Genomic DNA, 144,179 nt, shown 5'->3' with positions numbered 1-144,179 from the left:
AGAAAAGCACATGATGAGATTCTTGAGCAGATGGCAATATCTCAAATCTAATAATGCCTAAACTCAAGGTAGCCATTGACAGCTCAGCATGCATTTTCCACTAGAATACTGAGGTAATACAACATTCTACCGTCTTATTATCAGCTCCACTCACTTTGTTTTAAAAAACACCAATGTGGGGACAATTATGCCCATGCTGAGAGAACAGACACATGCAAATATCTCCAGCATATACACGCAATATAAACCAGAACACAATAAACTCATTCCAATGGATCTTCCCCCGCCCTGTCCCAGAATCCCTGAGCATGAGTAATTGTCAGGCCCTGTGAAGTAATCGCAGCTTTCAACGCTAATGGAAGCCCTGCACATTCATTATTCAGTCCAGGAAACAGAGTGCTGCAAAGTGTCAAGGGACCTATGAGTTATTGCTCAGCATGAACTAACCTTAGACAACGGGGGAAGTGACAGAAGCCCACTGCACTTTCTCCCCCTCTAGTCCTCACTCCTTTTTGTCTCCTTTGCCTCTTTTGTCCATCTACACCGGCAGACAGGCACCACACAGCGAACCCGAGATTGTATCACAGCTGTGGTGTGGTCAGATGGCCGGTAATGGGAGTATGGTGTCGCTGTGGACAGAATGACAGACAGTCTGAGCTTTCTTGTGTCACTGTAGCGCTTGACCACAGACAGTCATGGTGGGTGGAGAAAAGCTTTCCCTGCGTTACGACTCTCATGGGACTGCTGTGGGATTTATGAGGGAAAAGCAGGAGGGAGGAATGCAGCAGGAGGGATGGCGAGGAGAAGGAAGGGGGGGGTCTCTGGGGTTTGCTGACCTGCAGATAACACATGGCAAGAAACAGATAGGTTTGATATGTGAACATGCCCGCACTTGTGCTAGGGAAAGGGGTATCACAAGCCATACTGCTGCAGTCTGAGGCAGTCAATACAGTTACTCCACACTCCTAAAGAGCAACACACATCAGACAGAATTCCAGCAATGCACTTAAGCCTTCTTCATTTCCCGTGTCTAGACCCTGGAAGTCTTGCTGATACTCGGCTTCAGATGGAAACTGAGTGTTAAGTATGACCAGGGGCAAGATTCTGAAAGAGCACACAAAACTATGTAGATCCATAACATTGACAAGGTTAAGAAAATATGAACTAATGAACTATGTCGGAAAGTATTTGAATGTGTATTTTTTATAACCTATGCTTAGAGTTGGAAATCGAGAACCGGTTCTTTTCAAGAACTGGATCCCAGTAGCTCGATTCCTTAGAATAGTTTGCCTGCCTGCTTAATGATTCTGCTTACCGATACCGCCTTTGTTGCACATGACGTCACGCGCACGCTGCATTGTTTTGGTCAGAACGTAGCTAACATAGCGTTGAGGCAGAAACGGCCCAAAAAGATGACACCAGGTCCACTGGGAACAATGTCAAAGTTTCCAATTCTTCAAAGGGGAGAAATTCTTCCAATATGCTCAAACATTTGTCCAAAGCATATGATTTATTTACAAGAATGTCGCATATTTGATACGCTACTTAGCTACACTTGTGAATCTAGTGGGAGAGCGAACACCAGAGTGGTTCCCGTGCAGGCAACAAATGTCCTGCCCCCTCAAATAAAAGTTTCCAAAGGTAGGGGAAAAAAATTAGGAGCACAACAATGGGAGACGTAGAGGAATTAGTAAAGTGTCTTAAGTTTCACTTTCACTGTACGGTGCCCCCCCGCCGGCGTCATCTGTTATTATTATTTGTGCATACTGTAGATGTTATATTTTCTGTGCAGATGGAAATATAAAAGACAGTTAATTCAATTACACCCATTTGAACTCTTTTATTCCCTCACCCATTTAGAATTCCATTATCGGAAAATCGATAATGGAATCGGAATCGTTAAATTCTTATAGATTCCCATCCCTACCTATGCTACTATATATATGTGTATTTCACATTTCTAATATCTCCAGTAGTAATCTCCAATATATAAAATAACTGAATCCATTGAATGATCATCTGTAATGCCGACAGTCACTGGACTTTATGCATTTTTAGCACCCTAACCTAATGCATACTGTAGGAAGAAGATACAATTTGCAAAGGCTAATTTGATTTAAACAGTTTTTAACACTAGAGGGAAAACCACACCCCCATAAGGACCCCCTCTCTGTCTGGCATGTTAGAAAAATATGCTCAGCCATGCACCACTACACAAACCATTTCATGAGATTCTAGGACTTGTAAATGCCGCTCTACTCTGGGATTTTTCTTTTCCTTCTCGCTGCCAGTGCTGTCAATCTGCATTGCAGAATCAAACACTGGCAGGGAATTGAACAAATTATTCTGCTGATGGCAAAAAAAAAAAAAAAAACCCCGAAACCATCCTACTTGCAAAGCAGAAGTGAAGGCTTTATGAGAAATATGACCATATCAGAATCATTTCACCTGCCTGTCAAGGAGAAGTTGTTTCCCGTATATTCTTGAACGTTGTTTGATGATAAAGAACAAACTGGCGCGGAAGGACTTTGTGCACTTCATCGTGTCTCTCTCTCTCTCCAAGCTGTAACACAACATGAATATAACAGTTTTAGGGCTGGAGGCATTTAAAGCATACATTAATGGGTCTCCAGTTTAGTGGGTGTAATTGAGTATTCTTGTCTGCTGTTGTCTTCTCGACTCAGGCAATTTAGCATGCCAGCATGTTGCTATAAGAGTGACCCAATTAATTTGATTAGGAAACTAAGGTTCAAGATACAGAGTGTGAAAACATGAGTTGAATGGTAAGAAGTGCGGGGGGGATGCTAATGAGGAAGGATTTAATGAGGGAAATGTGTATAAAGAATTTTGTGTGCATGCATGTTACATTGGATTTAACAAAAGCCTTAGACAAGGATGAAACCACCAGGAGTTGCCTTTATTGTGCCCTGGGTGTTTGAAGGAAAATGATCAATTACTTAGAAGCTTAAATTGAAACAACAGCATGAATACAAAGCAGGAGTCAACCATTAACTAAAACACTGAAACTATTAGGTCTATATTAGGAATACATTTTCCAAAACAAACTCTTAAGCCTTTATAGGGACTCACAGAAATACTCTGAAATCCAAAATTTCAACCTTAGTGTGTTATTGGAGGACACAAGTGGACTTTATTACTTTTGTGAATTTTTTTCCACATTTTTTATTGTCATGTAGAAAATCCAGGTCAATAAAGTTACCAAATTTGGTTCTTTGCCCATAAAAAAAATTATATATACAGGGTTATTCAAAAAAGAAAGAACCGATTTCATCACGCAATATTTTAATAAGGAAAAGCAACAGAAAACTCCAGCCAAGTCACAAGTATTCTACTTACAATCAACTTGTATTTCCTGTCTTACAAGTGTCGAATATGGCCACCACCTACAGCATGGGCAAAAATCAATGCAATAAGAGAATTTCTCCCAGACGCTTATCAGCATATCACAATCCACTGAGTTGATCGCTGCTGCTATTCGATGTTAAGGTCATCGAGGCAGCCATACAAAACTTAGAAAACTATTCTTTCAAATGGTCACTAGTCGCTTTTCCATTGACCCTCAAATGCACAAATATAACTTGCGCATAAAAATTAACCTAATGGAAAAATAACAATTTCGCTAAAAGTCTCATTTTCGATTAAAAGTTTTTGCGCTGGCAAGAGGTGGTTTTTCAGGCGTAGCACAAATGGTATATCACGCAAACCTGCAATGGAAAGACTTTTTTTCGCAATTAGAGTCAGCTGAATTAAAAATTGGATGCTGACGTACGTTACAACAAGCGAAGAAGAAGAAACATGGTATGTGTGGACACACCTGGAAACCCAGTAATTTTTAAAATTTTGTACGAGATAGAGGGGTAATATATAATAATAATGAATATATCTGTAAATCACATCATATATATGTTCGTCGACATGTTTATGTTTATGAATGACTTCTCGTGTCATCTCTCAATAATAAATAAATAAATCATCACATTTGTGATTTAAATGGAAAAACTGACATTACGCACTTCTGTTTTTTTCAACATTTCCGTAAATATCAGTAAAGTTTTGCGCAGATGTCCAATGGAACAAACGACTACTGACTCATTCCATGACGATGCTTGAGAACTGAAGTGATGCATCATGAAATTAGTTCATTATTTTTGAATAACCCTGTATATCCATGAAGTATATATAAAAATACAAGAAAAACATGTGAGAACGAAAGGATCACGTATTTTAGAACATCAGACCAACATTAGTGCTGATCCAGACACCTGTCAACATCCAACATTATCCCTTTGAACATCATTCCTTACATTAGTACCATTACTTCATGGTACTGAACAAAGCAGGTTCACTCACTGTTCATGCAGAGGTGGACCTTACAGACCCTGTAGACCACATTAGACCTGAGATTGTTGCCTCAATATTCTCACTACAACTGTTGCTGTCAATTGTCTTGTAATGTGTGCAGAAATTACCAAAAATAGTCACTTGCCCGTCAAGGGTTAAACCTTACATGCTCTTTGATTGTTCCCCCGAGTTCTGACAGACTTTGGAAAAACAGCATTTTCCCTACCATGCACCATGGTCACAGAATAATCTTCAAAAAACTGTCAAACTACATACACTCATTTCTGTTAATAATTTTAAAAGTACCATGGAGAATGCAGTGAAGGAGGAATGTCACTGTTTTTCTTGATGCCGTTATGGTTGAATAGTTGTTGTGTTTTATTGTTCATTGTGTATCTTGTATGTGCTTTATGTTGTTTGGACTTTGTATGGCTGCTACCTTGGCCAGGTCTCAAGATTCCAAATCTTAATGGATTTCCTCGTTCAATAAAGGTAAATTAAAAAAAAAAAAAAATCAGGCCATGTAGTAGGGCACCGAACCTGAGGGGACAGAGCTTTTTCTATTGCTGCCCCAACCCTTTGGAACTCCTTCCCACCTACTACCCGACTCTGCTCCGACCTCAACACCTTCAAATCCCTTTTAAAGACTCACTTATTAAAGATTGCTTTTAATGTTTAACTGTTTTATATTCATATACCTGCCTTCTGCACCTGCTTTTACCTGTTTTTAATGTGTTTGGTTTCGGGTTTTTATCTGCTTTATGTAAAGTGTCTTTGAGTTCCATGAAAAGCACTATACAGATACAATGTATTATTATTACGAGAGATGACTGAAAAGTTTTGAGCCTAACATGGAAAGGATTAAGATATGAAGACAAATTTGGTCCACGAAATCTTTCACATATCTTAATCCTATCCACTAAATTTCTTGGTCATAGCGATCTTTTTCTCTGCTTTACAGGTCCCTGAACTTTCTGTATCAAGTGTTTCCTGAAAAATGGACAAACTTGAGTATGGGGCTGTCATCAAGTACGCGTACAACCTTTGCCTTCTTTGGGGTTGGTGGCGTGGGATGTTTTCCATTGTTTGACTGCTCCTTGGTTTCAGGCTGATAGTGATGGACCCAAGTCTCATCCATAGTCACAAATCAGCCCCATACTCAAGTTTGTCCATTTGTCAGGAAACACTTGATACAGAAAGTTCGGGGACCTGTAAAGCTGGGAAAAAGATCGCTATGACCAAGAAATTAGTGGATAGGATTAAGATATGTGAGAGATTTCGTGGACCAAATTTGGTCTTCATATCTTAATCCTTTCCATGTAGGCTCAAAACTTTCAGTCGCCCCTCGTAATAATAACACATTTTATTTGTATAGCGCTTTTCATGGAACTCAAAGACACTTTACATAAAGCAGATAAAAACCAACACATTGAAAACAGGTAAAAGCAGGTGCAGAAGGCAGATATATGAATATAAAACAGTTAAACATTAAAAGCAATCTTTAATAAGTGAGTCTTTAAAAGGGATTTGAAGGTGTTGAGTTGGAGCAGTGTCAGATAGTAGGTGGGAGGGAGTTCCAAAGGGTTGGGGCAGCAATAGAAAAGCTCTGTCCCCTCAGGTTCGGTGCCCAACTACATGGCCTGATTTTTTTTTTTTTTTTTTTTTTTTTTTTTTAATTTACCTTTACCTTTAATTTACCACTTGATACAGAAAGCTCAGGACCTGTAAAACAGGGGAAAAGATTGCTATGACCAAGAAATTTAGTGGATAGGATTAAGATATGTGAAAGATTCATGGACCAAATTTGGTCTTCATATCTTAATCCTTTCCATGCTAGGCTCAAAACTTTTCAGTTGCCCCTCGTATTTATTATTATTATTATTAGTTATTATTATTATTATTATTGTTGTTGTTGTTGTTGTTATTATTATAGATTTGTTTTAAACCATATGTGATATGAAAAAGTAGGCAAATGCACATAGAAGTATTCACAAAAACACCCTGATTGTGCAGAAAAGGCTTGAAAATCATATGCACTAAGTCTGAGCAAACCTGAGTTCATGCAAGTGCATCCTCCATCTTTGTCTAATTTACCTCATTGACACTTTAATTATGCTTAGTACACATATATAATTCATTTCAAATGGTGACATTATTTCCAGACCGTTCCTGCCCTAGGTATCCATATCATAACGATTCTCTTTGCCAGTGCCACACAGCCTTCTTCCACACACACACACTTGACGATGCACTTGCTCTGGTCCTCTCCGAACCCTCCTTCCCACGACCCGCCCACCAATCTCGGGACTGGAGTCACGTGTTTCACCGCCTAGTCTCTCTCTCCCTCTCTCTCTCTCTCTCTTCTGTGCGAGCCGACACAACCACAATCAAACTCACCCAGCACCCGGTGGTGAAGACAGAGAAGGAAGATGAGAAGAGAAGATACGTTAACAGACTGAAAGCTCCATACGACGTATGGACGTTTCAGTGAAAAAAACAGGATTTGCGCTCAGCTGATCCGAAATGCACCCTCGGTTGCGCACACAGAAGGATACGGCAAAGCGTCAGAACAGGACGGGAGATGAGATTCCCAGTGTTTCAGAGACCCTCTGCCTGTGATCTGAAACAGTCCGCCTGGGAGACGCGGAGCCTGGAAGGTGGACTGGACCCGGTGCGCACAGCTCCCAGCCGCTCCATCTCAACTGCGGATTGAAGATTATTATCATTTTATTTTTGTCTTATATCATCTGGAGATCTTAACCATGAGGGTGATTTCTGCAAACTTGTTAGCACTGCTGTTCATGTGCGCAATCGCAAGTGTTTTCTACGTGTGGAGCGCACTGGAGAGCCGTTTGGAGCGACACAAAAGGAGGGTGTCTGGACCGGGAGTAGGGTCCGTACGCGCCACGGACCTCTCCGCCAAAACTTTCCGTGCGTTGCTTGCTGTCCCGGCGGCACAAAAATCTCACTCGGGGGGTAGTAGGATAGAATCTCACAACCTCACAGATCAAGTTGCCACCGCAGGAAGTCGCGATTATCATGAGAATGGATACAACAAGAGGTCAACGCGCAGGGAGGGCCCGGTCAACTTGGTGGAGGATGGGATATTTTGGAGTGAATGGTTGGAGGAGCTTCTCCCTGTGGGCTTCACGGAGGAATATGCAAAGGCTTGGAGAGACAAAGCCAGGAGACACCGGGTAGTGAAGCTGGAACCTGGATGCGGCAGGATATCCAATCAGCTGGCCACTTTTGCGGATGGAACCAAAGCGTGCGTGCGTTATGGGATAAACGCGGATCAGGTGCAAGGGGAAACTTTGACTTATTACCTTGCGACTTTACTGGGTATAACAAACCTCCCTCCTCTGATACTTTCCCAGCTGAATACTGACAGTGAGCAATGGGAAAGCGTTAGGACTCGAGTGGAGGGTTTACAGTGGAGTGACCGTGCCGTGGTTTCTCTAACCGAATGGGTGTCCAACCTGACCGGGGTGGTCACACCTGCGCCCCTGAGGCAGGAGAGCAGCGGGTTGCATCCAGTGCTGCAGGATCTGCAGAATAAAACGACTCTAGAACTGCTTGAGCTGATGCAATGGACCGATTTGATCATATTTGACTACCTGACTGCAAACTTTGACAGACTTGTTAGTAATCTGTTCAGCCTGCAGTGGGATCCGCGCGTAATGGAGAGGGACACCAACAACCTCCTGAAAACCCCCCGTGGTGACCTGGTGTTTATAGACAACGAAGCCGGACTCGTGCACGGGTTCCGGGTGTTAAATATGTGGGAGAAATATCACAATACGGTGCTGGAGTCTGTATGTGTTAGGAAAAGGACCACGCAGCGGGTGGCGGAGCTGCACAGGCGCAGAGACTCCAGGAGAAGGTTACTGGAGCTCTACAGAGACAGCGAGCCTTTGTCTTTCCAACTAGGATTTCTCTCCGATGAACACGCTGCTGTTCTCCAGGACAGGATAGACAGATTATACAAACACATCTTGCATTGCAGAGGAAAGTACAGCCAGCTGTGAACGTTCAGCACGCACAGGTGATGGATTTGTTTTCTGCACAGTATGAGCTCTGCACCTGTGCTAAACTGATGCGCATTACACAAACTGTCTTCAATATCCAGCTGAACTACCTCTTGTGAATAGCATAGTTGCCTACTTTATACATAATGAAATTTGACACATGTTTATAAGCTCTCTCTCTCTGAGATTTTCACTGTATGCCTCACATGGAGGAATGATTAAGGCCACACTCTCCAAAACAGAGGTACCAGCTTGTACTTAAAAGGGGACAAATGCTTGTTGCTGGGGGTGTACCTTTTTGAGAGACATTTCTGTACCCTTTCGAAATGGTCCATTTTTGTACCTTAAGTACTTTACATAGAAAGAAAACTCTCATATAGTTGATAATGTCATGATGTTTAAAGCAAGCTACGACATCAAGACATGGAGGTGTGAATGAAAACTTGATAAAACAGAGATTATGGCAATAATCAGAGGTTCTAATAAGACAAATAAATTATTAGGCTATATCATTGAGCTAATTGGGCTATTAAATTAAAACACAAATTATTATTAACCCTTTCATGCATGAATTATGAGAACCTTAGTCAAGATTTTTTCTTGAGTGTTTTATCCTCCTTAGGCATGAAAAAAAAACAAACAATGCAATTGACTTTTTTTTTCATGGAGTTACAAAAATGTCCACTCAGCTACACCATGGATTTAATTTTTGAAGCAAAGAAACATGTATTGAAAACCCAATATCAGAAAGGGATATTAAAACATATTTAATGCTGCTCATCTTGATGTTTTCTCACATTTTAACATATTTTAATACTAGTTATTTCTCACTTCATAGAGAAAAAAAAACCCTTTGTATTACAAAAAAAACCCTTTTAATTACAGTCTAATAACAATTAGCAACTGATTTACACTAAACATGTTAGTGCAGATCAGGTTTATCAAGAACAGCAAAGTTACAGTAATGGTCTGAATGTCAGTGTATTATTATGAGATGGTGCATAAGTGTCCACTGTGTTGGCTGATACGGAACTAAAACAACAAAACCCATAAATATACAAGAGAACAGCTGGAGAATAACTGTCCACTGTAGTGACCACTATGCATGAAAGGGTTAAATATAACATAGAGTAATTACAGTATGATATAATAAATAATGCACTAAGCCTAATCTTTTAACTATAATTAGGCCTACTGTTAAATTATCCTAGCCTATAGCCTATTCTCATGGTCTACACACATTTTTTAATGCTGCAGGGTACCTTATAGTACAAATTTGTACTTTACATAACTTTGGACCCTTTTCATAGTCTAAAGGTGCAATTCTGGCCTCCTAAAGACCAATATTGTACTTTTGAGAGAACATTCTTTAAAAAATGCACTTATAGGTACATAAATGTTCTGATCTCGTATCTCTGTTTTTGAGAGTGCAGTTTATCTAGTCTTATTCCACTCCACTGATGCTCACCTGATGTATGAATAAGAACAAAATGTAAAGAGCAGGTTTATACTGTATTTGCGACTATAGGGTTTCATAATACAGCCCTTCACATGTGTGTTGGTCTTGCCTTGTGCTCAGTAATCTTAATGATGAATTCCTAAGCCTTAATATAATTTGTCCCTTGAATACTGTTTTTTTTTTTGTTTTGTTTTTTTCTGTCCACATCTGGCTGGCTTTATAGAAATTGTTTGCACACTCAACTGTCATAGCTAGCACCTGCACTCTTGTAAGTATGATTGGTTTGCATATTCAGCCTTAAAGTCACAGATGTATGTAACATATTCATTGTACATGTTGTAAGTATGTTGTAAATACTGACTGTTTTGACAATTGATGCTCCACTAATTTAATGTGCGTTGGAACATTCCAATTCTCTTGTCATTTTTTTGATAAATACACTGTAATTTAAGATAACCGTTGTCAGATCGTGTGTTTTGCATGCAGTTTGTACTTAATTGCCTTATTAGAGTGCATCAAATATTTACCGTAGCGTGTGTGTGAGGCGCAGGGGGTTTTCGAAGCCTGTATTTGCCCATTACAGTGTTCTCATTGTGCTGGAGAAATATCTCATACTGGCACACTGTTCCCCAGGAGCCATTCTGTCAGCCACAGGCAGGCTACAACAGGAATCTCTGATCCCTCTCATAATCCCAGCCAGGATGATGAACTAAAGGAGACAACTGACATCATTTGACATCCAGCGAAAAGGGTTTTACTGTTCCCTAACTGAATCAAAACTTCATCATTTAGAGAGTCAGGAGACAGATTGCAAATCGGTCTACATCTCCACAGACACACAAATAGTATACCTTCAGCCAAGACTGGATAGCTTATTAGTTCAGCATGTTGAGTTGAAAGGTACGAAGGCTCCCATTGCGGGACCATGAGCGTGTCGAGAGTCTAAGCTCGCAATTAGTTAGAGCTTTGTCCCTAGAGGAGAGCTTTGTTTAAAGTTTTCTGAAGTTGAAGTTGGAACTGTATCTTACTTCAGAGTATAAAGTCTATGTAGCTCATATGTAATGCCTGTAGGCCAAATGTATTAGTCTGACCTGTAGGCTTTCATTTCATATCAGCCTATAAGCATCCTTTCCTTATTAGTTCCGCCAACAGCATAGGTCTGTGTCCAATTTCTGGTTTTAGATTTACAAGAACATCAGAAAAATGTCAGCGATACGTTTTGGTTACCTAATTCTTTTCAGCCGTGTACCCCATTTTTCATCCTATACCTTTCCTTTAGAACTTTTATTGATGGCCAACTCCAGGGCACACTACTACGGACAAATGCAACTCGTTTCTGCCTTTGTTTCACTATATGCATGGCTTACACTGTGCATGTCACTGCTTTGTGTTTTTCCGTTGCTAGGTTAGTTTAACTGGCAGAGATGAAGCCAAGCTTTAAACTGTTTTACCTAAAGGCTTTTCCAGACTAACTGCCTGCTACAGCGCTAACAGGGACTTGGGGATCAATATGTGCACTGATGTTGTATAGGGGAAAGCAGGTCATGTTAATGTGCTTGTTGCTGGGTCTGTGTGAGCATGTGCGAGTCGGGGGTTGCGAGGATTGCACTGCAGCTGGGCATCATGCTCTAAGCATGTCTGTTAATGGCAAACACGGCAGAGAGATTTACGACAGGCTGCCTGCAGACACCAGGGATTAAACACAAAGCTGAACGGAGGTCTGCATGTCTAAACCAGACTTGCAAACCTTCTTCCTTTCCTGCCACGCACAATTTCCCCCTTTCCGTATTTCTTTTCCCTTCCTCCTGTGCATCTGTCTTTACTGCTGCTATCAGTGTCAACTTCATTTGTTAACTAAATGGGAAATGAAACTTTCATTTTCGTAATTAGTTTTTTCGTAGATTCCATGACACTAGAAGAACATTTTTTTTTTTTTTTACCAGGGACCTCGCCAGCTGTAATCACACTAATGGTGGATATCAAAGAGGTTGCTGAATCACCCTTTTAAACTGTTCACATATGTTCCACCCTCACTCTTCCTGCCTGCCTTAATTCACATCCTCCCCCACCCACTTTTTTTTTTTCACCCACAGGCAGAGAAAATCTTCATGCACATAAATTTATGATATGGTCTAATGACTGCAACTTGTCCTGTCTCATGGCACCAGCACAGCAGGTTATTATTTCGTAATTGCCATTAGTTATATCCATAAAAATGCCAGCGTTCTGTGGTTCTCTCCAGATGTGCTTGTTTGTGTTTCAATAGGTTGAATCGCTGAGACGTCCCACAGCCAGGGGCCCACAGCAGGTCCAAGCACAGATCCCAGGTACTCGTCTCCCTTTGTGTGCATTGCAAACATTCCAGAGGAGCCGAGGGAGGATCATCTCCATGGACACACAAATGCACGCAGACGCTTCCCAGGCAGGAAATCTCACAAGTTTAAGAAGACCCAGCTGTGTACATAAACTATCGTCAATGCTGGAGATTTGAACTGGAAAGCCTATTTTACGCAATAAAAAATAATTCTAAAGAAGACATCTTGAGAGTAACTTTAACAGTGTGTTATCTCAAACCTTAAGTTATGCAGACTATCATTCAATATATCAACATCAGTTCTCCCTAATCTGTTTTCTATCGGTTAGTAACATATTAGGACTCTAAACAGATGTAATATATCATTAAGGAAGCAAAAGTAATGTGTTATCTTGTATAAATATGAGATGGGGTTGGGATTTAATAAGTTTTCTTCTTCCCACTCCTTTTTGAGCAGTACATATTGAATTTATTTTGTTATTACTAGTGTACATGACATTTGCTATTTTGTCTTGACTGTCTTATTTATTGATGTATTTGCTCGGATATTAGTTCCTTGTACACAAAAAAATGTGAAATTTTTTCTTCTGCTCAAAACAAATAAATGAATGAATGAATGAAACCAGGTAAGAATAAATCAATCCCTTAAAGTATGAAATGTTGCTTAAAGAAATGAAATCATTTGTTTCCCAGACACCAGGTGACTGACTTAGTGTCCCCCCCTCCCAGCAGACGGACCATGTGTGTGAGTGGACGGACATAACTGACATTCTTTCATGAATACAAAGTGCAGGAACTTCCTGCGCATGACTGAAAGATTTCATTATGAAACACAGCACATACTATGGGGGGAGTCACTTAGTCACAGCTGAGTGGATATGGGTTATGAAGGGTAAACCGGGTGTGCAGGGCTAACACTGGAGGGGCTTTGGCAGTGTAAAGACAGGACATGCAGGCTTATGGTGCGCCTGGAGGCTGGCACAAAGCCTTGCTTTGTCCAAGCCATGGTTGCAAGCATAAGGTCAGGACCTTTGGGCATTTTTTTTCAGGACAGAAAAGACTGTAATGAGTACCAGAGACAGACAAGAAGAACACTTCACATTCCTTGGCTAATAAGGGGAAGAAGAAACAGTGTTAAATGTAATGACCTCTTTGCTTTGCTTTCCAGTTGATATGTGTACATCAAAATCTGTAAGTTTTGCCCCTATCTTTTACATAGTATGACATTTACATTTACATTTATGCATTTGGCAGACGCTTTTTTCCAAAGCGACTTAAAGGGGGAAACCAATCAAATCAGTCAATCAATCAAATTTTATTTATATAGTACCAGATCACAACAAAAGTTATCTCATGACACTTTATATAGAGAGCTGGTCAAAACCAGACTGAGCCAATTTACAGAAACCCAACCGAATCCTCCAGGAGCAAACACTTGTGACTGGTGACAGTGGAGAGGAAAAACTTCCTCTAACAGCAGAAACCTCAAGCAGAACCAGACTCCTGGAAGATGGCCGTCTGCCTTGACCATATGACACTAATAAAGCTATTTTAAAGGGGTCATATTTTGCTAAACCCACTTTTATTCATTTTTAGTACATCTATTTGTGTATTTGGACCCTAATAGTTCATTCATTCATTTTCTGAACCCGCTTCATCCTCTATAGGGTCACGGGGGTCACTGGCGCCTACCCCAGCTACTTATGGGCGGGGTACACCCTGGACATGTCGCCAATTCATCGCAGAGCTGTCTTATAGTTCAAAAAGTTTGAATTTGAACCCTCCAGGCGCTGCAAAGCTATCTTTGTATTCATTCTGGGAAAATCAAGTGGATTTCTATGACTCGTTTTAATTCCTGCTTAAATTGTTACGTTTATAACTAGTTACATCACGACATTTGCACATATAAGGTCAAGACTTCCGACGAACATCTCTCCGAATATGCCATAATTGTTTGTCAGCAGCAGCAGTTGTAGTCTATACTGAAAATATGTCCAAACTCCAAGTCGATTACCTAAGATGTTCAGTTGTTGGTTGAACAGGACAGAGCAGCACAGCCAACAACCTGGAGGGGGGTGGGGTGTGAAGTGGCTCATGTGCATTTAAAGGGCCAGCGCTCAAAACCACCTTTCTTGTGTCATTACTCAGAAATAGGGTTGAAGAATGAAGAATTCAGACTCAAGCATTGCATTTACAGTTTATGTAGACCACAGGGAAATGTTTTAGCATGCATAATTCCATTTAAAAAAGCAATAACAGTCAAACTTTTAAGTGCGCTATAACCATTCACAGTTCATTAAAGAAGTAGTAAAGTCAAGTAAATGCAGTGGAAACATCAAGAATGACACCTAACTGGGTTCATTTCTACCATGTGGAAGTCGGAGAAGTGCTCCTGCCAGTGATAAATGACAGCGAATAGGAATAAAAAGTGAGAGACAGAGAAAGAGGACTCACATTATGGTGGATGAATAGACTAAGTGCATCAGAAGGCTACAAATGTTTGTCTCTGTGTGCGTGAAATCATATAGAAATCTACTACAATGGCCTCGTTTGAGAACAAGAGATTTCTCTAACTCTGATGTCAATGTCGTTAGCCAGTAAGCCTGCATCCTTGAGTGGGAATTGGTTTTTGCAAGGCTCCGTAACAGTAAATCATACACAGGGGAAAAGCCTAATATATGTACCCAGCTGTTGTCCACTCTTGCAGAGCTGCCACGCTTGCAGATTATTGAAAAAAATGAAATCCCACTTGTCTCTTTTCCATCACAGAAGGCCATTTCTCTCATTGTGATAGTGTTTTTCACTCTGTCTCAACTGCTGATGAGTCAAATATTTGATATATCCTCATGTATGTTGACTAGAAAATTGCGGGTAACACAGGCAGCCAATGTAATGTACACATCTTTTATTATATTACCTCATTACACTACTTTATATTCTCATTTGGAACCACAGCATACATCGCGATTTGCATATAATCCATATTAAACTGTTTTGAGACAAGAACTGTTTAACCTCAATTTGGATTGCCTCTATTTTTCCCTAATACGATTTGCTTCATGGCAGTCGTAGCATACATAAAAATAAATCCTGATTAATTTCACCACTTAATTCCATCCTATTTGTTATGCTTTATCCCTCAAGCTGTGTCTTCAAAATTTTAAACCATGACCTGAAGAAAGTCCTTGAACTTGTACTTCAGTGTAGTATATGTCAAAATATAACAGGTAAAATGTACATGATGGGATGCTATAAGTGAATAATGGTAAAATGTTGACCTCAATGAACCAGCAGGATATTTAGATTGAACAATTTACAAAGGATGTTTATAAAAGAAAAAAGCCAATTTCCCATCCAACCATGACCGTCTTAAAATCCAGTTATGTTCATTTAAACTGAGATTACCCATGCATCACATTAGTTCCCTTGTAGGGACCTTGTTGTGTTAAAATGTTATGCCTTGGTTTTCTGTTCCTTACTTTAAATGAAATGTCGCACAATATTTGATTGACATGCTTGATGGGTTTTGATATTCCGGCGGGGTGATGCCTGTTGATGCATCCGTGCAGTCAAGGGGACCTGTTTCAAGTACGCTGTGTTTCACTCATTTACATCTGGGTTCATCTCTATGTAAATGTGAATTAGTATGCTTATGGAAATGACTGAATTAATGTTTGGGGGTTTTTTTCAGTCTTTGCTGGAAAGAATAACTGATCACATTCATGCTGAGATAATCTATCATTTTGCTGTTGAATGCCTTCTTTCTCATGGCCACCTGCACCTAGCTGCCACTAAGGCCATAATTAAGATATTTCTATGCTAATGTCGAAAGGAGAGGTCATTCAGTCCCGGTGCCACACAAAGAGTTGACTGGTCCAAATTAGACGGCTGGACATGGGGTTTTGTCTGCTTAACAAGGATAAGAGGCTGAGTCTGTGATTGTACAAAAGGATATGCTAATGGTACACCATTTAGAAGAACAAACTTTTATGTCTGACACATCTTTTGTATTTACACTCTAATTTTGCATTTATCAGTGCGTATAGTAAAAGGTTTTGGGTTCTTTTTGTTTTTTCCCAGCGTGCTATGACTGTGTCAGAGGACTTTTGTCCTTTCCATGCCTGAAGTACAGAGAGAATCGATACACAGAAGGGCAAGAGGACATGCGGTACTTGATGACAAAATACCTACAACATGCTGAAACAGCACATTCCTTCCTTCTAGCTGACCACTTGCTCTGTGAATGTTAGTGTTGGCTGGAGGCAGTACCCTATCAGAGACCTGCGTGTGGTTACTCGCAGTAGTCGCTTTGAATTATAGCACCCATTGGCTGTGCCAGTGCGCCATAATTTGGTCATTTCTATGTAAATTGCGCTTTGTGCCTCCATAGTAGGCTGTTGTACCTCACAAATGATCCGGCTTGCCTCTTTCCATAATGGTATACTGTTACACTGAAATGATTAAAGCTAATGGTGAGAAAATGTCATGACAGTCAATCAGTTAAGCAGATAGGTCAACAGGAGTGTAGACAGAAGAGGAGGATGCTCTGACACGCAGTGATGAAGACAGGCATAAGAGACAGGCAGTCGTTTTGGGTTACATCCAGGTGCTGGCCTCTTTCTTCAGAAGGGGAAGAAGCGAAAAGCTCACAAGAGACAAACATTAGGAGGTTTATGACTGGCTCTGCAGTATCATTGTCATTTGAAAAAGATTGGACATGCTTTACTGAAGGTGAAATGGGACTATACTGAAGGATATAGAGGAATGCACCAACGTGTAAAAATATTTTCAAAAGTTTATGTAGTTTCACGGAGGGCACGTAAGGATTTTAATTTGGGTACAAATCTTGGCAGCAATTTTGAGTCTGATGATCTCAGCTCAGCCAGTGAACGACTATTATCCCCTATGTCCTTGGTGACAACGTAATCTGATGCCACTACCGCCTTAAATTATTCTTTTGAAAAAAAAAAAAAAATCCAATTTCCTCCCTCTTGTATGTGGACAAGTTGTCCCGAAAGGTTTGAATGTAAGAGGTTTTGACAATAAACTTTAATCTTAACGATAACACTTTCGCCAACTATGAAATATATGTCGTCCTTCTCTTGGATAAAGTATGTTGCCTTGATTCTAAATTAGTATTAGATTTTCGCCAGAACATGTAGTGTGATGATGAAATACTGCCCACCACTGCAGAAGCCTGACTTGAATTTCTTTAACAAATATACAGTAAATAGCAGTGTTTGTGAGTGGGAGGCGGAATGTTGTTTGATGCTCTTACTGCGAGGAATGACTGGCAGCTCTGTTAAGTGGCAGTTCCCCAGGAAAAGCATCAGTCGGTGCAGTGATTCTGACATTGGAGCCACAGCTGAAAATTACAGTTCAAGTGTCACCATAAATATGCAACTGGTTTGATGGGATTTTATTAGGATGAACAAATAGATGGACATTAATGCCTATATGTCCTTGAGGTATGAGAAGCCGTATACACACTTTAAATAATTGTAAAGTAGGTGTTTATTAAAATTCATTTAATTTCCAAAATGTAATAGGATTTATTGCAAACATCATTTTATTGTTGTCACCAAGGTTATAATAGTTTTGGATTTTTCATTATAGTTTAGTTTTTAGTTTTGACTTTTTTTTCTCTAATTCAGTTAGTTTTAATTAGTTTTTACAGCAGGTTTGCTAGTTTTTGTTGTTTTCATTTTTTTCTAAATGCTTAGTTTTAGTATTCATTTTAGTTTTGTTGTATCTTTTATCTTCTTTGCTGTCAAATTCAAATAAATCCCAGACAGGACTCTGCTGCTTTCTCCCAACTTTAGTCTCCATGTTTCCAGGTAGAGTGGGGATGAGAAGATGACTCTAAACCACAAGTGACGAGAAGTGACGGACCGTTAAATATCATATGGTGCCGCTAGCCTAAATTGCTTAAGGGAAATAAATCGATTTTATATCAATCTGACATTTACAAAGACGAAAACTAAGGGAATTTTATCTATAATTTTTATAAGTTTTAGTTAGTTTTGTAAGCACACAATATAGTTTCAGGTAGTTATCATTTTTTTCTTTTAATTATAGTTTTTATTTGTTTCAGTTAACAAAAATGTTTTTACAATTCTAGTTTTCGTCATTTCGTTAGTTTTCGTTAACGATAATAACCTTGTCTGTGACCGCCTCTTCTCAAATTGACGTCCATTCTGGTCCAGACACTGCTGACAACGCCAAGCAATGGAATCGCACACGTCACGAAACAATTCCCTTGGTATTTGTGTGCATTCACGTTCAATGGCTGCTCTCAATTCAGCGACTGTTGCAGGTCTCGTAGCGTAGACTTTGTCTTTTAGGTATCCCCATTAAAAAAAGTCTAGTGGTGTGAGGTCTGGTGAACGCGGAGGGTATCCAACAAACCCCTTTGTCTGATCCGCCTGTTTGGCAAGTTCACCAGACCTCACACCACTAGACTTTTTTTTATGGGGATACCTAAAAGATAAAGTCTACGCTATGAGACCTGCAACAGTCGCTGAATTGAGAGCAGCCATTGAACGTGAATGCACACAAATACCAAGGGAGTTGTTTCGTGATGTGTGCGATTCCATTGCTTGGCGTTGTCAGCAGAGTCTGGACCAGAACGGACGTCAGTTTGAGAACAGGTGGTGGCAAAACAATAAAATGATGCTTGTAAATTCTATTACATTTTGAAAATTAAATTAATTTTAATAAACACCTACTTTACAATTATTTAAAGTGTGTATACATTTTTGGGACACCCTGTATTTGCTGAGTATAGAATAGAAAACACTTATTACACATTATGGCCCATCATCTTAGAAAATGTTTTCCAGTTGTCTTCATCCTTGTATAGTCAGTGGAACGACTGACAAGATGGACAAGTGTGGGAATTAGTCGCAAGGATGTTGAAAAGATAGACAAAGCAGGAAATGGGGAAAACAAAAACTATGTGTTTTTTTTTCTCTATAGTCTATGATAGGAATCTAATTATATGTTATCCCATACACTTTAAAGCTATTGCCTCTCCCAAGACATTCCTTTCCTTTCACACCTGTAACCCAACTCATCTCAAATAACAAGTCTGAGACATCCAGGCCTCCCACGCCTGCAGCCACGGCAATTATACTCTGACAGGACTGCAGGGTGTGGCTTAGTGTCTAGCGCTTCACGACACCCTTCCATTACCTAACCAATAGCGAAACAATACAGGTGTAGAGATCACTTCCTTCCACGTTTAAGGCATTTTAAGCAACAAGCCTTTGTATTTGAACCTTATACTCTGCATATCACACATCCTTTGGCAACACAACTGAAATAGTGAATGCGGAGAGGATTCAATATCCTCTCCGTAAAAAAAAAAAAGAAAAAAAAAAAGCACTTGACAGACATGGTGGGGGTTACAGGAAATTCAGACAGCCATATCATTTTATGAATCACCAAGAGTGAATGCAAGAAAACAAAAAGGCTTTGATATAAAGATGCAACCACCCTCCTTGTCTCTTCTCTCTTTCGTCTTTTTCAACCTTTTCACTTAATTCCCCTGCACTCTTTCTCATTCTATTTCTTCACATCTATTTGGCCTGTGCAAATATTGCCATTGTGAGATCCTGTGAGCATTGATTGATTGCAGGTGGGGCTAATCATCCCGGCTAGTTACAAAGACATCTTCCAAAAAAAAATCAATGCCACTGAAAGAGAAACTAAATCTTTTTAAGGTTTCACAATCCTTTGTAATATAGCACTGTCTACCACAAGGGGAATATCTAGTATTTTCTCATTTTGTCTTCTTTCATTTTTTCCCTCTTCTTCGATTTTTGAACCACCTCATTTATTCTATATCATCAATCCTTTAGGAGAGAAAAAAAGGGGGAGGGGATGGTGGGGGGGGGGGGGCATTATTGGACACGTGGGGATTGAATTATATCACTGAGATCAGGTACTGTATAAGAGTCAATTTTAATAGCTAAATTTATGACCTCACAACTGGAGGAAGAAAGGTATAGAGATCAGCTTTTAGATGCACTTAGACAGAAAACAGACATCTCCAGCAGTGGCAAAGATAGTACACGCTGTGATTTATGTGTTTATGTGTTGACTTATGTAATTTTAGTTCTTTGCCTCGCGTGGCCGTGTCATCTTTATGGTTTTATTCCAGTCACTTGCACACAAGGGCACATGCTACGATGATGAATGACTTAACTGCTAAGATATGTATTAACAGAAAAGGTGCGGATATCTGTTTTGATGATTTCGGTCATTCTGATAATTTAGGGGTTGCCTGTTGGTCGTACAAAATAGTAGTTATGGCTGTCGGACTTAATAGCAGCTTTATTTAATAGTTTAAGAGTTCACTCAGTCTTCCAAAATAAAAATACCTATTAGTTGCTGCATTAAAAAAACATGTGATTATGAGCATTCCATGAATAGCAGACTAGGAACGAACCTGGTGCGCAGACTCAAACAAACCCTACTCTCACTGACAGAAAAACAAATGGAAGACATTGTGATTCTGTTAGGGACAGGGACAGGGAGGTGGGTGACTTTGGTCATGCAAGCTTAAAGAATATGAGCTCGCTGTGCAGGAACGACAAGTCAGGCTAGGCCACGACCCCAGCCATGTTCTGTTTTTGTAACTCAGCCTGTTAAAAAGCACCCCTCTCTCCGCCATCCTTGAATTGGAAGTCATATTTTTTTTCGTCAGAAGCAGCCGACTGACACGAAAGACTGAATTACACGCTCATGCCCCTCATCTAGTAAAAACAATAGGTATACGGGTACTTGCAAGCCGCCCTGCAGGTTTGTATTCCATGCTTATTGTATGTTTCAAAGGCATATTACTTACACCTAAGACACTTGACCACCAGAACTAATCCATCAGCCTTGTTCCCTGTCAACATGTTGCCCTTCATAGGTATAAAGATGCCCCCCCTTCACACCCAGGTGTTCTCATAACTCACAGGGCCTCAAATCCCACGCTGGCATTCCTGAGCTTCAGAGGCACACCGGCAGATGAGAGCCTGGATTTATGGCTTGCTGATGGACAGTGGAGGGGAAGCGGAGAGGGGGTGGGAAGGTGATAGGGTCCACTTCAAAGAGATGGAAGCGTTTGTTGTTCTCTCCTATACTCACTAGTGCACATATATGCACAGCTTTTCTCTCCCCCTCTGTGCCTCTGACAGCTGGAGTGTTCACTCACTGGTTAAAACACAGTGTCACACATACACACAACGCTTTTCCTCTTGAATTTTTTCACTTTCTAATCATATATCCGTGACGTTTGGATCAAGACGTATTTAAAGTTTGGTTGCCTTCATGTTCCACATCGACGGACACACAGAGAACTATTACAGATGTGATTTAGCCTTTAATTTTTCATGATATCAAAGGTGACCCTTCAAAGATTGCCTTCAAGCTTTTTTTATTGCACCTGCATGAAATATTTCCCTTGCTTCTAAATGCCACCGCCTTCTGAGCTATTAGAATTTGTTTGTGTGACTTTGCATAAAACTTCATAGGTCATGGCAAATGTGTGTGTGTGTGTGTGTGTGTATGCGGACATCTGCGTCTATATTTGTATATTTGTGTGGGTGCATGCGAACGCACAGCCCCAGTTCCTAAACACCAAGTGTTATATTGCACGGGCCCACAGTGTGTGAGGTTGATGGATGCGGAGAGTGTTGTCGTTTCTCTGAGCCGGATGTGTAATGAACCCTGCTTTGCTTCTGTACCATTGGGCTGATTGATTACAAACAAAGGCCATTTAACATGCAGGGGTGCTACCTCTTAACAATGCAACATAACTTCACAGCTGAGATTACACATACAGCATGGCCATAATGCGTTGCTTGTTAAATTAAAGCTTCACTGTTATCTGGCTTCCTTCCATCCATATAAAAAGAGCCTAAGATGAGAATAAACTTGCGTCATGACTCATATACAATATTAACATCTTCACTGAGCTTAAAATCTACTCACTGTATTGAAGAATCACAGAATTACATTTGTTGCAGCTTTAAATGTACATGTTTTACTTGGATCTTTCATCCTCCATCTCTTCATTTTCTATTGGAGCACTCGCTAAGGTTTTCCTTTTGGAATTCCCATGTCTGATTTCTTGTAAAGGTGGAAAGCTGGTGTAATGTGTGGTTGTTTTTCCCAGTAACCAGGGGCGATCCAAAAGGCTCCAGTCGTCCTGTTGCTTAATCAGACCACTGTTTGTTCACTCTCCCTTTTCTTATGGTCTGGCCTGCCAACAACACCAGCCAGTCACTAATGAAAAGCAAAATCTGCAACTTTATCCTCTTGCGTATGAGGATGGGAAGAACTTTAAAACTGCATTTCCACACCTCTACAGTCAATGTTTTATTCCTATTTTCTGTCTCTGTGTATGCCCTAACATTGTTTTCTATCTTTCCATCTCCATACTCCTTGCTGGGAGCCTTTCTAACCTGCCTCATTTCAGTCATTGCAGGAGAACTGCAAAAAGCCTGATGCTAGATGTGTGTGTGTGTGTGTGTGTGTGAGTGTGTGCATGTCGAGAGTGTTGTGCTGGCCCTGAAGTGACACAGTGAGGGTATAAATAGAGCAGGCCCACAGATCACTGTGCCAGACAGAATGTGGCATCTGCTGTGCTGGGAGTGCAAAGTGTTTGAGAGCCTCTAAACTCCTCTCCATTTCTCTTCCCTCCCCTTCTCCTCTCTCATCTTTCTTCTTACTCTGTACTCCGGTCTCTCGATTCCCGTCTTTTCTCTTTTTTACCTTTGTCATCTGTCTTTCTCCTCCTGCTACTATTCCCCTATGTCTCCTTCTCTTTCCTTGGGTCTCTCCCTTCCTTCTGTCTCATTTTCCTTGTTGCCCCCCCCCTCCCCCTCTTACGCACTGCCACACATCTGCTGCCATGTGTTGAGTGTTGTGGAGAAGTCCCATTTTCAATTTAGGCTATAAGATCCTATTTCTAAACACACAGTGGGAGCCGGAGGGGTGGGAGAGAGGGAATGATACTGTAGAAACGAAGGAAGGGGTGGCAAAATGGCAGATAGACGCTTCTGCGGCAGTTCATATCAAAGCATCCATTTTAGAGTTGCAAAACGCCTCTACTGTGATGTTGCACATGTGCCATGTAAAAACAATTTAATCCCACGGAATTACATGGTGTACTCGGAAAGCAATCTTAATAAGGACAGGCAACTCTGCAAGCACAGGAGATAAAAGCAAAGTCATTGTGATTCTCTGCAGGTTATTTCCCACCAAGAGCCGATTATCAGTCCCACTGATTTAGCGATTCATTTCCACGCTCTCAGTAAAGCCATTACAACAACCACATGGTAAACTCTCTGCCCTTTCTGTGTCACATAACGTACTGTAGCAAATGCATTCCAAACACTGTGCACCCTTCTCCTCCCCACTGTACATATACACACCGTGCAAAAGTTCAATTAAGAGTGGTTTCCTCCTGGCATCATTGTACGCACTGTAATCATCTCACTGTATTCATGCTTCTATTTTTTTTTTTTTTTTTTTAACCGTTAATCTTATAATCTGCTCTTGCTGTGACTGTGTTGCATTCTCTCAAAGTCAGGAGACAGACCGTTGCAGACTCTACAACCAGAAATGTGCATGAGCGTGCACAAAGACCCAGTTACAGTGTCAGCTAAATTAATAAGAAGCTTAAGTGTCATTAGATTTCCATTTTTAAAGTGATTCATCCATTCTTTGTACTTCCCTCCCTCTTTTCTCTTTTCATTCTATATCCTCCTCCTCATCTCAATGCTCCGTGACAGGTAGTCTTCCGCATTTGTTTGCTGAATCAGCGTTGTGTCCACCCTCTGGCAGTCCAATAATTGTTTTAAGAGTTGATATTGGACACTGACAACAGAAGACTTGTAGCAGGAGAGTGAGTTTAGGGAGGGGCTGCCAACAGGAAGATGGGGAACTGTCCAACCGTCAGTCAGAACAGCGGCAGGTCATCTTTTCATCCTTTTGTTTGCTCGCAGGCAGTGTTCTCGTCTGTGAAGACGAAATTCAATCTTCATCCTTTCACTCACTGTTTTTTTTCTTCCTCTCCCCGTCCACATTACCCAACCCTTTTGCCAAAACTATTCTCTGCTCCTATTCCCTTTCTCTCACTCTTCCTCCTTGTCTCTCCTTCTCACCGCTCTGTCAGTCACATCAGCACAGCAACGCTCACACAAAAGTCTCCTCCATTTTGTTGGCCTCGGGCACATTTGTTTGAGCATGCATTGTGTGAATTTCTTTCACCTTTAAATCTGTAATTGCCTCTGTGATTGTGCCAAATGTGGTCTCACTTCCTCGGCTTACCCCGTCCACCATCATCTCTCTGACAGGGAAAGGAATAAGGTTTATGCGAGTACCTTTTGACCAGCTAATGTTTCCTTGAGATCAATGCTACATTTTGATCTGAGGGACACAAATGAAATGATTTAGAAGGTCAGCTTCAACATCAAAACCTAATAAGAAGTTTGTGCGATGAGGGTCTTCGCTGCATGATTATCGGGTTTCTTTGGGAAATGTGTTTCCCATTTCTTTTCGAAACAAGAAGAGTGTGGAAACCCTTAAATCATCAGCAGCACATTCAAAATTGAGAGAGCCTGACCGATTTGGCAGTGAATTACAGTATTTCTTGCTTTGTTGGAAGAGGCTAATTTCCCACAATTGAAAGATGGCTCTCTTTTCTTCTCATATGTTCTGCCTATCACACTGAACACATTCACCTTAGCGCTTGCTCTCTTTCAGTATTTTGTAAGCTGAGACCTAGGCAATCAAGCAATAGTCCCAGAGGACGCCATCCGGGGAATTGTGAGGTTTGAAGGCTTTTGGCACAGGTATTCATACTGAGAACTTTCCAGGGCCACATTAGTGCCAGGATGCCATACGTCAAGGGACACAGAGGGGCATTGTGACCCACTGCCTACGTTTAGGGGCCTGCTGAGAGGGCCTGCAGAGGAAAACACTGAATGTCATTGTTAATAAGCTCCAATGATCTGCTCCGTACCCTCAGCTACAGTATGATGTCATGGCAGTTAGAAGTCCAGCTGTGGCCAAGCATGCATGACTGTTGAAAAAGCTTTTAGTGGTAGCATTGTGTGTGTATATTTGAGTATTCTTACACGCAAACAACATTTAATGTTCATTTCTTTTTGTTGTCATGTATTTGATGCTCACATTTAATAGGTGTAAAAATGTTTGAGACTTTTAGGCTATGTTCAGACAGCAGGTCTTAATGCACAATTTGGATTTTTGGGTGAAATCTGATGTTTTTGCGTGCTCGTTCATATTACACATTAAATGCGACTTCTATCAGTTTTGACTGTGAACTGAATGTGACCCTGAAGTGACCCGCATGCGCAAAAGAGGTCCTGACAGAATACGTGACCACGCAGGCAAGCACTGTGTTTACGGAAATAAATATGTTTTTCCCGTCGCTCCTCCTCCTGGGACGCAGAATTGTGATGTTTGTCGCATTTCATTGACATAAAGGTCCGATAAATGCGACCTGGCCGTTCAGACTGAAGTTGCATTGCAAGATATCTGATTCGTATTGGATTTAGGACCACATATGAAAGTGGCCTGGGTCAGATTTGAAAAAAAATCGGATTTATGCTGTTCAAACTGTCTTTAACAGATTGGATACAGATCACATATGGGCAAAAAAAATTGGATTTGGGCCACATTTACCTGCAGTCTGAACATAGCCTTAGATTAGATTAGATTAGATTAGATTAGATTAGATTAGATTAGATTAGATTAGATTAGATTAGATTAGATTACATTAGATTACTTTGGATTAGATTACATTAGATTAGATTAGACTAAATTAGATTAGATTAGATTAGATTAGATTAGACTTTATTGATCCCACAACGGGGTAATTCATTGGTCAAGGCAGGAACAGAAAAATGCGCATGCATGAAGATAGTGCAAAAGACAAACAATACAAAAATAATACTAACTTTGAGACTCAAACAGTGCAGTGCAGAATTGCGGTGTTTGTCGCATTTCAATGATGTAAAGGTTAGATAAATGCGACCTGGCCATTCAGACTGAAGTTGCATTGCAAAATATCAGATACGTATCGGATTTAGGACCACATATGAAAGTGGCCTGGGTCGGATTTGAAAAAAATTGGATTTGTGCTGTTCAAACTGTCTTTAATAGATTGGATATAGGTTACATATGGGTGAAAAAAAATTGGATTTGGGCCACATGTACCTGCAGTCTGAACATAGCCTTAGATTAGATTAGATTAGATTAGATTAGATTAGATTAGATTAGATTAGATTAGACTTTATTGACCCCACAACGGGGTAATTCATTGGTCAAGGCCAGAACAGAAGAATGTGCATGCATGAAGACAGTGCAAAAGACAAACAATACAAAAATAAAAGTAACTTTGAGACTCAGACGGTGCAGTGCTCTCAACAAACTGTGACTCACTGCTGAGTACATATTTCCTGCTTACTGACGAAGAACAGATGTGGCAGGAAAATGGGCATGTCATGACTTATGCCAAGACATGACATCTTGACACAAACCTCTCATTGTATGGGAGAAGAGATGGAAAGTGTTGATTTATCTCCTACAGATCTTACCTAGAATAAAGTGAAGCTTTTCTTTCAAAAAAACAAAATCCTGTTTTTGGCCCAAAAACTCCAAATACGATAGACTCCTTTTACAAATAACAACAAAAGGTAATTATATTTGGTTTTGACAGTATTCTTTTAACCAAAGTAAAGTATGACAGCAAAAAGGTTTCAGTTCCATTGTAGGAGTATGTTAGTAATGGGAGATGGAATTCAGTAAATGATGAGATCCCGTTGTTTTACTGTCAGGGTTCAGACTGTTTGTCATGATCATGAAGTCAACAACACACTAAGCACCTGCTCTCTGTGGTACTCAGTGCATCGTTAGTTTCAATCAGACCCACAGTCTAAGAAAATAATTCTGCCTAGAAAGACTTCACTGTTTATTTCTGCTACTTATATTTGCATTACACTGTTGTTTATTCACATTTGCCACTGACAGTGACAGGAACACTTTCCTATTACATTCTGCTCTGTATTTTCAGCCCATTACTAAAATCTTTGTTTTTGGCATAAATCCAGCCAGTAAATTCAAGGATGGTTACTTCCTCAGATAAAAGGTATGCACAGCTCACCTTTTTAGGCTTCCATCCTGAGTTTGCCTTCTCATCTTCAGCCAAAAAAGTCTCTCCCCCTGAAAACTGGAATACAGTGAGGTCCAATTAAGGTCTGTCCACAAGGACACATTTTCATATGGTTACTACAGACAAAAATGATGATGGTGTTGTTAGATGTTGCAACCATTATCTCATCCCTCATGTCATGTCACTTCCCTATTGCAAGCACTCTTGAAATAGAAAGTTTAAAAATAAACATAATTATGTATGTACATACAGTACTTCACTGCCATTTCACGCCTCCGGGTGACGCAATGCAAACTCTAAAAGGTTTTTGTTTGAAATGTTGAAAAATGTACTAAAACATGTAGAAATGAGAGTCTGTGTCTTTACAGGGTGCACAGATGCCTCCGCACCAGGTAAGAAAATATAAATATAAAAATGCAGCAAAAAAGCTTTTTCAGTTTAACTTTTTGCACTCTGGCATTTACGCTGAGCACACAAGTAATGTCAAAGTCTGGGTTAGATTTTTGGGGATGTGGTAAATAATGCTTTTAAAAAGACATTGGATAAAATATGGATTCTCATTGGTTTTTTTTTGTTTTCTTTTCTTTTTTCTTAAAACCTGCCACCACCACCCCTCTTCGGAGGACAACTTTATTTTTAATTTCAGCTTGTGTTCAAGTAACAATCTCAAACTTCATATTCACATGTTCATCCATTCTTGCTTGTATACATTTGCTTAGAGGTCTATTTATGTCTTTGTGCATAAGAAATCAATATAAGTGAATCCCCAAAGGAACTCTGTGTTGGTAAATGCAAGTTCTGCAAATTTACAGGATTTCAGTTCTGTTGCAACATGTTGATGGTCATATGAACTCTGTTTTCAGGTCAAAAATGTCCAATTTCATCACAATTAATGCTATATTTTCATGTCACAAATGGCCAAGTTATATTTTAACTGAATTTACCTGAAAAACAAATATTCTATTCTTTTAGATTCCCCAGTTTTTCTTACAAGATTATATACTACATATCACATGTTTTATTTTTACAGGATCAATATAGAGTCTGGTGCTGATCCATCCTGCTTATGTTACGCCAATACATACATTAAGAACGTCAAACGTCAGTTTTTAAATCAACAGTTTTCTAATAATAAGCATTTTTATAAAGAAATAACAATTCTATATTGTTATTTATGCTTTAGTATGATGATAACCTATACAATAAATAATTCTGATCCTAGTTTTTGCACAGGGATCATTAGTGTAAACGGTGACATGGCTGCCGAGCATCAGTATGATGGGATCCGTAACAACCATGTCACATCCGTCCACTGCCACATTTTGTGTTTTTGTGTCAGCTGTTATTGTTTTAGATCCACAGTACTAACATTTATGAATAAGAGGAGAATTAGCAATAGTAAGTATATAAGTTTATTCCTAATAAAGTACTGGTACTGACCAGATCATCATGGGTAATGTCATGTCCATCCACCAGCAAAAGTTTTCACATACACGCGCTATTCCAAATCCAATATTTCTGAAAATAGAGCTTCCACTGTCAAATAATATCAGTAGTCTGTGCACAAATGGATTGCATTATTTCAACACAGTTCTACGCATTTCTTACAACTTTTTTTTTTTTTGACAAAAATGGTCACTCATTTGACCCCCTAAGTAAATTTTAGCCAATACATAGAGGGAGCGCTCATATAGATGAAAGTGTACAGGGACAGGATGAGACAAGACAGTGGGACAAGCCAGCTAAGTGGTTACTGTCATGGATTGTCATTGTTGATACAGTTACAAAAGTGTGGGAGTATTGAAAATCAACAACATATGTGTGGAACAGATTATATAAAGTATTATATTCCCCTGTCGTAGGTATATTAATTTTAGTTGGATATCTTGCCAGGGTGTTCAGCAACTATCATATTTCTCATCTGATTTAATGTGAAATCATAATCTGCAAAGCTCTACAGTAATTACAGACATCAGTTTAATATTGCATTAAGCATGACACTATCTCATTCTGAAATGCAATCAAAACTGTAAATATTCAAGTAAATATATATGTTTCCTTTAAACAACTGAGAAATCCCATTTTGCTTTGTTCTCTCCTGTTCTGATCTGCTGCTTGAGCTAAACTCTATGTTCAAAACAGAGAAAAACACAGCTATTCTACTTAAAATTCCTTCCCATGTGTATCTAAATGTATGAAAGGACTGCTTCAGTTGGCTTCCAGAATACAAGCTTAAACTTAATTGCTTCAACATACTGAACTGTGCAGTGAAATCTCAAAGTCATCATATTAGCTGTGCTAGGTGAACAACATTATTACCGCTGTATCCCCTGACACCTTTTTTGCAGCTCTGAGCAAAAGTGGACCGTGAACCCCATAGGAAACTTATGGTTGCACATCGCTTCCCCGGGACGGGTGGTGTAAGACAGTTACAGCGCTCACAGTGTGTGTAAGAGGCTGATAAGAGCAGTGTTTGGGTCAAACAGGGTATGAAGTGCTGGAGCATTGGGGGGAATATATGTGAAGGCAGTGACTGTGCTTTGCTATTACATCTGTTGCAGTGGAGTTATGTTAGGATTCACCTCATGTCTGTCTGTCCAACTGATACCAAGCTTAAAACCCAATTTAATCCTGGCAAATACTCATATATTTGCATATGAGAGATTGTGTTTATCAAGTGACACATAAGTACACAGTAAACAACCTTAAAAACAACTAAGAATACTGAAATTTATGCCAACAGTCCTTTGAAGATTTTGATAAAGTCACCTAAATGAAAGGCAGATTGTTCCTTTTTGGGATCCCAGTGATTATTTTAACTGTTCTCTATTGTGTTCTGCTAACATATTTCAAGATAAAACATTTAAATTAGGATATGAGGCACGGATTTCTTAGGATCAGAAAAATAATGACTTGTTGATAGACAACTACTGCACCAAAAGTTGGTTATTTATTCTGCATTTCTAGGGGGAAAAAAACAGGTATATAAAGACTATCTAACTCATAATGGCCTTAAAAGGAGTAAGAATAGACTAAATAATGCAGTTCAATCAGTTGTAAAAGCTCAATGTGTTTATTTATTACGGCTAACTCACTTTATTATCCCTGAGGGGAAATTCAGTCGTCCTTGTACACACAGTACATAGCGTTAGCATTAGTGTATTAATAGTAGCGCATAGCACACATTAGGAACAGTGAGCTGACACTAAAGGCACTTGAGGACCAACTCCAGATTTTCATCAGTACTGTGGTCAAGGGCACTGACAAGACAATTCTGTACCTGTTTTTTTTTTTTTTTTTTTTTTTTATGTGTACCTATATATAACTTTTCTCCTTTAACAGTGACCCAAAATCCTACTTGCAAAGGAGTTAATCAAGTTCACTCCCTCTTACTGCGCTTATGGATTGACATGTATTATAACAGAAATGTAAAAAGACACTTTCCTGTGCATATAGTGTTAACTTTATCAAAAACATTCACCACATTAACATTGTCAATAGTACCATTTTGCTTAGCTCTCATCCTGTCACATGACCTTGAATGTGTATCTCTAGTTGTACCTATGAACTAGGGATGCACCGATACCCCTTTTTTCCAGACCGAGTACGAGTACAAGTACTTACATTTGAGTACTTGCCGATATCAAGTATCGATACTGAGTACTTAATAATCCCATTCCAGTTGTTAGTTCCTTTTGTAAATGTGCTTTATTACCTCCACCAGGAAGTATTGTGAACGCTTTGCTTTGTGTGTTTGCGTGTGTGTTTGTTTGTTAACAGGATAACTCAAAAAGTTATGGATGGATTTTCATGAAATTTTCAGGAAGTGTTGATACTGGCACAAGGAAGAAATGATTAAATTTTGGTGGTGATCAGGGGGGGGGGGCAGGTCTGTCTTGGCCAGGGGTCAGCAACCCTGGTCCTAGAGAGCCACTATCCTGCATGTTTTAGATGTTTCCCTCTTCCAGCACACCTGATGGTCATTATCAGGCTTCTGCAGAGCTTGATGATAGGCTTATCATTTGAATCAGGTGTGTTGGAAGAGGGAAACATCTAAAACATGCAGGATAGTGGCTCTCTAGGACCAGGGTTGCTGAACCCTGGTCTTAGCGGAGGTCTGCACTCTCCGAGTGCTTTTCTTGTTGTCGTTGTCATTAGTCTGACTGGAACAAAGTGCTGCTACTGACATTTAATGTGTTGGAATGAGCGTTTCTCAATGAATCCACCAGGGGGCGCCGCTTTGAATTAACCATACTGGACAAATACCACGAAGAAGAGTAAAGTTTTATGAGAAGAAGAAAGTCAGTAATAACAAATATGGAGACGACAGAGGCAACACTACTGTGATACTATTATTGCAGTGTTTTTGCTAATGAGGTTTAAAAGCAAAGCTTCAAGAGGTAGAGAAAAGAGAAATGAGTGATAAGTTTCGTTTTCACTTCAGCTGGCAGCGGTCCACACCGGTCCTTACATCCATAGTATTATAAGTAGGATGGAAACCAGCTCAGCCCTGGGTGGTTGTCATAAATATGTCAGTAGTTTTTTTCTCTAACTCACACAGTTGCTCTTTGAACAGATCCTCTACCTCCATGGTTCCCGGTGGTTTTCTGTCTGGGTACTCATCCGCCAGCACCTGGAAAACGGATGGAATGTACACAGAGGACGGACAGAACGCTCCATCTGTATCTGTCTATGTCTTTAACGTTACTTGCAGTCAGCGTTACTTTTATCACCGTCATTTATTTTGAAAAATCTCCACACTCTTCACACTCCACGCACATTATTCCTCCTCCGTGTACCTGCTGCACTGAACTGTGAATGTCACACGGCCATAAGTGGTATCGGTGCAGTGTATCGGATTGCTTTTACGAGGATGAATACAAGTACACAAACTGAGTATTGGAGCCGATGCCCGATACTGGTATCGGATCGGTGCATCCCTACTATGAACATATTTCTTCTAATAGATAAAAAAAGAAGACTGTGTGCAGCAGAAGAGCAAGAAAAAGAGATAAGCATATGTATGTGTTGAATGTGGATGTCTTTTTAAGAAAGTTGATGTTTTGTGTAACTAATATTGAATTATTACCTCTGCCAAGGATGGCGGAGGTTATGTTTTCATCGGGGTTTGTCTGTTTGTTTGTCTGCTAGCAAGATAACTCAAAAAGTTATGGATCTGGATGAAATTTTCAGGAAATGTTGATACTAGCGCAAGGAACAAATGATTACATTTTGGTGGTGTTGGGGGGGGGGACTGATCTGCTTTGGTGGAGGTCTGCGCTCTCCGAGTGCTCCTCTAGTTTTGTTTTGTTTTTCTTTTAAACTTGTCTTGTCCAACTTCATAACAGCAGAATGGTGGTCTGGCTGCCTTTTGGTGCTGAACAAATTTGCTTTGCCAAGGGAAACTTCATAAAGTATATGAGGCTCCCCTCAATATTCTGCTGTCTTTATTTTGAGTTTCGTTGAGCCTCATTTCGATGCCGGACCTGACATGAAGGAACAAGGGGAAGGAGAAGAAAGAGGGAGAAGAGAAGGAAAGAGTGAAGGGGGGAGAAAAAGGAAGAAGAAGATGGCAAAGACCCTCCCACGAGACTATCAACAATACCAACAACAACTTAACAATGACTGACCAACATCGAATTAAAACATGAGACAGAAAGTCGGTTCACAAAACAGGAAGTACAAGCTGCACTGTAACACTGTAGAAAAGGAACATAAAGGTTCTAATGGAGAGTTTACAGGTTCAGTAGATAGAGGTGGAAGGGAAAATAGGGACTTTTGAAGTCTGTGTGGGTCTGCAGAAAAGCAGGTAGCTATTGCACTGGAGCAGACCGATAACACAAGCTGCTTTGATGATGGGAACTCGCACAAGAAGCAACAGAAATATGCTGAATTCTATAAGGTTTGTCGGACATATACTTAAAGTAGAATGTACCTGTAAACAAACCTAATGGAATAAATTCACAAGCCAACCCTGGAAACTTTACAAAGAGGCCAAGTTTCTTTCAGTAAGACTTAATGTATTGAATGGGTTGTAGTCTGTTGGTTTTTAATTCCTGTTTAAGTAAGTATGAGAGTAACTTTTTGCAACTTAAATCTCAGTGGGAAACAGTGGAGCAAATGTATGAATAAATGACAGAAGGAACAGAACCCGGGGAGAGGCTTAAATAGGCTTAAATCCCTGTGTAACATTTTGATTGACACCATAAAATGTGGAGTTGCATAAGCACTGATTGTTCAGCGAGTACATTTTTAATATTCTGAAGACAGTAAGAACTTTTACAATGTCTTGATGACAGGACTTTTTGGGAAATAGAGCTGTGTATCTGTGCCCTTCATACACGCTCTGCAGCACAGATTGTGTCGTTTTTTTCCCTTCCTCTCTCACCTGTATACTGCCATGCACATCCCTCTGATCAGTCTTGACAGGTGTCCTTCTTTTACCCTGCACTAAACACACACAGAAAATAAACATTACTCATTAAGTGCAACACCTGGGACCTATCTAACAAAGGAGGATTTCTAATTTAGCGTTTAGTAACACCCCGTATAGCTCTCTCTGAGATTTAAAGGGGCTACGCATCCTGATTATCAAAGGTGACTTATGCAGTTTCATTAGGCCAGGGAATCGGCATACTGCCTTTTCCTTCATGATGTACAGCTATGACACATTGATGGAGTTGCAGAAGAGCCAAGACCGTTCAGGAAACGATCCAGACAGCAAACAAGGAGACAGCGATAATAATAAAATATCAATGTGAAAAAGAGAGAACAAGAGAGAATTATTCCTCTCAAAGACAGATGTCATTGCACTGAAGGGCGTTACATCTCAAGACCAACATCCAACCTCATACCAATAAAACAAAGTTTTTAAAATGCATTAGCTAAGTGTTGTCTGTCTGATTTGCTCGTTGGCCAAGCTTCCCTCGTCACTTTTGGCTGGTATTTCTGAGAGCCTGAGGTGTTTTGTGTTTTTGTGTTTCCTGCTTCCACGCACGGACTTGTCTCAACAGTCGAAACACGATTTAGGTAAACAAATTTAGTTCTCACAGTGTGTCACATTATGTGTGTCCGGGCAGAGAGGGAAAGTAATCACACTTCCCATCAGTAGCCACATATTGTATTTATATTGAGTGCTTTTCCTAATGAATTGTGAATCAATGATCCCTTTAATTGTTTGAGTTTTAGGCATTGTGCAAACTGAGGCTGTCAGAGGAGTTAATTGGATTAAAGTGAGGGCTTTTAAAGATCTGGAAACCTTCAATCTTACCATATGGTGTAAAAATAGTAAAGGATATTATTATTATTTGATGCGTGTGGCAAAACAATTTGTGTTCTCCATTACAAGTTCGATTCCTTCAGAGTAACACATCTGTTATAATTACGTTATTATGTTACAGTGCCCTCAGGAAGCACAGTTCCAGTTTCAATTGTTACATATTTTGCCAACGCAAGTTTGTATTTGTCGGTGAAATGTGTTTTCATGAGTCATTCTTTTTGTTTATAGCTTAATAATAAATCTTTTCTGGTGCCAGTCTTTCTATTAGAGCTATCCTCCTCAATACAGCTCAAAAACATTGGCAAAAACAGTGCCATCATCCATATCAAGTGGATGCTGGGGGCTTACTTGGAAATGGGTTTGTGGTTATTTATGATTTGTCATTCAAATCAGAGTAACAGTCAACCATTTCTTGCCAAAAACTGATTGTGTGAAGTCCAGCTCAATAGCCTCTTTAGATCTCTCTACAGAGAACAGTTTGTTTTTCCTCATCTCCCTGTCACTGTCTCTCTCCAGCCCTCTAATCCTGCTCCATTGTCTCTCAATATGGATGTGAACAGAAGGGGAAAGCAGACATTATCACTGGAAAACTCCCCATTAAAATTCACACTTCATACTTTGCTCTGTTTAAATAACATCTTAGTGTAGTGAAACGATGAGCCACTCATTGATCTGTGAGCCAAAACATAGCTTAATATGATAGCTCTATAAAGAACCAAAGTTCCACCTCTCCGGTATGCACCATGGGATCTAACTTTGAAAAAATATAGATGGTAGGGAGGGAAAAGGTTGGATTTTGCCACCATCTACACATATGATGTTTGTCAGTCCATACCATCCATCTGTTTTCTAAACTGTTTAGCCCTTGTGATGGTTGCAGGGGTGTCGGAGTCTGTCCCAGCTACCTATGGGCGAAGATGGGGCACACCCTGAACACGATGCCTCTGCAGCTTAACCCATAAAAACCCAGTGTTACCTCTATGAAATTATTTTTTTTCTCATTATTTAGCCTTTCTTAAGTGATTTATCACCATTTATTATAATATTATCCCGTGTTTTGCAATTTTAAGTGAAAATCAGGTAAAGGTTATTACTTCAGAAACAGAAGAAACTGAAGACAAAGTGACTTTTCCAGTAAAATTTATCATGAACTGAACATAAACCAAGTGTCTCCACCCACTGTCACTGATCCAACTCCATGGGTTTTACTGCTGAATCAATGTTGTAGAAGATGACGGTGTTTCCACTTGCACTACGGAGCCTCTGAATATCCAAATGGGTCATATCTGATGACCATGAAAAGATGAATAACGTGATTTTACACCACTTATTTCAACATATTGACAGGATTAGTGGATCAACAGGTATTAAACATTTAACATCAGTAGAAGCTTTTGGTAACCAGTGGATGTTTGGGTCTTTATGGGTTAAACATGACCAGTCTGTAATGATTTTCACCTCTTTTTGTGCTTAAGTATTCATATCACTCTCGAGGATTGACTTAAAATGTACATGAAGGAGACCATTCAGCTGATGAACATAAAACTATAAGTTTTTTTTTTTTTACTATCTTTGCCATAAACTGCAACTTTTTTGGCCCGTGAGATTATTTTTTAAAAATTGCTAAACACCATATGTGTAAATGGTTGTACAATTAAACAAGATCCATTAGCCTTTTTGTTTCTCTACATTCATATTTTATCTAAAGTTAAGTCCAATGGGGCACACCCAAGTTAGAATAGTTTTGGATTTTTCACTACAGTTTTATTTAGTTTTTACTTTTTTCTCTCTCTAATTCAGTTAGTTTTAATTCGTTTTTAGAGCAGGTTTGCTAGTTTTTATTAGTTTTCGTTTTTTTCTAAATGCTTAGTTTTAGTATTAGTTTTAGTTTTTCCATATCTTTCATCTTCCTCGCTGTCGTATTCTAATAAATCCCATACAGGACTCTGCTGCTTTCTCCCAACTTTAGTCTCCATGTTTCCAGGTAGAGTGGGGACGAGAAGACGACTCTAAACGACAAGTGACATGAAGTGACGGACCATGAAGCGTCGTATGGTGCCACCAGCTAAAATTGCTCGAGCGAAATAAATCAATTTCATATCAATCCGACATTGACAAAGACGAAAACGAAGGGAATTTTATTCGTAATTTTTAAACGTTTTAGTTAGTTTTGTAAGCACACAATACAGTTTTAGTTTGTTATTGTTTTTTCATTTAATTATGGTTTTTATTCATTTAAGTTAATAAAAATGTTTTTTCAATTCTAGTTTTCATCATTTTGTCAGTTTTCTTTAACGATAATAACCTTGGGCACACCTGAGGGGGTAAACTTTGTAAGTCCACTTTTATGAGTAAATAGACAAAATAATTACTATTAAATGCAAAGTGCACTTTCAAAATGAAAAGTAAAGTGTAGACTAAAGATAATATGAAGTGAGACTCATGATGGGAGCTTTCAGAGAAATTTTCAGCTAATTTACAATAAAATCTGAAAGAAAATTGCGCCTTTGATGGGCCTTTGATTTAAAATTAATGCAGGTTCAACAATCAATCATGTGTGACGAGAGATGCAGTCCAATGAGCAGCTTAACATAAAAACAGATACATTGGAATCTGGACAAAAGCTGTGCTTTTCATGGGTGTCCTTTGATTTAAAATTAATGCAGGTTTAAAAAGAGGCTATTTCTTTTAATCTTCCCTTTTATTAAACGTACTGAGTAAAAGCAGATTATTTATTTAAATACAGGCCTTTTGTTTCCATGGGGCACAAGTGAAAGGGACAGAAGAACTATTAGATTGTAAAAATAAAATAAATACAAAAAGAACACATACCTGAAAGTCCCACAGGCAATGTCACATAACAGTGTCTGCACAATATGCTCAGGGTCACGAAAGACATCTCTGCAACTTAAACATGACTGTGATTTTCACCTATTCACCCCACTATCAAGGTTTGAGCCTTTATGTTATTTAGTTTATTGCAAAAATATGCAAAATAATTCCTCTTAAATTCAAAATGAACTTAAAAAACGAAAAAGTAAAATGGAGGCTAAAAATAATATAACGTGAGTCTTAGTGATGGAAGGTTTTAGAGAAATTTACAGATAATTTACACTGTACAATTATATTTTAAATTGGCAACCATCATGTGTGTTAACAGTTTTTACGATTCAAACTATTTTACAAATTATTTGTCTCACTTCATTGACTACCATTTATAACTTTGCTGAAGTTAGGTCCTATAAGGCACAACTGAAGGCGTGAGATTTTTAGTCTTTATGTACATTTTGTTTTTAGTAAATATGCAAAATATTTTATCTTAACCCATAAAGACCCGGTGCTACTTTTGTGGCAGTTCCCATATGAATTTTTCCTCAAAGTTTAACCTTTCTGAAGTGACTTATCACCATTTATTGTAACATTATCCTCTGTGTTTTGCATTGTTTCAGTAAAAATCATGTATTTTCCTAAATTTAATTGATTGATCATGTAGATGTTCATAAAAGCTCAGATTAAAGTTGACAGTTATTATATCAAAATCAGAGAAAACTGAAGAAAAAGTGGCTTTTTCAGTGAAATCTATCATTAACTGAACATGATCCAAGTGTTTCCATCCACTGTCATTTATCAAACTCCATGAGTTTTACTGGTGAATCCATGTTGTATAAGATGATGGTGTTTCCATGGTAACTACAGAGCCTCTGAACATCTAAATGGGTTATATCTATTGACCATGAAAAGACAATAAACTGCATTTTACACCAATTATTTACATGTTTGATCACAGAACGTAAGCCACTCAGAGCGCAGCATCACAGAACTCCAACCAATGAGAGCGCAGTGTCACAGAACGTTAGCCAATCAGAGCGCAGCGTCACAAAACGCCAGCCAATCAGAGTGCAGCGTCACAGAACGCCAGCCAATCAGAGCGCAGCGTCACAAAACGCCAGCCAATCAGAGCGCAGCGTCACAGAACGCCAGCCAATCAGAGCGCAGCGTCACAGAACGTCAGCCAATGACAGCGCAGCGTCACAGAACGTCAGCCAATCAGAGCGCAGCGTCACAGAACTCCAACCAATGAGAGCGCAGCGTCACAGAACGCCAGCCAATGACAGCGCAGCGTCACAGAACACCAGCCAATCAGAGCGCAGCATCACAGAACGCCAGCCAATGACAGCGCAGCATCACAGAACGCCAGCCAATCAGAGCGCAGCGTCACAGAACGCCAGCCAATCAGAGCGCAGCGTCACAGAACATCAGCCAATCAGAGCGCAGTGTCACAAAACGCCAGCCAATCAGAGCGCAGCGTCACAGAACGTCAGCCAATCAGAGTGAAGCGTCCCAGAACGCCAGCCAATCAGAGCGCAGCGTCAAAGAACTCTAACCAATGAGAGCGCAGCGTCACAGAATGTCAGCCAATGACAGCGCAGTGTCACAGAACACCGGCCACTCAGAGCGCAGCGTCACAGAACTCCGGCCAATGACAGCGCTGCGTCACAGAACGCCGGCCAATTAGAGCGCAGCGTCACAGAACGTCGGCCAATGAGAGCGCAGCGTCACAGAACGCCGGCCAATCAGAGCGCAGCGTCACAGAACTCCAACCAATGAGAGCGCAGCGTCACAGAATGTCAGCCAATGACAGCGCAGCGTCACAGAACACCGGCCACTCAGAGCGCAGCGTCACAGAACTCCGGCCAATGACAGCGCTGCGTCACAGAACGCCAGCCAATCAGAGCGCAGCGTCACAGAACATTGGCCAATCAGAGTGCAGCGTCAAAGAACGCCGGCCAATCAGAGCGCAGCGTCACAGAACGCCGGCCAATCAGAGCACAGTGTCACAGAACTCCAACCAATGAGAGCGCAGCGTCACAGAAGGCCGGGCAATGACAGCGCTGCGTCACAGAACACCAGCCAATCAGAGCACAGCATCACAGAACGTCAGCCAATCAGAGCGCAGCGTCACAGAACGTCAGCCAATCAGAGTGCAGCGTCACAGAACGCCAGCCAATCAGAGCGCAGCGTCACAGAACGTCAGCCAATCAGAGCGCAGCGTCACAAAACGCCAGTCAATCAGAGCGCAGCGTCACAGAACTCCAACCAATGAGAGCGCAGCGTCACAGAACGCCAGCCAATGACAGCACAGCGTCACAGAACGTCAGCCAATCAGAGCGCAGTGTCACAGAACGTCAGCCAATGACAGCGCAGCGTCACAGAACGTCAGCCAATCAGAGCGCTGCGTCACAGAACACCAGCCAATCAGAGCGCAGCGTCACAGAACTCCAACCAATGAGAGCGCAGCGTCACAGAACGCTAGCCAATGACAGCGCAGCGTCACAGAACGCCAGCCAATCAGAGCGCAGCGTCACAAAACGCCAGCCAATTAGAGCGCAGCGTCACAGAACGTCAGCCAATGACAGCGCAGCGTCACAGAACTCCAACCAATGAAAGCGCAGCGTCACAGAACGTCAGCCAATGACAGCGCAGCGTCACAGAACGCCAGCCAATCAGAGCGCAGCGTCACAGAACATCAGCCAATCAGAGCGCAGCGTCACAGAACGCCAGCCAAATGCCCATGTTCCTGTGACTTTAACAAAAGAAGCCTCAAATCATCGCAACTTTCACCGCATTGTTTTTGGAAAAGCTGCCGCAAAATCAGGCTTTTTAGGCCGCAACAAACAAACAAAAAAACAAAAAAAAAAAAATCCCGCGAAATGCCGGAGGGACTGATTGATAAAATTTGACTGACTGATTGATATGGTGGAAGCTAATCAGGATCCGTATAAACAGTAAACAATGAGCGTTTGTAAGATAAACAGTACCCCAGTGCTTCAGTTTCAGCTTCGGAGTTTGTCATGTCTTTCATGTGTTGTGATTTTCTCTCTCAACTCACCATATGTTTTCTATTAGTAAGTTTTCATTTTCATTTTTATCAATTAGTATTAATTTCAGGTGACCCCTTTTGAATTCCAGTAAAAACACTGGTTTAAAGGGTTCATGAATTTAAGTCCCATAAGACACACCTTAAAGGGCAGAACTTCATCCTTTTAAGTCTAGTTTAGTGAGTAAATATGCAAAATAATTAATCTTAATGCAAAGTGAACTTTAAAAATGAAAAGCTAAAATGTGGGGTAAAAATAATATGAAGTGAGGCTTGGTGATGGGAGGATTACAGCTAGTTTACACTGGAATCTGGAAGAAAACAGCACGTTTCATGGGCGTCCTTTGATGTAAAATTAATGCAGTTTTGACAAGAACTTGTTTCTCTTTTAACCTTCACTTTTACTAAACGTGAGGGATAAAAGCGGATGTTTTATTAAAGTTTCGGGCTGTGTCAATCCCCTCCCGGTCTTATACCTGCCTCCTCTTGGTCGTAGTTGTCAAACGGGTTTTTTCACTCTCCGACCTCTGCGTGTCTCTGCCGTTCACACACATAAGCGACTACGACCAGGAAGTAGAAAAAAAAAACCACGACAGCAGTTGATAAAAATAAGGAAGTAAACGCTGTCGAGTCGGAGCTGTACTAGACTTGTGCTGTAAAGTGAAAGCAAACCAGTCGACAGCTTCGAATTTAAGATACAACGGCTGTGCTAAGGAAGTTAGCCGTTAAGCTAATAACTCCAATGAGTGTGTTGTGTTTAAGCTAGTGCTACCGGAAAAAAAACAGAGAAGAAGACACAGACAAGTAAGTACACAATGGTACACCCCGCAGCATTATGGGAGAAAAGGGGCTGAGTGTGTGGAGGAACACAGTGTGAATGTGTGAGTCAGAAGTAGAAATAGCAGATAGAGGGGGAGAGAGAGAGAAAGGGGGTGTGTGTATATATGTGTGTGTAGTGGTGGGGGGGTGTTCTCTGCATTAGTACAGCAGTTTTTCTACCAGTTGTTTGTGTCAGCAGTGGGAAAGAGTACACAAACACAGCTCAGGAGAGAGGAAAGCTCCAAGGGGAAACAGAGAGCGAAGAGAAGGGGGAAAAAAAAGAGAGAGAGATTTCTTTATGTTTGTGTGTATGTGATCTGTGTACAGGGGAGCACAGTCCCTCTTCATTCTTCATGTTCACTCCTACAGTGTGAAATGAAAGGAGGGCGAGGGGGCATGAAGGGAAGGATGAGCCAAACACGAAAAGGTCAGGGCCTAGTGAAATATGGAGGGAGGTGAGTGGAGGAGGAGGAAACAGAGGGTGTTTGGTCATGCCGAGGTGTACAAACTCAGCACTTTGTGTCAGGAATTAGTAAACAAAATGAGCATGTTTGCACACACAGACAGTTCATTGACTGCAGATGGGTCTTGCTATTTATTGTCCTTGCAAAAATCCTCCATTTTCTATCGAGTTTGTATAACGGCTAAAAATTTGCTTAGAGGTCTTATTTTTGTCTGTGTGCATAAGAAATCAATATAAGTGAATCCCCAAAGGAACTTTGTGTTGGTAAATGCAAGTTATGCAAATGTACAGGATTTCAGTTCTGTTGCAACTTGTTGATGGTCATATGAATTATGTTTTCAGCTCAAAAATGTCCAATTTCATCACAATTAATGCTATATTTTCATGTCACAAATGGCCAAGTTATATTTGAACTGAATTTACTTGAAAAACAAATATTCTATTCTTTTAGATTCCCCAATTTTTCTTACAAGATTATAAACTACATATCACATGTTTTATTTTTACAGGTTCAATATGGAGTATGGTGCTGATCCATCCTGCTTATGTTACGCCAATACATACATTAAGAATGTCACACGTCACTTTTTAAATCAACAGTTTTCTAATAATAAGCATTTTTATAAAGAAATAACAATTCTATATTGTTAGTTACTCTTTAGTATGATGATAAACTATACAATAAATGATTCTGATCCTAGTTTTTGCACAGGGATCATTAGTGTAAACGGTGACATGGCTGCCGAGCATCAGTATGATGGGATCCAGAACAACCATGTCACATCCGTCCACTGCCACATTTTGTGTTTTTGTGTCAGCTGTTATTGTTTTAGATCCACAATACTAACATTTATGAAGAAGAGGAGAATTAGCAATAGTAAGTCTATAAGTTTATTCCTAATAAAGTACTGGTACTGACCAGATCATCATGGGTAATGTCACATCCATCCACCAGCAAAAGTTTTCACATACACATGCTATTCAAAATCCAGTATTTATGAAAATAGAGCTTCCACTGTCAAATAATATCAGTAGTCTGTGTACAAATGTATTAGCATTATTTCAACACAGTTCTATGCATTTCTTACAACTTTTTTTTTGACAAAAATGGCCACTCATTCGACCCACTATGTAAATTTTAGCCGGTAAACAAAATGAGCATGTTTGCACACACAGACAGTTCATTGACTGCAGGTAGGTCTTCCTGTTTATTGTCCTTGCAAAAATCCTCCTTTTCTATCGAGTTTGTATAATAATGTTACTCCGATTGTTGTTTCCTGTTGACTCTGGCTCTATCCATACATCATCTGTTGCAGGAACATTATATCAGAGAGGGATTAGTCCTCAGTATCTTGGACTTTCCACTCTCAAAATATGAGAGCCATGCACAGAAGGTCAAAGCTATTTATAACCTGTCCTCTTGTTTGTGCTCCCCTAATAAAACATACTCCCCTGATCCCCAGAATCATTATCGGACACCATGGACAACCAAGGGGAACTCCAGAAGGGATGCATGGGGCTCACACAGGAGGAGCTGCCACAGATGGATGGATCATGTGACGCATGCGAGCCAGACGAAGCCCAACCAGCCACACAAGTGTGTCGCACCTGCAGCTTTGCCTTCTGCCCTCTACATGCCGACAAACATGCCAGTAGCACACATCACCTGCTAATGCCTTACAATCAGGAGGTGTCGCAAACTAATGGACTTGGCATGAACGGAGAGTCCAGAGGTGGGGTCCAGGATGAGGTCGATGGGGAGAAGACTGTGGGAATAGGAGGGAACAAGGGTTTGGCAGTTGCTGGAGCGGTGAATGGTGATGCTGAGGAAACAGAAGGTGCCCAGAATGATCTGCTGCCAGAGGCTGAGCAGGGTGCAGAAGCAGGGCACGAGGCCATGGCTGCCGCAGAGCCCGGGTAAGAGGGACACTGTGACAGTAGAGAGACTCCGCTGCAAGGAGCATGGACAGGAAGGCTCCCTGTACTGTAAACCAGATGAGAAGATAATCTGCGTGGTGTGTGCTGTTCAGGGTGAGCATCGTGAGCATGAGATCATCACTCTACATGAGGCCTATGTCTGGCAGAAGGTAAATCTGATGCACAGAGCATGATAGCTTTATATCAGGGGTATCAAACTCATTTTAGTTCAGGGGTCACATCCTCCCAATATGATCTGAAGTGGGCCGGACCAGTAAAATAATAACTTATAAGCAGGGTTCCCGCAGGGTCTTAAAAGTCTTGAATTTACAAATCTGCATTTAATACCTTAAAAAGTCTTTAAAAGGTAAATTTGTTATGGTCTTAAGTTAAATTGCCACAACTTGTTCACTGTTTATTTTATGTTTAAATGTGCCTGGGAAATGTCCAAGCTGCAAAGAAAGTAATGTCAGTCTACTCAGTTCCAACCTGACCGTTTATATTGAAATTAGGAACTAATTATTGCAAACTTTGCAGCCCCAGGTGAGAAATGAAGGAGAAAAGAAGGAGTAAATGAACACATTTTTCCTAAATTCTCAAGAGTCACAGATTTGGCCGGTATGGCCAATAGGCCATGGAATGGGCATTAAATTTTGTTCAAAGTAGTCTTAAAAAGGTCTTAAAAAGTCTTAAATTTAAGTTGTAGAAACCATGCATAAATAATGTCAATTCCAAACATGTTTCTGTGTTTCAGAGTGAAAAAACTAAAATTACACTATGAAAATGTTTGCATCTGAAAACTATCCTTTAAAAAACTGTGAATAATATGAACAAACATGAAAAAAAAATACATTTATTAAGAAAAATATGTGCAATTTTCACAATATTATGCCTCAGTTTATCATTTACACATGTATATTTCAGTTTACAGATCACAGTAGATCTACAAAGGCACAAAACATTTAGGAACAGACAGAATACTGTTAAAATTGCACTTACTTCTCTAAAGACATTTCAGGTTGTTCACATTTGTTAAGGTTTTTCACTGTTTTGTGAAAGGATACCTAGTTTATAAATGCAAACATTGACATAATGTAATTTGAGAACAAAAATTATATCTTTCTTCATACATTAAGTGTAATTTTTGCATTTCACAAATTCATCTCAGGGGCCAAAATGGACCTTTTGGTGGGCTGGTTTTGGCCTGCAGGCTGTATGTTTGACAACCATACTTTAGATGATCAGCATGTGATGTCCTCTACTGTATACTCTGCAGTGTCTACAACTCAGCAAAGCATAACATAACATATTCAGCGCATCACCTATCTGGTTTGCATTACTAATTCACTATTAAGCAGTATGCCAATAGCTGTAGGCCCTGTAGTCTTTAAGTCAACTCACCAGGGCTCTCTAAAAGCTCTGTGTATTATTTCAAATATAACAATGTCTCATGATCATCCACATGGCATCATTAATGTTTTTTCATGCATTAATGTTCATTAATATATGCAGTTTAATGAATAAATTCCATGAAAACTGTAAAATGGAAATTCAACATGATAACTGTACTCTTTTGCCACTTGGATTGGTGCTAATTATGGTTATCCCTTCTCCATTACCAAGATAGTATTTTGCTTCAGGCAATCTTAACAGGTCCAGTGAGGCACAAGTTATTCATTGCGGCACCACATTTGGTCAAGGAAGTTGAGATAATGTTTGCGTAGATTTGTAGAATAGCACAATTATCAATGTAGTTCTCAGTTCTGCCGAGCATAGTGTTTGTGATAATTATAGTCCCATTTAGACTGAGATGTTATCAACGCACTCGACAAATTCGGTCTGTGTTATTACACAGAAGACCAATTAACAGGGTTGTGATAAGATCCAAAAATGGGTCTTATGGATTGATATTTTGTATAGTCAGGGGTTTTGTTTTTGAACACGAAGGTAAACTGAAGCAGAAAATATTAGCAGCTGGAGCTTAATTTAAAAAAATAAGCCAGCACATTAAGCTGCAGTAGTAATGGCCAGAGTGTTATCATCTGCCCTGTGGCACAAAATCTGAAAAACAAAAGTAGAGCAGTGGCGCATTTAACTGGCTGGCTCACACATCATGGTCACATATGTATTGACAAAACACAAAGGGAGTCTCACACATACACATGCACACATAGCCCAAGGCCCCATTATTTACTCAAAACCTAGTTTAGCTGCTATTGGGCTTCTCTTCAAGGGTAATCATGTGAAAGATTCCCCTCTGCCGTGCATGTAAAACATCAGTCATGTGCATTAACTAATAAGTAGGGCTTAGGTTAATTTGATGCTTCTCAAAATGAAGTGAGTGTGTTGAGTTGCACAAAAAGAGCCTTTTTGCATGTGTTGTGTTTTAAGTGGTTGTGTCCATTTTATTCTCTGTTTATTTGTTGCTCCACCTGTAGAGTAGGCGGGGGTACGACCTGCTGGGCTGTACACAACAGATGGGTGAGAAGATCAAGTCCAAGTGGACCAACCCTGAGGTGAGTTGAAATTTTTGCATACATTGCACGAGTCGAAACAAGTCAAAAGGGTAATTTTTGTTTTGTTTTGTTTTTAATATTGGCCTCAGCTGTTCCCACTGCATAATGAGTTCCATGAACTCTTATAAAACAAAACTAAAATCCCATGGCAGTAATTAAAGATGGTTTTAAATTCCTTGTGCCATTTGCGCAACATCACACATGCTTTTTATTTAGTGTTCGGGCCTCATGGATTGATTGAATTTTCAGAGTGCAGGCGAACAGATGTCAACACTCACTTTTAACAAGTTTGACAAAGCTGCACATGCTTAAGGACATACAGTCTTGGAAAAAAATTATTAGACCACCCTTGTTTTTTTCAATTTTTTGTTCATTTTAATGCCTTGTACAACTAAAGGTACATTTGTTTGGGCAAATATAATGATAACAACAAAAATAGCTTATAAGAGTTTAATGTAAGAGCTAATATCTAGTCATTTTCCATGTTTTCTTGATAATAACGTAAATCACTTCAGTTCTTACATCAATATCTATGGCATTGTACTGCCAAAAACAGTGCTTTTAGGCATTCCATGTTTTCTTTTCTGTCTGTTTTAGTCACATGATACACACAGGAGTTAGTACTTGATTGCATAACCATTGTTTTGGATGACTTTTGATGGTCCAATAATTTCTTCCGCGACTGTATGGCATTGTTTATAATGGCCAGCAAAGACCATTTACCATAAATACACAAAGTTGTCATTTTTACTTTTTATTATTACTACACTGCAGTTTAACAGGACCACATAGGAGTAAAAATTAATGTGAAATGTCTTAACTGCTACAGTTGCTGTGCCTATTATAATGATCGATATGCATACAGTATTAGTTGCTTAAAGGTTTGTTATTTTGGTCAGCTCTTTTCTACATAAATGAGTCACAGAGTTTTAGCCTTATAAATCACTACTATAGTCCCTATTGTCTAGTTTTGTATTTTATCTACCTGTACTGTATAATTTTATCTTTTAGATGCTTTGGTCCATACCTTTGCTCACTACAAATCAAAGGGGAATTACAATTATACCCTCTGAATAGTTTTATGTTTCCTGTAATATTAATATGAAGCAAACAAACAAAATAACTTAGTTGAATTGGTTTCCATCCATAGAGAGACATCTCTCATTTGTAATTCAGCAGGTACAGTGGTAAGTACTGCAGCAGTATAGACACTGCAGCAGAGGAGACACAGCAGTGGAGAATGAGATAAAGGCGGATTAGAGAGAGATTAATGTCATAAAGGCATTGGGTAGTAAACATGAAAGCCAATTATTTCAATCAATATATTTATCATTCGGCCCCAATTACAGATCACAGCTCATACGGTCCATCAGGTTTCTGTATAACTCAGCTTGAAGCTTAGGAGAGATGGCATCATTGTGTGACCACCGGACTCATGACATTTAACAGGCTTCAGTTGATGTCACATTTTTTGACTCAGCACTTCTGGGCTAAGTCAGAAAATGTGTGCAGAATCTCAGTTATCTGGTTTACCGTGGTCAAAGTTGAGAAGGAATCCTTGTATCCATTCAAGGACTTGGATGGTAGATGAGGTGTGATAATTTTTTTCTGAGATGTGACAGCGTGGAGTTCTAGAGGGCAAAAAACTGTTAACGCCTGGTGGTCAGCACCAGACACTGAGCACCGCAGTCAGTTTAATATCTGTTTCAACCTACAAATACTTTTATTACCTGTCAAAAGGATTAAATTAAAGGCCCAGGGTAAACTTTGGGGGACCAACAAGTCATATACAATACTCCACTGCAGTATTTCAATCATTAAAACAACAAAGGTCCTGCCTGAACTCCACTTTGTAGGTATTTATATCCAGTAGATTGTATCTGTGGTGAGTTCTTTCTCTTACTCTGCTGCTTGGATAAGTGTAAAAAGTTAAATATGGGTTAGAAAAGCTGCTTTAGTTTGTGAGGTGAATGGCAAGAACCTCTTTACTGTCAAAAGTGGATTCTGATTTCCTATCATTAGCTTGCTATCTACAGGGCTCCCGCGGGGTCTTAAAAAGTCTTAGAGCATTTTCACACTGGGTATTCGGTAGAGCTGCACAATATATCTTTTGAGCATCATCATCGCGATGTACGTGTGCGCAATAGTCACATCACAGATTCTGCAATGTAGGAGGCAAATGAACACAGTGCGTTCTCATCTAATTTCAATCTGGGTACTTGAGACACACTACGCGCAGCGATCCACCAATCACAATCGTTCTTAATCAGTTTGCCGAAGCAGACCACGCCCCTGCACATGGAGTGAGTCGCTGGTAATAACATTGAAAAATGAGCAACAAACAAGAGAAAATCACTGAAAACGAAGACTTGGTGCCAAAAAGAAAAGCAATGTCAGTTATTTGGGATTATTTCGGCTACAAGAAGGATGATATTGAAACACATGCTCTGTGTTGATAGTGCCTTGCACCTGTCGCCATAACGAGAGGAAACAACTAATTTGTTTGACCATTTATGTTGGTGCCACACAGCTATTATATCCTCCTGAATATTTTTTCATATCATAATATATATGTCGCAGGGTTAAAAAAAATTACAATGTTAGTTTTTTCCAATATCGTGCAGCCCTAGTATCCGGATCTGTGCCGTACCTGGATATGCTCACACCTTTCCTGCAGATGTTGCATTCACAAGCATGTACTGTGACCCATGCCCAAGAACAAGTGGATGTTACAGGGCCGAAACAGTAGGTGGTGGTGTGGAAGGAATTCTGCAGCTATCCAACAAACGTGGAAGTGACAAACCTTTATGTCATCAACCGAGTGACTGTACTGCTCACAGGCAATACTTCTCTATCTGTTAGCCTGTTCTATATCAGTGATATATCGGTCTTGCTGATATATCACTGAGTGGTTTGGTCAATAAGGCGAGCCCGTACCGCACAGATCCAAGGCTTTTGTCAAAGGATGATTTGAATCTCCGGATGATGTGAGTCACGCATGCGTAGACATGGTCTGGAGACTCAAATCGTACCTTGACAGCTTTTTCAGGAGACAACAGGAGCGCCGTCTATGGTCTCGTGGTGATTAGGTGATTTCCTTTGTCGGAGTGGTGATTCCAGTCTTGGGTACGGATCCTTTTCACACGGCAGCGTTCCATACTGGAGTCCACGCAGTCTGTACCCAGGACTACCTTCTCAGCTGGACTTGGGCACGGCACTCGCGCACAGAATGTTTGCATGCACATTGATAAATTAAGTGGACTTTGGGGTCCAACATACTCGAATACAGACTCAGATACCCATTGTGAAAACGCCCTCAAAAGTCATGAAAATACAAATCTGCATTTAATACCTTAAAAAAGTCTTTAGAGGGTTTTAAATTTGATATGGTAGGTCTTATGTTATGTTGCCACAAACTTGTTTGCTGTATTGTGTTTAAATGTGTCCAAGCTGCAAAGGAAGTAATGTTACTTGACTCAGTTCCACCCATTCCAAACTAAGAATTTGTACTGAAATTAGGAACCAATTATCACTAACTTTGCAGCTCCCAGTGAGAAATGACTCGGAACGGTGGGAATCAAGGCGCTGGAGAGAATCAATACATTTTCCTTAATTCAAGGACTCACATTTCCCATTATGGCTGTGCAATGGGCATTAAATTCTGTTCTAAGTAGTCTTAAAAAGGTTGTAAAAAGTCTTAAATTGAACTTGTAGAAACCTGTAGGAACCTTGTATCTAACAATCTAATACTAAATATAATCTAAACATGTTTTCCAAATTCAGGTAAGAGAAAAACCCAATAGACATTTCTCCATTTTAAAGGAACTTCTTCTGACAGTCTGAGCTGCTGTGGAGGAGGGACTAGTACCATTTGTATACACTTATATGGCAGCACTATGACAAGTATATATATATTTGTCTGCATATCCAGGCTTTCTCTCTAAGATGGAACTCTGTAGAAACATAACACAGTTTTGTCTCCTTGTCAGTCTGATTGAAACGCATCTGGAATTTTAGCCCAATAAACCTGGTAAAATAACTGTCAGCAGTGGAACAAATCCTTGTTTTGCCCTTGAGATGGGTTTTACTCTTGAGGAATAATGTCGTATGAAAACTGTAAATAGTTTATAATAATTGTGTTGTGCTCTGTTTGGCCTCCTCCATTTGGATAAATGGGGTGGACAACATTTTAATATCACCAGTTTAATAAAACACAGAGTTACAATTATTGACCATGGAAATGAATGAACACTGTATAAGCTCTGAATGATAAATTGTAATTTCCTTGCCAACCAAATATGTGTTGATTTTTTTTTCTAGTCACATTACTATCACAATATAGATCAATTATTATTATAACTGCATTATAACTGCATATTGCATATTTCCTCATATTGTGGAGACCTTGTCTTTTGGATGGCATTTATTAGAGGTGAACAAACAATCAGGACAGAAACACATAATTGCTGATGATCTGGTTGAAGCTGCTGAGTCCTATTCATTTCCTTTGAGAAGCAGCTAATCCTTTGCAAAGAGCAGTAAGGCGTGGGTGCTATAGAGATGTAGTGTGTAGAAACAGACTGATTTCTTGGTTTGGCCTATTGATTGGTGCCATTCAGGCTTTTTAAACCATCAACATCTATAGAGGTTGGTACCAAGAGCAAGTGATAGCTAGTATCAGACTTCGAATATTGACTTGAAGGAAAATAATAGATAATAGCAAAAAAAAAAAAAAAGGCAAAAAAAAAGTTCCTATTTAGATTTTTTAAGGTCTATATTTACTAATTTCAGACATGCATTATTAATTTTTTTAGTCAGAATTACTTGAAGGAGAGTGGGGTTTGATACTGGCCAATTAATTGACACTCAGCCTCTTCCTATTTCAAACATTTAAAGATCCACAATTAGTCAACGTTTAAAGGATGGATCGACTAAATAAACATTTGAAAGTGATTTAATGGTAACCAGTCATCCCGGAATCTCATTTTATGCTAATTATCAACAAATATATATTAAAACTTAATATTTTATAGCTTTTGTAAGAGCTGTCTTAACCCTGTGGAGGATGGAGGGCACATGAGGACTTCTGTTTTCCCTGTAAATAATTGTATTCACGCTCAAGGTGGAGGTAAAGAAAAATCATTTACAACAACAAAGTGGCAAAGAAAAAGAATAAACTTATGAAAAACAGAATGATTCCAGCGGGGCCAAATGGCTGTTGGGCACTAGCAAATGGAAGAACTCACAGCAACTGAAAACTCTACTCCAAATACGACTTTCTATTGGCTCATCTTGGAGACGCTCTTAATGGTTTTTCTTCCCTCTTGCTTATATAGCCAGTTGGCTCACCCATGACATGAACTAGATTGTAATTTGTTTATTTAGGCCTGTATTCAAACAGGTTCCATGACAGACAACATTAGAATTAACAAATGTTTTGGGGGTTTTTTAATCAATGCAGCTGCAACACGGTGCTATTGGCAAAGACAAACTCCTCCTGTTCGGTATAGCATTTACAGTTTATGTAGACCACAGGGAAATGTTTTAAAATGCATAATTCCATTTTTTAAAAAAAGCAAAATATCACTCCTTCAATCTTTGTCTCGGTGCAAGTGTGCCTGAAGAACACCAAGAGGCTTCCCTTTTTTTTTTTTTGGATAAATCTGTGTTCTCCTTTAATTTTTAAATTTTTTGCTATTATGAAGCATAATAGCAAAAACTGAAGTAGTCTGGATGAGAGACGAACCTTTTCAAAAGAGCTAAACCAGTCCAGTTGAACAGAGAAGAGCTACCAAAAAGAATGATGACCTGGGCAAATGAGAACCTACACAGACATTATGAAACATAATTTTAGATGTTTATAGCATAATACAATGTACATCATTGTGATATTATGTAAAAAAAAAAAAAAAATCATATCGGCTAAAATTTACTTAGGACGTCAAATGAGTGGCCATTTTTGTAAAAAAAAAAGTTGTAAAAATGCATAGAACTGTGTTGAAATAATGCTAATACATTTGTGCACAGACTACAGATATTATTTGACATTGGAAGCTCTATTTTCAGAAATATTGGATTTTGAATAGCACGTGTATGTGAAAACTTTTGCTGGTGGACAGACGTGACATTACCCATGATGCTCTGGTCAGTACCAGTACTTTATTAGGAATAAACTTATAGACTTACTATTGCTAATTCTCCTCTTATTCATAAATGTTAGTATTGTAGATCTAAAACAATAACAGCTGACACAAAAACACAAAATGAGGCAGTGGACGGATGTGACATGGTTGTTCCAGATCCCATCATACTGATGCTCGGCAGCCATGTCACCGTTTACACTAATGATCCCTGTGCAAAAACTAGGATCACAATTATTTATTGTATAGTTTATCATCATACTAAAGAGTAAATAACAATATAGAATTGTTATTTCTTTATAAAAATGCTTATTATTAGAAAACTGTTGATTTAAAAAGTGACGAGTGACATTCTTAATGTATGTATTGGCGTAACATAAGCAGGATGGATCAGCACCATACTCCATATTGAACCTGGAAAAATAAAACATGTCATATGTAGTATATAATCTTGTCACAAAAACTGGGGAATCTAAAAGAATAGAATATTTGTTTTTCAGGTAAATTCAGTTCAAATATAACTTGGCCATTTGTGACATAAAAATATAGCATTAATTGTGATGAAACTGGACATTTTTGACCTGAAAACATAATTCATATGACCATCAACATGTTGAACAGAACTGAAATCCTGTACATTTGTATAACTTGCATTTACCAACACAAAGTTCCTTTGGGGATTCACTTATATTGATTTCTTATGCACAAAGACAGAAATAAGACCTCGAAGCAAATTTGTAGCCGATATGTATTCCTGTAGATATGTGCTGTGCTGGAAAAATTAGAAAATGACCCTTAAAAGTGTTTGAGAAGTGCTTGAATTTGACCCTGACAAATGTGGACAAACCCTGTATTTTTTTTTATATCATCACATTGATATAAAAAAAACTAAAAAAAAAAGGTGGGATCATGTCAAAAAATGGATTTATGAGTTGTGTTTCTGCCCTCTGCAATTCAAGTGCTTGAATTCTTTCTGACCAGTGTTTTTAAGCTTCCCGTAGAGACGAAATACTGCTGTGAAATAAGTTTCACCGTCTCGAATAATGATCACAAATATATTGCAACCTTTTTAGCCTAACCTCCACAATTCCATCCAAAAAGTCGGGCGCTTACATTTCTCTTTTAATCAAAACAACTGCTGCTCAAACTGACTTTTCATGTCAAGTCAACCTTGAGATCAGTGGCTCTCCTGCCATTACTGATGCCATAGTGGGGGCATGTTCTGAAAATAAAGCGCGACCACATGCTGTTATGTGTTGTGCAGTCAGATGTTACAGTGAGCGGCAGGATCAGAAATGCTTGGCTGACTAAAGTATTCTGTCTTCTGTAACTGTGTCTTAACCCAGTGGGGCACAGGGGCTTTGCTCAATACCTGCAGAGATGGGATCTGACCTCGGTGCCATAATGTAGAAGGTTAATTTGACTGGCCTATGAGAGGTAACACTTTTACTGGCAGCCGTATCCCACCAGAGTTCATGTCTATTATCATACTGAAATATCAGTGCTACCCCAAGGACTTCCAAGACATTTAGTCTTCTGCTGTTTCACTGTAAAGGTATGGCGTGCTCGGTGAAAACCACTTACCTGCTCACTCACAGGGCACTGTGTTAGAGACCATTATGTGGATTTGTCGGCGTGTCCTCTGCGCACTCTCAAATGTCAACGTTTCTTATTATGCATGACAGGAAACCATCAAAATGACTGCTCCTGGTAAGGAAAGTTGTGGACGTGTGTGTGTGTGTGTGTGTGTGTGTGTGTGTGTGTGTGTGTGTGTGTGTGTGTGTGTGTGTGTGTGTGTGTGTGTGTGTGTGGTGTGTGTGTGTGTGTGAGAGAGCAGAAGAAGAGGAGTTTGAGGAGAAGTGAGCAGGTGAAGGATACATGAAAGGGTTTTAACCATTTGTTTCTTTATTAAATCTAGTCTACTTAATTATGCGTTTCGCCTCAAGTGTTAGGATTTTAATCTCTCAAAGCTCATATCTCAACTCTCCACAGGGGAGCAGAATTTAATGCAAAAAACAGATGAGGGTACATTCATATTAATGCAGCGCTAGAGGTGGAACGTCATACAATCGCAGAAAAAAATTACTAGACCATCAAAAGTCATCAAAAACAATAGTTATGCAATCAAGTATTAACTCCTGTGTGTATCATGTGACTAAAACAAACAGAAAAGAAAACATGGAATGCCTAAAAGCACTGTTTTTGGCAGTACAATACTATAGCTATTAGGAATGTAAACAGTTAATTGACTATCAATTAACTGTCGATAAGAATTTGCTCGATTGAATTATTAATTGTCAGTTAATTGCCCTTTTCCACGGCGGGATTTGCTGAATCTCCGTTGAAATCTCGCCCCATCATGTCAGCTAGTGATGCAAAGTCAGAAAAGCCCATTTATTCTCAACTACCCCTCTTCAGATTCATTTATTTTATTGAATATCTCTGCAGAATTTATTTAGTTCTACTCCATAAATGTCATTGCCTGTACTGTATCCAATTAGAGCTGCAACCGATTAATCATCTCAAAGTGATTAAAAAAAAATCATTCAACCACAATTCTCCTGAATCAAAGCTTTGTTTCCTTCATGTTTCTGCTGTTAAACATCGGTTCCACTGTTGTGTTTCACACGGACGTTTATTATGACGCACAAAGAAGCTTCAATTCAGGAAAACTGCAATAGAATATCTCCCTTCAATCAGTTTGAGTCGATTAATCGAATCGGGACTTTTTGCGTTGACTTCAAGCACCTAGTCGATTAATCGGTTGCAGCTCTATATCCAATGGTACAATAAATCAATCATTAAGGAATATGACATGCTTTTTTTCATGAAGTGTATAAACAATATTTAGCTTTTATTCTTATAGACGCTATCGAAAGAGAAAATCAGGTTCTCAGGAAAATCACCACTTATCAATTAATCGTTACTCGATCGATAAGGTCAACCAACTAATGATTAATGGATTAATCGATAATTTGTATCCCTAATATCTATTGATGTAGGAACTTAAGTGATTTTGGTTATTATCAAGAAAACCATGGAAAATGGCTAGATATCAGCTCTGAAATTAAACTCTTATGAGCTATTTTTGTTGTTATCAATATATTTTTCCAAACAAATGTACTTTTAGTTGTACCAGGCATTAAAATGACCAAGAAATTGAAGAAAACAGAAACGGGGTGGTCTAATAATTTTTTCCGCGACTGTATGAGGGCATAGATGGCTGTCTGTTATTCAGCCTGTCAGTCTGTATTACTTACTGTGAAAGAGCAGGAAAAGATGTAGTCTACCGTATGAAGCATGTTGTGGCTTCAGACTGAGACAGGAAGTAGTCAGCATATTTACCCCACTCTCATGTTTTATTTACTCCTATTCTGCCACACAGGGTGTTGTCTTGGGCATAAACACTGCCTGTGGAGCTCCTCTCTGCAGTTATACAGAGAGAGAAGTCCGATATCTGGTAGCAGCACAGCAACATCGGCCCAGTCACAAATGTATGTGTGCGCACAGTGCACCAGCTACATCCATTTTCCTGCCTCATAAAATCTACAAGAGCAGCAGACACATTAAAGCTGTCTTAGGGCTGCCGAGGCTGAGGAAACAGACAGGAGAGGCATGAAAAGACTTGGCTGGTGCTGTTACGTTTATTTATCCAGCTTTTTCTTCTCCTTTTCTGCTTCATCCCCCCTCCTTTTTTTTTTTTTTTTTTTTTTTTTTTTTTTTTTACTCCTCCTCCTCTACTGCTCTCTATACTGGGTTGCTCTTTAAGGTCTGTCATTCCGTTTCTATCTCTGCTCACAGCATTTTAATTGAATTACTCTATATCATTCCCAGAAAGTTGCCTGGCTGACATTACCTTCTCTCAAAACCAATAAAAAGGTGCCGGGTATTAGAACGCTGCTGTTATAAACTAAAGGCCTTCTGTCTCATTTTTCTCTCTGCTTCTTTTAACTTTCCTTACTTCTGTATTTTATATTACTTTATATGACTTTGAAGAGGTGATGTTTTCAAATTAACTTTCTGTGTATTGCTGTGTTGTGTTAGGGGCTAAATTGAAGAATCTAATTTCTGAAGGAGCGTGAGAGAGAGTGAGTAGTGTTGACTTGGACCAGGGCCACTATTGCCAAGGGCACGGACGGTTCAAATCCATTTAATCCTAATGTTCTATTAATGCTTTTTAGCCTTTTTAAAAAAGCATCACACACCGAATACGCAGCAACCCAGACTGATTCTGTACTTGGAACAGTCGAGGAAAGCAGCCACTTGGATAATCACTTGTGTTTGCCTCTATTTTTCTTTGCTCCGTCGTAGTTACGTATTCAGACAAATTGGCTTATTCCTGAAACGTTTTAAAATATTCTTAATAGTGCTTTTGTCCACCAAAAGCATTTGTAATAATGTATCTATTGAAGTTTCTATCTCTGCAAAAAGGTTAAGATTAAAAGCTATGCGTCTTTGATACTTGTTTATGAGCGGTTTTCTTTTTTTCCTCATTGATCTCTTTTCTCTCCCAAGAGCTTTGGTTCAGAAGCACAACCTAATTTGTAGCTGGTCACAAAGTACGCTAGAGTGTGGTGTTAATTCTATTTGTACGCTCTGATGTAATGTAATCAAGTGAAAAGTGGAATGTGCAAGAAGTTCTCTATTTTAGTAATGTACAGATACCAGCTTTTGCTTCTAACGAAACTCAATTTACTTGTAGAAATAAACTTTAAGCTCCACTTTTCCTCTGCCATATATAGCACAGGTCATATGAATCAGTAGTTGTTTTTTTTTCCTTCTTTCCATTGAACATTTGTACATCGACTTTATTCACACATATGTGTCCTGAACTTAGACTGACCTTTGAGTGTTTCATTTGCATGCATTACCACGACTTCTGAATTTCTCACTTCGGAAAAGTTCCATATTAGTACCACAAAGCATATAGAAACATGACTTAGAAATAAATTTGACTTCCAAAATCTATTACCCTAATGCCCTACCTTACTTAAAAAAGAAATTAGCTCTCTTAATCTTTTAACTTGAGGTCCTACTCTGTCTGTACTTTCTCTCTCGTTCCTCATCCTCGCTCCAACTCTGCCCTTGTAAGCAGTGTGCAGTCTTCTCTCTCTCCAGGCCTCATTTCGTGGCCCCAGCTTGCAGCAATGCAAATGAAGATTAGCACGCATGAATGCTTCTTCCTTACCAGAGGGACATATTCGAAGCTCTGTCACTGAGTGGAAGGTCCAAGGGCAGAGGGCTCCTGCTCCACAAATATAAAAGGAACCAAACCTGGGTCTGGCTCCCATCTGCTGCTAAGGCAATGTGGTCCCAATGTGAGAGGATAGGGGATGTTATTACATTCCTGGAAAATGGGACTCACAGATAAGATAGTTGAGATATAAGTTCATGCTCAAACTTTGCTCTGGGGCTGCAGTGTTAATTTTGATTTTTACTATCTTTTCAGAAACTTGTTTGAAGTGAAAGTATATGAAAAATATGAATAGCGTATTTAGGCTTTATTTACTTTCAAGTGCAGAGCAATCTTTTTATCAGAAAATGACCACAAAATCATGTAGAAAATAAAAAAACTGCAGATACTCACACATTACAAGACAGTGACAGCAACAGATCCAGTGAGGACAGTGAGGTAACAATCTCAGGTCCAATGTGGTCTACAGGGTCTGGAAGGTCCACCTCTGCATGAACAGTGAGTGTACCTGCTTTGTTAGGAAGTAATGGTACTAATGTAGGGAATGATGTTCTAAGGGATAATGTAGATGTGGACAGGTGTCTGGATCAGTACTTATGTTGGTCTAATGTTCTAAAAATTATGTTCTAATATTCTCAAATACACATTCCTTTCACCTTAAAAAAAAAGAAAAAAGAAATCATCACAAAATCACGTAGAAAATAAGAAACTGCAGATACTTACTTTGGTAATTTGCCGTTACCAGTATGCTATGCCCATTTAAGTCATGAAATGAAAGAATAAATATGCATTCACAAACTGCTGAGGCATTTTTCCAAATAATATCAGAATGCTAGTGTTATAAATTTCACAATGTACCAAATAAAATATAAATGCACAGTCAGAAGCATTCACAAATTAACATTCAAAGGATTTACAGGGGAATTTGATGATAATCGATGGTGGTTATGACACCTCAACTGGATCAAATTTACAGCAAAGCTGAAATTCAGAGACGTAAAATATACTAAACTGTGAGCAATAGCTTAAGCAGTAAATACTAGTCTTGGATACAAAGAATAAATGCCTTGTCATTTCTTAATGTGTTTTTCAAGTACTGCTTATATTTGAAATGATGGGTGTAAACATTAAATCGGTGCAGTTTGGTGAGATTTATTGTGTTTCAGCACTCTCTGCAATGTGTGTGTGTGTGTGTAAAAAATATGAACTATTTCAAAGATATGTGAATGTAATTTTGCAAAAGGCTCCCTCATTCTTTCTAATCTTCCACATTCATAGATACATTTCACTGGAGTATCCTCAAACAAAAAAGAGAAACTGTACATGTTGCTGCTCCAAAACAGGTGTAGTCTTTACTCATCAGATACACATTCAGAGCATTTATTTTAGTTGTGTAAAAAGAGAAAATGTCTCTTTGCTCTCCAATTGAATGTAACTAATTTTCTCTGTCTGGTTCAGAATGAAGCGTGCATGTTTTTTCTCTGCTCTAACAAAGAAAGAAAATTAAAAATGTTTCTTCTTGCGCTTTGTTTAATGGGCAATTTGGAGAATCTGATGCTTGTGCAGAAATGGCAAATACGCAATAAAACTTGGGACCCCTTGGGGCCATTGCTCTGCCAACCTCAGTTAAGGACTGATGATTCTTTGCTTCACCAGAGAGAGGGAGACTGAGTTGAAACGAGATAAAATGGATAAGGAAGGAAGAGGAAGTTCTGCTCTGGAGAGGAAGGAGAGTTAGCAGCTGATGTGCATCCAGTCAATTGAAGCAACTATGATATTCAGGAGCGTAGATCAAGACAGGGAACTTTGGGGTGTTTAACCTCCACAACATCTGCATTTAGGTGGTGCCATGTCAGTGGATTATTGAGGGGGTTTTTTTTGTTTTGTTTTTTTTCTTACATGGTAAATCATAGCTAAAGACAGCCACACTGGGGAATAGGGAATGGATTAAAAAGGTACCTCAGTGAGCAGTTCAGTTGCCTTGAAAACTAAACAGATGGCTTGCTGTGGTAGAAGGAGCCTCTGAGGTCCTCTATCTGCAGATGGATGCACGGTGTTTGCCACGGGTTTGGGATTCTGTATGATTCAGCTAGTTAGTACAGTGTGACGTGGAGCAGTGTGCTAAAATAATATTCATGTGTAAAAGACTGAAGTATGATGTGGTGCTGATTCAGTTGTTACCCCAGATGAATTTGTTTTATCTTCTACAATTGTTCTCCACTTTGTGTTTTCACTCACTTATTTTATGTTCAGTTTCGGCCTTTACATCTCTAGCCATTGTTACACAGAGATGCCGGAAAAATGGCGAGATGGTGATCCCACCTTTTTTTCCAGCATTGATAGATTTCCACAGCCAAGACAAATGAGTAACAGAGGTGAGACAGGCTGGACTTTACACAGCGGACCTGCGTTCCAGAATCAAAGGGGCAGTGACACAGCGTAGTGTATAGTATGACTTATAACCTTACGTGTCGGAAATACCCCGAGCATAGCGGTGTTTGCTAACCTCTCTAGAGTCTTTTACTTTTCTGCAAATATTCGTGTGGTTTCTGTGAATTGGCTTAGAGTCTGGTTTTGGACCAACTCTATATATAAAGTGTCATGAGATAACTTTTTTGTGTGATCTGGCACTATATAAATAAAATTGATTGAGTGATTTGATTGGTTTTCCCCTGTAAGTCGCTTTGGAAAAAAGCATCTGCCAAATGCATAAACATAAATGCATAAACCTAAATATTAGCATGGTTAGAGTCCTCTGCCCGAAGTGACAACAGCTCGCAGATCTGGCGTCTCCCCAGTTCGACATCTCTCTAGTCGTGTTGATGTTTTTTTTACTGTTACATGGCCCATGCTTGTTTTTAAATCCCCCGGTGCGTTGGTCACACACGTAATACTTCATCAGAACGTCACACCTTGGTTGCAGAATGAGAGGTGTTCCTTTTACAAAGCGTTCTGGAATCATGATTCCACCTTTATCACAGCTCTGTATACTACCTACAGAAGCGTTACAAAGCCACAATAAAGGTGGGACCAAATGATCCATCCATTTTGTTTACACAGATGTTGTCCTGGAATAAAGGCGAAATATTCCCATAACAGAAGTGCTGGGTAAAAGGGGCTTCTGTTTCATGAGCACACATCACTGGTTCAAAACATCACCGCATCAGTATGTACACTCACAGTCAATGAAACTTTGAGACCATATTTTTCGACATAATTTTTATTTTGAAACCCTAAACTGGAATTTTTTCATATGAATCATTTGTTTAGTATATTAGCATACAGAAACAAAAATCTAAAGTTTCAAGAATAATTTCAAAACAAAAAACTTAACAAAGAAAATGGCTCCTGCCAAACACAAAGTCACAACAATAGCGGTCCTTGTCGGGAGTTGTCACTGGTCTCTCGCCCTGGACGCGGTCTATGGTCAGCAGAGCCTGTGATGTTGTGGCGTTCAACCAGGTTTCTGATTGTGGGTTGGGAACAGCCCATACATACGCCTGGCTATATCACTGTAGCTCAAACCACCCTCCACCATACCCAGTTTCCGGAGACGTTGTTCATGTGATAGACGTGGCATGATGCCGTTCACTGGACTAACATGGTGGCCTTTTTTGGGCCTTTATATAGGCCTTCAAAACCAATCCTCAAATTGTGCAGATACCCACTGACTGAGTATTGCTCAGTGTGTATTTGGTCCACTTTTGCAAAGAGACCAACCCATGTGCAGTGAACCATGACAACATAACAACTCATCATTATCTCAACTACCCGAGCACTAAGTCATCAATAAATCCACAATGAATAATTACAACCCCCCTACAAGTAGAATATGCGTACATTTCTACCTCAAAGTTTCTATTGACTGTCAGTATACAAGTAACCCACCCAGGTTAACTGGGTGTGATTCTGTTGGGTTTCTGTAAATTGGCTTAGAGTCTGGTTTTGACCAACTCTATATATAAAGTGTCATGAGATAACTTTTTTGTTGTGATCTGGCGCTATATAAATAAAATCTGATTTATTGAGTGATTTGATTGGTTTTCCCCTGTAAGTCGCTTTGTAAAAAGCATCTGCCAAATGCATAAACATAAACTTAAAATGACAGCTGCATCTCGTTCCATCTTGTTGCATTCCTTTAACTTAAATGTGTCTACTTCATTCTTTTAGCCTCACTCTCTGTCTTAACTCATCTACATTGCATAGATGTCCACAGAGGAGCTGGAGGCGTATGTCAACACCCAGTTTGATGAGCTCCGCCGTTTGGTTCCTCTGAGGAGAAGAGGACCCTTCACCTGGTAGACCTCAAAGAAGCGTTCCTGACCGCATCGGCTGCTGAGAAAATTGCAGAGATCACATTAGAGACAGAACGTCTACAGGAGGAGATGGACAACATCACACACCAGCTCTGTCTTTTGGAAAAGGGTGAGGATCAGGCAATTGGTCCTGCAGTGGCAATGGAGGCCCTGAAAGCAGCGCGTGAATCAGCTCAGAGGAACCTGGTAAGGAGATAAAACAAGTTTTCCTTTAATTTGTATCGTACATCCTTCAGTTACTATAGCGTTAAAAGCACACAAAACATTTTCAAACACTCATTATTGCATTTAGCAGTGGTGTTGCCTCTACCCAAGTATTGTTGCCAGCATTAGCTAAGCTTTTTACATGTACATTTACATTTTTGCCTACGTATATCGATCACTGTCCATAGAATTCATTGATTTTTCAGTGGATAAAATTAAAAGTCTTGGCAGCTTATACTTTATTTTTAACAGATTTTGCATTTTTTAACAAACAGGCCATAAAACAAAAAAAGTAAAGACATACAAAACAAGAGACGTCAACAAGCACAGACAGGTCAGGATCAAAAACTTAAAATACAACAATAGAGAAGTGGGTCAATGGGTCGCAATGTTATCCCATCATGATAAGAGGGTTGAGTTAGTTTAGGTATTGTCCTGTTTCAGTCCATGTCAGATCATTCACATATATTCTCATTTTGCATCAGATCATGTCCCGTACACCTGCTGACATAATTAAAATCCATCATTTTCATAAACATTTGTGCACATTTTCCTGGAATGCATATTTACACATGTTGATAGTAAAACACACAGATGTGAGATATATGTGTATTTCTCATGAGAAAAACAAGATGTTGTCCTATTGGGGGTGTCACATTTCTGGGATAGATGTCCATTTTAGCCAATAATTTGCCAAATTATGGTTTAAGAAGAAAGTTAGTTTTTCCATGTTGTATATTTCTTTAATAATTCCAATCCATTCCTTCTTTGTTGGAGGTTTGCCACTCAGCCATTTTCTTGTTATGGCTTTTTACAGGCTGCCATCACTATATTAATCAGGTATTTGTCTCTAGAATGACTGAGGGTGGTATATTTCCAAGATAAACTGTGCAGAAATCATGTTAATCTCAAACCTAATTATTGTGTTAATCATTTTCATCATTTCAATCCAGTAAGGTCTAATTCTTGGACAATCCCAGAAAATGTGAAAATGGTCTACAAGGTGTTCCCACATTTTCTCCAACAATTCCCATAACTCAGTAGGCCCTTTTGCATTTGTTTTAATTTGGGGGGTAATGAAAATCTGACAATATTTTTCCAGGTGAATTCCTTCCAATGACCTGAATTTGATATGCCTGATTGGTTTTACAAATATTCCCACACCTTTACCCATGTATTGTTGCCAGCATTTAGCTAAGCTTTTTTACATGTACATTTACATTTTTGCACTATGTATATCGATCACTGTCCATAGAATTCATTGATTTTTCAGTTGGCAAAACATTTTTGGCAAACATTTTTAACATATTGTGAATCTAATCGGTGTATAACCAAACCATTTCCCTATTCAGCAATGCAGCCTTGTGTCAACACCACAGACGCCCTGAATATTGTCACATTACATTGTTGGGTCTGTTAAGAGCTCAGTAAAAAAGAAAAAAAACTTAAGGCAACCAGGGCCAAGGACTAATTAATCTAATTGTTAAGCATAGTTGCTCAGTGTCAGGGTTACCCTTGGAAACAGAGGCTATTGCTCTTGTCAATAAACAATTAAATAGAACTGGCCAGCTTGAACAGAGCTGTTTTGCTGGTCATCATGTGTAGCCTGCTTTATAGTCCCATCTGTAAGTGGTTATGTTTGGTAACCATTATACAGTATAATGGGATAATAAGAATGCCCGCTCCAACCTGCCTTCTTTCCTTTCAATGACATAAAAATGCTCTTATTTCTAAGGATAGAGGCTTGCTTAAAGACACTGCAGTATGGTGTGTGCTTGCAGACATAGCTGTTTGGAAACCATGCCATCCACTTAAAGGATTATCTTCGTAATGACGGCACCTGATGCAAACAGCAAAATGAATATTGTGAACAGGTGCAACCATGCAGCGCTGTTTTTTCAATGAAAGGGGAAACTCATTTTATTTATCAGGGCATGCCATTACGTTCATGCAGCAAAATGCAATTATCCTTTCTGTGTCAGTGTGATAGTCAGTATGGTACATAAACGCAATAAATGCTGAGGGCTGCCTGATCAGGAATGAGGCTAACTATATTTATCCTCTGGTCCTCTTTAACTGTATTTGCTAGGTATGCACGTAGCAGCTGTGTACTTTCCTTTCTCATGTTGCTCAAGTTTGGTTCCCATGTTAAAGTGTACCATATGTACAGATATATATGCAGGTACAGCACAATGAACACGTCAAACCATGTCACTGTTCTACATTTAATCATTAATATTTTATTGAATCATTTAAATGTAAATTCTTACCGTCACTTGCTATTCTGTAGTCACTGCACTCAACAGACAAGAGACAGAGGGATTCAAGGCACAAAGAGCATACAAAAATGATGGGAACTTTTTTGCAGATTGCTTTTCTATAGCTGAGTTGTAAATCCGTCTTGGGTCCAATTCATTAAGGTCCTAATTGAATACCAGCAGTTACTCTATTGTTGTCATCTATTAGTTATTGTGAGCGTAACTCACACAGTAACGGACAGTGTTATTTGTCTACATGTGGCCATGGGAGAAATGTGTTTCGGGGGGGGGGTGGGGTGTAAAGTGGTGACTTATGTGGCAATACACCCATTCAGCCACCGCTGCTGTGAACCTAGACGGGTACCAAAACAGTTGTTAGCTCACCTTAACTCAACAAATCTTGCAGCAATTTTGTCTCGGAGCTTGTAGCACCTCATGGATCCTGAGAATTACTGACTCCAGGATTAATTGTCCCGACAGCACGCTCACTCACCACAGACGGCACATTGAACTGCAATCATTCACTTGCCTCTTTACTGCAGTTGTAAGCTGGGTGAAGTATTTTGTCATGATTAATTGTTTTTTTTTAAATGTCAGAAATGACAAGTCTTCTCAAATTACAAGAGATTAGCTTTCCCTCAACTCTAATACACACCAACATCATTAGAATGCAACATTTATTAGAAAAAAAAAAAGAAAAGCGGCCTCTGCTCATATTTGTTGTCACAGTTTGAAAGCAATAAATGAAACAATGATTTAAGCTGGTTTGATAGTGGAAATGAAACAAAATGAAATATGCTGAAGCAAAGCCATTTCCATTCAGCTTTATTGTTTCTGTGTAAATACACATATTTAAATATGTGGACCATGCTTGCTACTCTGATTTTGTTTTGTTTTTTTGTTCCTGTAAATCACAAAGTAATCCTGTTTGGGACCGAGGTGCAGTTTCGGTTCTGTAATAATCTCCCTTTATTATTATATTCACACATATAAACACACATATGAATGCACATGCTGTACAGACACATTAGTAAGGGTCAGGAAGGATTTAGAAAGGATTTTGAAAATGGCTGTATATAAGAGATAAATATATATTTTTCCCCAGTTCTGTCCATTTATTACAAGATCTCTGCATTTTTATTAAAAAGCTGCAGTAGATAGTGATTTGCACAGCCATGCAGTGTGTCGACCACTGCCTGATGGAAGCACAAGAAAGTAATTTCATTTGATTGTACTGGTGGGTGTTGTTAACTGTTCGACATATCTGCCTGTCATGCCTTCCACATGGCTGCGAGGTCAGCTGCACCATCGTCAGCTGGGGACCGTCACTCATTAATATTTTACTCCTTCAACCCTAGAACATTTGACTTTGGAACAACAGCAAGGGTGTTTCCCTGTCACCCCCCTTCAGCAGCCCCTTTCCTAATGGATGAACCCTGCTTCTCCTCAGCCCTAGTCAAAAGGGTTTTTGTTGTTCCTTAGAACTTAACACCTGTCTAACCCGTCTGCCTGCACTCAGTTGCTAGTTCAGCTGAAACAATTGTGTTTTCTTATGCTTGTGAGGAACACATTCTGTCCTCCCCAATGGGATTGTGAGTTCAGTCAAAGGAACAGTCCCGGTAAAAGCAGACCGATGCCCCTTGTCTGACCAGAGTGGTGTAGGTATGATCTCAGGAGGGAAATGCAGCTGCTTGATGGTGTTTGCCTTCAGTCCCAGATACTCTCTCCAGGCCTGTTCAGTTGAATATTTCAGCAGTTGGTGGACAGAAGCAGAATCTGACTTGTGGCAGCTTCCATAGGTCAGCCCATCCCTGTGCACATATCTCAAAATACTGCTTTTCGACCGCTAGTATTTGCTCAACTTGCCTCAACTCAGCACAGCCCAGAGGATTCTTCTACAGGCATCGTACTCATCATAGCAGTGCAGCATAAACAAGTGTGACGTAGTTTTCAGTGTGACTGTCGCTATGAGCAATGCTTGAAAATTGAGATTTCCAGCTAGCGTGGCTTGGTATTCCATTTCACAGCCTGATTACACATACTGATGCGGCAGTGATTGTGGATTGACCGATCCAGACTTACAATCACTTGGGCCCTTTTAACCTCTACAGAAGTGGGGACTAGAAATAATATTTGATGGGTCCATGCTGTCGTGCAGTGGAAAAGCCAAAAGCAGCATAAGAATGCCCCCCCCATATGTCTCTATCTTTGACGTTGACTTGATTTTATATTGTTCTTCCTACATACCTCTTCTTTGACCCATGCCTTTTTCTTGAAGACCCCCCTCCCACTCATCCACCTTGCACCCTACCAGTAGTCCCCTGATGTTGTCAATCTGCTAAACATTTTGTCAGCTTCTATGTTCACCTGCCAGGGATGTGTGTGTACCTCACCGAAAGATCTATGGACTCTCTTAGTTCCGGGACTACTCTGAATTCTCCTGCTTGTAGTCCATTGTAATGGGTTGAATCAGCAGCTGGAGTGGGTTTTCCCCCGAGGAGTCTTTTATCAGAGGGAAACTGTGGGAGTTCCAGCCATTTTCAGATGTATGGGTTGACTGATCTGTCACTCCACTGACTGCAAATGTGGGAATTTATTCCGTACATCTTCACTTTCCCCACATCATTCTTTGATATAGTGCTAAATTGCAACATCCCATCTTACACTTCTCCAGAATCTGGCTCTGGTTGATTCTAGCCAAGCCTTCAGAGAGTTTTTTTTTTTATTGCTTTGCCCAGTTGCATCTTGGAGAGCTCTGTTTGGACTTTGGATGGGTTGTCTAGCCAGTAGGGGGATTTCCTCATTACCTGTGACAAAGGTGGTGTTGTCGTTTCTGGCACCTTTTTGTAACAGAAGACTTCAGAATTTGGAGGGCTTCATCTTCATTCATGCCCGAGTCACAGTCACGAGTTTGTCCAGACTCTTTGGAAGCCCTTTTGTGCACGAGGCTGTATTTTTTATCCCCTCCTACAGTCTGGCATGCTCCAATGAGGACGATTTCAAAGGCTGAGACAAGAAGGGTGAGGGAAATTAGGCACCCCATTGTGATTTGTTTTCCCGATTGCTGCCATGCTGTTGCATTATGAAACGCTAATTTATTGCCTCTCTTTTTTAATTGTGTAATTGGATAGAACCTTGCCTCCTTTAGATTGTGAGCATGCTTGTTTTTAAAACAACTGTATAAAGTGCCACGGACACAAATCCAAGATACCTCATTAGTGAGTTATTTGAGTCTGCACTACTGACCCCATCTCAACTCAGTCATGCCCTAGGTCACAACAAAGAGCTGAGAGGCTGTGTTTTTTTGCTCAATGTCTTTGCCTTTAAGCAAATTAAAGCTCAGTGTGCAGTCTTTATCTCATTTAGTTCAATATATCACACTCTGTCTGTACTTGACCCATCACATGGTGTAAGTCTGATTGTACTGTGCATGTTTTTTTAGATCGACAGGGTCAAATAGCTCATTGTGAATTATAACATTCTTAAGCTATTTGAAAAGAGCTGTGATTTAACAATGCTGATCTTAAAAGGAATACTGTCTAATGACTAAATTTCCAGGCCCTTTCACTCATATATTATCTATCATTTAAAATTAGTTAGGCTAAAGGAAAGAAATGCCAAAAAATTACAGTTTTGCTTTAGAAGTAACACTGAATGTTGATAGATAAGGTAACTAAAAACACATTAATGGGAAATATAAATGTAAACAGCACTCTTAAGAGAGAGTGCACGGTCGATCTGTGAAATAAAGCTCGTTCTCTTTTGTTAGTGTGTTCCGGCTCATTGATATTGGTTTTAAATTATGAATGTTGCAGCTCCAGGTTACATCTTTTAATGACAGTTTGTTCTTTTTGCTTTGAGAGGCCTGTTTTTGAATGCACACATTTATTGAGCTGAGATGCCCAAGGCTTCATGAATAATATAGGAAATTTTCAATCTAGTAGTATTCATCCCCCAGAGTATGATTTTATTTATACGTCTGCAAAGGCACCTGTGGTAATTGCGATTGAAACAACGATCAACTCTCAGCATCTTTCTACACAGATATTTCATTCAATTTGGTGCAGGGGCAGTAGCACTACAAACTGTAATTGGACCAAATGAAAATAAAACACGCAACTGGGAGTATATTATAACTACATTTTCATTGCTGCAATATAATGCAATCATAGTAAATACAAAAAAATAAGCATGAAGTCATTGACATTAGCAGTGACCTCTTGTATATCAGCATTTTACACAACATAAATGCCAGTCCATTAGTCTGATGCAAGATGTCATGCCAGATCTTTTGATATTTTACAGTATAAGCGAATAGCCTGACCTTAAAAGAAAGGTGGTTCTTAAAACAAAGGTCATCAGGGTTTATGTTTTAGCTAAAATGCATTATCACAGTCCAGCTTGGAATAACAGCAGCTCGATGAGCAGGTAAGAAGCAATGAGCCATGCTTTTTGCTTAAAATGTTATATCACATCCAATGTTGTATTATGTTCAGCAGTTATATTGTTTCTTATAATAGTATTCATGCATTAAAATTTCTAAACAGGGGAATACCTGATATTAATAAAATGATAAAGTAATTCCTCTGTTGCACTGCAGTGTTGTTATGCAAATACTTTCTTAGAGTGCAGCAACTGTTTATTTAGGAATAAATTTAAACTTACAATTAATGATGTCCCAAGCTTAATGCATTCCTACTGTTCGGCTGAGGGTGGTAGACCAAAGTGTATGTGATATTCTACTCAGCAGCATAATTAATTTTCCATTCCAAAATGCCAGCATTCATTTATTCAATGTTTTGTTATATAAAACTACATAGATTATTTTGCAGTTGTGTGCTTTTCGGAGAATCAGCCTTATACAAACCACTTAAGACCTTCTTTGGTTTTGCACCACGCTTTTACAAATTGACTTTTGAGTCTCTTGGAGTGTTTGACACGGTAAACCAAGAAAAATCTTACGGAGCTCAAATATTTGATTCTATGTATTTGTCCAGATCTGAAGCTAATTAAATTTAGAGCCAAATCTTAGTCAGTGAGGCAGACAGCCAGTCAGAGCTCCACAGCCTTCAGTCATCAGCTCTGCTCTCATCTGCTCTGCTGCCAAGGAGCCACTGCCTTCAAGACGCTGTTAGTTACACAGTGTCAAAATCCCTTTCTGGTGCAGCCATCTTAGCTCTAGTAGTCAAGGTCCACTGCTACAGTGCAATCAGCAGTGGCCAGAATATTAAAGGCACTCCTGTGCTCAAGGCCCTCTTCACTGAAAGTAGACCACTTGAGATCCACAACATTATCACAAGAAGTTTGGATTAGTACATGACAGCAGTTTTGGAGTGTGCTGTATGAATAAGAAAGCTTTGTATGTCCTGCTAAACTGTATAATTAGAATACAGATTGTATGAGTAAGCTAGGTGGGGGAAAAAACAATTAAATGTGCTAAACGTTAAAATGAATCATTCTGGATTGTTTAACCATCACATTCTAGAAGTCAACAATGCCAATCATTGTTTGGGCAGTAAAAATCATTTAAGCCCCCCTCATTTCACACAAAAAAACCTGTATATGAATAATGTTTGTGGGTCACGCAGTGTTGTGTTTCAAACTGTTCCTTTAAAGCCAATGAATATACATGAGTACAACTGGTGGATGAAAGTGAAATTAATTGGTCAGATTTAGAGGCACACCAGCTGTGGACCGAGCGGATGTAAATTATGCTGTTACCTTTTTATTTGTTATCAAAAACACCTGTGCAAACGTTTTAAATATGCTCTCCCTCTGTCTCTCTCTCCCTCTCCCCCTCTCTCTTTTTCTCATTGTTTTCAGCAGGACATTGAGGCCAGGCCAAGGTAAGACTGTCACTGTGAATCATGTTATGCTTTGTTTAAACTGGGTAGTTTAGTAGCAGTTAAGGACCTATGAAAACCTCCTCACTCAAGTCCTGCTACCATCAACCACCATGAGGCTGATGAGTATTCCACCTGCACACAAACACGCACATGTCCCAGTTCTTTCTTATAGTCTCACCTTTAACTGAGTCAAACATCTCAGAATCTCAGAGTCTAACAAGACACAGACTCTAACCAATGCACAGCAGACCTCAACACCTCTAAACTAACTTGGTCAAATGCAAGTCACGTCAGTGCCCCAGCGAGGCAATTAGCAGCTCTCATCTGTGTGCCCTCTGATCAGAGGAGGTGACAATCTGCCCAGTACAATAAGAGGGCCACGGGCAGCGGCTGACAGGCTGGAGCTGCACGTAACATGTGCGTATCTGTGTCTTATGCACCGACACAACCGCACTTGTTTGTGGCAGACGAGCTAATTTATCATCAGTTGGGTCAAGTGTCCTGTGATTTTCATTGTGTTTGCATTTGTACTATGAGAATATGAAACCGACTGCAGGTGTGTGTAAGGCAGGCTGAGAAACTGTAGTGGACGGATGCAGTCATATTATTTTCCAGCTGCTATTACTGGTTGTTTGTGTGTGTTTTTTTTTTCTCTCCACAGAAGCTACATCTTTTACTTTTATCTTGGTCTTTGTCAGCCAATCTGAAACGGATAGTCCTCTTCCAGTCTCACACTTATTGATCTGTTGACACAAAAATCTCTCTTCCTCCTTCACCCAGAACAGGAGCACTCCTAGCACCACCTGCTGTCTCTGCCTTCCCTCCTTTGCTGTCTCGCTGGGCTTTCATCTCAAAGCATTCCTCCCCTCTACAGGAACAGACACACATACACAGACGACTTCAACAAATGCCAGCACATCTGTCCTCCAACAAAATAGCCCTATTTTCTGTTAACTTTAATTAAGGATGAAGTCTCAATACGAAAATAGTCCAATTTGCCACAAAATACAATTTTGGTAGACAGCGTCATTTTCTTGCTGTAACTTCCACTAAAGTCAAACAAGCTGGAATAGAATTTTTTATTTTACTTTTCCCCTGATTCATATTGAGACTTGAAACTTCCCGCAGGCAAGAAATACACCATATTTCTTCTCTGAAGTGTAATGTGCCTTTCTTTTAAAAAAGCACAAAGTCATGACCAGGCCTGGCTCACTGTGCCAACATGTAATATGTTATTGATTGGTCAGCTAGTATTATGACCCCTAAGCTTCTGAAACAGATGGCTGCATGCTTGGACCCAAGGGTGATATGGAACTAATAGTTTGCCCTTGGTCAAGGGGAACCTCTACATCCCTACAACTCCCTCACACACCCTAACATAATTACTCCCAAAGTCCCTTGTATTGTCTTAAATGCAGTGGGTGCAGAATTTACTGTGGCTAGCAGAAAGAGTCACACATTTTTAATGGAATTGTTGGAGAAATAAAGGTTTTGAGAGGTCAGCGTGGGGGAAAATGTAGAGAGAGGTGAGTTTTCCGGACAGGTTCGCGTACTCCATTATTTTGAGCACCGGAGATCGGACGTCTCAAGGGATGAAGGTGACACAAACAAAAAAGTGAGGAGCAACACAGATAAGGTGAAATTGATGGAAGAAAGAAAAAAGTAGTCGGAGCAAGATTTGACCAGATCTAACAAGGAGTGGATGTTTAGGGTTATGTGCAATGGGATCCAGACAGCAAATTGATTATGGAGCAGAAACACTAATCCGCTGTCTGAGCCCCATATCGCTGCAGTAGACGAAGCATTCCCACAGGACTGCAATCCTGCACCCACACGCATCTTTCCTGGACCTTCTCATCAATACGATTCCCCGCCTCTCCCCAAGCTTCTTAACATAGGTACTCCATGCCTGCCAAGATCTGTCTTCCCTGAATATAAATCTTCCTTTACTCCCCTCAGCCCAACCATCACATTGCTGCTTCTAATGTGATGCATAGCAAATTTCCCTTTCATTCCTCTGACGTACTGTCGCTGACTTGCATTTTTATTTTATTTTTTTATTACAGGCATTCGTGCACATGGTTTTAGCGAAGATGTGCTTTGACCTAATTTATATATGTGAATAGAACATTATTAACCATCTATGTCTACTGGTGCAACGTCTTTGTACCTAATTAAGTGTATTGATAAGTGCAGCCCTGCAATTAATGATGAGTTTTATTATCAATGATAGTATAATATTAATTCATAAACACTCTTCTAATCTCCTTTAGCTCTAAGTGACAGCTTTAGACAGTTTTTTCATTAGTCCCAAACTTAAAGATATTTCATTATGCCCGTTTACATTCACACCAATACGCCGGTCGTTATCCAATTTCTGGAGTTATCAGACTGAAGTGATCATGTAAACAGGATGATCTGAAAAGCTTTATTTGATAACTGCAGTTATCTGATCAGGAGAAATCAGATTAACACACCTAGATTTCTCCCCAATACTCGATTCTGTTCATGCATGTATACAAGTTAATCTGATTTCTTCTGTTTTTTTTTTTACATCTGCACATGTGTAAAAAAAGTAAAATAAAATCTATATAAATGGAAGTTATGCAGTGACAATGTGAGCCTAAGGAAAAAGGTAAATATTCATTCGTTCGTTCATTTATTATCTGAACCTGCTTTATCCTCACTAGGGTCGCGGGGGTCACTGGAGCCTATCCCAGCTACTTATGGGTGAAAGTGGGGTACACTCTGGACATGTCACCAGTTAATCGCAGTGCTGAACAAACAATGAAATAAAATGAAGGATAGCAGCAACATGTAACCTGTTGTGTATTCTTATTAGCTCCCACATTTGGGCAGCTAACGCTAACACCATAGGCGTTACCATGGTCAACAAGACAGGACCGGATGTTTTGAAAATGACAGGAAGTGTACTTCTTACATCATGACATACATACATACTCAGAAAGAAATCAAATAAAGGACTGAAACATGTAAACCAGGGTTTTTCGATTATCGCATTTCTGAAGTTTTTAAAGGTGTCGCATCTGATTACAATTATCAGATTACTCCCAGTTATCTGATTTTTATGGTCATGTAAACGGGTTCATTGATTCACATGTAAGAAAAGAGTCAGTTCAGAGAAATAGATGTAACTCAAATGTTTAAGTTACAATTCTTTGCAACTGTGTAAAATATGTTCACAGGTACACTCTGTACCATGGTTAGCTGTAGCCAATAGCACAACTGTGTGTCCTCAAATTTCTAAAAAAGAAAAAAAAAAAAAAAGATTTAACTGTGGTATTCAGATATGATATGTAACTTCTCTGTGTTTTTTCCTCTTTTACAGTATTCTATATTCACACTTGCATAAATACATACCTTAAATTTTTTAAACCACTGACTGGCATTTAGTTTCATGGTTTTCTCTCAGTAGAAGTAAAACCCATTGATCAGTAGTCTACACACATACACACAAATTAAGGGCTATTGGAGAGGGTCGATCCTGCAGTAATGCTTTAATTTCCAAACTGCTTTTATGTTGTCTACTGATATGTAAATGTGCAAAAGAGATGCAAAGACAGTCAGACAGTCAGTGAAAGGAAAAGGGATATACGCTAATCCATTCCATAGAATTGAATATGCGGTTTATTTTTAGCAGGTATATAGTGTTTTCTCCATTTTTTTTTTTTTTTTTTATCTCTCCTTTGTGGCGTCTGTTCTTAGCTTGGGATTTTTGACCATTTCACAAGTGACTGCAGGTTTCCACTTTTACAAGAGAGTAGATAGTCTCATCAAAAAGATCTGTAGTATTGGAAAGTTTTGAGTAAACAGAAAAGGAATTAGAGTTTTTATTTGTCATTTCAGTTTTTACAAGCACTTAAGTTATTGTATGCAGTATTAAAAAGCTTTTCTGATATGCACCTTGTGCTTTTGAGCAACCATTAGTTCCCTATAACTTTATACCCCTTGAGTATAAAGTATTAGTGTAGATTACAGCATGTGTAGTAGTTTGAAAGCTCAGACAATCAATGCATCATTTTTAATGGATTTTTTAAATAGGCCTTCCTAGCAAAAAGGGATGCAGATTAACATTTACCATTAGAGCTTTTCTTCTAGAAGAAAGTTTTTTATTTGCAAATATGAATAATAAACACAGAGGAAAGCAATAGGAGTTAAGACTGTTTTCAACCCCAGGGATTAGTGCATAAAAATATGTTACAGTAAAGGAAGAAAGAGGAAAATAATATAGGGGTCAAGGGAGTATGGTAGAAAAACAAATGAAGGCAATAAGATAAGTTTAAATAAGTCTGATGAAGGAGTTATGAGTTAGATTGTGTTACAAATACAAAAATCTATTGTGTTTTGGCTCTCTGCTTCTTGATCTCTTTGTCTTTTTGACGAATAACATAAATCAAGGCAAAGCTTTGCAACATGCAGCAAGTTTGCTTAAGATGAGTGATGGAAGGCATTGGAGAATATAAATCACATAGTGTAATGACACTAAAATAGTCAACCTGGCGGTGGAGCATAGCACTTCTAATTACAATGCAAGTTCCAATCACTCACATCTCTGTCAGCGTCTCTGGAGCTCGTGTCCCCCGCTTTACTCATTTTATCATAAAGGCATGGCTTGGAACACACACACACAGCTGGGAAGCAGGCAGGCTTTATTCTCATTTTCTTTCTTATTTTTAACTTTTAAGATTTGCCGTATGACTCAGCTGCACTCGCACAGTGATTCATAACTGTACATCAATAATATTCTCTCTACTTTGTTTCGCTACTTCTGCCAAGGAGGTTATGTGATCACTCCCGTCGGTCTCTTCGGTCCTGTTCAGAGGTTATCCGATCACAAGTGGACAGCTCTAAGCGCATCGGTTCAGTAGATTGGCAGCAGAATGTGTCTCCATTGTTCTCACTTCCCTGCTTTATATGCAAATAACGACCCTCATCTATAAGCTTAAAACCCAGCGCAAGCTTTCATTTGAGTTTTAGCAGGCTGGGTTTGTAATATTTTTTTGCAAATTGAATTCGTGGCACAGCTCAAACATTGGCACACATCTCTTAAAGGGGTCATATTTCACTAAATCTACTTTTATTAGTCTTTGGTACATTTATTTGTGTTTTTGGGGACCCTAATAGTTCATAAAGTTTGAATTTGAAGCCTCCAGGTGCTGCAAAGATATCTTTATATTCATTCCGGCAAAAATCAAGTGGATTTCTTCAACCTGTTTCTATTCCTTCTTCACTTGTTATGTTTCATAACTAGTTACGTCACGACATTTGCACATATATGGTCAAGACTTCTGATGAACGTTTCTCTGAGTACCCCATAATTGTTTATCAGCAGCAGCAGTTGTAGTAAAAATATGTCCAAACTTTGAGCTGATTACCTAAAATATTGAGTTGTTGGTTGTATTAATGAACACAAGTGGCTGAGCGGTACAGAGCGCACAGTCAACAACCAAGAAGGGGGTGGGGGTCATTTGCATTTAAAGGGCCAGCGCTCAAAATGACCTTTTTTGTGTCATTACTCAAAAACAGGGTTCAGGATGGACCTGTAGAGTTGAATTAATGAAGAATTCAGACCCAAGTATAGCATTTACAGTTTATGTAGACCACAGGGAAATGTTTTAAAATGTATAATGCCATTTAAAAAAGCAAAATATCACTCCTTTAAGATGGAATGTTTTCTTGTGTGTTAGTAATTGCGTATGGTGACATTGTGCATCAATCCATATGCCTTAAAATTCAATATGACCTATGTAGATAATTTTGTGTCTTTATTATGCAAGCAAAGGGGAAAAAAGGCCAACAAAAAATCAAGATTTGGAAACAAAAATGGTTTCAAAATTTTTACCACCTGCCACACTGTCAGTCCAAAGCAAGCTACCAATAGAAACCCACTCCTTCTGCTCGTGTAGATCCCGCCCATCACATTCAGTTGAACTTGCAAGCAAAACTTTTTGCTCCGCCCATGCAAAACTTTTGTACTTGCAAACAATTTTGACCACTTGAACTTGCAAGCAAATCTTTTTGATTTGCAAAAGATTTAGAGGTGCAAAACCTTTGGTCTTTCAAAAAAAAAAACTTTTAAAATGACAAAACATTTTGGCCTGCAAGCAGAAGTTACAGATTTGAAATAAAAGAAAATGAGAACACAATCGATTTTGTTAAGCTTAAAAATTTTGAAACCTTCATGTTTGTTTTCAAATCTTGATTTTTTTGTTTCAAAACTACATTCTTTGCTTTTTTTCCCTTTGCTTGCATAAGAAATACACAAAATGATCTTCATACATCTTTGACCTTTCTATGTTTGTATGATACATGCATTAGTAATGATTGAACCTTCCAGTGCTTGAAAACGTGTATGTGAATTCATAGCAGATTATGCAATTTCCCCATGGAGAAATCTTCTGGTTCACTCAGGCAGCATTATATATATGAAGCATCCATAACATGATGTTCATGTGTCGTTAAAGGTTAGCTGGTGTAGGTGGTCCTTCAATCCATCCCAGGACAAAGAATATGGACTTGTGCGTCCCACTCTACCTCTAAATGTATCTTGAGTGTCCGGTTTTCCACTGTGGCTTGGGTGTTTTCATACCTTCCATTAGAGCAAACCACTAGTGATCGGATCACTCAGGAAACATGGTAATGCCAGGTCTAAACAGCGTCTGTCTGTCTGTTTGTCTCGATTGCTCAGTGTGAAACTTGATGGAGGGGTAGGCCCTGGGATGACATCCTTAAATTTTGAAGCAGATTCAATAAAAGACGAAGGTGGCTGACAGTGTTTTTCAGTCACTGAATAAAAAATAATTGGCTAGCCAGTGGCACCAACAGGCAAAAAAAAGAGAAATATAGGTCATAATTTGTTGTGTGTTTGCGGTTTAATTATACTGTAGAACGAGAAGACTGACGCGTTGATTGTTGGCCTTTGGTGAAGGTCTACATTCTCTTGAGTGTCGTTTCGGTAGCATTCTGGCTTTGTATGACTTTAAAACATGTCATTACTGTTGCATCCTGTCCTATATCACTCTCTAACCTCAAACCTCAACTCTCCCACTACTGTCTGCTTCCGTAGGTGAAGACTTTATACCACTGTCAATCACTGCAGACAGTTATATGAGCACAGAAACCAAAACACCAGGAGCTGACTTCGTAAGAGGAGTGAGCTCTTTGGGACACAGACTATCTGTCTGTCTGAGCCGTTTGCCCTTCACTGGGTCAAATAGCTGGGCTAAGTGAAGCGGGGGGGTGTCAGGGGAGCATGATCGGAGGACACAGCCTGGAGATGATAGTGTGGAGAGAGGCTGCTGCTTTTCTTCAAATGAAAAATTTACATTAGCCAAAGGAACCCTTGCAGCCTCCTTCATTCCTTTAGGTGTAGATGTTCATGTAGGTGTATGTCAACATGCCATCACTGAATAATTTAAAATACATGTTATGAGTGTACGAGTGATGTCCTAATCTGGATTTTTTTGCTTCCAATCTTATTTTTTTTTAGGATTAGTTTTGCCGATACCGATCTGATGACGATCCGATACCGACTTTACAATGAAATTTTGATTTAAATTTGTAGTCATTATTTATAGGTTATTATGCTATTATTTTACTTGAGATCACAATTGGGCTGAATGTGGAACCTGAACTAAAACAAGTGTGACACCTTTGACTCTTAATAACTTTAGTATAATTTTTGGACTTTCCAAATTAATACTGTGGGCCAAATTAGAAGCTTTGGTGGGCCGGTTTTGGCCCACAGGCCGTATGTTTTCCACTGCTATGGCACGTCTATGGACAGGTCCATCCAGGTATTATATGGGGTTGCATTCTGTGCTGTACGCTAATGATGCACAGATCAGTGGGTTACTCATGGGTCGGGTTGGGGCGGTTCAAAAGAATGTCAGTTTATTTGCGGGGTGGGTTGGGTCGGGTCAGATAATTCCACAAAAGCCTTGCGGGTCCGACCCGCGCATCACTACGGGACCTTAAAGTGAAAGTAACTAATGAAACTAATTCCTCTAAGCCTCCCACTGATGTGCAACTAATTTTCCATTTCCTTACCTTCGAAAACTTTAATTTGAGGGAGCAGAATGTGTGTTTAACCCACCCGCCCACCCCAGAACCAGGTCCGGATCTGCCCGATCTAACTAAATCCGATCTGATGCGATCTTCAAAAAGATGCCAGACATGCAGCCGATACCAATCTGCAGATCGGATCGGGACATCCTTAATGTGTACTTGAGCTGCATAATATATCGTTTGAGCAACGTCATCACAATGTATGTGTGCGCAATAGTCACATTGCAGGTCCTGCGATGTAGGAGACAAATGAACTCAACGTGTTCTTATCTAATTTCAACCTGGGTACGTTACGCACACTGTGCACAGCGATCCACCAATCACAATCATTCTTAATCAGTTTGCTGAAGCAGACCACGCCCCTGCACATGGAGTGAGTCACTGGTAACAACATTGAAAAATGAGAAACAAAGGAGAGAAAATCACTGAAAACAAAGACTTGGTGCCAAAAAGAAAATCTGTTATCTGGAATTATTTCGGCTACAAGAAGGATGATATTGAAACATGTGTTTTGTGTCGATAGTGCCTTGCACCTGTTGCCACGAGATGTAACACAGCTAATTTGTTTGACCATTTCCGTCTGCACCACACAGCTATTACATCCTCCAGAGTATTTTTTCATATCCCAGGGTGAAACAAAATCAGTCCGTTTTTTCTAATATCGTGCAGTCCTAGTGTGTACTAAAGCCTTTATTACCATCTCTCTTCCATTTCCCCCACTCTTTCTTGCCTCTCTGCATCTTTGCGTCTGTCTGCTTGTCTTTTCCGTCTCTTTCTTGGCCATCGTCATTCCACAGGGGTGGATCTGAGGTCCCAAATGAATGCAAAGCACACACAAACCAAACTGACAAATAGAGAGACATGCATTTAGATGATAAGAGACTCTAAGCATGCATAATTCATACCACATGAACAATGTTCCGTCAGTTTTTTAAGATGTCATTCATTTGTATGTGTGTGTTTGTGTGGCTCGGCTGGGTGGGTGGGCGGTTTACGTGGTTCTGGTTGCTTTGTCTTTTCGTGATGACTAATGGCAGTTATTTGTTTCTCCCCAAAGTTTTCCAGAATACAAATAAGCCAGTTTACCTACAAAAAAAATGCTGCTGATTTAGTCTTGGCCTTTCCTTAGCACTGTTCATTAATTTACGTCTGTGAGCGCGGAGTCTCCGGATTCCTTCCAAACCTTCCCATCCAATATACTATGGTTCAAAGAGCAAGATGGGAAATGGAGGCTGTCTTATCGAATATCACTTTAAAGTGGTGAATGTGAATCATAACTGTGTATAGCCTGACAAAATGCGAAAGAGATAGACCAGGGAGGAGTGTATTTTTGAGAAACAGACATGACAGGTATGAATGTATTTTCAAACAGAAGCTGTTTCTTTTGATGCTGGATTTGACTGCAGTGGGGCTTGCAAACTGATAAGTTTGGTGTTCTCCTAGATTCTACATTTTCTGGGACCTGTTGTAGTGGACTTTTTTAGTTGTTCATTTCCAATAGGATTGTAAGGACCGGGATTGCATTGTATAGAGCTTTGACCAGAGCTTCAGTAGTGCTTCTAATATTGATTTGCTGTGTAGATAGATATGAGAACTGTGCAGAGTGCTGTGTGTTGCTGTCTGTGATCCTACAGAGCAGAGAGTCGGCATTAAGTGTCTGCGATGCATCCCAGGCTATAGCGCAGCAGAATCGGGTTACTGCTGTGTTTGTGTTGATGCTCTGAGCCTGTAGTGCATATGAATAATGGATTGTTAATCCATGTGTGTAAAATACATCTCTCTCTTATATACCTTTTCCAGCTTTTCCCTAGCTGGTTTTGTCGTGTGTGTGCAAAGGTGGGTTTATGCTTGTACTTGCACTTGTATTGTAGTCGGGCTGTGTGTGCACTCATGTGTTTGTGTGTACTGGAGTACTTTTCTGTAGAGATCAGTGTCAGCATAGTGACTTCATACCTCAAGGAAAAGAATGAGTATGATTTTTTGCTGTTCATATTGAAAAGACAGTAAAAAAAAAATGATGGACATAACAATTCAGCCATTTAAAGGAGTGATATTTTGCTTTTTAAAATAGAATTATGCCTATTAAAACATTTCCCTGTGGACTATATAAACTGTAAATGCTATGTTTGGGTCTGAATTCTTCATTAATTCAACTCCACAGGTCCATCTTCAACCCTATTTCTGAGTAATGACACAAGAAAGGTTGTCCCGTTCAGCCACTTGGGTTTGTTAATACAGGGTGTCCCAGAAATTTTTAAATCATTTCATCACCTAATAATTTGTTTAAAATTTGTTTGCTCTTTTTGCTCAAAAAAGTGTAATCAATGTTATTGTTCTGCTTTCAGGAATAGACATGCCGTTTACTGCACCAGAAAAGGCATTCCGTGTATTGAAGTACGCTCAAACTCAGTTAAATGTGAATGCGCAACATGAATTTGTTAGAAAATTTCCTAAACAAGCGCCAACAGGAAAGCAGATTTGGACGTGGCATAAGAAGTTTTAAGAGGAAGGTTGTTTGTGTCGGGAAAAAGGACTGTACTACCACGTTAAAAGTGGCACACACATTGAACATTTGTAATAACTTAGGAACATTATAAAATTTATAAACTGAAATATATAAAATTTTCGTTTGAAATTTGCAGAATAAAACATTTTATGTCCAAAATAAATCCTATTAAGTATCATTTCTCCTAACCATATAGTCACTCCGATATGGACATCTCAAATGATGTCAACAGCTGAACATTTTAGGTAATCGGCTCGAAGTTTGGACATATTTTCAGTTTTTACTACAACCGCTGCTGCTGATAAACAATTATGGCATACTTGGAGAAATGTTGGTTGGAAGTCTTGACCTAATATGTGCAAACGACATGATGTAACTACCCTAATTTCCGAACTATAAGCTGCTACTTTTCACTTTTTCGCATGCTTTGAACCCTGCGGCTTAAGCAATGATGCGGCTAATGTATGTTTTACAGGCTAACAAGCTTCGTGCCGCCGAAACATTTAAGCTCGTCACACCAGACCAATGAAATTACTGAACAGGTCACAGTGGACCAATGAAAGTATTCGAATCACCGTAAATGAAACGCACTCACACCAAATTCTTCAGATCAGTCATTTTGCGCGTCATGCACACACCCTCATCATGGAAAACACAAAGAAATGCATTTAAGGCGGCTTTCAAGTTGAAGGCGATCAATCTGGCGGTCGAAGAAGGAAAAAAAGCTGCTCCTGTGCGCTCAATAGTATTGAAATTACAGTAGTTATGAAACATAACAAACTAAGCAGGAATTGAAACAGGTTGTAGAAATCTACTCGATTCTTGCTGGAATGAATATAAAGATAGCTTTGTAGCACCTGGAGGGTTCAAAGTCAAACTTTTTGAACTGTTAGGGTCCAAATACACAAATAAATGTACCAAAGACTAATAAAAGTGGGTTTAGCAAAGTATGACCCCTTTAACAAAGAGCCCTACAGGACTATATGAATATTCATATTTGTTGAAAAGACACAGAATTATCTACATATGATGTCATATTGAATTTTAAGGCATATGGATTGATGCACAATGTCACCACATGCAATTACTAACACACAAGAAAACATTCCATCTTAAAGGAGTGATATTTTGCTTTTTTAAATGGCATTATACATTTTAAAACATTTCCCTGTGGTCTACATAAACTGTAAATACTATACTTGGGTCTGAATTCTTCATTAATTCAACTCCACAGGTCCATCTTCAACCCTATTTCCGAGTAATGACACAAAAAAGATCATTTTGAGCATTGGCCCTTTAAATGCAAATGACCCCCACCCCCTTCTTGGTTGTTGACTGTGCAGCTCTGTCCCGTTCAGCCACTTGTTCATTAATACAACCAACAACTGAATATTTTAGGTAATCGGCTCAAAGTTTGGACATATTTTCAGTTTTTACTACAACCGCTGCTGCTGATAAACAATTATGGAGTACTCAGAGAAATGTTCGTCGGAAGTCTTGACCTTATATGTGCAAATGTCGTGACATGACTAGTTATAAAACGTAACAAGTAAACAAGAAATTGAAACGGGTTGAAGAAATCCATTTGATTTTTGCCGGAATGAATATAAAGATATCTTTGCAGCACCTGGAGGGTTCAAATTCAAACTTAATGAACTATTAGGGTCCCCAAAAACACAAATAAATGTAGCAAAGACTAATAAAAGTGGGTTTAGCAAAATATGACCCCTTTAACAAACAAAACAGGACTACTTAAATATTCATATTTGTTGAAATTTGTCTTAAAAGTGGGAAAAAAAAGCCACAATCTAGTGGTTTCAGAGCATTTTATATCAGTCTGGTGCTCTTATCTAAAAGGACTTGTGCGCAACTTGAAGTATAACACATTCATATGTTAATATCTCTCAGCGCTGTCTTGTAATAAAGACACAGCAGAAACAAAGTGAAAGTATTTGTAGAGATAAATTCGAGACGTATAATGAAATCATGCTCAGGTGTGTTGTAACCAAGCTACAGGGAGCTGAGCACATTTCCACTGGAGTAAGAAAGATGTGGGATGACTACCGAAAAGCGAAGAGGGAAAGAGAAAAAAAGAGGAGTTGGCTAAAATGGGGGAACGACTGTAAGCTCTCTGGGCAGGTTGGTAATACAGAAAGGAGAGGCATGAAAAATGAAAGAAAGTGTGGCAAATAATATTTCAGAAGGCTCTAGTGCACGAGACAGCAACAATAGGTTTAGTCTTTGATGGCAAACTTCACCAAGCTTCCTGGTGAGAGCATTTTATCTCTTCCTGTGGTCCATATTTTGTTATATCTGCTTCAACAAATAACCTTCCCGATAACCTCATGTTATCTAATACATAGCCCAGTGTTCAACATCATACTCAGTAACTTTAACTGAGAAACCAGGCTTTCTCTCTCTCTCTCTCTTGCCTCCCTTTACTGTCACCGTGACAGGAAACTAAGGAAGAAAGTGTCATGTTTATGTCACATCCTAAAAAGTGTTGATGTGTTATGACCGGCTTTATTATTTATGAATACAGAGCAGCGTTTCCATGTGTTGCTTTCCTTTCTGTCTTGTTAATTCTTTTTCTCTGCACCTGCTCATTAAATTCCTCACGCAGACTTCCCTGGCTGTCCCGTCAAATCATCGCATTGTCATAGATGCCTCTGTGGTTTGAGTGTACACTGTTAAGAATTAAAAAAAAAAAAAAAAAAATCACAAGGAGTAGGTTAATCTAAATGTGTTAATTAGAACACACTTCGCTCCTATGACAAAAGATGCCGCGTCTTATTTGTGTTTTAGTCTCTGTGTTTAGATTTGTGCCTGTGCTTGTAATTATTCAAGGAAAAGAAGAATGCGCCAAGACATTAAAAGTGAGAGGAATATGATGAAGGGAGTGCAGTGAGGGAGAGAGCGGGGATGAAGGCAGAAGCTGGATTACTGCGTCGAAGGTGCAGATGTCCTGTCATCTCCATCGCATATCAACGCACATCTGGCGGGATGCAGAGCTCTGCTGCAGCGGCGATGAAATGTCCTTCTGCATCCAGTTCTGTTATAAATCAGTGAGCAATGTTTTCGACTCATTCAGTCACTCGCTGTAGGCAGTCTGACGCTAAAGAATTGTCTGGCCTGTGTAACCGCACGGAGAGCACACAAAGTAGAGCCGTGTTTCTGATGCTGAAATTATTCATCAGTAGTAAAATTCCAAGTGAAAGTTACAGAAACAAGCACTTACTTATTAGCATTTTAGTTTTACAAAACAAGAACGTGAAAGTGAGGTCTAGGGGTGACATAACATACAGTCGTGGAAAAAATAATTAGACCACCCTTCTTTTCTTCAATTTCTTGTTCATTTTAATGCCTGGCACAATTAAAGTACATTTGTTTGGACAAATGTAATGATAACAACAAAAATAGCTTGTAAAGAGTTTCATTTAGGAGCTGATATCTAGACATTTTCCATGGTTTTCTTAATAACCAAAATCACTTCAGTTCTTACATCAATATTTATGCTATTTTACTGATTAAAAACAGTGCTTTTAGGCATTCCATGTTTTCTTTTCTGTCTGTTTTAGTCACATGATACACATAGGGGGTAGTACTTGATTGAACCACTGTTTTTGATGGTCTAATAATTTTTTCCGTGACTGTTATAAATCAGTGAGCAATGTTTTCGACTCATTCAGTCACTCGCAATAGGCAGTCTGACGGTAAAGAATTGTCTGGCCTGTGTAACGGCATGGAGAGCACACAAAGTAGAGCCATGTTTCTGATGCTGAAATTATTCATCAGTAGTAAAATTCCAAGTGAAAGTTACAGATACAAGCACTTACTTATTAGCATTTTGGTTTTACGAAACAAGAACATGAAAGTGAGGTCTAGGAATGACATAGCATACAGTCGCGGAAAAAATTATTAGACCACCCTTCTTTTCTTCAATTTCTTGTTCATTTTAATGCCTGGTACAACTAAAGGTACATTTGTTTAAACAAATGTAATGATAACAACAAAAACAGCTCGTAAAGAGTTTCATTTAGGAGCTGATATCTAGACATTTTCCATGGTTTTCTTAATAACCAAAATCACTTCAGTTCTTACATCAATATTTATGCCATTTTACTGATAAAAACAGTGCTTTTAGGCATTCCATGTTTTCTTTTCTGTCTGTTTTAGTCACATGATACACATAGGGGGTAGTACTTGATTGAACCACTGTTTTTGATGGTCTAATAATTTTTTCCGTGACTGTTATATATCAGTGAGCAATGTTTTCGACTCATTCAGTCACTCGCAATAGGCAGTCTGACGGTAAAGAATAATCTAGCCTGTGTAACCGCACGCAGAGCACACAAAGTAGAGCCGTGTTTCTGATGCTGAAATTATTCCTCAGTGGTAAAATTCCAAGTGAAAGTTACAGATACAAACACTTACTTATTAACATTTTAGCTTTACGAAACAAGAACATGAAAGTGAGGTCTAGGAATAACATAGCATATACAGTCATGAAAAAAATTCTTAGACGACCGTTGTTTCATTCAGTTTCTTGTTCATTTTAGTGCCTGGCACAATTAAAGTACATTTGTTTGGACAACTATAATGATAACAAAAATAGCTCATAAGAGTTTAATTTAAGAGCTGATATCTAGACATTGTCCATGTTTTCTTGATAATAACCAAAATCACTTCATTTCTTACCAAGGTTATTATCGTTAACGAAAACTAACAAAATGATGAAAACTAGAATTGAAGAAACATTTTCGTTCCCTGAAAAAAATGAAAACCATAATTTAAAGAAAAAACGATAAGTAACTGAAACTGTATTGTGTGCTTACAAAACTAACTAAAACATACTGTATAAAAATTATGGATAAAATTCCCTTCATTTTTGTCTTTGTCAATGTCAGATTAATATGAAATCGATTTATTTTGCTCTAGCAGTTTTAGCGTCATACAGCACTTCGTGATCCGTCACTTCTCATCACCTGTCGTTTAGAGTCATCATCTCGTCCCCACTCTACCTGGAAACATGGAGACTAAAGTTGGGAGAAAGCAGCAGAGTCCTGTCTGGGATTTATTTGAATACGATGGAGAAGAAGAGAAAAGATACGACAAAACTAAAATTAATACTAAAACTAAACTAAAACTAAGCATTTAGAAAAAATTGAAAACTAATTAAAACTAGTAAACCTGCTCTAAAAACAAATTAAAACTAACTGAATTAGAGAAAAAAAAAGTCAAAACTAAATAAAACTAAACTATAATGAAAAATCCAAAACTATTATAACCTTGGTTCTTACATCAACAGCTATGACATTGTACAGACAAAAACAGTGCTTTTAGGCATTCCATGTTTTCTTTTCTGTCTGTTTTAGTCACATGATGCACACAGGAGTTAGTACTTGATTGCATAAGCATTATTTTTGATGACTTTGGATGGTCTAATAATTTTTTCCGTGACTGTACATGTGTACAACATCAGCCATTTTTTTAAATTAGTACTGTTACCATTTGTAAAGTCTGTCCATTTTCTCCAGTGCCTTTTTCTCAGCTCCTTCTGGAGCTGCAGGGTGAAAGTCATGCGTTCCATCAGTCTAACATTTTCTACAATAGAAATAAAAAGGCCCATTGTGGGTGCCTCCTTCTGTAGCCATCATTTTGTTATGGCTTTTTTTAGCTGATGTCAACAGTATCTTTAGGAGGTAAACTTCATCTGAATCCAGTTCATCTGGGAAATAACCAAGATACAGTACTGTAAAAGAGCAGCTGATGTTAAAGCCCAGTGTTTTTGATAGTACTTTGGTTACCTCCAACCAGAAGGGATGAATGAGTGGGCACAAGCAAAAAATGTGCCCATGATCTCCACACTCTCTCCAACACTGTGCAGAAACAGCATTGATTTTTTAAAATTAATTTAATTTTTATTGAGGGCGACATGGTGGTGCAGCGGTTAGCACTCATGCCTCACAGCAAGAAGGTCCTGGGTTTGATTCCAACACCAGTCGACGGGGGGTGGGACCTTTCTGTGTGGAGTTTGCATGTTCTCCTCGTGTCTGCGTGGGTTCTCTCCGGGTACTCTGGCTTCCTCCCACCCTCCAAATACATGCACTAATAGGTTAATGGGTTAATCTAAACTGTCCATAGGTGTGAATGTGAGAGTGATTGTTTGTCTCTATATGTCAGCCCTGCGATGAACTGGCGACTTGTCCAGGGTGTACCCCGCCTTCGCACCTATGTAGCTGGGATAGGCTCCAAGCGACCCCCATGACCCTAGTGAGGATAAAGCGGGTTCAGAAAATGAATGAATGAATGAATGAATAATTTTATTGAGAAGCAGATAAATAGCAAATAAATATATGTATGTCACTGCAGATAAGAAACTTAAACATACACACATATATGTCCCAAGGCATTAACCAAGATATGCCACAAAAATAAATAAATAATAATATACGTATAAACACATGCACACACATACTGTATACACATACATAAGTGCATCAGTACAATTGGCAGTCATACCTAAAACAATAAAAGATAAAAATAAATAAATGAATAACACAAAACACCAACATATTTTATAGCCCCTTATCCCTAACCAACCCCATCCCACAGATCCTTCTCTAAACTTCATGACATGCTGGCTATTTCAAAAAAATACATAAAAATACAAAATAATAGTAAAGAGTTAAATAGTGTATCCCACCTGAAAGTTTAACATCTGCACTGTAATAATCAGAAAATGTCAGCGTTGTCACCTTGAATTACTACCTCTGGAAGCTACTAATCAGCCTGTTTCTAATTGGACTGTATGAATCATGCAGTAAACAATGACTCTATTTCTATGTACCGTAATATCCCATGTATGAGGCTTAATCTGGTTTTGATCGTAGTTGAAATATGGCATTTACATGACATACCATGAACTCTGGATGTTTATATCCCTGTAAACACGATAAGTACTAGTATCCCGGTTACTGCCGCTTACCGATATTCATCTACTGTAGCGCTGGGAGACAAGATCACCAGGTAAATATGTCCTTCAGCTGTTATTCTGTCACTGTCATCATGTAGCACAAGGAGATGGATGAAGATACACAGTCATGACTGATGGTAGAGGGACATCATGACTGGTTTTAATGTTAACCTGCTTAGTTATGTTTCTGTAGTGTTTTTCACCATCAACTGACATGTTGGACTCAATTTTTTCATTTTCAGTTGTGTATTTATTAAGATTTTCCTTAGTTCACATGTTTATTCATATAACAATTCACCACTCTCATGCATTCATCTGAAAATTACAATTTAATCACACAGGAATACGTCTGTGGCTCCATAGACAATACAAATAAGGATGATTGGTCCTCATTCAGCAATACAAAAGATGTCATTTATACAATATAAAGTTAAGATCTAAACTCCCTAGAACAGGAATGCTGGGGTGCACATTTGTGATATTAAATAATTACAAGGAAAAAAGAAAAACATTGATACAAAGGGTTAACAAGGAAAAAATATTATATATATCTATAAAATATGTTTTTAATGATTCAATATATATATTTCATTATAATTAAAACACCACACACTTTTTCTAATAAAAATCAAGTTTAAATAAAATGCAGGATATAATATCTGAGAGGGCATATTTTGATTGACCAATCTGACTTTCAAATGTTCATTGTGGCCGGTTTAGGATGCTGCAGCTCTTTCATAATTCATAGTTTGAGTTATTGTTTGTTCAGTATTAATTGTCAGCCTTGTAAATACAAGCTGGACTGTACATATTATCCTGACTGAGAAAAATAAAATTCGCACTTTGTGCAGTAATCTACACCTGGCTTTTCTGCCTCCGTCCATAATAATATACATTATATAGACTAAATCTCGTCTAAAATTAACATTTATTTGCAACATAGTATAGCAAACTACTACATGATCAAAAATAAATTAATTTTTGCCAAAAAAAACAAAAAAAAAAAGTCTGTTTTGAATGTCTGGGGTCAACCGAAATTTGTGATGTTAAAATGAGGTCACGAGCCAAAAAAGGTTGGAAACCACCGGTATAAACTGTACATATAACATTACCATGGCTGTTATTAGAGGTCATACACTACCAGTCAAAAGTCTGGACTCACCTTTTCATTTAAATGACATGAGATGGACCACAGATGACCAACAAGTGCTCAACATCACTGGGAACTCCTTCAAGACTGTTGGAAAACATTTCAGGTGACTACCTCATGAAGCTCATCAAGAGAATACCAAGAATGTGCAAAGCAGTAATAAAAGTAAAGTGTGGCTATTTTGAAGAATCTAAAATATAAAACATGCTTTGAGTTATGTCACACTTTTTTTTAAAATACATAATTCCATTTGTGTTCATTCATAGTTTTGATGCCTTCAGTGAGAATCTACAGTGTAAATCAGGGGTGTCAAACTCATTTTAGTTCAGGGGCCACATTAAGACAAATTTGATATCTGAAGTGGGCCGGACCAGTGAAATAATAGCATAATAATATCTAAATAATGTCAACTCCAAACTTTCCTTTATGTTTTAGAGCAAAAAAAGTAAAACTATGCAATGAAAATGTTTACATTTACCAACTGTCCTTTAAAACAATGTGAATAACATGAACAAACTGAAATGTCTCAAGAAAACTAAGAGCCATTTTAACAATATTATGTCTCAGTTTATCATTTATAATATGTAAATTACAACTTACAGATCACAGTGGATCATAATATTGGTAAACTTGCACTTCACACATTTCAAAATGTTCATATTTGTTCAAGTTATTCACATTTTTGTGAAATGATTTTTTGTGTAAATACAGTAAAATGACATTAAAATCTTTACATTTACAAAGAGAAAAATTTGGAGTTGTGAGTATTTATAGGTTATTATGATAGTATTTTACTGATCTGACCCACTTGAGATTAAATTGGTCTGTATGAGGGAACCTGAACTAAAATAATTAATATCTTCAGTTTAATTTTTGCATTTCACAAATTCATCCCAAGGGCCAGACTGGACCCTTTGGAGGGCCGTATTCGGCCCCCGGGCTGTATGTTTGACAACTCTGATGTAAACAGTCATGAAAATAAAGAAAAAAACAGGTGAATCCAAACTTTTAACTGTTAGTGTATATGGGATATAATGTTTACATGTGCAAATACAAAGACTGGATCCTCCAAGAACCCCACCATACAGGGGTACTGAAGTTCATGTAAACACAATCCATCTGTAGGTACTATTTTTGTTTGCAATTGAGAATAACAGCATTATTTGGCTTGCAGGGCTGACATGACACACTGTACGGGGACTGGACAAGGCAATTAGGGCTCCCCCCTCTACTGTCTTGTATCTTGTCAGGGAATTACACCCATTTACAAACAAGAAGAAGCAGGTTCTCTCTCACACTCTTTCCCTCCTCCTCAGTCTGTTCTATCCACAAGGCACACTGTCATATTGGATCTGTTGAAGCTTTAGTGCATACTTCATCATGCACGCATTACTTGCGTGTGCACACAAGTGGAAGCACTCCGAAGATGCCACGCAGTATATAAACATTCATAATTCATTCTAAAAACCCCAAAATAAGAGTCATAAACTGGCACGTTAAGGTAATTAGTGCAAAGACAGAAAAAACAAGGCAACTATCTCAACTTGGGAAGACGCTTACGCACAGATGCAGTGTGTGTCTTCATTCTTCACACTGTGTCACCTACTGTGTCCCCTGTAGCAACAAATACACACACTCACACACACTCACACACACAGACATGCACATCACAGTATGTTAGCCTTGGGGTGGAATTACAGGTCTGATTTCAGCTTGGTGGAGATGTAGGAGAGTGATAGTGGCAGGCTGAACCAAGGGGCAATGAATCAGTGCCTTATCAAACCTCCGGCCCGAGGTATGAACTGTCAACAGAGAAACTGCGCCTGTGCACACACACATATACGAATACACCACTGGAGAATGTGTCTACTCACCAGCTCCCACGGTTGAACACACTAGCATCAAGCTTTTGCTGTGACGCTGTTGGTGTGTCCTTTCACCAATTCTCACAGGTGGACACACTAGCAGCATCACAGCATAGGTTTGCTGGCCCAGTAGGGCAGTTGTCAGGTCACTCGTCTACTTTCAGTCCACTGTCTGTCCCTGTGCTTGTTTTTTTTTTCTCCCACTGAGCAGAAAGAGTAGTGTGTGAAGGTTGGCATGTTTAATTCAGCAGCCACACCATGAGCCCTGTCACCATGTAGATTTATAGTATTGGCTAAAGAGAAATGAGGAGATGGTTGGGATTTAACTACCCCAGGATTCTAATGGGAGATTTAGTATGCACTTTACGAAATCACCTTAATCCAGCGTTGTGCGCTGAAGGGAGGGATGTGAACAAAAATGTAATTACTTTTCTGACAGGGGGGCACATCTGGGGTTTTCCTTTAGATCACGTATTTTCTAGTTTTATTTTAAAACCATTAAATACTGTGGGTTTTGGCAAAGTTTGTTCGCATATGGGAAAATGCATTAGCATGTTTTAAATTGAAATCTTACCCTGTAATCACTTTATTGACTTACACAGTCCAGAACCTATATATATGTATGGAGAGAGAGAGAGAGTATATTGCCAGTGGAAAAAAAAGTCTTGCTGTTAACTTTTAGAATAACACAAATGCAGAAGTTTGTTGAAGCTGTATGTACGACCAAAAAATTAAAATTGATAATACTGAACCAATGTTGTTAGGCTGTTGCTCATATGCTTAACAGATCAGCTGACCACAGATGCAGATAGGTTGCTGCATCAGAGCCAAAGTAATGTAATTTACTTAATCATATAAAAAAATATTCATTCATTCATTATCTGAACTCGCTTTATCCTCACTAGGGTCATGGGGGTCACTGGAGCCTATCCCAGCTACTTATGGGCGAAGGCAAAAAAAAAAAAAAATCCAATCTAATAATCAGTCAAAATGGGTACGTATGCATGTGTATGTACCTACCAACATACAGGAGAAAACACACAGATACTAGCATTAGCTCAGTGCTTTTCAACTTTGGGGTCGGGACCCCACGTGGGGTCATCTGAAATTCAACTGGGGTCACCTGAAATTTCTAGTAATTGATAAAAATTAAGTAAAACTTACTATTAAAAAATATATGGTGAGTTCAGAGAGACAAAGCCAATCCATAAAAGACATGACAAAGTCTGAAGCTGAAACTGAAGCACTGTGGTTCTGTTTATCTGTCAAATGTTCATTATGGTCAGTTTCAGATGCTGCAGCTCTTTCATAATTCATAGTTTGAGTTATTGTTTGTTCAGTATTAATTGTCAGCCTTGTAAATCCAAGCTGGACTGACTGTACATATCCTGACCAAAGAAAATAAAATTCTCGCTTTGTGCAGTAATCTACACCTGGCTTTTCTGCCTCCGTCCATAATAATATACATTATATAGACTAAATGTTGTCTAAAATTAATGTTTATTAGCAACATAGTATAGCAAGCTATTACATGATCAAAAACAAATTCATTTTAGCAAAAACATGTCTCCATTCTGGGGTCACCAGAAATTTGCAATGTTAAAATGGGGTCACGAGCAAAAAAAGTTGGGAACCACTGCATTAGCTAGTACACATAAATGTTTCAGAACCGATTACCGAGTACCGAGTACATTTGCCAGTGGAAAACATAGAATAACAAACTTTGTTGAAGTGCCCTTAAGCTGTATGTACAACCAAAAATTCAAATCGATAATATTGCGACATTATTATTTTATTTTTTGTAATTATATTAAAAAAGTCAATGTTAGGCTGTTGCACATTATGCTTAACAGATCAGGTGACCTCAGATGTAAAGAAGGTGGCTGCAGCAGAGCCAAAGTACCTAATGTAATTTATTTAATGGTATAAAAAAAATATCCAATCCAATAATCAGCCATGACGGGTATGTATGCATGTGTGTGTACTTACATACAGGAGAAAACACACTTTTATGAGAGATGCTTTACAGGATGCATTAGTACACATAAAAGTTTATAGCCATGCAGCACCAGGGAACTGTCAGGCTCCATCCTCATGTTTCATTGTGTTTCATTGCTGCACTTGTTTTACTTCTACATCGAAAAAAAAAATCAACAATATACCCTTGAGATTATTAAAGCCAAAAGTAGTCTGAGTTTCTGAGCTGTGAAGCGATACATTTATACATTTGCAATATTGATTTAGATCTAGATGGAGATACATTTGCAAAATTCACATTCACGTCTTAAGAGTTGGTTTTGATGTAGAAATCATAACTGATAATCTTTGTGTTTGTAGAAAGAGGAATATGTTTGTGCGCTAGCCCTGAGGGAAGTCCTTTATTCCTCTGTGTGTTTAACATTCTGCAGAGGAAAAAGATGGGAGGGATGGATGAGGCATATGAGACTTTTATCAGGCGAGATGAGAGTTGTGACAGTCTGGAGCCCAGGTTTTGTGGGCTGTCTGTCTGGGTGTCCTTCACACTGAGGGTTTGGATGACAGGGTTGGATGCAGGGGAGGGGGAGTTTTCATATGACAGAAGGCTTTGCCTAATAGCCAGTCTGTTCTCCAGCTCTGTCGGTTTTTATCTTAGATACCCCCCTCCCCCCCCTTTCTGTTTCTCTCCCCCTTTTCTTCTGCGGCCATATGTGCATCTGACATCTCTCTATTTCTTACAGTGGAGTGCAGACAGTACAGCCAGCCTCATTGCTCCAACTGTGCAGTATGAAACAGGCTTTTAATTTTCAAATCTCTCCAGAGGAATTGAGATTCCAGGACCGCTCGTCTGGGCACCTGGGCAGTTCACTGATTAAGGTGGCGCCGACATTCTGCTGGTGGAGACAGGGCTGTTTGAAAGAGGCAACAGGGGGTGGCTCTGCCAGCCTGCCAAGTGTGTGGGCGCTGCTGCGATCAGTCAGTCTTCATAATGGCTCTCTGGCCCTGGGACAGAGCCAGCACAGCCGTCACATGACTGACTGCAGATCAAACCAGGAAGGACTTCCTTCAGTAACCCTGGATCGATGGTGCCCATGGCAACGGCAGAGGGCAGGAAGGGACAGAAGGGGGAAGGAATGAGACATGGGTGAATGAAGGAAAAGGACAGGAGGAAAATTATCTCAATCACAGAGACAGGAGTTGATGAGTGACAGACATTAGATCAGTGGTTCCCAACCTTTTTTGACATGTGACCCCATTTTAACATCACAAATTTCTGACAACCCCAGACATTCAAAACAGAGACTTTTTTTTTTTTTGCTAAAATTAACTTGTTTTTGATCCTGTAATAGTTTGCTATACTATGTTGCAAATAAATGTTAATTTTAGAGGACATTTAGGCTATGTAATGTATATTATTATGGACGGAGGCATTTATTTACAAGGCAGCAAATTAGTACTGAACAAACAAGAACTCAAACTATGAATTATGAAAGAGCTGCAGCATCTGAAACTGACCACAATGAACATTTGACAGATAAACAGAACCACAATGCTTCAGTTTCAGCTTCACAGTTTGTCATGTCTTTTATGTATTGCGAATGTCGCTCTAAACTCACCATATATTTTTTATTGGTACTTTTTTTTTTTTTTTACATTTTTATCAATTACTAAAAATTTCAGGCAACCCCATTTGAATTCCAGGTGACCCCACGTGCAGTCCCGACCCCAAGGTTGAAAAAATACTGGAAAAAAAAAAGAAAAGCTGAACCAGGGCCATGACAGTGAGCCTAGGAGGGAAAGAGGTCTTAAAGGAGTGATATTTAGCTTTTTTTTTAATGGAAGTGTGCATTTTAAAACATTTCCCTGTGGTCTACATAAACTGTAAATGCTATGCTTGGGTCTGAATTCTTCATTAATTCAACTCCACAGGTCCATCTTCAACCCTATTTCTGAGTAATGACACCAGAAAGGTCACTTTGAGCGCTGGCCCTTTAAATGCAAATCAGCCTTCACACCCCACCCCCTTCTTGGTTGTTGACCGTGCTTTCTGTCCCGTTCAGCCACTTGTGTTCATTAATACAACCAGCAATTGAACATTTTAGGTAATCAACTTGAAGTTTGGACATATTTTCAGTTTTTACTACAACCGCTGCTGCTGACAAACAATTATGTCGTACTCGGAGAAGTGTTCGTCAGAAGTCTTGACCTTATATGTGCAAATGTCATGACGTAATTAGTCATAAAATGTAATAAATTGAGCACGAATTAAAATGGGTTGTAGAAATCCATTCAGTTTTTGCCAAAATGAATCTACAGATAGCTTTGCAGCACCTGGAGGATTCACATTCAAACTTTATGAACCATTAGGGTCCAAATACACAAATAAATGAACCAAAGACTAATAAAAGTGGGTTTAACAAAATATAACCCCTTTAAGTAAAAGTGAGAGAAGGGACAGTAGGTGCTCACTATGCATTACCTGTAAGCTGATGGTGCGCGCCCTCTGAAAAACAGATAAATGCTTATCTCTCCAAAGTGATTTCCCTTCCTTTTTTCACTCTTGTGGGCTTGAGATTCCAACTTCAGAGCAGTCTTAGATACTGGAATTTCAATTTATTCCAAAAAGACATAGTTCACATTTCAAGTTTGCATCTTTTTAAGAAAACATGCAGAAAGGAATAGTTGTGCTCTGCTCAGCAACTTGTGGTTACAGTTTAACAAGTGCACAACTTATGCAGATCATATGACCTTTAGTCAAGATTCAAGAAAATGTGTTCTGTCTTATTGGCCAAACAAACAATTAACACTAGGTTCAGACTGTTACAGTACAAAAACTCATTTAGAACATATATCATGCCTATGAAACTGTATAGATTTAATCCTAACATTCCTGATATTTGTATCAAGTGTAACAGAAGTCGCTTTTCCATTGGACATATGCTTAAAAGTTTACTAATATTTACTAACTGTCAAAAAAACAGAAGTGCATAATGTCGGTTTTTCCATTAAATCACAAATCTGATGATTTGTTTTTTTATTATCATGAGATGACACGAGAAGTCCTTCCATAAACATGGCATTATTACTATATATTACCCTTCTATCCCGTGCTAAATTAAAAAAGGAAAAAATGATTCAGTTTCCTGGTGGGTCCACACATACCGTGCCATGTTTGTTTTAAAACTCTTCTTCTTCGCTTGATGTAACATCCATCAACATCCGTTTTTTTTTTATTCATGTGACTCTAGTTGTGGAAAAAGGTCTTTCCATTGAAGTTTTGCAAGATATACAAATTGCACTGTGTCTGAAAAACCACTTCTTGCCAGCGCAAAATCTTTTAATCGAAAAATGAGAGTTGGCGAAGAATATTTGCGCAATTTGTGGGTCAATGGAAAACGACTAGAGAAATACTTTATTTAATTGTATGTAGGACTGTGAGGAACATCAAAACTTCTGGAAAAAGACTTTTAATTTCTAGACTAGAATGCCTTATCTCTATGGATGCACAGTTGTGTATTTTTGCACATCCTCCCTGAGCAGGTTCAAGTAACTGGAAGGAAAACAAAACTGTTAAATGTTTGCTCTTTGTTTCTTTAAGATGGACGGGCATTCAAGGCCCTACACCTAATCGATGGATTAAAGAAAAATCTTGTAACCTCACACTGGAAAAACTGACTTATCTGGCTAAAGGAAAGATTGAGGACTTTTATAAGATCAGGACACCCTTTGTACAATTTATAGTGGACTTATCTGTTTAGACAATGAAGTTGTAACTGTCAGACTGTGCTGAACTGAGAGAATGATGCTTTTATGGAAGTGAGGGTTATAGGGATGAATATTTAAGTGTGTGTTATGATGTCTGTAAAAACACATTTATTAGTGGAAAGATTTGCAAGTGCACAAAACAAAATAATACTGAAAGCCTGATAGTTTATTCGGTGATTAGCATTAATTAGCTATAAGCTTTGCTGTTGTGTTTCTGGAAGCTATTATAACTTTGATAAATATGGATGGGACTTTATAACAGTTAACAAAAAACAAATCTGCACAAGTGGATGCAGTCTAGCCACTCTAGCAGACCTGTGAGGCTGCAATGCTCTTTACACACCAGAAAACACATTTGTTGCATGAATGAAACAGAGACAACTTTGCTATTCTTAGATCCTTACCGCTGGAGGGACAAATAAGTAAAGTTTAATGTGAGCGAGGCATCAGTGGACAGCCAACACTATTACCTAACTCAAGTAGAACTGGTTTGTGTTGAGTCTTCTATTTTACCTGTGGTCAGAGAGGTATGTTACCGCAGATATGCTCCATCACAGCATCATAAATGTTATGTATCATTTTCCTACAACGTGGGATCTGAAGATAAACCTCTTGCATAGGCCAGAAGCTGTGTATACTTTCCGAGCTGTTAACCATTAAAGACATAGAACTGATTTTATGGCAACTTCTAAATCAAATTCTTTCTACGTGTAACCTTTCCCAAGTAATTATGATCATAAGTCCATTACATTTTGCCTTTTTCAATGAAAATCAGGTGTTTTTCTATGTCTAAATTACCAATCATGTAGATCAGGGGTGTCAAACTCATTTTAGTTCAGGGGCCACATTCAGCCCAATTTGATCTCAAGTGGGCTGGACCAGTAAAATAATAACAGTGAAAAAAGTGAAATTACATTATGATAATGTTTACATCTACATAAATCTGAATAACATGAACAACTGGAAACGTCTTAAGAAAAACAACTGCAATTTTAACAATATTATGCCTCAGATTATCAGTTTTTCATTTACACATGTGTATTGGAACAATCTGCCAAGCACTACCAGAACAGAGGCATCCCTGCCTATCTTCAATAAGCTCCTGAAGACCCAGCTCTTCCGAGAGCACCTCCTGTCCTAGCACTTTCAGACATTTCATTTTAAATATGTTAATAAGGTTCTCCCAGGATTATCACAGATTTTCCTAGGATCATCTCTGAAACTGCTGCTGTGGTCCTGCCTCTCTCCTGCCTTCATCATCATCACTCACTTATCCTCAACTGCATCCGTGTGTCTCTTCCTACTTCCCCCCTTCTCCCTTTCTCCCCCAGTCTCTACCTCTATCTCTCTCTCTTTTTCTCTTCCTTTATCCTCTCTCTTTAACCCCAACTGGTCAAGGCAGACGTCCATCCTCCAGGAGTCTGGGTCTGCTCCAGGTTTCTTCCTGTTAAAGGGAAGTTTTTCCTTCCACTGTCACCAATCACAAGTGTTTGCTCCTGGAGGATTCTGTTGGGTTTCTGTAAATTGGCTTAGAGTCTGGTTTTGACCAACTCTATATGAAAAGTGTCATTAGATAACTTTTGTTGTTATCTGGTGCTATATAAATAAAATTTGATTGATTGATTTGATTGGTTTTCCCCTGTAAGTCGCTTTGGAAAAAAGCATCTGCCAAATTTGTAAATGTAAATTACAACTTACATTACAATTACAAATACACAAAACCATTAATAACAGGCAGAATATTGGTAAAACTGAATTTACGTATCTTAAGACATGTCAGGTTTTTCGCATTTTTTGTAAAATAACAGTTTTTTTTTATATAAACATTTTCATGTAATTTTACTTTTTTATACTAAAAGAGAAAATTTGCTGTTTTCATTATTTATAGGTTTAATACGATTGTATTTTACTGGTCTAACCTACTTGATATCTAATTGGTCTGTATGTGGAATCTGAATTAAAATGATTTTGACATCCTCGATTGTTAATAACTTCAGTGTAATTTTTATATTTCACGGGCCAGATTGGATCCTTTGGCGGGCCGGATTTGGCCCCCAGGCCACATGTTTGACACCTGTGATGGAGATGTTCACTAAAGCTCACTGCGAATTCAACGATTATTCTATGTGAAAACTGAAAAAACTGAAGCAAAAGTGAGTTTTTTTCAGTAAAATATATCCTTCAGAACATAAAAATAAGTGTCTACAACCACTGCCAATTGTCACACTACTTGGGTTTTATCATAATATCGGTGTTGGCAGAAGATAATGGTGTTTCCATGTTCACAACAGACCTTCTGAACATGGCAGTCTACTGTATGCCCCCCCCCCCAAAAAAATTACAATGGGACTTTCAGCAATGAAAACTTTAAAAATAGTGAATCAGTCAAAATGTTATTTCAGGGCATGAAACTATAACTTATTACCTACATCTTGCAGAATTCGATTCCATTCGATTTGCTTCAGTGGTCACGGAGAAATGGGGATCTTTGCAAAGCGTGTCCCTTCCCTCCAAGTTTTGTAAAGAGACACGTTGTCCATTATGTTCAGGCCGTTCAAATACGAAGTTCATTGTGTTCTTGAACAAAAATATCTCTTTTGAAAAAGTGACCACTTGTTTCTTTTTCCTTTTCAACTAACGAAATGATCAAACCTTTCTCTAAACTCCTTCCTTACCCTGTCGAGGTTGTGGTTTGTTTCAGTGTACCTTAAAACGATGAATGTTCTCTAGAGCAGGAGTTAGTTGCTGACCAACCATACTGAATTTGCAGTTTGAGAATTGGATAGGTAAGAATCAAAGTGAAATGCTTGTCAACAGATGTTAGCTTCTTACGGAACAAATGCAAAATGGTAATTGAGAGATCAGTACATCTTTCAACAACAAAACCTCACACGAGTACACACCATTGATTTAATGTTGTGCACAGAATTTGAATTCATATGTTAGTTGTCTTGTCAGTTGTAAGCAAAAATATTTTCCTTCATATGGATGCCAAGAGCATCCAAGTGCTAAACTTAGAAGAAACAAACCCATGACATGCTTTACAAAGATCCACATTTCTCCAAGACCATTAAACCAAATTAAATGAGGTTTTCTGCAAGATGTAGGTAACAAGTTATAGTTTCATACCCTGAAATAGCATTTAGATTGTTTAACCCTTTCATGCATCGTGGTCACTACAGTGGACAGCTGTTCTACAATGTAATTTAACCTGAACATCTGTAACAGTACCTGCATATTATCTGCATGAGTGAATATAAAGGCAAGGAAATAATAATATGTTATTAATATTTAATCCATAAAGACCCAGCGCTTCTTTGATGGCAGTTCTCAAATTATTTTTTCTCACCATTTAACCTTTCTTAAGTATTTATCACCATTTATTATTATATCATCTTCTGTATTTAGCGTTTTTTCAGCGTAAAGTAGGTATTTTATCATATTAAATCTGTTGATCATGTTGATGTTCATTAAAACTCAGAGTAAATTCAAAGGTTTTAAGTCAGAAACAGGGAAAACAGGAAAAAAAAGTGACTTTCTCAGCAAATCTATCATTAATTAATTGTCTCCATCCACTGTCATTGATCCAACTCCATGGGTTTTACTGGTGAATCAATGTTGTAGAAGATAACGGTGTTTCCATGGTAACTACAGAGCCTCTGAATGTCCAAATAGGTCATATCTGATGACCGTAAAAAGATGACAAACTGTATTTTACACTAGTTATTTACATTTTCATGGAGTTGAAAAATGTCTAGCTGAGTGGACATTTTTTAACTCCGTGAAAAAAATTTGAATTTAATTGTTTTTTTCATGCCTAAAGAAGAATAAAATCACTCAAGAAAAAAAATATTGACTAAGGTTCTCATAATTCATGCATGAAAGGGTTAATTATTTTGAAGGTTATCAATGTAGAAAGTGATACGTACGATATTGTATTGAAGCCGTTATTGGTTCAACATTTCAGATCAGTTAAGTAGTTTTTTTTACCTGTGGCTATTTAGGCCTTTGAGGTTTAAGTGAAGTAAAGCCTGTTAATGTTAGCTGTGTGTAATCAAAGGGCAAAGGTCATGGTGAATAGTTGGGTCAATAAGCATCTAAGGGGGAAGACTTGGTGCTTTAATCTGTTTTCACAAACTCTACTCACCTCAGTTTCTGTACAGATATAAGTTTTAAAAATGATTTACCTTCTGGATACAAACTGTTCTAAGGACTGGACAACAAATTATCATGAGGAACTGGAAGAAATATGGAGAGCCTCTGTTCCAGGAGTGGATGGATACAGTACTTTTTAACATCGATACAGTGTCATGAACTGAAATATCGCGATATATTGCAGAACCGATATTGCCTTACACTCCTGCTTATGTATGCATGTGTGTATGTTATGATTAGACACCTCTGTGTAGATATTTATGGTGTATGTATGTATTATATACATGGATACTCAATGTTGATTTGTGCGGGATAAAAAGCCACTATATTGATATGAAGACCCCTTCTGGTTACAGGTAGGTGGGAGGGCGGGTATTTTACCAATGCTCTAATGTTAGTATTTGATGTGTGATGATGTGATACATTTGGAAGAAGGAAATGAAAAATGAAAGTCATAAAAAAAAAGAAAAGAAAAAAAGATTTACCTTGTAATTCAATGGCAAAGGTCTAACACACTGTTTTTCAACCTGGGGGTCGGGACCTCACGTGGGGTCGCCTGGAATTCAAATAGGGTTGCCTGAAATTTCTAGAAATTGATTAAAAAAAAAAAAAAAACATTATTAAAAAAAAATATGGTGATTTGAGAGAGACAATCCTAATACATAAAAGACATGACAAACTGAAGCTGAAATGGAAGCACTGTGGTTCTGTTTATCTTTCAGATGTTCATTGTGGTCAGTTTCAGATGCTGCAGCTCTTTCATAATTCATAGTTTGAGTTATTGTTTGTTCAGTATTAATTGTCAGCCTTGTAAATACAAGCTGGACTGACCAAGGAAAATAAAATTCTCACTTTGTGCAGTAATCTACACCTGGCTTTTCTGCCTCCATCCATAATAATATACATTATATAGCCTAAATGTTGTCTAAAACTAACATTTATTTGCAACATAGTATAGCAAACTATTACATGATGAAAAACAAATTAATTTTAGCAAAAAAATGTATCTGTTTTGAATGTCTGAAGTTGCCAAAAGTTTATGATAAAATGGGGTCACAAAATAAAAAAGGCTGGGAAGCACTGGTCTAACAGCACACACAGTATAAGCACCAACTTAAACCTACAGCAGACACCATCCAACAGGTCTTTCCCTTACCTCGTCTGTCTTTGTCGTACAGTAGGGAACTGTTAAAGTGATTCCTTTATCTGCCTCCTGCTCTCCTCTAAGGGATCTTCTTAACATCATTCATTACCATTTAATTTGTGACCAGGACTGTAATGGCTCTGTAAAATCTTTAAGGTGCAGTCCTCTGTCTACACAAGGGATTACTATTTGGAGCATTTAAGAAAAGATTTATAGTGGATTTTCCCCCAGATGATGGTCCGCACACAGCTTTATACTCTAAACTAAGTGACAGCAGGTATACTTTCTCTTCATCTTCAGGTCAGTTTTAATTTCCAATTCATGCAAATTAGTAGTTTTATTTTTCGGGCTACGTATTACTGCAGTTCTCCTCAATTAATTCCACAATTGCTCCTGTGGCCACAGAAAACGTCGAATCACTAAAATGAGCCAAGATTGAGTCTTTACGGTGGTTTAATGCTCTTATCTGAATGGCTCCGCATTAATTTCGCTGTATGATTAACAGCAGGTACTTGTGTTGAGATGAACGCGAAGAATTAGTTCATGGAGGGATAAAGGTTTTCATCCAACTCCTCACACCTGCTTCTACACGAGCCAACCTGTGTGATTATTCTGATTGGCTGAGCATCAACAACCCATTTTATTCCTGCTTCACTGACCTTTTACGCCTCACTGTTCACATTCTGTATACACGAGAATCATCCTCAGGATAATACATGCATCATGTTAGCGAGTTGACTGCACGCAATCTTCAGCGGAAACGCACACTTCCTGGTTGTACGTTTTAAAATAACGGCGTGCATGAACATGAGTTTGAATGGGGTCTTCTTGAGGCGATCCATCTGGTGGATGATGAGATGAATTTACCCTCGCCTCTCGTATTTTACTCCGATGAATAATCCACTGTGCACAAAGGCTTGTATTAAACAGCCCCTAGCTTTCTGTCCCCTGTACCATGATGCATTGCCTGTTGTTGTGCCTCGTCTCTTGACCTCCCTCATGAACTGCTTAAGCCTTTGAAGCAGCATGGAAACCCCACAGGGCGTTGCATTGTTTTTCAAGACGCAGTAACCAACCAGTGACGGCGAAATGTGCAAGTTCTGTCTGTTTGTCACATTTATTTAGCCAGTTCCAAACACGTATTAAATTATGCTAGGCTCTCTTTGGTCAGGCAGTTTGTTTTACTCTCATTACTCTGTCCTAATCCTCAGGCATTTAGCTGATCAATAATGAATGTTATTTACAGCACATCGAGCATTAATAACGCATTTGCTGTAACCTTTAAAGACCTAGATCTGTTTTTGTGGTGACTTCCAAATACATTTTTCTCTGCATTTAACCTTTCTTGAGCACTTTATCAGTATTTGTTATCATATAACCCTCAGCATTTTGCTTTTTTAAGTGAAAATCCAGTATTTTCATATATTTAATTTCCTCATCATGTAGGTCAAGTGTGTCAAACATGCATCCCGGGGGGTCAAATGCAGCCCACCAATGGGTCCAGTTTGGCCCCTGGGATGTTTTTGCCAAGTGCAAAAATTCCACAGTCTTGAACTGAATTAAGCAAAAAAAAATTTAGCTTGAATTAAGGGAAAAATCTTGTATTAAGCCAAAAAAAAAAAAAAAATCATCAATTAAGTAAAAAAAAAATCTTCAATTAAGAAAAAAAAAATCTTCAATTAAGTAAAAAAAATCTTCAATTAAGCAAATAAAAATTACAAATTTAGCAAAAAATCTTGAATTAAGCCAGAAAAAATCTTCAATTAAGCTAAAAAAAAAATCTCAAATTTAGCAAAAAATCTTGAATTGAGGAAAAAAAAAAAAAATCTTCAATTAAGTAAAAAAAAATCTTCAATTAAGCAAAAAAAAAAATCTTGAATTAAGTAAAAAAAAATCTTAAATTAAGCCAAAAAAAATCTTCAATTAAGTAAAAAAAATCTTCAGTTAAGCCAAAAAAATCTCAAATTTAGCAAAAAATCTTGAATTAAGCCAAAAAAATCTAGAATTAACAACTTAATTTTTTTCTTTGTTTTAGTGCAAAAAATAACATGAAATTGTGAAAATATTTACATTTACAAATGATCCTGTAACAATAAAATGTGAATAACCTGAACAAATATGAACAACCTGAAATGTCTAAAGAAAATTCAGCACAATTTTAACAATTTTTCTGCCTGTTCCTCAGTGTTTAGTGTCTTTGTAGATCTGATCCATAATGCACATGTAGAAATGATAAGTTAAGGAATAATATTGTTAAAATTGCACTAAATTTTCTTACGTCTTTGAATTCAAATTTCATTTTTTTCAGGGTTTTTTTTTTTTTGGATAGTTTATAAAAGTAAGCATTTTCATAATTTAATGGGGTTTTTTTTCACTAAAACAAAGACAAAAATTTGGAGTTGTCATTATTTATAGGTTATTATGTTATTATTTTTCTGGTCCGACCCACTGCAGATCAAATTTAGCTGAATATGGAACTGAACTAAAATGAGTTTGACACCCCTGACGTAGATGTTCATAAAAGCTCAGCGTAAATGTGAAGGTTATTATATCAAAACAGAGAAACCTGGAGAAAAAGTGACTTCTTCTGCTAAATATATAATTAACTAAACATAAAAACAAGCTTCTGCAAAACCACTGTCATTTGTCAAACTACATGGGTTTCACCGGTGAATCGGTGTTTTAAAAGATGATGGTGTTTCGATGTTCACTACGGAGCTTCTAAATGTCCGAATGGGTCATATCTGCATTTTATCTGAATTATTTGACTATATTGATAGGATTAGTAATTTAGAAGTTATTCAACATTTTAGAACAGGAGATGCTTTGGGTCACCGGTGGCTGTTTAGGTTTTTAAGAGTTAAAAAAAATCAGAAAGTATGAAAATTGCAACATAAAAACAGCAGAATCTAATTTTTTACTGAGCTGTATTTCATGTAAAATACACTACATGTTTAAAAGAAATGTAAATGTGAAGGTTATTGTGTCGAAACAGAGAAAGCTGGAGAAAAAGTACTTACTTCTGCAAAATATATCATTAACTGAACCTAAAAACAAGCATCTACAAAACTACTGTCATTTGTCAAACTACATGGGTTTCACCGGTGAATCTGCGTTTTAGGAGACAATGGTGTTTTGACATTTATTACGGAGCCTCTGGATGTTCAAATGGATATCTGATGATGATGCAAAGCTGAGAAACTGCATTTTATCTGAATTATTTGACTATATTGATAGGATTAGTGGTTCAGACGTTATTAAACATTTTAGAACAGGAGATGCTTTGGGTCACCGGTGGCTGTTTAGGTGTTTAAGGGTTAAAAAAAATCAGAAAATATGAAAATTGCAACATAATAACTGCACAATGTTAGTTTTTATTAAGCTGTATTTCATGCAATATACACTACATGTATAAAAAAAATATTGGGACACATCAGCCCTACGGTTTGTAGGACCTCGAAGGCTAATTTCTCTACCAGAGTGAGAGTTGAAGACAGATGCTTGTGGCTTAAAATTAATATTTATAGAGCATGATGTGACTTCCAAGATGTTAGTTTACAACTGCACAGTCCTCCTCAGTATTAGATCTGTTGTTGAAGAGATGTCTCAAGAAAATCAGGGGACCCTACAAATCTTTCCCCACTTTCCTAGCGGCTATCCCCACTTGCTGAATCTGTACAGCACTTTGGTTAACGTCTATTGTTTTTAAATGTGCTTCATAAATAAAATTGACATGATACATAGTAATATATTGACAGAACATTTAAATATAATAGAATGATTTAAAAAAAAAAAAAAAAAAAAAATCAGTATTGAGTAAAATTAAGTAAAAACAAATTCTACAAAATTGACCTTAACCCTTTCATGCATCAATTATGAGAACATTAATCAAGATTTTTTTATTTATTCCTCTTTGGGCATCAAAAAAACACTGCGATTATTACACTGGTCAACAACAAATTTATTAAGTTTTTTGAGCTGATTTAGGATAATTTTGGTGTGCTGAATCCAAAAATCACATTAATTTTGCTCAATCAGGTCAACTTTCTGAGCTATGCTACATATTGGCTTTTTAACATTTTTGCTTACATTTATGGGCATTTTCACATCATATGATACAAAATTCTTTCATATTTCTTGCAATAAATGAGTTCCGAAGATTTTACTTTTGCCAATTTATGATTAATGTTTTTTTTTAATATTACAGGTGAATGAAATGGCTTCGACTAGAAGATCTTGCAAAAATAAGCCTGACGTATTCTGCTACATCTGCAGTGAATACACCATTGTACCTAACAGGAATCAAGTGATCAAATTATTTTTTTTCTCTTAAAACCTGTTTAGGGTGAGAACTATATAAAAAAAATCAACTGATAAAGTCACAAAAATGTAATCAATTTTGTGAGAAGATCAAATTTTTCAAAATCAAATTAGCAAAAAAAACCTGACCTGATTGAGAAAAACAGATGTCATTTTTGGATGTAGCAGTGCAAAATGGTCCTAATTCAGTTCAAAAAACCTAGACAACTTGCAAAAAAATTTTTTGTAACCCAGTGTTATTATTATTTTCTTTTTTTTTCTTTTATGAAGCTATTTTTTATGGAGTTGCAAAAATGTCCACCAAGCTGGACACCATGTGTTTAATTTTTGAAGCAAAAAAACATGTATTTACTGATATACTGTGTGAAAACTAGGAATTAAAAACATTAAATGCTGCTAATTTGATGTTTTCTCACATTTTAACATACACGACAAACAAAAAGTTGTGGATATTTTTAATTTTGGGGTTGTTTTTTTCAGGTGGGATTCTTGCACAACACGTTTTACTTCTTTGTGTGTGAATTGAATTGAAATACATTTTTTAAATGACCAGACATAGATTTATTTACAAATGGAAAAAATCACACAAAAAAAAGACAAAAAAAAGAAAAAAGAAAAGAAATATCCTTAACTTTTTTTGTAGTGTACTCTAATACTAGTCATAACTCACTTCATGGACATAATATGCCAACAAAAAAAAACCAACATTTTTTGTTGTTAATTACAGTCTAATAACAATAACAAGGAACTGATTTACACTCGAACATGTTAGATCAGGTTTATCAACAACAGCAAAGTTACAGTAATGTTTTCAGTGTCAGTGTATGGGGTGATGCATTAGTGTCCACTGCGTTGGCTGATATGGACCTAAAACAACAAAATCCGTGAATATACAAGAGAACAGCTGGAGAATAACTGTCCACTGGAGTGACCACTGTGCATGAAAAGGTTAAAGACAATATTAAAACATCTACTGAGGTAATATTTATGGCAAAATAAAACAGAATGATATTTGTCTGTATCTTTTTGTAGAGACCCGCCCCCATTAGCAATGAAACACCTGACTCCAATGCGTCCCAATACTTTTGTCCATATAGTGTATTTAATATTTAGATTTTATTATTGTGTGAATATACAGCACATTCACCTCTGCCATTGAATTAATTTATGGTTAGCAATGAGGTTAAAAAAAAAAAATGTTGAAGGATGTGATTTGAAATAACAGAAGTCAGCAGATGATTGTATTCCAGATAAGACCTCGTCCTTCAGGAACAAAGAATATCCAATTTAACCTCCAACGCACCAGAAAATCAGTGAAAGGTTTAAAAACAATGCTCCTCACGGAAGGAAAAGCGTTTTGATCTTTCACCCTCTATGGTGCGTAACATAATTAAAAAGGAATGTGAAGCAATTTCTGTGCATCAGCTCTTTGAAATCATGCCTTTATTCAACATTTTTATCCCTTTTTCAATATCATACCAACTTTTTACTATCGTGGCAGTACTATCTGACAAGTTTCTTCCCAAAAAATGAGACGTTAAGGCTTCGACAGCTGATAAAGACAACAGTTTCTTGAACAGGCTGTTTTTTTTGGGGATTGTGGATTGTAACTATATTTTGCCTCAGTGTGTTTGATTCACTTCAGTCAGTCTAAATGTCAGAAACGTAGACAGTTGTTAAGTATAAATCCTTCTGTAAACAAAGCCGGCATTGGCGCGACTGTAGCTCAGCAGGGTTTGCTGCACAGTTTCAGGCTATAAGAAAATTTTACGGATTTATTATGAAAATACCCAGGGAATTTTGACACCCGTGTAGATAGCTCATACACATCTCATGCAGGAAGAAGAGAGTTATGGTTGTTGTCTTTTTCCCAGGGCATACAACTAATATCAGCAGTCCCAGTGTGCCTGCTTTGCAGAATGCAATTCCAACGCATCAGAAACCTTAGACACGACAACAGTTTTTTGCTTCTGGAAGTGAGGTCGTGTTAGGTCAGCTGTGTACAGGGTGGGGAAGCAAAATTTACACTGAACATTTAGTTGTTTTTTCTCAGCAGGCACTACGTCAATTGTTTTGAAACCAAACATATATTGATGTCATAATCATACCTAACACTATTATCCATACCTTTTCAGAAACTTTTGCCCATATGAGTAATCAGGAAAGCAAACGTCAAAGAGTGTGTGATTTGCTGAATGCACTCGTCACACCAAAGGAGATTTCAAAAATAGTTGGAGTGTCCATAAAGACTGTTTAGAATGGAAAGAAGAGAATGACTATGAGCAAAACTATTACGAGAAAGTCTGGAAGTGGAGGAAGCAACAAAAAACGTACCAAAGCTTTATTAAAGCTCTCAAATCTAAAATCCTAAAGGATCCAACCAAATCCATGAGAAAAATGGCAATTGAACTTGAGGTAGACAAGAAGACCGTTAGAAATGCAATAAAATATGATTTGAAGTTAAAATCTTACACAAGAACACCAAAACACTTGTTGACAACAGCAACAAATCCAACTTTAGCCATTTTTGGGAATCATGTTTATGGCCGCCTTCTAGCCCAGATCTAAACCCTCTGGATTCTGCTATTTTAGAACATGCTACCAATAGAACATCACACGGCAATGTCGACTTTCTTAAAGATACTATTAAAGAAGAATGGGAGAAGTTGTCACCTGAATATTTGAGGAACACTTGCGCAAGTTTCAGGAAGCGTGTGAAGGCAGTTATTGAGAAAGAAGGAGGACACATAGAATAAAAACATTTTCTGTTATGTCAGTTTTCTTGTGGCAAATAAATTCTCATGACTTTCAATAAACTAATTGGTCATACACTGTCTTTCAATCCCTGCCTCAAAATATTGTAAATTTTGCTTCCCCACCCTGTACAGACAATATCAACCGGTGCAGGGGTGTCAAACTCATTTCAGTTCAGGGGCCACATTCAGCCACATATGATCTAAAGTGGGCTGGAGCAGTAAAATAATATCAATAATAGGATAAGAACTTATAAATAAAGTCAACTCCAAAGATTTTTCTATGTTTTTGAGTGAAAAAAGTAAAATTCCATTATGAATAGGGCTGTGTATTGGCAAAAATCTGACAATATGATACAAATCACAATAATAGGATGACAATACGATATATCACGATATATGATATGATACTGTTAAAAGAGCAATTTTTTGTTTTCTTTTTTTTTAACCTCCTCAGACCCAGCTATGGGTTTTCTGTCCACATTTGCGGACCAGAGTTTCACAACTTTATACAAAAAAAAAAAAAGAAAGAAAAGAAAACTGTCCACCACAAAGGATATTCCATAAAAATTTTAAAAACTGCATCTGAAAAAACTGTTGCATCATGATGTTTCTAATATAGGCACTTATTTAATAAAAAACAAAAAAAGCTGGTACTTTGCTGACATTTCCTGGGTCTCAGGAGGTTAATGATTATTTCCTGGAAGAATTGAATTACACCAGAAATCTCCACAAATACTAAACACATTTTTATTTGATCCCAACAGGATCTAATGCTATATCACAACATTTTTCTAATTCTCCTATTTTCTAAAGGAACTACCATCTGCCTCTCAGACAGTAAAAGGGCTTTTAGGATGCTTCAAATAACCATTAAACAGTGTTAAATAATAATAAATAAAATATAAACAATAAAGAAAACCAAAAAAGCAAAAATGAACCTCCACAATATCTGCATTTGAGTAAATATCTAAAAATATCGATACAGTTCTTTTTAATATCGATACAGTATTGGGAAATGAAATATCACGATATATTGTTGAACTGATATTTTCTTACAGCCCTAATTATGAAAATGTTTACACCTACGAACCCCACTTGAACATAACATGAACAAATATGAACAACCTGAAAATTCTGAAGAAAAAAAGTGCATTGTTAACAATATTACACTTAAGATGATCATTTATACATGTGCATCACAACTTAAAGATTTGATAACAAGCAGAATATTGTTAAAATTCCACATATTTCTCTGAAGACATTTCAGATTGTTCATATTTGTTCAGGTTATTCGTATTTTTTGTAAAAGGATAGTCTGTAAATGTAATTTTTTTTTTTTCTAATTTTACTTTTTTTATACTAAAACAAAGAGAAAAATTTGCAGTTTTCATTATTTATAGGTTATTAGGATAATATTTTTACTCGTCTGATCCACTTTAGATTGAATTGACCTAAAATGATTTTAACATCCTTAATTATTAATATCTCCTAGTGATGTGACGTTCATGAACAAGTCGAATCTTTTGAACAGCTCTTTGAAATGAACGATGGGAACTGAGTCTTTGTAAAGAGCGTTTTTTTGTTTGTTTGTTTGCTTTTTTAAGGAGGGAGTGTCCGATTGCCTGTCAATTTAGCATCACTGGGGAGGCGTTGGGCAGGAGGAGAATGTTCGAGCAGAAAAAAAACAGTTCTTGTGCACTGCGCATGTCTCTGGGCAAAAAGTTAGCAAAAAAACAACAGTTTGAAGCGTGAGGTGAGCATACTCGAGGAGGTGGAGCTGGAAGACTGGTCGAGAACGGAGAAAAGTTTGAAAGTGAGTGAGTGACCACCTGTGAGTAATGAGCTAAAGAAAAAGGAATAGTATTTGGATACACTTTTCAGAAGGAAAAGATGAGCATGCAACTTGCAATATTTGCAAAAAATATATATCTTTCAAGTCTGGGTCAACGAATAATTTGCACCACCATTTGAAAACTCAGCACCCGACTGTACTTGTGGAACAGCTCAGGCCAAATGTCACAGTCACAGATGATACGAATTCTGTAAATGAAAGTGACAATGATTGTGCAAGTGCGTCGTCGGTTTCTTCAACTGTCGCATCAGCACCTTCTCCGTCCGGTATTGTTCAGTCGGACCGTGAAAGTATTGCTTCTGCTGCATAATATTGCATAATAAGATAATATTTACTGCCGCGCCAATTAAACACCTTTAAAATGTAATGTCAATCATCACATGTAGCCTGTTTAGTCATTAAAACACTGGTGTTTCAAAATAATGCAAAAAACATAAAAGAGCCAGTCTTTTGAACGGCTCTTTTCAGTGAACGACTCCTGATTGAACGGCTCCCTTCAAAGAGCCAAAAGTCCCATCACTAATATCTTCAGTGTAATTTTTGCATTTCACAAATTCATCCTAGGGGCCGGATTGGACCCTTTGGCGGGCCGGTTTTGGCCCCCAGGCCGCATGTTTGACACCTGTGAACCAGTGTATTTAAATGGAAATCAAGCAAGAGTGTCTCATTTAAATACAGCATGGTGTGTTTTTGTTTGGTTGAACTTGGTGACATTGACTGTTATTTAATGAAAGCCTTGGCATCGCAGGATTTTCTTCTTCCAATATATCAGTTCATCAAGTCAAAATGTGCCAAATACAGCTCTTGTGTCAGCTTTTTAAAATGCAAAACAGTCAAATAGTCTTGAATCCAAGCTGTGAGTCATCCTCTGTGCCTTCCACCTCCCAACACCTGCTCAGCCGGTGGTACCTGTGCCCACTTTGCAGCCTCTCAACATGGAATCTCAATAGAGTACCAGTGTCTTAATGACTACTGTCAGACTCTTGTGCATTTGATTGGTACCGATTCAACAAACAGAGCAATATGGTGTTTTGGCTCAAGTGATGTGGATAATGTTAGCAGAATATTTATTACTCAATGAAACAAATAGAGTGGCACAGCGGTGGAGTGGTTCTGCAATGTTGGCTCACAACAAAAAGGTCCTGGGTTGAACCTGGTTTGCATGTTCTGCCTTTATCTACAGGGGTAGAGAGAGTACCGCAATACAGTCATGGAAAAAATTATTAGACCACCCCTTGTTTTCTTCAGTTTCTTGTTCATTTAATGCCTGGTACAACTAAAGGTACATTTGTTTGCACAAATATAATGATAACAACAAAAATAGCTCATAAGAGTTTAATTTCAGAGCTGATATCTAGACATTTTCCATGTTTTCTTGATAATAACCAAAATCACTTCAGTTCTTACATCAATATCTATGGCATTGTACTGACAAAAACAGTACTTTTAGGTATTCCATGTTTTCTTTTCTGTCTGTTTTAGTCACATGATGCATACAGGAGTTAGTACTTAATTGCATAACCATTTTTTTTATGACTTTTGATGGTCTAATCATTTTTTCCCTGACTCTAGGTTGATGGGTCAAACTAAATTGCCCATAGGTGTGAATGTGAGATTGAATTCAGTTCAATTCAATTCACTTTATTTGTCCCCAGAGGGAAATTTAAAGGAGTATATTAGCAGTGTGGACACTTTTTAGGAACCCAAGAAACTGAAGAAAATGAAGTAAAAAAGAATATAATATGAAGAAGAAGAAGATTGTACAATTTAAGAAGAGGAAGATTGTACAGTTTATAAAGAAGAAGATTGTACAATTTAAAAAGAAGATTGTGCAATTTAAGAAGAAGATTGTACAATTTAAAAAGAAGATTGTACAATTTAAGAAGAAGATTGTGCAATTTAAAAAGAAGAAGATTGTGCAATTTAAAAAGAAGAAGATTGTGCAATTTAAAAAGAAGAAGATTGTACAATTTAAGAAGAAGAAGATTGTACAATTTAAAAAAAAAAAAAAAAAAAAAAAAACCTGGATAAAGACAGGCAGGATTTGACACAATGTAAACCTGAGCTGTGCATTACAGACAATTTTATATTTAAAATTGTTAATTTGCAATAATTATAATTACAATGTTAGATTTACAATTGATATGACAACAGAGGCAGGTTAAGTGTTCCAAAAAAGGTTGTTTATTTGTATGTGTCAGCCCTGCGGTGAAATGGGGATTGAAAAGTGAAAGAATGACGGAAAGACAATTACATATATACTGTTGCAGATAAAGTTGAAATTATTTTGTTTTTGGACAGATTCCTCATATTATTGCTATTTATACTCATCCGTACTCATCACTTTTGACCAGGTCCAGTGATTGCTGACTGAATCCTAGTTACATTTTATTTATCAAGAATAAGTCGCATTGTCACAATTATTTAATGAACAGAGGTCAAAATATTTTATTCTAACTTTATGGAAAATGGTGTATGTGTTTATAATCCATATACATACATAAATTGTGCATTTGCAGAAGTAGCATGCAGCAGCGCTTTAGACATTAATGAGTTATACTGATGGACGAATTACTTGTTTTTTAGTTGTTTATTATAGATGCACAGTTTTTATACTAAGTTAAAGTAACAAAGTTCACAGGTATAAAAATAGGATTGTGAAAACAGAAAAAAGCAGAGTATGATTAAAGGGATAAAAAAATAAATAAATAAACTGAAAGAAGACAACAAATACGTACACACACAAAATGCAAACAAATAGAAGAAATAACTGACCTTTCTAGCTTGATCTGTTCACTCAGGTAATTTTAAAGTCTCCGAGCTTGAAACGCAGCGTGTCTTCTTTCTACTTTGAACAGAAAATCAGACAGTTCTCATCGGAAAAAAATCAGAGTCTCTGCGCTCACTTGTGTGTAATCAAAAGGTCTGTGATGTACCATGGGTCAGAACCAGTCAAGCTTTAAAAGTAATCACTGAGATTTTAAAATAGTCAATTCTTAAAATAACAAGTAATCAGCGATGTGATGGAAAAGTCGGGGCAGAAGTGCTTTTGTTTCTCTGTAGCAGCTAAAACACGAGTAACTGCTTTTTGATGGAGCTGTATTACTGCTTGACATGTTTTAGCAGTTACAAAGAATTAATAATAAAAAAGATAGAGAAGTTTTAACAAGACATAATGGCTGCAGAGGTAAAAATTTCTGATTACAATATTTCAAATCCACTTATTTTTCTTGATAAACTTCGGTTTGTTCACAGCTGTTTTCTCGCATTTTTTAGAAATGGTTTGTAGTTGTAAACATTTCCATGATGGGATTTTTCTTTTTTCACTCTAAAGCATGGAGAAGGGTTTGGAGTTGATGTTATTTCTATATTTTTGTGTTAATATTTAGATGCTCCAACCCGCTTGTAATCATATTGGTCTGTTTGTGTCCCCTGAACTAAAATGAGTTTGACACCCCTGCTCCAAAATAGTGAATGAATTGTTCACAGAAATGCATTTATTTAAGAAAAGTCTGATATTAATGCAAGAAATTAAGAAACCTATGTTAGCTGTCTTTGAATAACACATTATTTTTTTTTTTTTTAATTGTGATTACTTTAATCAACTGTTATAAAGATGGATGTTAAATCTGTTAACCCCATAACGCCGAACGTATCATGTTTGATGCGTGAGTTTTGAAGCTCTCTACATGATCAGTGTGATATTTTTTTCTTGAAAAACCTGATGTATACAATTAGATACATGCAATACACAGATAATCCACCAGGGGGGAGGAATTCATTCACCAGAGGCCTTTCCAGTGACACTACAAGACTGTCATTAATGAGGAAGGAGGCAGAATTTTGCAGATTTTGAAAAGGAATTTCCAATTTGTTAGACATGTTTGTTTTATATTATGGTTTTGTTTGTTCAAAACTAATAATATTTGAGTATTGAGACCCGATGTATCAAATATGATACAAAATTGAAGCTCATACATGGAAATTGATATTTAAAAAATATTGTTTTGGTTGTTCAGAAGGACCAATAAAGGCTCCAGTGTCAAAGAACTGGAATTTTCTGTCAGTGATTTAATGGTTCAGGCTTTACAGGGTTAATATGCTGGTTGCTAAACCTGCATTTATTTTCTATCTTCTCAAAAGAAGCAGAATCTCTATAATATGAGGAACAATGAAGGAGTGGAGGTGTGGAAGCCACTAATGAATAGCTCCAGTGTCATAAGGTGTAATCGCTGTTCCAGTTTATTTGCATGTAGCTGTACAAACCTTCAAAACACATTTTTGAATACTCCGAGAACACACACTTCTCTCCGCTGAAATAAAACAATTTGGCAGAAAAATCAATTACTAAAACCTGCTATTTTACATCAACTGGAAATTAGTTTTGGGCCTGTGTGGGAACACATTTGCATAAGGAAACAGTTTCATGTCTATTTCTGTGTTTTGCAGCAAACGCCTGTTCAGTAAAGTAGGCGGCCATGGGTCAGATGGTAGAGTGGGTTGTCCAATAGCCGAAGGGTTGGAGGTTTGAATCCCGCTCTGTCCTAGTCAGTCCGTTGTGTCCTTGGGCAAGACACTCACAGTGTGTCACTCACACTGGTGTATGAATGTGTATGAATTAGGGATGGGAAGATTATCGATACGCCGACACACGTGTGCACGATCTGAGTGCACCGGTGCAGAAGCTGCGAGTGAATGAAAGTTTGGAATGATATCACGATGCATTGGTTATTGAATGTTTGGATCGATAAAATTCAATACAATATGTTTTTACTTGCACTTAAAAGTGTTACTGTTTATTTGGGTAAAGTTTTTCTTTCCTTTAGACCCACGTTAACATGTGCTGTGGATTCGCAGATGTGTACACTGTACGCTGACAGTCTGAGCTCCGTGGATGGACTGTGGCACAAACACCACAGATGAACACTGTAATGTGTGTGTGTGTGTGTGTGTGTGAATGTGTCAGACATAGAAGGAAGGTGATGACATGTGGTTTATGAACGTGTACTTTTTACTATATCAACTGTACTGAATACTGCCGTACATACCACAGATAATTCCTTAAACAGTGACATACATATCCAACTGTGCATCCCAGAATACCTTGTGCAGGTGTCTCTTAAAGTGACAGAACCTTTTTCTGTTTTACCTACATTACAAATACATTACATTACAAATTGATTCGGCGAGGGAGCAAGAATTTGAGTTAGAAACATGCAGAGAAACAACTTTGGAAACAAAGTCCTAACTTTTTCACCTGACTGAATGTCAGGCATGTGTTCTGAAATTGAACTGAAAACACTTTGTAAAAAGTCATGGTCTTATTTGATATGCTGTATCGAAATGCATATCGTATCAGCCTTACAACTAAGATTCCTAACCCTAGTATAAATGTTTGGTGGTGGTCAGAGGGGCCGTAGGCGCGAATTGGCAGCCACGCTTCTGTCAGTCTGCCCCAGGGCAGCTGTGGCTACATATGTAGTTTACCACCATCAGAGTGGGAATGTGTGAGTGGATGAATAATGGGTCAATAATGTAAAACACTCTGAGTGACCAAAAAAGGGCTATAGAAATCTAATCCATTATTTATTATTATTAAGGAAGATTTACAATGTGTTAATAGTAGGGATACAACAGTACTCTGGGAAAACCATGTACCATTTGCTCCGCCCTGCATGGGACAATCCGCCCTTACAAACCACGAGTTTTCAGTTTTTCAATTGATTTTGCGATGGCACTTTATATATTTTATATGCAATTAAACACATTGTCTATACAGTAACTCACTTCTTTTTTTTTTTTTTTTTGTTGTCATATTTGTTCAGCATCAAAAAGCAGCCAGACTCCCATTCTGCTGTTACGATGCTGGACAAAACAAATTTCCCCAAAAAAAAAGAAAAAAAGGTAACTCACTTTTAAGGGTTTTATATTTGGCTAAAACATACGTCATCAATAAATCTGTAATATGTGCTGCTCAAAGGCATCTGTGGTTGGATGTAAACAGAAGTGAAGCTCACTTCAAAATAAAATAAAACAAACCGGCTTTCGATCAACCGTGGTCAAATCAGATGATCATCATCATTAAATGTCCTGCAAATTATTTTCATCAGTGAATCTTCTTTTATTTTTTCACTTCTTTACCTGCTACCCTCCTGCATTTCATTTAATTCTATTCGTACTACAGGACTCTGACATGCAAACAATACTGCGATATGCTATTACAAGGAAATGCGTACAGTAGATAACCATCACGTTTTTATACCACCGTTTTCTTTCTACACAGAACAGGGATTTATTTATTTAAAAAAGCTCCCTATGGGCCTTATGTGTGCATGTGTCTGTTTTATATGACTGTATGCAAGGAGTCAAGGAAAAAGACAGGGTTCTATTGTTCAGTACAGAAAGTGTTATTTTATTCAGTACAGTGATAGAATTTGTTCTTTACGCACAAAACACATACTGAACCCGTGGCTCAAGAACCGAGGTACGGACTGAACTGGGGACTACCTGTACCGTTGCACCCTTAGTTATTAACATTGGGAATTTAGCAGCTGCCAAATTGTTCTATTTAGGATTGAATATTAGTGACTTGTATCATTCATTATGTTTATGACAGCTATCAGAGCTTGGGAGTAAAGCGCTTTGACTGTATTCAGAGTAACTTGTGACATTGGACAATAAATAGACACCACTTCAGACTCAGACTCAGTTTTATTGTCGTTCGATCAATGGGACATAACAGAATGAAATACAGTTACCTCGGTTTGTCGCATAAGAAAGATAAAGAATAACACAGAAAATAGAATATATAAATTGGTAAAAATTTCCTTAGGGGGTCAAATGAGTGGCCATTTTTGTCGAAAAAAAAAAATTCTAAGAAATGCATAAATCTGTGTTGAAATAATGCTAATCCATTTGTGCACAGACTACTGATATTATTCGACAGTGGAAGCTCTATTTTCAGAAATATTGGATTTGGAATAGCACGTGTATGTGACAACTTTTGCTGGTGGACGGACATGACATTACCCATGATGCTCTGGTCAGTACCAGTACTTTATTAGGAATAAACTTATTTACTTACTATTGCTAATTGTCCTCTTCTTCATAAATGTTAGTATTGTGGATCTAAAACAATAACAGCTGACACAAAAACACAAAATGTGGCAGTGGACGGATGTGACATGGTTGTTCCAGATCCCATCATACTGATGCTCAGCAGCCATGTCACCGTTTACACTAATGATCCCTGTGCAAAAACTAGGATCAGAATTATTTATTGTATAGTTTATCATCATACTAAAGAGGAAATTACAATATAGAATTTTTATTTCTTTATAAAAATGCTTATTATTAGAAAACTGTTGATTTAAAGAGTGACATGTGATATTCTTAATGTATGTATTGCCGCACAGGTGTCAAATGTGGCCCGGGGGCCAAAACCGGCCCGCCAAAGGTTCCGATCCGACCTGCGGGATGAATTTGCAAAGTGCAAGTTAGGGTGTCAAACTCCAAAATAATATCATAATAACCTATAAATAATGACAACACCTATTTTTTTTCTCTTTGATTTAGTGCAAAAAACATTAAATTATGAAAATGTTTACATTAACAAACTATCCTTTAACAATAAAATGTGAATAACCTGAACAAATACGAACAACTTGAAATGTCTAAAGAAAATTAAGTGCAATTTTAAGAAGATTCTGCCTGTTACTAAATGTTTTGTGTCTTTGTAGATCTGATCTGTAATGCACATGTATATAAAAAAAAATAAGTCGAGGCATAATATTGATAAAATTGTACTTAAATTTCTTAACAAATTTCATTTTTTCAGGTTATTCACATCCTTTTTGTTTGAATAGTTTGTAAATGTAAATATTGGCATAATTGAATGTTATTTTTTGCACTAAAACAATTTGGAGTTGTCATTATTTATTGGCTATCATTCTATTATTGTACTGGTTCAGCCCACTTCAGATTAATTTGGGCTGAATGTGGCCCCCGGAAAAAAATGAGTTTGACACTCCTGTACTGGTGTAGCATAAGTAGGATGGATCAGCACCATACTCCATATTGAACCTGTAAAAATAAAACATGTCATATGTAGTATATAATCTTGTAAGAAAAACTGGGGAATCTAAAAGAATAGAATATTTGTTTTTCAGGTAAATTCAGTTCAAATATAACTTGGCCATTTGTGACATGAAAATATAGCATTAACTGTGATGAAATTGGACATTTTTGAGCTGAAAACATATTTCATATGACCATCAACATGTTGAACAGAACTGAAATCCTGTACATTTGCAGAACTTGCATTTACCAACACAAAGTTCCTTTGAGGATTCACTTATATTGATTTCTTATGCACAAAGACAAAAATAAGACCTCTAAGCAAATTTTAGCCAATAAATGGTAAGCAGGCTAGACTCAAACTACTATAAAATATGCAAACAAATAAAAAATAAATTCTTAATATGTACACAATTCACAGAGTTCCACATCATACATCATACATCCATTTCCTTTTCACAACAACCTTCTATGTCACCTCCTGCCAAAACTCCAGATCTCCTCCACTTTCTCTGTGATCTCCACCTTTTAAGAAACTCAGATAAATCGTCTTTTCCTTTCTCCCGCAGACTGCCTCCACATCTCCCGTGTCACTCCTTTGCCCTCCTTGTTTTTTTTTTCTCTTCACATTTTTCCTCATTAGGATACATCTATATCTCAAATACTAGCTGGCAGGACCATCACGGTGCAAAAGTGCTCCGAAGATCACAGGGGTACGCTTAATGAAAGGTGTGTGCAGGGGCTATTTCTAAATTACACCTCCCTAGACATGCTGTCAGATGAAAGGCGAGACCATAAATCCATAGCGAGAAGAGGGGAAGTTGGCAGAGAAGATGGTAAAAGATGTAAACCCTTCTAGGACAATGGCCAATTAGATCCAGCAGAGCATTAGCGCAGAGAAGGTAAATTACTCGTAATAGCCTACAGTATGTCTTCCCTTTTTTTTTTTTTTTTTTTACTCAGATTGGCTTTTATGAATCAATTCCTATTTTTCTGGTTATCATTCAGCCTTTCCTTCTCATGCCATTAATGTTCTGCCCTCCTTTCTTCCCTCATTTCACTCCTTTATTTGATCTATTTTCCCATATCCCGGCCATATCTTGTTGCTAGCTGTTTGTAGTGTTAAATCATCCTGCAGGAGCGACAAGTTTTACTTCATTAAGTAGTGCCAGAGTATGGTGCTTCACTGGAGAGTAGGGGTAAGAGTCTGTCCTCATGGGCTCTATCAATAACCATTAAGGATCCTCTCTCATTAGACCAAACCTCATAGGCCCCTGGGGCTTGAGAAATGGGCCTTGCCATCCTACGTGATGGAGTACGTTTAGATGGCATCACCACTGTTTGGAAATGCAAATTGCAATAGTAATTTTCTCCTGTCTATGATTTCCACTAGCGATATATATACACAGCCTTATTCACATTCAACCTCTTAGCTTAATCAAGAAGAACCTCGCTCCCCTATCAGCAACCCCCAGTTTGCTCTCAGCTCCTCCTTCTGTTCAGTTTTGTTCCTTTTTTTTCATTATTTTGTCGATTTCTATTCAGTTTTTTTCATTTTTGTCATTGTTTTGCTCGATTTTTGTACGGTTTTGTTCATTTTTTTATGATTTTGTCAAATTCTGTTCAGTTTTTTCATTTTTTTCATTATTTTGTCAGTTTCTGTTCAGTTTTGTTCATTTTTTTTCATTATGATTTTGTCAAATTCTGTTCGGTTTTGCTCATTTTTGTCATTATTTTGTCGATTTCTGTTCAGGTTTGTTTATTTTTTTCATTATTTGGCGGTTTCTGTTCGGTTTTGTTCATTTATTTCATTATTTTGTCGATTTCTGTTCGGTTTTGTTCATCTTTGTCATTATTTTGTCGATTTCTGTTCGGTTTTGTTCATTTTTTTTCATTATTTGGCAATTTCTGTTCAGTTTTGTTCATTTATTTCATTATTTTGTTGATTTCTGTTTGGTTTTGTTCATTTCGATTTCTGTTCGTTTTGTTCATCTGCGGCTTGAGAAATGGGCCTTGCCATCCTACGTGACGGAGTACGTTTATAGATGGCATCACCACTGTTTGGAAATGCAAATTGCAATATTAATTTTCTCCTGTCTATGATTTCCACTAGCGCTATATATACACAGCCTTATTCGCATTCAACCTCTTAGCTTAATCAAGAAGAACCTCGCTCCCCTATCAGCAACCCCCAGTTTGCTCTCAGCTCCTCCCTTTTGCCACTCACCATCTTTTTTTCCACACACACACACCTTAAACCCATTCAGCATATCCAAGCTACTGCAGTATGATTATTCATACGGCAATGAGGCTGGATCAAGCTGGCAAAGGCTGCCTCAGCGTGATGGGAGTGTTTCCGGATGATGACTTAGGAGTCCTGCAGCTTCTGTGCCAAGAGCAGGGAATTCAAACTTAATCAGGGCAAGGACCCCTCCCTCCTCTGTCTTTCAGAGAGCTTCACAGGGCTGAGGCCAAAACAGGAATAGAACCGACAGAGACAAAAAGTCATAGTCTGGGCGGCATCATGCGTGCTCCCTTTGCTCTGTTTTCCTTCAGGCGAGTCCAGAGATTTTCACCCGTGAGCGATGGGTTCATTTTAAGGGCTATTTGAGAAACTTTTCTGTTTCACTGACACTGGAGACATTAGTAAGATTAGCTTTGTCCTTTTCAATCAGTCTTATCTAAAGTCTTATCTTGCCATCCATCCCTCTTAGACACGCACACATATACAAAAGGGACAACAGATTTCCACACACTAAACGCTGTTGTCCATCCATCACCCTGGACAATCTCAGAAAGAGGCCTCCCAGGCATGCTCACCCCTGTCCACACAGGCCATAGTCACGCCAACGGGAGGAGGCAATGATCGGTCTTGATCAATAATGCATCCACTGCATTAAAACCTATGAATAACTCATGGATGGAAAGAACCCAGCTGATAGGAGTAAGACAACCAACACACACACACACACACACACACACATACACACACATATGGCACAGTGATCTTTTACTTAGGCTGAGGAAGATGAACAAACAGCGGAAAAAAAGGACAAAGCGCGGGCTTTAACTTGTAGGGAATTTATCACCCGCCCACTGACATTTTGTTGCATGTTGAAGCTCTATTCTGTCTTTTCTCTGTGCTGCATCCTCCTTCTCTATACACCCATCCCATTCACTGCAATCCTCTCTCTCTCTCTCTCTCTCTCTCTCTCTCTCTCTTTTTCTCTCTCTCCCTCTCAAGTAATGGCCTTTTTCCTGCGGGTGGAATAAATAAGTTATTACATCCATGTGTCCTAAGGCTTAGCAAGGACCGTCTGAATATAAATAGTTCATTTTCCTCCATAGTAGAGGCCTCACTTTGTGTTATATGAATATATTTGTAATTACATTTTTTATATATACGAAGAGCCGAGTGACTGTTTTGGTCGACTGGAGATGTAAGATGAAATTGGCTTACGCAAATAATTCTTTCAATATTTTACCCCAAATGCCATCTCGGACTGGACGGGGTTGCGTGAGAGCACCGGGTGGGTGGGGGTGGGGGTGGGGGCATTGCTCAGTACCGACTGTTGTTCTATGCTGACAAAGACTGAACAGCCCATGCGATGCTGAAGACAATTTAATCACTGAGAAAAAGTGGTATAGTTGTGAAATTATCCAAGGTAACTTTGCCAAGAATTTGAACAGGAACAGCACTTTTGAATAATTAATCTTTCAGATGTATACTTAAGAGGGATGGTGTATCTATACAGCAGCTAGCCCTGTATATGTGTGAGTATACGCTCTATCCAACATCATCATTTCTTTTGGCAGTTAATAAATTAGCAGTTGATGCCAGCGTGTTTGTGTATGTGTGCATCTCAAGGCGTATAGCTACTTTGCTTGCTTAAAAAAAAAAAGCTGCTTCTTGATCAGGTATTTTGCAGGTATTCCGTTAAATATGAGCATCCTACATGTGTCATCTATACATATTTGACTCCTTGTCACGGGTAAACAAATGGACATGCTCTCCGATGGGGTTTGTAATATGTGAATATGCTCCTCGAGGAGTTGCATGAGGGGAAGGAAGCAGCTCTTTGTTCCTGCCAGCAGAAGTATGTCATACAGGAATACTCAGTGAGCAGCTCCTTATTAACAGAGATGTAGATTCTCCAAGATCGGGCTGCATATGGCATATGGGCAGGGAAATGAGGGCGGAAAAGCATGTGGAAGCAAGTGTGGGACACAGAAGCTTCCTCATCAAAAGAGCACATATGAAAATGTGAACGAGCCACTGAATATTACCAATCAGCTGTGAATAATGGGTTCGTAAATGTTCATTTGCGACCCAAATCATTTTGAATGTATGAAGGGGGAAAACTGCTCTTCCACAACATTTCTAACTGCCAACACTAATGCAGATATTGCATGATAGACAACCAAACTGTGGCCATGGTTCTGCTCATATTTTGGCCAGTACAGTGTTTGTTTCAGCCAAGGTTAGTGTGGAGGAAAAATGCTGTCTCCACATTTGGTTAATGTAGAGGAATCAATTTAGGATTTTTGTGAAATAAGTGTAACAACGACAAAAACAACAACACCAACAATAATAATAAATTTTACTTATAAGCACCTTTCAGGACACCCAAGGACACTACAGCAGAGGATAAAACAGACAATGCATAAAATACAAAGAAGTAAACAAATAGATATGAGTAATAACAAAAAAATTGACATAAAAATACAAAATGGATGGTAGAACTGGTATTGTAGCTTATTTTGGCATCGATCCAGCTGATGTTATCATATCCATGCCTGCGCTGATGTCATCATACCAATTGCCTCTAGATATGTGCCAAGTTTGAAGTAAATTGAAAAAAAAATGGATGTTTTTATAGACTTGTGAAATCTCTCCCAATATAAGTAAATAGAAAAAAAAAAAAAAGTAAAAAAAATTGGAAGTTTGACCTACTTTTCCCTAAATGTAATCACATCTATTCTGGGTCACTGGCAATCTATAAACCCAATTTGGTATGAATTCACCCAGTAGCTTTGCTGCTACAGACATGTGAAATTTCACCCATTATAAGTAAGTGGGGGGAAGAAAGATTTGAAAAATTAATTTAAAAAAATTTGGATTTTGACCTACTGTTCCCAAAATGTAATGAGATCTATTCCGGGTCACTGGCAATCAATAAAACCCAATTTGGTATGAATTCAACCAATAGTTTTGCTGCTAGAGTGTTAACAAACAAACTGAACCAAAAGCAATCCCCACTGCCTCCCCATCAGGGGACAGGGTAATGAAAATCTCTTTATATAGCTATAATGACCTGTATCTTGCATTTTTATGGCAGTGTTTCTCAAGCTGTGCGGCGGGCCCCCCAGTGGGTGTGTGACAGCTTGCCAGGGGGGATCAAGGGATCACTCCTGTGTGTTTGTTTTTTTCTTCAGGTTAGAACGTGTAGCAGGTGGAACTAATGTTTTAGCATTTGAGCACTCTGGAGTCATTTTAAGGACGTACAACAAACAAATCCACTGCCACGGTGATCTGTCACTAGACTAGACAAAGAGTTTAGGTTTGGACAATGGACAAGGATTGGACTGGAAAAGAAAAATGTGCAACGTTTGTGTTTTTGCACAGTTTGTACAGTTTGCACTTTAGTGTTCTGAGATGTGCAGTGGAAGCAGGCTCATTGACTCACTGATATTGTTCAAACGTTCATCTTTATTGTTATAGTTGTAAGATAATTGCACATTTTCTATTTTTATTTGGACAAATATTGTCTCAGGGAGCAGTCTGGTAGAGTTTATTTGTATTATTAAAGCAAAAATCTAAATTATTTTTAATTTGCACAACAAATTATTCAAGGAAAAGCAAAAATTATCATTACAATATTGATCTTTCTTTCAATAAAAGTTACAATTGCACCACTGTTACAGTGTTGTTGGGGTGGAGGGGGGCCTGGAGATTTTTTGTTCTCCAAAAGCCAACAGCAAAAGATTGAGAACCACTGCTTTATGGTAACCTTGAACCAAAACTATTGATTAAAACACATATTCTGATGAGGCATTTGAGGGTACACTGTCTGGTTTAATGTGTTTCCTAACTGAAACATATTAAAACTGAGATGTTTGATGATGTTTTTTATTTCCCATCACATTGAATATATTGAGTAATAAACATGAGCTCACATATACAATTAATTCTTATACAGTATCTATTTTTCTAATAATGTATGTTTGTTCGTGAGGTGATTCTTTCATTTAACCAGGTTGTGAAGCCATTTATAAGACATCTAATAATAGAATATAATATTTCTCAATAGGTTGATTACTTTTTGCTTCATTGGTTATTCTCAATCACATCTAAAAACCAGCATGCAAATTGTTGATCCGTTATCTGATGCAATATTTAATTTGTTTTTCTTCAAACTGCATCACGTCTGGGCATGAGAAATGTCAGTAGTATCTGTTTTAAATGAAGTCAGTCATAGTGCCACTGGAGTTATTATCCACACCCGAACCGTACGAGACATTTGTACTGAATCATTTCTTCTTTGTTGGTTCATGCTTTGACAGATGACTGTGAATTCACAAGTAGAAATGAAAATGAACTGTCCAAGGTCATAGGAAAAGGGTGTTTTTTAAGAGAAACATTTGAATGGTTAAATTAAACAAGGTCGCTCTTTGAATCTCATTGATTTAAACAGCGACTCTTACTGTGAGTGTATTTAGGGAAACATGCTGACAGGTAGTGTTTTGAAAATGGATGCGGTAGGTGTGGAGGGAAAATCCTAATAAGAAAAATGGAAGGAGGAATAAGAGAAGTTACATGAAAGAGCTGCTTCTAAAGGAGGAGCAGTGCTCTATCACCCTCACGACATTGTCCAATTAGAGCATATGATTAGTGTAGACTGTCTCCAGTGAAATTGAATCTATCAGCCAGGCTCTGATTGCTACAGGTCCCTGCAATTTAGCTATCGCTTTGTCTCTGTCACCGTAGTGCTGCTAATATAAAACCGACAGAATGGATGATTTCTACTTAAGGCGTCCCTTGATTGATGCTGATTACATTTTAGGTTTATTATATTTCCATAAAATATGTGTGTGTGGGCAGGGGGGTTGTGCTAGTGTGGTTGTGTGCAGGTGTTAAACAGAAGAGTTACGGTCTGAAGATTTACAGTCCAATATATAAAAGAAAAGTGGGAAAAAGAGGCGGGAAGAATGTTATCGGAGGAGGACATAGAGTATATCAATGAGCAACAATGGAAAACAACTTGCTCCCTATCATGGAGGGAATATATTTGGCAAAACATTGTAAGATATTTTATTACACCAGCGCAGAAATCTCTGGATACAAGATGATGCAGACTATGTGGTGAAAATAAAGCCAATCATTTTCATATATTTTAGGATTGCCCTTATATTGTGCCTTTTTTTGGCAGGCTTTGAAGAAAAGCATGAGGAAAAATTTTAAATCCAGTTTCCATTCACATTTCAATCCATATACTTGGGAAAAGAGAACAAATTCATGGGATAAGTATCTGTTCAGAATATTGTCGGTGGCCATCACTAGGAAGTGGCTAAAAAGAATACACTAAAAATGGAGGACTGGATTGAGCAAGGGTGTCAAACTCACTTTCTTCTGGGGGGCCAAATTCAGCCCAGTTTAATGTGAAGTGGGCCGGACCAGTAAAATAATAGCATGATAGCTAATAAATAATGACGACTCCAAATTGTTTTAGTGCAAAAAATTGCATTAAATGATGCCAATGTTTACATTTACAAACTATCCAAATAAAAAGGATGTGAATAACCTGAAAAAAATTAAATTTGTAAAGAAATTTTATCAATATTATGCCTCGACTTATATATACATATGCATTATGGATCAGATCTACAAAGACACAAAACATTTAGTAACAGGCAGAATATTGTTAAAATCGCACTTAATTTACTTAAGACATTTCAGGTTGTTCATATTTGTTCAGGTTATTCACATTTTATTGTTAAAGGATAGTTTAATTTAAACATTTCCATAATTTAGTATTTTTTGCACTAAATCAAAGAGAAAAAATTGATGTTGTAATTATTTATAGGTTATTATGACATTATTTTTGAGTTTCATGCCCTAACTTGCACTTTGCAAATTCATCCCGATGGATTGAAACCTTTGGCGGGCAGGTTTTGGCCCCCAGGCCGCATGTTTGACACCTGTGGGATAGAGGTTATAGGTGACGTATATAGGATGGAGAAGTTGACTTTCTCTGTCAAATTTGATTCAGACAAAATTCACCAATTATTGGAAAAACTGGGTTGATTCTGTAACACTATTAAGAGCTGGTTTTACTTGATAAGAGTAACATGCATATAGACCCATGTAAACCCTTTGATTCATGCTACACACTTTAAATATTCGGTGTTAAACTTATACAGGGGAAAAAGGTTTCTGGAAAGAGGGAATGGAATGGGGAAAAATACATATTTCCCATTAAATCTATTTTAGGTTAGGCAAGGCAAGTTTATTTGTATCGCACATTTCAGCAACAAGGCAGTTCAAGGTGTTTCACACAGGACACTGAAATACGACAGGGAAAAAGAAACACATTTAAAACATCATAAAAGAAACATGTAAAAGCTGATTAAAAACAGCAAGTAAGAAAACAACACATAAAACCCAAAAATATAAAAACACACACATATTAAAGTAAGAGTTGCAGAGCAGAGTTTTGAAGGAGAATATAAAATGTAAAAAGTCAAAATCCTTTTAGTCAAAGGCAGCAGTGAACAGGTGAGTCTGGAACCTGGACTTAAAAGAACTCAGACTCTCAGCAGACCTGATATTTTCTGGTAGTTTGTTCCAGATATACAGAGCATAGAAACTGAACGCTGATTCTCCATGTTTAGTTCTGACTTTTGGAACACAGAGCAGACCTGCACCAGAAGTGTACTGTGTATACTTTTACTATTTCTGTCATTGCTTTCCTGTATGAGTATGTTTTTTCTTTTTTGTTTGTTTTTCTTTACATATATAGAAGTTACAGGGGTTGGACAAAATAATGGAAACACCTTCACCTCAAGATGATAATGCCCCAATCTATACAGCTAGAATTGTTAAAGAATGGCATGAGGAACATTCTAATGAAGTTGGGCATCTCGTATGGCCGGCACAGTCCCCAGACCTCAACATTATTGAGCATTTATGGTCAGTTTTAGAGATTCAAGTAAGACGTCGATTTCCACCGCCATCGTCTCTAAAAGAGTTGGAGGGTATTCTAACTGAAGAATGGCTTAAAATTCCTTTGGAAACAATTCACAAGTTGTATGAATCAATACCTCGGAGAATTGAGGCTGTAATTGCCGCAAAAGGCGGACCTACACCATATTAAATTATATTTTGTTGATTTTTTAAGGTGTTTCCATTATTTTGTCCAACCCCTGTATATACATGATGTAAAATGCTGATAAGATAATGCTGCCTGAAAAAAATAATAAAAAGATAACTAGAAAAGCACTCGGAGAGCGCAGACCTCCCCCCGCCCCATCACCACCAAAATGTAATCACTTATTTTCTTGTGCCAGTATCAACATTTCCTGAAAATTTCATCAAAATCCTTCCATAACTTTTTGAGTTATCTTGCTAACAGACAAACAAACTAGAAGCACTCGGAGAGGGCAGACCTCCGCCAAGGCAGATCAGTGCCCCCCCCCCCCCCCATGTCTGTCTGTCTGTCTGTCTGTATGCAAGATAACTCAAAAAGTTGTGGACAGATTTGGATGAAAATTTCAGGAAATGTTGATACTGTCACAAGGAACAAATGATTAAATTTGGGTGATGATCGGGAGTGGGAGTGGGGGTTGAGGGAGGGGCACTGATCTGCCTTGGCGGAGGTCGGCGCTCTCTTTTCTAGAAAAGCACTCGTAGAGCGCAGACCTCTGCCAAGGCAGATTAGTGCTCCCCCACCCCCACCCCCGATCACCACTAAAATTTAATCATTAGTTCCTTGTGCCAGTATCAACATTTCCTGAAATTTTCATCCAAATCCATCCATAACTTTGAGTTATCTTGCACACACACACACAGACAAACCAATGCCAACAAAAACATAACCTCCTTGGCAGAGGTAATTACAAAAAAAAAAAAGAAAAAAGACTTAGTCGCCTGATTTCTTTTCGTTTCTGCTGTTTTTTCCTCTAGGATTCCAGAGCCCAGGGCAGACCCGCTGGACTTCGAAGACAATGATTCCGGACCATCCATGGACCACGCCCCCTGATTCCCCCCAGACCCAGACTCTGTCCGTCTCCACCTGTCCTTCAACCTGTCATCAGCTGTGTTGAGCTGACAGGCCAGCCCTCCCTGTCTTTCCCCCCACCCCCACCCCCTCCCTTACTGGTGTCTGCTGGCAGTGAACTGACCTTGAAAAAGGCTGCTGTGACAAATATGGATGGCCACGTCTTTACTCTTCTCAAACTTTTTAATTCCTCCCTGGCTACTAACTTTCTTTAATTGAAGCACGCAAGTTATGTGCAATCAATTACCATCAGACTCAATTTCCACAGCCAGTCAGATCCTTGGCTTACTGGTGAGCCTGGCTGACTCAGAGAGGAGCCTGGATAAGCAGCCGAGCAGAGCATCTGTGGAGCCCAACAGATGTCAGAAATGGGAAATTCTGCGACGCTGTGTGCTTCACTCTTCATTTATTCCCAATATAATTTTTGTTCTGTTGTTCTGACACACATCTTGGACACTCTCAGACATTGAAATAGAACATTTGTCAGATGCCACAATGCCTTATGTCATCCTGAGATTATATTACAGAGGTGTTCTCTGTATTATATTTTTATTGTCGAAAGGAAAGCATTTCTAGTCTCTGTTTTATAATATTGTCTCTTTTGCTTTACATCATCGTGTTGCCTTCGCTTCCATTTTTCTTTTCTTCGACCTCGGTATCGGCTCTATACGCTCATTCTTTATGCTCGTAGATTTGTGTGTACTTCCTCGAGCTTGTCAGATGTATTATCAGAAGCAGGGACATTTTGACACCCATTGATTGGTGAATGTTGCTGAGTCTTTGTTAGGTGAAAATCGAACTGTAATTTGACTGTGCAAAATAGCACTCCCGCAGTATCAGCTTTCTATGTACTGTAATGTAAAGGCTCATTACTCCTGGCCAATCTGCAGCGTATGACAGATTACAGTCAGGATAAATGAATGCACTTTCTACCTTGACCCACTCAGCCACAGCTTTCATTCAGGATGGCCTGCTGCGTGCCTGTCTATATCAGCAGTTGTTTTTAATATGATTGATTCTGTTGCCTTAAATTTGAAAGTGAAAACATTGTCAGTCCATAATATGTGCACTGTAAGACCGGATCAATTGAGTTTACTTAAAAAATTTGAGGAAACCGGTTGCCTTAAAAAATGTGATGAGTAATGAAAACTTGAGTGTATTAAACTGAAATGCTTGATTTGAATGGAATTGCTATTTTAAGTACAACACACTAAATGCTAAGTTAATTTAACCCTTTCATGCATGAATTATGAGGACCTTAGTCACAATTTTTTTTTTTCCTGAGTGTTTTTATTTCTCTTTAGGCACAAAAAAAAACAAAAAAACAATGAGGTTGAAATTTTTTAATGAACCTATTTTTCATGGAGTTACAAAAATGTCCACTCAGCTGGACACCATGTGTTTTAATTTTTGAAGCAAAAAAGCATATATTTAAAACCCATCATCAGAAAGTGATATAGTGTGAGAAAACTATGAAATTAAAGCATTTTTCATGCAGCTAATCTGATGTTTTCTCACATTTTAATGTAGTCTAATACTAGTTATTACTCACTTCATGGAAATAATATGCAAAAAAAAAAAAAAAACATGACTATACAAGAGAACAGCTGTAGAATAGTTGTTAACTATAGCGCCCAGTATGTATGAAAGGGTTAACTTAAAATTTGTTGCAATGTCAGTTGCTTTGCATTAGGGATGTAACGATATGAAAATTTCATATCATGGTTATTGTGACCAAAATTATCACGGTTATCGTTATTATCACGGTATTATAGAAGTTGTGCTCAAAATGTTCAAAAAGTACTTAAATACACACACTGGAATAATTTAACCAAGTTGTATTTAAAATAAAAATAAATAAAATAATAGGCACAATCTACTTTCTGTTGGCAGCAACATTCAAATATTAACCTTTAGTGGTCTGAGTCTATTTTGGCTGTTTTTCAGTCCTTCTGATTTTTCCTTTATATACTATATAAAGAAATGTTTACTATACCCATGTTTGATCTCTTTTTTCTATCTCATCTGCCTATTATTTTTTTCACTTTAACCTACTTTATCAACATTAAAGGCCAGAAAACACAAAAAAAATGTAAAATCTGATTTGAAAAATGTATATAATTTATTGCATAAATAACACACAGATGTTTAACGAACCTTTTCAAAGATTTTAAAAGTGAATATTGGTTCCAAATATTAGGTATATAAAATCTAAATTGTAATAAATTAAAACTATACTCAAATATTTGACATAAAAGCATATCTTTACATAGGGTTTTTTCCCCTAAAAGTGCGGTAATCAACCACAGTTGTCATGATAATTAGAATTTAAACGGTAATACTAACTGTCTGCAATTTTACCGTGGTTTATCGTTATACCGGTAATCATTACATCCCTACTTTGCATAATCATTAGACTGAATATCATCAGTTCATTGCACTCATTTTCAAATTGATTTAAATGAAAATCTTTTGCAAATATAAAATGCTTTATGAAATTATTCAACTTAATATATTGTAGCGTGGATGGAAGTTTGGCAGGAAGTTAGCTCAGTGTAATTTGCTAGTACAGAAAGTGCTTTTAATTTGGCAAGGCATGAAGATTTTCTTTGATAAAGGACAACAATAGATGAACAGGAAAGCCATTGTTCATCCTCTGGCTCTGACTCATGATGCAGCTCTACAAAAATACAAAAACAAACACATAAAGGCCGATAAACACTGCCATACACACATTAAGTCCAAATTAACACTAACACCACAACCCCGCTGAACTCCTGCACATAAAAAGAACACATTTTCAACAATATGCCCAATACCCACAATGCAATGCAGAGATAAAAAGGTGTCATGACTAAAACTTAGTGATTTAATCCCATTCAATTTAAACTTTTTCGTACTTTCGACTATGTCTACAAATTAGTAGACTATACTTGACATTTTATACTAATGTAATAAAACTGAAATCATTTAAGTACATTGTAATTAAAGCGTTTTAGTAAATACAAAGTCCGGGCTTACAGTGTGGGACGACAATGCAAAAAAAAAAAAAAAAAAAAATTTCCACATTGCACTATGATGCACTATGAGCTGTATACTTACCCAAGGGAATGTTGGTGTGTAAACAAGGCTATTGAAATAACTCCAATAGCTCATTCTTTATTCTCATGTAACAACAGACAGGAGTTTGTCTGTCTGATGTTTTCCTCTTTGTTTCATTTGTCTATTTTTGTCTTAAATCTATAAATAAAAAATATTGTTTCTAGATTGGATGTCAAAAAAAAAAAAAAAAAAGACATTCACATTTCCACTTAAAGAACGTCTCCTTTTTGTCCATTTCAGAACACTACAAAAGTCCAAAATCATCATCACTGGTAATTATCAGAACAACTTACAGGTATGTGACAACGAATAAGGACAGGAAGAGAGAGGAAGCGATGAAGTGGTGTACAGACAGAATTTAGGAACAGAAAGATTTGTCGTTTTCTTTAATCAATATTCAACACAGCGACACATCCAGATAGGACTGGGAATAAGAGGCTTGGTAACAAAGGGAGTGGGGGGTGGGGGGGTGGATGATGAAGCAGGAGAGCTCTTTGGGTTCTGTCCTTCTCTGTCGATGCATTTGAATGCAGACAGGTTCACGCCTCCAGACGCAGACGAGCCAGAACGTACTTTCATCAACCGGTGCCACAATCAGAAAGCCTTTGTCTCACCTCTTGCTCATTTTTCTTTCTCACCTCACTTCTATTACCTTCTCGGAAATCGTACCATGCGGCAAACATTGGCTTCACACCTACTTTCTACCTGAACCGAGACGCTTCATCAAGCTGGAAATGCTTTCTCAGCATGTGCGATCTCTCTGCATTGAGATATTGACCTGGAGAAACTCATTTAGCCCATGGTCATTGCTATGTGGGTGGTAACAGACTCTAGGTTTGTATTCTCTTGTGAGTTTTCCCTTTACAGAAATAATGAGGCTTAATGATTTACCGAATGAGGCATTGATCCTTGAGAATTCACTAAGCCACTGCTGACGGACCAAGTCGCAGAAGCGCTCAAATCCTTTTAGTTTCTGTTTTCTGTGATGTTTTTTATCTAGCTGTGGCTAAATTGATTTATTTTATCCGAGAAAGCACAGCTAGATACGGTCTCTATGATTAACACTGGTCAACAACAAATTTATTGTTTAAGTTTTTTGAGCTGATTTAGGATAATTTTGGTGTGCTGAATCCAAAAATCACATTAATTTTGCTCAATCAGGTCAACTTTCTGAACTACAGGGTGGGGAAGCAAAATTTGCAATATTTTGAGGCAGGGATTGAAAGACAGTGTATGACCAATTAGTTTATTGAAAGTCATGAGAATTTATTTGCCACAAGAAAATTTACATAATAGAAAATGTTTTTATTCTATGTGTCCTCCGTCTTTTTCAATAACTGCCTTCACACACTTCCTGAAACTTGCGCAAGTGTTCCTCAAATATTCAGGTGACAACTTCTCCCATTCTTCTTTAATAGTATCTTTAACAAAGTCGACATTGCTGTGTGATGTTCTATTGGTAGCATGTTCTAAAACGCCCTAAATAGCAGAATCCAGAGGGTTTAGATCTGGGCTAGAAGGCGGCCATAAACATGATTCCCAAAAGTTGCTAAAGTTGGATTTGTTGCTGTTGTCAACAAGTGTTTTGGTGTTCTTGTGTAAGATTTTAACTTCAAATCATATTTTACTGCATTTCTAACGGTCTTGTTGTCTACCTCAAGTTCAATTGCCATTTTTCTCATGGATTTGGTTGGATCCTTTAGGATTTTGGATTTGAGAGCTTTAATAAAAGCTTCGGTACGTTTTTTTGTTGCTTCCTCCACTTCCAGACTTTCTCGTAATAGTTTTGCTCATAGTCATTCTCTTCTTTCCATTATAAACAGTCTTTATGGACACTCCAACTATTTTTGAAATCTCCTTTGGTGTGACGAGTGCATTCAGCAAATCACACACTCTTTGACGTTTGCTTTCCTGATTACTCATATGTGCAAAAGTTTGTGAAAAGGTATGGATAATAGTGTTAGGTATGATTATGACATCAGTATATGTTTGGTTTCAAAACAATTGACGTAGTGCCTGCTGAGAAAAAACAACTAAATGCTCATTGTAAATTTTGCTTCCCCACCCTGTATGCTACATATTGGCTTTTTAACATTTTTGCTTACATTTATGGGCATTTTCACATCATATGATACAAAAATTCTTTCATATTTCTTGCAATAAATGAGTTCTGAAGATTTTACTTTTGCCGATCTATGATTAATGTTTTTTTTTTTTTATATTACAGGTGAATGAAATGGCTTCGACTAGAACAGGGGTCTGCAACCTGTGGTTCCGGGGCCAAATGTGGCTCTTTAGCATCTGTCTATGGCTCCTTTGGTCAAAAAATATAAGGAACATTTTGAAATGAACTTAATGAGTCATTACTTTTTAACACTGTTAAAGGCCTAAATCTATTCTAACTTTATCCATTTGCAAAAAATGTGTGAGCTTTACATGGAATAAACAAATTTTTTGACAGCATAAAAACCAAAATGGATTATTTTCTTGCCAAAGTCAATACAAGATGCTCAATTTGCATTTGTTCGTAGTTTGTAAGTAAGTCACTATACATGAAAGTTGCACTTTTTCTCCATTACACAGTGTAAATATGTTTTGGAAATAGTGTTCATCATTAAAAAAATTGTACAAATCTTGAATGTTTTCTTTCTTGTAGTTGTATAATTTCATAAATCCACCAGACATCACATTATTATAATGGAAATACAAAGTTAAATAGCAAACAAATCACAAATAGGCTACAACAGAGCAGCCACTTCATGGTAAAATGTAGTTGGGTTTAAATATTTTTTTCATGGCTCCAGTCAGATTTCTTTCTTGTTTTTTTTCAAGACAAAATGGCTCTTTAGGTTGTAAAGGTTGCTGACCCCTGGACTAGAAGATCTTGCAAAAATAAGCCTGATGTATTCTGCTACATCTGCAGTGAATACACCATTGTACCTAACAGGAATCCTGTTAGAAAAGGATTTTTTTTCTCTTCAAACCTATTTTGGGTGAGAACTACAGGGTGGGGAAGCAAAATTTACAATATTTTGAGGCAGGGATTGAAAGACAGTGTATGACCAATTAGTTTATTGAAAGTCATGAGAATTTATTTGCCACAAGAAAATTGACAATAATAGAAAATGTTTTTATTCTATGTGTCCTCCTTCTTTCTCAATCACTGCCTTCACACGCTTCCTGAAACTTGCGCAAGTGTTCCTCAAATATTCGGGTGACAACTTCTCCCATTCTTCTTTAATAGTATCTTCCAGACTTTCTCGTAATAGTTTTGCTCATAGTCATTCTCTTCTTTCCATTATAAACAGTCTTTATGGACACTCCGACTATTTTTTGAAATCTCCTTTGGTGTGACGAGTGCATTCAGCAAATCACACACTCTTTGACGTTTGCTTTCCTGATTACTCATATGGGCAAAAGTTTCTGAAAAGGTATGGATAATAGTGTTAGGTATGATTATGACATCAATATATGTTTGGTTTCAAAACAATTGACGTAGTGCCTGCTGAGAAAAAACAACTAAATGTTCATTGTAAATTTTGCTTCCCCACCCTGTATATAAAAAATCAACTGATAAAGTCACAAAAATGTCATCAATTTTGTGAGAAGATCAAATTTTTCAAAATCAAATTAGCAAAAAAAAACCTGACCTGATTGAGAAAAACAGATGTCATTTTGGATTTAGCGGTGCAAAATGGTCCTAATTCAGTCGAAAAAACCTAAACAACTTGCAAAAAAACATTTTTTTGTAACCCAGTGTTATCAAAGGAAAGTTGATTTCAGCGAGTAATCATTATCCCGTCATCTGTGTTGCGTGTGTCGTGGAGTCCAACCTGATCAAAGACATAATAACAAACCTGAGGGGCTACAATGTGCCTGTTGTCTGTGAGGGAAATGGAGAGGAGAAGATTGTCTGATCTCATTTAGCCACTGAGATCACAAGGTTCCCTTTTTTCCACACCCAATTACACCTGCTCTTCCAGGTTCAGTGGTTCAGAGACACAAAAGACGCACAATAAACACAAGCATAACCATAAGACCCCGGCTTCCTGATGGGCAAAAGAGACTATTTGTGTATTTGTACTGACATGAATTAATTGCTTCATGGCTTGTGAGATTGAATTAGCTACGTGACATGCTTGCTAGTAGTGATGCAGCTTTGATTGCCGTCTTTAATAGAGCCTATTTCTCTCTGCCACCATTTAGAAGACAGTTGGAGTCTGTGGTTTTCGCAGTAATGGAGGAGCTCCGCCACCCACCAGCGCACTATGACATGCCTTAATGATTCTGTTTATTAGCATGGAAAAGCTGGAGGAGAAGTGGGGAATTCTTCTAATAACAGACCACACATTGCCCCAAGATGAATTTAGATGTGTGCTGCATGGGTAATCTATGTATTCTATATATGTGTCAGAGGTGTCAAAGTTCTTTTAGTTCAGGGGCCATATTCAGCTAAATTTGATCTGCAGTGGGCCGCACCAGAAAATTAATAACAGAATAACCTATAAATAATGACAACTCCACATTTTTGTCTTTGTTTTAGTGTAAAAAAAAAACATTAAATTATGAAAATACTTACTGTTATAAACTATCCAAAAAAAAACCTGAAAAAAATGAAATTTAAATTAAAAAATGTAAGAAAATTTAGTGCAATTTTAACAATATTATTCCTCAACTTCTCATTTCTACATGTGCATTATGGATCAGATCTACAAAGACACTAAATACTAAGTAACAGGCAGAAAAATAGTTCAAATTGTGCTCAATTTTCTTTCGACATTTCAGGTTGTTCATATTTGTTCAGGTTATTCACATTTTATTGTTATAGGACAGTCTGTAAATGTAAATATTTTCAGAATTTAATATTATTTTTTACACTAAAACAAAGACAAAAAAAATAAGTTGTTAATTCTATATTTTTTTGGGCTTAATTCAAGATTTTTTGCTAAATTTGAGATTTTTTTTTGTCTTAATTGAAGATTTTTTTGGCTTGATTGAAGAGTTTTTCCTTAATTTAAGCTAAATTTTTTTTGCTTAATTAAATTCAAGACTGAAATTTTTGCACTTGGGAAAAACATCCCACGGGCCAAACTAGACCCTTTGGCGGGCCACATTTGGCCCCCGGGCCGCATGTTTGACACCCCTGCTTTGTGAGGATGTGCATTAGCCTGTGAAAAATGACAGTTTATTCGCAGAGACCCACACCTCCGCCCTTGCCCAGATTGCATGTTCTTGTACCATTCAAGAAAATGTATTGCTTGTCTCACAGTAAATACACTTTCTTATTCATCTCTCTCTCCTTGGCCTCTTCACACACACACACACAAAAGCAGAAACAAGGAAATAGGCATCAGTGAAGGAATGCTAGCCCAGATTTTTACATATTCTACTGTTTGCTTTCTATTCAGCCACTCGCTGAATGCAGAGAATATTCTACCACCTGACATCGCTCATGCTGAAGACACAAAGATAGTGTCACAGTAGAGTTCAACATTTTAATCCTTTATGTTGACTTACATAGTTTCCCATTATTTATATCACAGGTGTCAAACATGCGGCCCGCGGGCCAAATCCGGCCCACCAAAGGGTCCAATCTGGCCCCTGGGATGAATTTGTGAAACGCAGATATTACACTGACGCAGAGGCGATTTCTCACAGACTGCAAGGGAAGCTCAGCTTCCCCTAAAATTAGGAAAATGAAATGGTTAAATATGTTCGGTTGTGTTGACATTTCATTGACTCCAAATGTGTTCGAACACGTTCATCTCAAAGACAAGTTTGTTCAGAATCAGCTTTATCACAAATCAACAGACTCCATGTTGTTCACTTCTCCTCCATTCCCGTGTCTCTGTTTTCTCATTCGATCTCTGCTCAGTGCATTTGTCCGTAGACGCTCAGCGTCCATGCACTTCAATGGGACTCAGTGGAACAGTTTTTTTCCATTGCCTCAAAACTGGACAGTAATTGGATAAATGTCACAATGTTGTCCCGCCCCCGGATGCTCGGCGTCTCTGGGGGTGAATGGAGCTGTGGGCGGAGCTCGGCTGGGCTGGATGCTGAGCTTCCACTTGCTGATTGGAGGATTGGTCGAAAGGCTGAATCCTGTTTGATTGACAGTTATTTTCAGATCTCCTCCTTCACTGACACAGTTCAGTTTAATACCGTCACACGTTCTGCTGTAAAATCGAGAGAGAAACCACTACCAAATTATTTGTTCATTTCTTTCACTGTAAATAAAACACACTCATTGTACTTCCTTGTTTCAATTTAACATAATTTCAATGTTTTCTTGTTTCAGTTACATAATTTAATCATTTCTTGTTCGAGTTTAATATCGTTTTGTTGAGAGTTAAATCAATCATATTGTTGGCTAGGTCGGAGTGAACTAGCTATCAAGTCCCTGGAAAAGACGCCTACTTGGTACAATAAGCTCACTGACCATTTTCTTAACAAGGAACGGAGGACCGAATTTATGTTTAAATAACTTGACAATTTTTTTTTTTTTTTTATATAAACCCACAATGAGCTTCCGTTCTCTGAAAGACGAGCAGCCGCCACTGCACTGACGATATGAACACTCAAGGATGTTAGAATCATTTTAGATCATTTCAATCTAAAAATGATCAGACCAGTAAAATACAGTTTACTCTCGTTAGACCGCCAACTTCCGTTCACGGCCAAATTGGCGGTATAGCGAAAATGGCGTTACAACGGGTTGCGTCCATAATGTGCATGTCTTTACTATATGATGTCTATGCTGCCTCCGTTAACCCGTTCTAATTGCGTTTCTAAATAAATCTTGATTCTGTTATGTTGTAAGGGATCATTTAAAGTGGGGAAACATTTTAAGCATTATTATACCGTGTCGGGAAATGACACCCCATCATCTTGAGGCTTTGGCTTAATCCCACGTCCTCTTCCCGACATCCTGACCTACTGAGTGTTCTGCGATAAATGAACGGTGGCCGTTCCGTAGACCTACTCGTAGCTTGTCGCGATCAGCGTCTGGCGCGTTTGTTTCAGTGCATTGTTAAAATTTATGTGTACTCGATGGCAATCACGCTGGCGGTATAACGGTCGGGAAATCAATGGTACAAGTGTTGTTTGTGCATGGAACTGGGCTGGCAGATGGCGATAGGCGGAAATGGCGGTAGCTAATGGAATAATGCATTGGGGATTTTTGTGCAATGGTTTTGGTCGGCGGTGAGCAAAAATGGCGGTATAACGGTGGGCGGTTTAACGAGAGTAGACTGTAGTATCATAATAACCTAGAAATAATGAAAACTACAATTTTTTCTCTTTGTTGTACCAAAAAAAAAGTTAAATTACACAAAAATGTTTACATTTACAGACTTTTACAAAAAAATGTGAATAATCTGAAATTTCTTAAGAGAAGTATGTGGAATTATACCAGTATTCTGCCTGTTACTAAATGTTTTGTGTATTTGCAGATCCACTGTGATCTGTAAGTTGTAATGCATATGTATAAATGATAAACTAAGGCCTAATATTGTTAAAATGGCATTTATTTGTTCATATATAGGTTCATATTTGTTCATGTAATGTTCAAGTACAGTTGGTAGATGTGAACATTTTCATTGCGGAGTTTGACTTTTTTCACTCAAAAACATAGAAAAAAACTTTGGAGTTGACATTATTTATAAGTTCTTATCCTATTATTTATATTATTTTGCTGGTCTGGCCCACTTTAGATCATTTTAGGCTGGATGTGGACTTAAACTAAAATGAGTTTGACACCCCTGATCTATATCATTGATTCTGCACAAAATGACAATCTGAGAGCAGAATGCCCTCAATAAAATAATAAAATAGAACATCAGTGTAAAATGTTGTACACAAGTGTGAGAAAAATTTAGATTGCAAAAAACTTCTCAGTGTTGTATATTTTATTCATACACAGTCAGAGTCCCATATTTTTTTAGTGAAAGGCTCCATCTGAGAAATGCATCAATCTACCGGTCCACCCTGGTGTCGATTTTTGGCTCATCTGAGTCCCAGCCAGCAAGAAGGTGATGCAGATTGTGGACCAACCCAAACTGACTGACAGGAGGCATCTGTCAGACATGGCAGGTACAGACAGTTGTCTGGCAGCTCCAGCTCATGAACAATGACTGGGTGCAGAAGAGACGGCCCGGGAATCCATCTCTTCCTTCGACAGCATCCATTACTCTTACATCCTGGAGTCAGCGAAGACACCTTTGGGCCTCCATCTCTAACCTCTGAGCAATCCATTCCTGTCTGAGCATCCAGCATGGACTCATAAAAGGATTGTAGTGTGGGTGAAAAGGACACTAAGGGGATACTGTGATTAAAAGAGGCGTACACAAGAAGAGTATAGGCCTTAACCAGAGTTTAGGATACAGCTTAGAGCAAGGGGCGTCAAACATGCGGCCCGGGGGCCAAATGCGACCCGCCAAAGGGTCCAGTTCGGCCCCTGGGATGAATTTACAAAGTGCAAAAATTCAACAGTCTTGAATTTAATTAAGCAAAAATAAATTTAGCTTGAATTAAGGAAAAAATCTTGAATTAAGCCAAAAAAAAAAAAAAAAAAAAAAAACCCTCTTCAATTAAGTAAAAAAAAAAATTTCAATTAAGCCAAAAAAAATCTTCAATTAAGTAAAAAAATCTTCAATTAAGCAAAAAAAAAAAAAAAATCCTCAATTAAGTAAAAAAAATCTTGAATTAGGCCAAAAACATCTTCAATTAAGTAAAAAAAAATCCTCAATTAAGCAAAAAAAATCTCACATTTGGCAAAAAATCTTGAATTAAGCCAGAAACATCTTGAATTAAGTTAAAAAAATCTTGAATTAAGCCAAAAAAAAAAAAAATCTTCAATTAAGTAAAAAAAAATCTTGAGTTAAGCCAAAAGAAACAAAATCTTCAATTAAGCCAAAAAAAAAAATCTCAATTTTAGCAAAAAATCTTGAATTAAGCCAGAAACATCTTCAATTAAGTAAAAAAAAAATCTTCAATTAAGCCAAAAAAAAAAATCTTCAATTAAGCAAAAAGAAAAAAAAAAAAAAAACTTGAATTAAGCCAAAATGAAATCTTCAATTAAGTAAAAAAAAAAATAAAATCTTGAATTAGGCCAAAAAAAATCTTCAATTGAGTAAAAACTACTTCAGTTAAGCAAAAAAAATTCGATTAGGTAAAAAATCTTCAATTAAGCCAAAAAAAAAAATCTCAAATTTAGCAAAAAATCTTGAATTAAGCCAAAAAAAAAAAAAAAACCCTCTTCAATTAAGTAAAAAAAAAAAATTCAATTAAGCCAAAAAAAATCTTCAATTAAGCAAAAAAAAAAATAAAAAATCTTCAATTAACTAAAAAAAAATCTTGAATTAGGCCAAAAACATCTTCAATTAAGTAAAAAAAAAAATCCTCAATTAAGCAAAAAAAATCTCACATTTAGCAAAAAATCTTGAATTAAGACAGAAGCATCTTGAATTAAGTAAACAAAAAAATCTTGAATTAAGCCAAAAAAAAAAATCTTCAATTAAGTAAAAAAAAATCTTGAGTTAAGCCAAAAAAAAAACCCAAAATCTTCAATTAAGTAAAAAAAAAAAATCTTCAATTAAGCCAAAAAAAAAAAATCTCAACTTTAGCAAAAAATCTTGAATTAAGCCAGAAATATCTTCAATTAAGTAAAAAAAAAAATCTTGAATTAAGCAAAAAAAAAAATTTTCAATTAAGCAAAAAAAAATCTTGAATTAATCCAAAAGGAAATCTTCAGTTAAGTAAAAAAAAATCTTGAATTAGGCCAAAAAAAATCTTCAACTGAGTAAAAACAACTTCAGTTAAGCAAAAAAAAAAAAAATTCAATTAAGCCAAAAAAAAAAAAAAATCTCAAATTTAGCAAAACATCTTGAATTAAGCAAAAAAAAAAAAAAAAAAAATTCAATTAAGTAAAAAAAAAATGTTGAATTAAGCCACAAAAAAATCTAGAATTAACAACTTATTTTTTTTCTTTGTTTTAGTGCAAAAAAATAACATTAAACTATGAAAATATTTACATTTACAAACTATCCTGTAACAATAAAATGTGAATAACTTGAACAAATATGAACAACCTGAAATTTCTAAAGAAAATTAAGCAAAATTGTAATAGTTTTTCTGCCTGTTACTTAGTATTTAGTGTCTTTGTAGATCTGATCCATAATGCACATGTAGAAATGATAAGTTGAGGAATAATATTGTTAAAATTGCACTTAATTTTTTTACTTTTTTAAATTTAAATTTCAGTTTTTTTCTTTTTTTTTTTTTTTTTTTTTAGATAGTTTATAAAAGTAAGTATTTTCATAATTTAATGGGTTTGTTTTTACACTAAAACAAAAACAAAAATGTGGAGTTGTCATTATTTATAGGTTATTCTGTTATTATTTTTCTGGTCCGGCCCAAAGCAGATCAAATTTAGCTGAATATGACCCCTGAACTAAAATGACTTTGACACCCCTGGCTTAGAGTCTAGAATTAACCTTGCAATGGGGAAACAGAAAACTGGACACATGCAGGTAATAGAAACGGGGATCATAATTTCATGATGGTGAATGGAAAGGCAGGGATGCTGGGTTTACTCCAGCTGATAATGGACCGTGCCTCTGAATAAAATGAACATCTAGCCCAGATAACACCTACTGGTGTTCTTTCTGGGAGCTGTAACACATTATACACTCCCTGTCACAGCTGTGATGAATCATCCTCACAACAAGGATGAATGTAGAATGTAGAGAAGTGGGAGGCAAAATATCACATTTGCTGGCCTATTCCCCATGTTACAACCCCAAAGGGACAATGAAGAAACACAATATCTGCGATGTTTGTTATATCAAAACAGAGTATTCAGTCTCTTTATTACTTCAGCATGTCATGTTAACCCTTTCATGCATGAATTATGAGAACATTAATCTTTTTTTTTTTTTTTTCTTGGGTGATTTTATTCCTCTTTAGGCATGAAAAAAAAACAATGCGATTGAAATTTTATTTGATGAACCTACTTTTCATGGAGTTAAAAAAATGTCCACTCAGCTGAACATTTTTTAACTCCATGAAAATGTAAATAATTAGTGTAAAAAAAAGTTTGTCATCTTTTCATGGTCATTAGATATGACCCATTTGGACGTTCAGAGGCTCCGTAGTTACCATGGAAACACGTCCATCCTCTATAACATTGATTCACCAGTAAAACCCATGAAGTTGGATGAATGACAGTGGATGGAGACACTTAATTAATGATAGATTTGCTGAAAAAGTCACTTTTTGTTCTTTTTTCCATGTTTCTGATTTAATAACTTTTGAATTTACTCTGAGTTTTAATAAACATCAACATGATCAGCAGATTAAATATAATAAAATACCTACTTTACTCTGAAAAAATGCTAAATACAGAGGATAATATAATAATAAATGGTGATAAATACTTAAGAAAGGTTAAATAGAGAGAAAAAATCATTTGGGAACTGACATCAAAGAAGCGCTGGGTCTTTATGGGTTAAATATTATAACATTTTATTTCCTTGCCTTTATATTTACTCATGCAGATATTATACAGGTACTGTTATAGAAGTTCAGGTTAAATTACATTGTAGAATAGCTGTCCACTGTAGTGACCACTATGCTTGAAAGGGTTAATCAAGCTTTTTTTTTCCTGAGCGTTTTTATTTCTTTTTAGGCATGAAAAAAACAATGTGATTGAAATTTTTTTATAAACCTATTTTTCATGGAGTTACAAAAATGTCTGCTTAGCTGGATTTTTTAAGCAAAGAAACATGCATTTACTCACATACTTTGTAAAAACTATGATTTTTTTTTTTTAATGCTGCTGATCTGATGTTTTCTCACATTTTTAACATGCTATAATACTGGTTATTACTCACTCAGATAATATGCAACAAAAAAAACAACTTTTTGTTCAAAGAAACCGTGTTAATTACAGTCTAATAACATTTAGCAATTGATTTACACTCAAA

The 144,179-nt window shown here is 37.9% G+C and overlaps 2 protein-coding genes across 2 annotated transcripts; both read left to right on the top strand.

Annotated features, from left to right (window-relative positions):
• The first annotated feature begins 6,782 nt into the window (after window positions 1-6,782).
• LOC115420932 (four-jointed box protein 1-like) lies at window positions 6,783-8,612 on the top strand. Its single transcript, XM_030136560.1, has one exon. It carries the CDS (start codon window positions 7,125-7,127, stop codon window positions 8,388-8,390), a length of 1,266 nt encoding a protein of 421 aa, XP_029992420.1. The 5' UTR covers window positions 6,783-7,124; the 3' UTR covers window positions 8,391-8,612.
• Window positions 8,613-41,597: 32,985 nt separating this feature from the next.
• trim44 (tripartite motif containing 44) lies at window positions 41,598-130,285 on the top strand. Its single transcript, XM_030136561.1, is given in 8 exon segments — window positions 41,598-41,787; window positions 43,259-43,707; window positions 43,709-43,882; window positions 46,151-46,228; window positions 61,769-61,829; window positions 61,832-62,064; window positions 70,164-70,186; window positions 129,000-130,285. Coding segments are annotated over 8 exon segments (1,104 nt in total). The 5' UTR covers window positions 41,598-41,777; the 3' UTR covers window positions 129,076-130,285.
• Window positions 130,286-144,179: the final 13,894 nt, after the last annotated feature.

The sequence above is a fragment of the Sphaeramia orbicularis genome, chromosome 6 (assembly GCF_902148855.1).
Source record: "Sphaeramia orbicularis chromosome 6, fSphaOr1.1, whole genome shotgun sequence".
Lineage (NCBI taxonomy): Eukaryota > Metazoa > Chordata > Actinopteri > Kurtiformes > Apogonidae > Sphaeramia > Sphaeramia orbicularis.
Note: the sequence above shows the minus strand (reverse complement) of the source record. Positions and strands in the feature narration are given on the sequence as shown.

What these genes read in the sequence shown, in the direction of transcription:
- LOC115420932 (XM_030136560.1), top strand. Translation starts at nt 7,125, where the DNA reads ATGAGGGTGATTTCTGCAAACTTGTTAGCACTGCTGTTCATGTGCGCA.